The 133,556-nt window shown below is 31.8% G+C and overlaps 2 protein-coding genes across 4 annotated transcripts; both read right to left on the bottom strand.

The window, feature by feature from the left end:
• Positions 1 to 40,162: 40,162 nt before the first annotated feature.
• LOC143252206 (phospholipid-transporting ATPase VA) lies at positions 40,163 to 109,243 on the bottom strand. Of its 2 annotated transcripts, none has more exons than XM_076503977.1 (23): positions 109,086 to 109,242; positions 106,411 to 106,892; positions 89,995 to 90,199; positions 88,538 to 88,623; positions 85,049 to 85,155; positions 84,043 to 84,174; positions 81,703 to 81,833; positions 78,541 to 78,805; positions 78,111 to 78,166; positions 72,294 to 72,485; positions 70,798 to 71,155; positions 68,303 to 68,467; positions 67,925 to 68,010; positions 66,877 to 67,107; positions 64,722 to 64,802; positions 62,801 to 63,118; positions 60,968 to 61,022; positions 59,387 to 59,589; positions 58,670 to 58,870; positions 58,349 to 58,429; positions 54,456 to 54,560; positions 48,733 to 48,920; positions 40,163 to 45,835 (listed from the first exon to the last, which is right to left on the bottom strand). In XM_076503977.1, the coding sequence occupies exons 2-23, from the start codon at positions 106,881 to 106,883 to the stop codon at positions 45,577 to 45,579; spliced, it is 3,978 nt and encodes a 1,325-aa protein (XP_076360092.1). In that variant the 5' UTR covers positions 106,884 to 106,892; positions 109,086 to 109,242; the 3' UTR covers positions 40,163 to 45,576. The 2 variants fall into 2 exon arrangements, with proteins under 2 accessions (XP_076360092.1, XP_076360093.1); XM_076503978.1 differs by lacking the exon at positions 48,733 to 48,920 and adding an exon at positions 48,624 to 48,684 and having other exon boundaries at positions 45,704 to 45,835; positions 109,086 to 109,243.
• An 11,470-nt stretch (positions 109,244 to 120,713) lies between these two features.
• On the bottom strand, positions 120,714 to 132,130 carry LSm-4 (COMM domain containing 5 Like Sm protein 4). 2 transcript variants are annotated; one of them, XM_076503975.1, is made up of 7 exons: positions 131,966 to 132,130; positions 128,378 to 128,538; positions 123,944 to 123,972; positions 123,102 to 123,152; positions 122,233 to 122,328; positions 121,782 to 121,857; positions 120,714 to 121,422 (listed from the first exon to the last, which is right to left on the bottom strand). In XM_076503975.1, exons 1-7 carry the CDS (start codon positions 132,108 to 132,110, stop codon positions 121,321 to 121,323), a joined length of 660 nt encoding a protein of 219 aa, XP_076360090.1. In that variant the 5' UTR covers positions 132,111 to 132,130; the 3' UTR covers positions 120,714 to 121,320. The 2 variants fall into 2 exon arrangements, with proteins under 2 accessions (XP_076360090.1, XP_076360091.1); XM_076503976.1 differs by having other exon boundaries at positions 122,233 to 122,325; positions 131,966 to 132,129.
• Between the last annotated feature and the right edge of the window lie 1,426 nt (positions 132,131 to 133,556).

Here is a 133,556-nt window from a genome sequence, read left to right as displayed (position 1 = left end):
GCTATACGAAAAACACACACACAGTAGTGATTAAATGAAATATTGGTGGTATTTTTGTTTACATATGTTGAGTAACCTATTAAGGGCTCTGTAACCAACATAAATATTTAAAACAATGTTCCAAAAAAGCCATATCAACCCAGTTGGTAATTCAAATCTAAGGTTAAATATTTTGACTTTGCCACAGTTATCTGCAACTTGACAACCATCTATACTATTAGTAATAATAAGACACGTTTTTTTCGCGCAGCTTGTAATTACCAATAGTATTAGCATCAGGATTTATTGGTTCCTTAAGAAAAGATATCTTCAAAGACATCAGGTATCATCTCATGAAATATAATAACTAAATATAAGGAAAAAATGTCCAACTTTTACAGGCGTTTCACATAAGCTGGTTCTCAAAAAAACCAACCACCATATGTAAATAACAGAGAGAGAAATATTACTTGAATACTTTTCTTTTATGCATAACACTAAGTGTAATTCTTATATCGGTGTAAAACGCATAACGACTGTATTGTATCTCGGAGAGGCTTATTTTTAGTCTGACTGAAGTCTATGAAATAATGCGGTTCCAAATCGTACCTTGTTGTAACATTATATCTTTAAATGCAAGCATATAGAATTAGCTTGACTTGTAATCATGTTTCCACAGGAAGACACATTGTCTTTCTATTCTTTCTTCCTCTTCCAAACATTTTTCAGTGGACCGCAATTTCTTAATTTCTCGACAGATCGTTTGTTTTGAATTTCGCGCAAAGCTACTCGAGGGCTATCTGCGCTAGCCGTCCCTAATTTAGCAGTGTAAGACTAGAGGGAAGGCAGCTAGTCATCACCACCCACCGCCAACTTTCAGGCTACTCTTTTACCAACGAATAGTGAGATTGAACGTCACATTATAACGCCCACACGGCTGGAAGGGCGAGCATGTTTGGTGCTACCGGGATTCGATCCCGCGACTCTCGGATTACGAGTCGAATGCCTTAATACGCTTGGCCGTGCTGGGCCTCGACAGATTGACTTGCATCTTTGTAGATGTATACCTTGGTCCAACGCTTCAAGACAAACCCTTTCATTTCTTTGACTTAGGCCTTTCTCATAGACTGAAAGTTCATCAACCCAAAAATGTATATTTTGGGTTCCTGTGAAGTCATAGTTGCAGCAACCAAAGTAAAAATTGGCACGAATATAAATTTTAAGGCACCCAACATATTGGCACACAGAAAAGTTGGATTTACCCATTGTGAACCTTTTTAATGGGGGGGTATGTTCAATATTTGACCATATTTTGGTCAGTTTCTATGGAGACTGGTACAAACATAATTTGTTAAAGTTCCCATACATGCAAAGATATGGGATAATCCTATTTTTTGGTCAATTTAAGAGGATCAAAATGTCACATAATTTCGTATCTATATTTTGACAAATCTACATGGAATTTAGTACAAAGGTACTATTTACAGAATTCCAAACAGAATTGTAGATAATTTTAGAAAATTTTTCTTATACTCATTTTTTAAGCAATAGAAGCATTACATTTTGTTAAATGGCATGGTTTATTTCGGAAGTTATTTTTGTTTTATATCTTTACAAACGAATAGTGAGATTGATCTTAAGATTTATAACGCCCCACCCCCGCTCTGCTTGAAAAAAAAAAGGAACCTGTTTGGTGCGAGCCCGCGCCCCTCAGATTATGAATCAAACGTCTTAACCACCTGACCACTTTGTTTCTCAGAGGTGTATGTGTTTTATTCCTTAAAGACCGTTACTACACGTAGTTACCCTATTAATGGTTTCATCTTTGATTGACTAAATAAGATTTATTAGCTTACTCAAACAGTCCTGTCACATGTGGCACATTTCAGAATTATTTGGGGAAAAAAACCTTTGCACAGGTACAGTTTGTATCCTAACTGCTGTGGTTTAAAAGTGTGTACGTTTATTTGTTTACTGAGTGTCTGTAGTTACAAGTTGAAATATGGATCATTCAACATAAATGTTAATCGTCGCTAGTTACAAGCATGGCTTACTAAACATAAACGATATCCGTAGTTATACGAGCTCAAACATGGCTTTTACTCAACGCTAATGGCAATGTTATGATGCATACGAGTTTTACAAGCTGGCAGAAAATGATTACAATTATACGTGTCATAAGACATCAGCACCTATTACATTTTTAAGCACTACGTATTTTACCGAGGTCCTTAAAGATATTCAAGAAATAGAAGTGCTTAATAACAGTCTTCCAATCACACTATATCTGTCTCATGTGTTGCCGATGACGCGTTTCGATCAATTCAGAGTTCTTCAGGCTGACTGGAATACAGCAAACTTACCATATGGATATGATAGATGCGGTATGGTTTGAATACTATTGCAATACAATCTCCTAATTCTTGAAATTTATTGAGGGACTAGCTAAATGATGTAGTGTTAAAAATGTAATGGGCTTATAACTAACGTCTTATGACGAGTATAAGTGCTCATTGTCCGTATTTAAAAGCTGAAACATGGCTAATTGTCCATTAGCTACAAGCTGAAAAGTGGCTTACTCAGCATTAACACTCATTGCCTATAGATGCAATGTAAGAGCAACATGCAGTTATGTAACTACAAGTTATATTATGTTAAATGCAAATATACCATTGCTTATGTTTAAAACAAGCTAAATAGTCTTCACTAACGACAAGAATATTACTTATCTGTAGTTAAACATTAACCCTTGTTAACCCTTTAACACTGGCTGAATATGAACACAAACGCATGATCTCTCAGGCTTCAATAGGCATGGTGGTCACTGCAACTATAGCGCTTATGAGGTGGTATAGATTATAATATAGAACATATTTGTCTATTAAACATATTCCATACGATGACAGCTGATGTTGAAAGTTCAGCATGTATCAGCTCTCACTACCTCAACTGAATAAAACAAACAAATGTTACCCAAAGAGAATTTATTCGTACCATAGATATAATGTACACCTTGGTAGAATGACGAAAACCAGAGTCCTAAATCTTATTCGAAACTTAATTAGCCTCAAACACTCTGAAAAATCATTAAAATATCTATATTAATTAAACCTTTAGTAATTTGCAGCCATCGGTTGAAAGCTGTAAGTTAGTTACATTGTACTAAATGACTGATTTGATTCGTCAATATCCGTCACGAACAAGGCCTAGTTGTTATAAACGTGCTTAAACGCAGATCAATAGGTCCAAGGATCGAGACATGATACCATTTTTCTGGCTCCACATTTTCGGCATTATAAAAGTGATTGCTGGTGAATTATAGAAGTGCTTTTAACGCAATTATTCGGTTTCAAGAGCTGAACTGCCCTGGTGGCAACGGCTGCATTTTATTAGCTGCTTTCTTTGACATTATGAACGGTTATAGCTAAATAAACCCTAAGAGTGACATAACCGTTAGGGCCCAGCATGACCAGTTGATTAGGGAGCTTGATTCGAAATCTGAGGGTCGCGGGTTCGAATCCCTATCCCACAAAAAATACTCGCCCTTTCAGTCGTGGAGGCATTCTAATGTGACGGTCTGTCACGCTATCGTTGGTAAAAGAGTAGCCCAAGAGTTGGCAGTGGATGGTTATAACTAGCTGCCTTCCATCTAGTCTTAAACTACTGAATAGGCCCGGCATGGCCAAGCGTGTTAAGGCGTGCGACTCGTAATCTCAGGGTCGCGGGTTCGCATCCCTGTCGCGCCAAACATGCTTACCCTTTCAGCCGTGGTGGCGTTATAATGTTACGGTCAATCCCACTATTCGTTGGTAAAAGAGTAACCCAAGAGTTGGCGGTGGATGGTGATGACTAGCTGCCTTCCCTCTAGTCTTACACTACTAAATTAGGGACGGCTAGCACAGATAGCCCTCGAGTAGCTTTGTGCGAAATTCAAAAACAAATAAACTACTGAATAAGGGATGACTAGCTCAGATATTCCTCGTGTAGAATTGCGCAAAAATTGAAAACAAACAAACATAAGCGTTATGTGTGTTCAGGTTGAAAATTCCAGTCTCAGTTTATTTTCTATCCTGTAAACGATATCAAATAGATAGTTATGGCCAACATGACTTCTGTGCACTTTTCTCAATTTTTATTAATTTATAATTAATTATTATAAAACTTTGAGCGAAAATATACCCATAGTTGTAAAAAATACAGAACATGGATACATAATGTACTTTCGTCAGTAATAACTCCCCAGTGGCTCAGCGGTATGTCTGGGGACTTACAACGCTGAAAACCGGGTATCGATACTTGTGGTGGGCAGAGAACAGGTAGCCCATTGAGTAGCTTTGGGCTTAATTCAAAACAACAACAACAACAACGTTGGTAATCAAGCGACGTTTGTTGTGTGCAACCAAACAGTTAAATGTTTCTTACTAACACTGTTGACCCCTGTTTATTACTAATAACAACAAGTTCAGTAATACTTACCACGTCTACAGAGGAACTGCTACGAATATCCAGAGATTTAACAGATTCCTAAGGCAACGCCATCACTCATAACGACAAGTTGAAATATTGTTACGAACAACACTGACACACGTCGTCAGTAACTACAAGTTAACTGATTCTTGCTGCACCTCAACTTTTTCATTGTACAAGTTAAAAGATAAATATTACCAACACGGTTGAATTATGCGTGAAACTCCATGTTGATTATTTGTAAATGTGTTAAAATTATCGTACGAAAATATAAAGTTTATTAGACACCAGGTTTACCTATATATACAGGGTATCCGAAAATGAACATACCAAAAATAAAGTTGAATAAGTTTACTGTTATTTGAGGTAACAAGAAAAATTAAATACAAAGACAAGTAGTATGCTAGTAAGTTTTAGTTTTAATAATTAATTAACTTCTACATGTATTTTATCATTCACTATGATTAATCCAATTCTGTATTCACATTCTGATAAAACATATCAGTAGGGAAGGATAACATGGTATCACAAATCTGATGTTTCAGTTGTTCAAGGGCTCTTGTTTTGTTATGGTAGGCTTTTGTTTTCAGAGGGCCCCAAGAATGAAAAATTTAAAGGAGTTAAAATAGGTGAGCTAATGGGTGATATGATGGGTCCTCTCCTATCAAGCTAACGCTCTGAAAAATATTGTTTTTAAAATACTTTAACAATTCGAAAAAGTGGAGTGGTGCACCATCCTATAGAAAGATAACTCTTTGTAACAAGCTAGGAGTTTCTCGAAGTTATGAAATAAAGAATTCTTGCAGCACGTGGAGATACACATTTCCAGTAACAGTTCCTTCATCAAAGAAACAAGAATAAAACAAAGCACACAAACCTACTACTTGTATTTATGTTCAATTTTTGTTGTTATCTCAAATAACAATAAAGTTATTCAACTTCATATTTTGTATATTACTTTTCAGACACACTGTACATTGATACGTGTATGTATAGTACGTTTATATGTGTGTATTGTTTTATACAAATATAGAAACAGTTTTCTATTTTTCTCTGTCAAACTGATCCTTTTCTTCCGTTTGACATTTCGAAAGCCACAAAATATCATTCAATTTATCTTGAAAATTACCAGAGTGATAGAAAAGAAAACAAGGTCAGTATTCTTTCTTTAAATTATTCATTTAGTACAAGTTGAACTATGTATACATAACAATTAAAGTTAGGAATACGATAGAATATTTGAATTTAACTATTAAAGAAATCCATTGTGTTCTAACTCAGTCTTTAGTAGGAAGTAAAAACACGTTATTATAAACATGTGTTCACTATTTTACCTTTCACTACAACATTTCAAATAGGAAAATTTTGCACTATATTTAAATACAAAACCGTTTCAGGTGCATCGTTGTACAGAAAATCTGGTTAGAACGCATTCAAATATGTATCCTAGAGTATATTAATACAGTTTGTTGTAGTTTAAAACTATTGGCAGAAATAAATACGTTTGAAATTTCCCTCTTACATTTTAGAGTAATTTTACTTTAAATCAAGGTCGCAAAATCAAATGTTCTTCGCTAGTGACTAATAAAAAAAAACAAATAATAGAACGGTTGTCTTCATTAAGCACTTGAAATAGTTCATATCATGCCTGATCTTTACATACGACAAAGTTTCAATGTTCTATGTTTTACACGTTCTGTAATACAACTCTGAACATTAACATACATAAGAATTATGTTTTAAATTTACAATAAAAGAACATTTTTATCGTATATAGATCAAACATGGATATCAAGCTGCAATAACTTAATTTGCTTTAAAGTAAATAATATTCAAGTAGTTATAATCACATAATAACTTTCTTTGTTTCGAATTTTATATTCGGTATATTCATTTTCCGACACCCTGTATATACATACAGTACTGGAAATACCAATGGCTCTCAAATAAGAGTTAAAGACAATGATTAATTTGAACAGAATGGGTAATTTTTCATTAGTGAAATAAAATATCACAGAAAATGCAAAACAAAAGTGAATATATTGTACAGCTTATTAATATTTTCTGTTTGCTTTAAACAGAGCTGTGCACCTTGTTTTTTATGCTGCTATTTGTATATCAATCTATGATTGACAAATATTGCTCTCAGTGTCCTCATTCAATTTATGTGATTGCCTTTTGGCATACAGGTTTAATAATATTCATATTGGAACTTGATGGAAGCCAAGCCATAGTTACTAGTTATTCATTAACCAAATTTTTTTTACATATATTTCTGCTTACGTTGGATCACTGTTTTGCTGGAAGATTAATCCTTGTTCAACAGGTTTCATTCCCGAGAGAATAATATGATGAATAAGAACTTGCAGTATATGTTGCTTAAAACTCATATCGTTCCATTGTTGCCCTATGAAGACTCAGTTAAGAGGACGGAAAACCTGCAGTATCTACCAGCAGTCAAGGTGCCATCAATTTTAATTAGTTATCTAACACCATTGACTGAGTTGTATCCCACATTTATATTTTTATAATAAGCTCATATCTGCTATAGATGATGTACATTAAACATAATGCTGTCTTTCTCTCTACATTCGAACAAACCTTCATAAATTGTTGATAATAAACTTAAATATGGATTAATCCGTTAAAGAAAAAAAACACTCCTCAAGTTTCATTCGTCCTCTTACTTGGAGTCTTGTCTCAGTCCTTTAGTTTCTTAATATCTCCTAAGCAGTAGTTTTAAAGCAGCAACATGTCTTATGAGGCAACTTTGTGCAATATATACCGTAATGTTCTGGAGAAAATATTAACACCTGTAGTTACAAATGGATTATTTACAAGACCTCTACCAAATTGTAGTGTATTACATAAATAGCATATTCTCACTAAGTTAAAATAACTTCGTAAAGTATGGGCTTTCTATTACAACTTTTTCTAATATCGATAGTGCTAGATTCTTTTACCCTTTTCAGAGATCTCACACAGCTCACAGTAAAAAATAAAAAATTCGTCTCAGTCTATCGCATGGATTAGTATTCACGAATCACAGCATTAATTTCTACGCATATATAACGAGGGATTTCCGTCCTGTGAGATATGACGCATTCACCACATTACTACTGGGAATGGTATGACAGTTTCGACTTTTATAGGCCTTATGTTGGTATGATTTTCTGAAAGACAGTCACTCACATTATAAACTATCAACACATAACTGTTTCAGTTCGTTTCAATGTATTTGTATTTGATACTCGTTTTATTCAGTGTTTCCATAATTATTTTCAATGTTTATATTTTATTTTTTTAATCATAAACGGTGTTTTGTGATGAAACAAATATGATGTAATTACCTTTTTACTGTTCAACGCTGTTCTGCCAAGAAGAATTGCATTCTTTTTTTTTGTATATCTATAACTCGTATAAATATAATCCACTTACTGTCAAAATAAAGACAAATCAGTTGTTGAAAACTAAAATACAAAACAATTTTTGTCATAACGCGACCTTCTGAATCATAGGCCAGATAATGATGTTTGGCTCACGTTTTACTACATTTGTTTCAACTATATGAAAAATTACAAATAATTGTATGAATAAGATCATTGATTGGTTATCAATGGTTCATAAAATGGTAATAATGTAATATTAGAAGTAAATACTTGACTGCATAATGTTATATTTCATTTGTAATATTTTAAATATCTTTGGAATATCCTTCCACAAAATAAACCAAAATTATTAGTAGTGCCCCAGCATGGACAGGTGGTTCGGGTGCTCGACTCCTAATCTGGAGGCCGCGGGTTCGAATCCCAGTCACATCAAATATGCTCGTCCTTTCAGCCGTGTGGCGTTATAAGGTGATGGTCAATCCCACTATTCTTTGGTAAAAGAGTAGCTCAAGAATTGGCTGTGGGTGGTGATGACTAGCTGCTTTCACTCTAGTTTTACACTGCTAAATTAGGGACAGCTAGCGCGGATAATTCTCGTGTAGCTTTGCGCGAAATTCAAAACAAACAATGATTAGTATCTTAATATCTTCTAATGGAAAAAAATCGTACGTAGAACGAACGCTCTGTATGTGAATACCACGAAGTTTCAGTATTTGTCTTCAATCGTTAGAACTATGAATGTGTTGCCATCTATCGTTGATTTTATGCGCCCCATTTAATGTTAACGTCGAAGTTATCGCGCAAAACATTGAAGCGGTTTACCTATTTATAACACCTGTTTCAAATTAATTTATTATACCCTTTCGTGCAAGTAAATATTACTTTAGCTTTTACTCATGTAAAAAATTGTAATTTTCATGCAATAATGGGGTCAATAGTGAGATGAAGTGACACGAAAAATAGAATGTTCGACAATAATGTTTGCTCCACGAATACCTAATAAATAAATATCTTATACAAAAATATCAACATAATTTCATTTCAACACAAAGCGTATTTCGAAGAAAAAATGTAGTAACATTTATTTTTTATAACAAGTTTATTCTTAAAATCCAAACCAAGTTCGAATTACACGAGACGTTGTGCCTCCAGTGGCACAGCGGTATGTCTGCGGACTTACACACTAAAAACCGGGTTTCGATACCCGTGTAGGCAGAGCACAGATAGCCAATTGTGTAGCTTTGTGCTTAATTCTAAAAAAACAAACGAGACGTTGTGTAAAAACATGGCGCCACCTTGGAGGATAAGACTAAGCTGTTGATTTACGAAGTCTCCCGTCTATTCATTATGTAGAGAAGACACAAACCAACCTAGTGTAACCAATTAACAATATCTCCATAGGTGGCACCTCTGACAAAGTGAGTTTTTAAGAAAACGTCTTTTAGGTTCGTTCTTACTTTTCATGTTTTTATATTTTTTTCTGATTGGTTCTTATTGAGGTTTTGCATAGTCAGAAACAATAAACTGTTTAGGAGAACAGCTGCCCTTCCATCACCACTGGAACGTTTTTGGGTTAAAATTATGTACAATTCATTGATTTATTCAAAATAGAGGTGTATAGATGTGTTTCTAAACACTGCTTAAAACAATGAACTAGATTAGTTACAAGTTTAGCCTAGTGTATAAAGCACTGTAATATAAGATCTCGATTAATACATGAAGAAGCAAAAAAAATTTTAAAACATTAAATTATTAGTTCACTAAATAAGTGCCATATACTATACCTTAATGAAAAGGTTCACGTATACTGTGTGTATTTTCTCATAACAAAGGTTATCTGCTGAGGGGAATTGATCCCCTGATCTTAGCGTTATAACTCCGTAGACTTACCTCTGTACCAGCGGAGGCGGTATGTTCAACGCCTTGCGTTTCTTTTTTAGGTAATGAAAAATTATTCATTTTAAGATTTACTGATTAATTTTACTTGTTTGAAACTACAGTCAACTGCCACCAAACTTGACTAAAAAAAAAGCCCCCGCTAGTACAGCGGTATGTCTCCGGATTTACAACGCTAAGATCAGGGGTTCGATTCCACTCGGTGGGCTGAGCAGATAGCCCTTTGTGGCTTTGCCATACGAAAAAAACACACACACTCGACTAAAAAAAAAACAACAACACCAAAACTAAAACAAGGTAACGAAAGAAAGAAAAAAAAAACTGAGCACAGAAAGTATGATAAGATATTTGGTGTTAAACATTTTTGTATATCATTTAAAATATATTGATTTGAAAAATCGTTAATTCGGGTCTTTACATAGACTATGAGTTCGGTGAGTACAGATACCCTCGGGTATTGCTCCTTATTTTTCAATTCATCACTTCACTGACATCGGTAGCTGTTATAGAATAATAGATCAACTTGTCTAAATAAACAGGCTTCTCCGTGATTAATGTCCTTCAGAGATGAATTAGATCTACGTAATGTTTTGTTGTGCACAGCAACAACCTAGATGATATATTTCTATTGTTCTTCCCTTTAAAATAAAAACCAGCCTGCAGAATGTGCACATCAGAACCACGTCGTTAATGTGAGGCGTTCTCTCTCATTAAAAATGCACAATATTTAGTATATTTTGGTTCAAAATAATTTTGTAACACGTCGAATTTCTACTTTCGCTTCGATATGTAACCAAGCAAACACGCGCACATAAATTTGTTTCATTATTAATTACGAGGGCAACTCAGCGATTACAACTAATTGTTTTAAAGTGACTCAAGCAATGAAAGGGTTTTGTTTTTCACAACAAACAGATTGTAATTATTTTAGAATACTAGTATACGTGTAATAACAAGTAGGATAAGCGACTGTTCAAGTTAACGAAACATTAAACGGGCTGTTTTATTACATCTAGCAGTAAGATACGAGAATAATACACCAATTGTTAATGTCGCTAATTGTTTCTTTCGTACTCTTGACTTACAGTAGAACGAACAACGAAAGGAAGCGTTATCTCTGAACCACAGAGTAGAAATAACGTTATCATGAGACAACATTCGTCATCACACCTAATGTGAAATACAGTCAACAACACTTCCTCAGTTTAATATGAGCTTGGCTTTTTCGTTACATTTAATTATTAACAAGTTTGTTTGTTTGTTTTAGGAATTTCGCACAAAGCTACTCGAGGGCTATCTGTGCTAGCCGTCCCTAATCTAGTGTAAGACTAGAGGGAAGGCAGCTAGTCATCACCATCCACCGCCAACTCTTGGGCTACTCTTGTACCAACGAATAGTGGGATTGACCGTCACATTATAACGCCCCCACGGCTGGGAGGGCGAGCATGTTTAGCGCGACGCGGCACGAACCCGCGACCCTCGGATTACGAGTCGCACGCCTTACGCGCTTGGCCATGCCAGGCCCAATTATAAACAAAGGTGAAACTCTTCATTTAGGTATTGAGTTCTAAGTTAGGTTGTACTTAATAAATATATCCAAAATTAAAATTATATAGAGATATGTAACTGGTTTTGCCCGAATATTATAACTGCTACTTTCATACACAGATGCAAAAAAGAGTTCGCAACTGAAAGATAAATAGATTGTTCTATATGGTAGTTGTTACCTTGAAGCTAAATAATAAAAGGTATTTCACCCCAGAACACCCCCCCCTTAGGTGTGTAACGCGATCTTTCTTTTTTTGCGACAGTGGGACACGAACCATGAACATTGACACCCACAGCTAACCACGAGGCTACGAACAAGAAATTATACACAGTGACATTTCATACATTGATCTATTATAGCCGTTTAACACACACAAGCTCTCAAAGGAACTATTATAATAAAATTTGTTTCTTTGTTTTCAAAGTTCGCGCAAAGCTACACGAGGGCTGTCTGCTCTATCCATCCCTAATGTATTAATGTCAGACTAGACGGAAGGCAGGTAGTCATCACCTCCAACCCCCAACTCTTGGGTTATTCTTTTACCAACGAACAGTAGAATTGACCATCACATTATAACGCCCCCCACACACACACACATCTAAAGAGGCGGGCATGTTTGGTATGACGGAGATTACGAGTCGAGCGCCCTAACCACCCATTTATAATTAAATATTAATAATATGGTTTGTTTCAGTTGTAAAAAGTGATGCATCATTCAAACAACTCATCATCTTCTTCAGCAGCATAGTGTTCAGAAAAGTTGTATTTGGAGCATAACTTATATTCTCCAAACTTATAAGAATAGTGACTATTGAAGAAGAAGACTTACGTATTATTTTGCTGTCCACACATTTCTACGTTTGCCATAATGTTTTTTTATTTTGTAATGCTTTAATTTATATTTCGTGATTCTGTTTCTTTAGAAGCAACAATTTACCACATCCGAAAGAGACGGTAAATGGTACCTTTAAAGTGGGACACTGTGGGCTTTGCCATCCAAATCTGCTTCAAATTTTTTGGTGTTTTTTTCAGTTTCATATCTCTTATTTTCGTTTTCAGTTTAATTATTTAGTTGTTTAATTTTAATTATAATTCACAGATAATATAATGGTTAAGACGCTCGACTCGTAATCTGAGGATCGTGGGTCCGAATCCCCATTACCGAAGTTTATCGCCTTTTCAGTCGTGGAGAGTTATACGGTGACGGTTGATCTCAATATTTGTTTATTAAAAGAATAGCTAGAGAGTTAGCTTTGGATAATGTTGGCTAGCTGCCTTCACTCTAGTCTATCATTGCTAAATTAGGGATGGCTAACACAAAAAACCCTCTTGTAGCTTTGCGCAAATTTCAAACAAAACAAAACAAAGTTAATAAAAGTTAAAGTTAATAGACAGTGTATCCCCACAGCTGTGTGACTCTTACACTTATGTAAAAAAATTGTTTAATTTGTCGTGTTCTTCGTGGTATGAACTTGTTTTCTTCTTGCCTAGTTGGTGGCATTACTATTGTGATGCACGCATATTGGTTTGTATATAATTTATATATTGAGATATTCAATATTAATCCAGGTCGACGCTAAAGTACTTAATAAGTTTTTGACATTCTAGAACGTAGAAGTAGGGCAGCCAGTAAAATACAATTCAACAAAAAGATTAAAAATATATTTTGATTGAGGGACAATTAAGGTATCTTAATAAATATCACATTAGTACTTGTTTCATTTGTGAATAAAGACTATTTTAATTTGAAACACTTGGCAGAGTGAAATAAGGTACTTAAGTAGATCCAGTTGTCCCTGCGTAATTTGTAGAATGTCGTACTTTTTATGCAAAGTATATTAATTAACACGTTAAAGTTTTAAGAAATCAAAAAGGCCAGAAGGAGACTGACAGTAATCAAACAGTTGGTCATATATTGCAGGACAAATAATACATTAAATCCATTTATATTTAAAACATTCTATTGGGAACAAGGAAAGCAAATTATATTATGTCCTGCAAAATGGAGAACACGAAAACTCAATCAGTAACAGTTATAATGTAATGGTCTGACTACAATAATAATAGAATGCAGCGTATTCATCTAAAGTTAGCCTTAAAATTAAAGAAATATTTCCATATATTATCAGCTCATGTTCGTTTCTTTCTGGTAAGTGATTATAGAATTTTGAATAAAACCTGAATAGGCGAAAAGAAACAATAAGGGACTATAGATCACTGAACTGATTGTGTGTTTTTTTTCCCCCCCATTATTACTACAGGGTGGCCCGTAAGTCCCTACCCATCCATATGTTATTATGTTATATTCAATTATGCATGCATTATAAATTTGTTTCTTTTTTTTCAGAGAAATATGGCCGAGGTAAGCCCATGTTGAGGAAAATATCTCACAGAACATGGCGTCGCATAATATTATGCAGCGAGAATGAGGGACAGCACAAAAATACACTGGATACATAAGATATATGGATGGGTAGGGACTTACGGACCACCCTGTATTTGTTCTTTATATACAGATACTAGTAGCAATGTAAAAAGGATCAATAGCATTGAAAAGGTAGGAATACATCTTCGGAATGTTGCTACATGTAACAAAAGTGTGTGTGTTTGAGAAGGCGGAACTTTTGAACTTTGCTGATGACCTTCTACTAGAAGGAAGTCGAGCAGAAATTCAGAAATTTTACCGTCCACACAATTAACATATGAAGAGTGAAGTAAGGAAACCTGTTCTATCTGTTTTAAAATATTTATATTTTTAAACCTATATAAAAAACAACAACACTCGCAGCAGACGAGTGAGATCTCAAAGACTGTGGCAAATAACAGTAATATAGTAAGTACTGTTTTAGTTTCCATAATTATGTTGTAGGGTATTATGTTGTTGTTTTATTTACTTTATTGTTAAAGTTAATAGATATTACTAATAATATATGTAAATACTGTCAGTAATTCCTTGAAATATTACTTAACCTTTCTGTTTACTGCTAGAAGTTGATATTTGATAACATTTTCAAATCAACCAAATTTAATGGAGCCTTATTTACGCTGGTGATGTATTTATATTAAGAATAAAGCCCTGGTTTTTAAAGTAAATGTTTTCTAACACTTCACACTCGAAGGATATCTGAGTACCCTTGTCAACAGAATAGTAAACAGTTATATAAAAGTGTTTTTGGAGATTCGAAGATTGTGTTAGTTTGGAGAACGTGAAAGAGGAAGTTACTTCTCATAAGTTTAACGAGTTGCAATACTTTATAGCACGCATTCACTCGACATTTCGGGAATTATCTGTGGTTACTTTTTGAATAACTAATGCCATTTCACAGAATAATAACTTAGTTTTCTGTATAATCTGCCCTCGTTATTGTGTTGGACTTACGAAATACTAGACTAGTGTTGAATCTTTCTAATAAACACTTAACATTAAAAAATAATACAAATAATACATCGTTAAGTAATCCGTGATGACGAGAAAACTCACTTGTAAACGGCTGGTATGGGTAGAGAAAGCACTATATAGAGGAGCAACGAAGACCGAAAAAGGTCGAAACGTTGTTCGCTCCTCTACATAGTGCTTTCTTTATCCATACCAGCCGTTTTGTACATATATAACATCGTTAAGTAACGTAGCATACAACAGATTATAAGCCTTAACCCTCTATTACACATTTCAACTTACAGTAACAAACCTATCTTTGTTAATTAATACAAACACAAATGCTTCAACTATTTAGTTAAATGCTCTAACTTCAGATAACAACTGAAACAGTTTTCGATTCCTCAGTTGAACAGTATTACCTCTAGGTAGCATATCTGTTCATAAATATATTTCACAAAAACGTATATGTGTGTGTACAATATAAACATATTTAAGTGAAAAATTCAAAGAATGCATTATTTTCCACCGTATTTTCACATTACGTACGTTAGAGGGCTAATGAAAGTTACTTATGTTCAGAAATGTGTATCAATGGCAAAACAAATGTTTTGTTAAGTCCTGCTAAGCCTCATTTATGTAACTACTTATTGGAACGTTGTAATTCTTAATTGTTATTTTCTGTTCTGTGAATATACGCATATATATATATATATATATATATATAACGAAATGAAACTGAAAATTTCAACTCAATTATATAATTTTTAATCAATTTTTCTATCATCTTCTGTTAACAGTAGATTTTGAAGAAATTCTGAGCACTCTTAGTTTTGTATCTTCCTGTTTTCCCTAATGTTGTTATATTGAATGCACTACTTCCCTTAATTTATAGTTTAAAGAAATGCGTATATAATTTTGGGTTTCTGTTTAATAATAACTAATAAGAGCGAATATATGGATTAAAGACATACACATGTGTGTCTTTCTCCACCATATGACTCTATTTTTCAGCCATTTGTTTGCCACGAAATAGTACCAGCAGGTGGCCAGCCTCCAAACAAACACCATGATTTCACAGGAACCTGAACCTATATCGAATATAAGGGTAAGCATTAACTGAAACCTTTCCGGATACTTTTTTTTAGCTACATTTTCCGTAGCTAGGGGGTGTTCATGCTTCACTAAATTAAAACTCTTTAGTGCATTGTTACGTCACACTCGATTTCTCCTCTCTTAGGTGATGTCGCGTAAGGTTTCCTGGCCGCCAGGCATTCAGTGTTCATGGTCGCGCAGTTGTCGTTTTGGGGCATTCTTTTCATCCTTTCAAATGTACGTGTGCATGAATGAAAGTTAATTTATCACCAAAAGCAGGTGAAAAATGTATAGATGAGGTAATTATTCCAGTAAAGAAAAAACTGTGCCCCATCTTCCTGGTAAACCGAATATCCAAATCAATAATATGGTAAACGAACATTGAAAACTAGGAATCTTTAACTCGGAAAAACATTACCATGTGATTTTTTTTATTTCAAGCTAAAATTGTGTTCTTTATAATATGCATTTCACGTTTTTCTAGTTATATATTTTTTAAATTCTTGATTTTTTAATAGCGTGGACAGTGTAAGGTGGAATTGATTGTATAATATTTTCATATAGTTTCTTAAAGCGGACGAGCTTCAGTTTCTCCATTGAAAATATCTTTAACTAATACCTTAAAACAGAAACGCATGGACTTTGCCACGCTCAAGAAACACGATCGGGGCAGCCCGTTAGAAATTCCAAGTCCACAGAACATTGCGTTTGTTAGTTCGTTGTATTTGAAAAACTAATAATTTAATTATAGCCTCAAACCGTGAATATTAGTTAAGAAAACAAGAAAAAAAATATAATTTGAAGCTTCTCACAATTGAGCAAAATAGATTAACACTTGTCAGTTATACCTAAATTAATAATTTGAGTAGAACATTTAAATTCATTAAGACTTGTCAGTTACACCTAAATTAATCATTTAAGTAGAACATTTAAATTAGAAGTGCCAAAAAACTGTTTAACAAAGTTGAAATACATGTCGGTACAGGTGAAAATCCTTCAAGTGATTTCAGAAATTATAACACTTGGCCTGAAACATGTAAAAAACAAAAAATATATTCATCAACTACCTCTTACATTTGGTCGAATGCTTATATAAATAATATGTATTTGTTAAAATCATATTCTTCTAATAGAAGTTTCATGTACAGAAATGTTATTCATTGTGCTTTGTTCTCGCGTTTGAATTGTTTTACACGTTGGACTTCAATCTTTCAACGTTATTCTTCATTGTGAAGTTAGCCACTGAAAAGACAGCAGCTTACTAAGAAAAAAAAAGTTTTGATATTTGCGATGTAGCTTTCTATTTGAAAACCACAAAACCATAAAAATATCGCTTCTAGACACAAACAAGTGGAGAAAGCTCATTAACAGACCTGAAACGATTGATTGATTAATTAATTATGATCGAGCACAAAGCTACACATTGAGCTATCTGTGCTCTGCCCGCACCGGGTATCGAAACCCAGTTTCTAGCGTTGTAAGTACGAAGACATACCGCCACTGGGGGAAGCACATGAAACGGATATTACATCTCTTTTTTTTTTTCAATTTTTGCAAAGACTTCTGTCTGTGCTGTGCCCACCATATGTATTGAAACTCGTTTCTAGTCTTATAAGTCCGTAAACTTGCTGCTGTGCCACTGGGGAACAATTCTTAGCAACATAGAAACTAGTCCTTCTACAGAATTTTCGTGGTTATTAAAGTTGAGGAGGAGTGGCATGGCTAACTACATAAACTTGGGAACAAGTGCAAGTGAATCATTGTTGTCTGTGGTGGATGTGGGCCACCTAACGACGTGAAAAGAAAGCTTTGTGTTTTCTTGAAACCCGAACCGAGTGCAGCATCTACAGATGGCGAGGATTAAATCTCGTGTTTGCTTTCCGATTTTCACTCACTTCACATCGGATTAAATAACTATGAATTTTCCCACAAGGCAGATTTAGTTGCTGCCAAACCCATCAGAGGGTGGATCTATTCTAATCTTCCAAGAAAACTTGAACTTCTAGCCCAAGGCTTGTGGAGAAAGGTAAACATACTAGTAAGGCTGCTATGTAAAGGTCTGATGGAAAATTTCCTGATATCTTTTGTCGTAGTGTCGTTCAAAACATATCTGTCACCCACTAACGACTTTGAACTGACGGACGATTTTGTAGAGAAAGGAGGTCCATGAGGTTACAGATTTGTAACATACATCCTTTTTCCTTTGTCCTCCCTCTTCCTGAAGCTTATTATTTGATATCTCTACTCCAAATAACATATGTTATGGTAATGTTCCCATCGTAGTCTAAACCACAACCACGTGTCCGTTGCCATCGCTGATGGACATGCATGAGTTTATTTGTTTGTTTCAGAATTTTCATACAAAGCTAAACGAAGAGCCAAGTTTGAACTGATAGACCAGTCGACAGCTCTCACTACCAACCTCTGGGTAATTCTCATTTATTTGATTGATCGGATATAACCGTTCCTTTCATAACATGCCCACGGCCTCAAAATATGGAGCATATTTATGTAGCAACAGAACGCGAATCATGAACATGCTGGACACTGGCCCAACATGCATGAGAAAACTAGTTATTATTCACATTCTCAACATACGTTTTTTTGAACTTCGGAAACACTTCGGAAGCTTTAAAATTGAATTTAATTATTTCGTCAGTAAGAAGTTTCAAATAAGTAGCATTTTTTTCTACCCTTAGATATATATTTTGAACTGCATGTAACACACTTTTGAAGATGAAACAAATTATTGTTAAGTTACTGAATATCATATTTATTTTCTGAAAGAGGACATTTGATGGTGGCTATGTAATTTTTGTTGTTGTCTTTTGCGTGTATATATAATAAGGTTTGTCTTTACACGTGTAATAGTCCAATCATTTGCATTATAAAACTAAAATAACTGTCCTCATTTTTAAATCATTCTTTTCTGTACAAAAGGTATACAGTTCATAGTTTTTAGATAACTAATCAGTATGTTTTTATGGACAGTTTATTGTACCTACTAAACAGTTTTGGAGAAAACAACATTCTCAGTTTCCGCCAGAAAGTGGGGGGACTTCACGTGATTACATGAATTCTGTTGTTCATTTCTTTTTTGTTCTGATGTATAGGAAACGTCACGTAGTCTACATGTTTGGATCAGACAATGTGTTACAGTGTTATCATTGTTAATAAAACACAAGGGGTCTACTCCCCTCAAATATTTTCTCTCCTTATCCAATTGTATCAGAGCAGATGTGGTGTATAATTAAAGGAATGATTATATTCTACTAGGACAGATACTAGTATAAAAGACTTTTGCTACTGTTTATTAACAGTGGTGGTATTTAACGAATAAACATTCCGTGTTTCCGCGCCTATTTTTTCGATTTTCGTAAATCTTTATTCAGCCTTTGATTCTTTTCAACAACGTTCCTAGTGCGAAGCAAACAGAGTGGTCGAGTGATTGGATTCGGTTGAAGAGGGCTTTACACAACTTGACATAATCCAGCGTTAACATCTGTCTGCAGTGGTCGTGCGAGGAACTAGACCGGAACTCTTTTATTCATCCAAAAGAGAATAGTTATCCCGCCTTCCCACCCAAGTTGGGGTCAATTGAGATCAAACCCACACCCAGATTCACTGTCGTTTCATTACATCTCAAATCAAGTGGTTTAGTATTTGCCCTTCAAAATATCTTGCTCTCTTTTTGTTTTTAATACTCTTCTTCTGCTGCGTAGCTTCTTTCAAACGACGCACGATTACAGCTCGAATTGAAGTCTTGAAAACTAAAGTTTCTCATTGCAGTTTTCGGCCAAATAAAAAATATTCGTGTTCTCTTGAACTTTCAAAAGTGGTAGTTGAATCTTTCACACATGATAAGGTAGTCTGTGAGAATGATTTTGAGTGCGAACATAAACGTGAAAGTTTCATGATAGTCGGTGAAAATCACAAGTTACTTAATCCGATAAAGCGTGAGCAGAATGGAGCTGTGGACTTGTTGTTTTATCAGGGTTTTTTTTTACGCTCAAGTTATTTATGTTAACAGCTGTAGACTCATTAAACATCGTTTCATCAAGAAAATCGATCAAAGGAAAGAAACATTAGACGAAAATATTAACACTTAAACTAATAAAACGTGAAACGTAGCAAAACGTCGCAGTCTTCACTTAATTTGCTTCTAGTTTTAGTTCGGTTTGGTTTGAATTTCGCGCAGAACTATACAAGAGCTATCTGCATTAGTTGTCCCTAATTTAGCAGTGTAAGATTAGAGGGAAGGCAGCTAGTGATTAGAACCCACCGCCAACTCTTGGACTTCTCTGTTACCAATGAATAGTGGGATTGACCGTCACATTATAAGGTACCCACGGCTGAAAGGGCGAGCATGTTTGATGTGAGAGGGATTCGAACCCGCGGCCCTCAGATTACGAACTTAACAAGGAGAACTATACTTCAGTTATCTTACTGCTCAGTCGTTAATTAGATCAAAAATAAAACAAAACAATAATTTTGTACAAAGAAAATGTTAAGATGAGACTAAATGAGTGATGAACTTCACATCAGACTCAGGAGAGATCGAAGAAGTGGAACTGATGTTTTGTTAACATCTCCTCTCCTCCCCAAGCAGAGCATTGAAAATAAGTTTGACAATAAACACGAATGTCATTTGTCAGTGCCATATTTTTTATTTGATAACCAATGGTCAACCTTACTGAATATTAGCATTCGAACTGGTTTTTATTCATCTCTAATTATACTAGCAAATGTAAGACTAGAGGGAAGTAATCACCACCAACCGCCAACTCTTGGGCTACTCTTTTACCAACGAATAGTGTGATTGACCGTCACATTATAACGCCCCCATGGTTGAAATGGTGATCATGTTTGGTGTGACGGGGTTCAAACCCGCGACCCTCAGATTACGAGTCGAGTGCTTTAACCACCTGCCTACGCCGGGCCACATGGGACTGAAGTTATGCAAAACACATTGGAAAAAGCTCATACACCTGAGCTATATGTGCGCTTAAACGCATTTGAGTGTATACAACGTAACGTATCTCTAACAGTATATTACAAACCTGTTGTCACACTTCAATGCGTGAGTATATTATAAAGCAACTATTAAGCTACAAATCGTACTGGAGAATATACGACCTGAAAGAAAAATCCCTTTTTCAGGATTGAAGAAACGTTTGTGGGTTGGGTTTCGGTCTCACAGATTATCATTTGTGTATAGTAATGAACATAACAGCCAGAAGTGTGGACGAACAAATGCATTGGTAGATAGGTTGTTTCTCAATAACTTAGAACTATAAACATTAAGCTATTTTACTGTTTAACTTGTAGGCATGGTCTGTGAACCAGAGTTTTAAAACACGTCCTTCTAAACTACTTATGCGCACACTGCTTGAAAGTTGGTTGGAGATATAAGCAACATAAAATAGTATGAATTGAAATATCTTCAATATAACAATCAGTATTACTTTACTAAACACGACAGTTAAATATGCCAACAGTATTTTTATCATAAGTAAAAACCCATGGACTGTAATATTATATAAATGGCTCAGCATGGCCAGATGCTTAGGTACTTGACTCGTAATCTGAGGGTGGCGGGTTCGAATCCCCGTCGCATCAAACATGCTTGCCCTTTCAGGCATGGTGGCATTATAATGTGACGGTCAATCACACTATTCGTTGGTAAAAGAGTAGCCCAAGAGTTGGCAGTGGGAAGTTATGACTAGCTGCCTTCCATCTAGTCTTACACTTCTAAATTAGGGACGACTAGCACAGATATCCCTCGAGTAACTTTGTGTGAAATTCAAAAGAAAACAAACCTCATATTTATTGCAAGCCTTGGTGTCTGTCCACGAATTCGTCTGTCTTCCGTTTGAAAAACTGCGCTCGCGAGCAAAGCTCAACTTTAACTTTTGAAATGACTAAAATGCAGGCATGAATAATGTTGATACCAAATTTGCATTTCGCAACCAGGATATTCTACACTACTTTGTTAGTAGTTAATCATGCTATCGTTCACATATCAAAATATGACGTAATTTAAATAATTAAAATGTAGGCTTACCGTATGTTAATGTTGACTGTCTCTTAGTATGACTGATTTTCTCAATAATTACTTTTTGTGATGGGCTGTGTTAGTAGCTTAGAGCTTTGACTCTGAGTGAAACTAAGAGTGAAACACAATTAACATTTTTAAAGTCCATGAAATAATTTAAACTGACTTAAACTTTCCCCGTTACTGGGGACGGATACTTTTGCCTGTAATATGTATATAGAGAAGGCTGGTAGGTATTTAACTCCTAGAATAACGGATCATAGACATACTCCATCACATGCTTACCAACATTTAACATATACAAAACATTGCAGTGAAAAGAAAACTGTTGAATACATTTGTCGAGAACCTAATATTAATAAACACAAAATAAAAGAAGTTATTTTAATAAAGAATTAGAAACCTCTAATTAATAAATCACAAGAAGAGCTTTATACTAAACATAATGCTTTGTTTGTGACGTCACCAGTTGGGTGCATTTGATAATCGTGTTTACTTGTACTCAAAGTCTAATGATGCCTGCTTTACAGTGGCGGGACGTTGTTGTTAAGTTATATTTTTTATCCAATTTTATCTGTTTTTTTTTAAATATAACCTTAGTCAGTACAATACAGTATGTTGACCTCACCTATTAGTGAAACACAACCTTAGTCAGTACAATACAGTATGTTGACCTCACCTATTAGTGAAACACAACCTTAGTCAGTACAATACAGTATGTTGACCTCACCTATTAGTAAAACACAACCTTAGTCAGTACAATACAGTATGTTGACCTCACCTATTAGTGAAATATAACCTTAATCACTACAATACAGTATGTTGACCTCACCTATTAGTGAAACATAACATTGGTCAGTACAATACAGTATGTTAACCTCACCTATTAGTAAAACACAACCTTAGTCAGTACAATACAGTATGTTGACCTCACCTATTAGTGAAATATAACCTTTGTCAGTACAATACAGTATGTTGACCTCACCTATTAGTGAAACATAACATTGGTCAGTACAATACAGTATGTTGACCTCACCTATTAGTGAAATATAACCTTTGTCAGTACAATACAGTATGTTGACCTCACCTATTAGTGAAACACAACCTTAGTCAGTACAATACAGTATGTTGACCTCACCTATTAGTGAAATATAACCTTAGTCACTACAATACAGTATGTTGACCTCACCTATTAGTGAAACATAACATTGGTCAGTACAATACAGTATGTTGACCTCAGCTATTAGTGAAACACAACCTTAGTTAGTACAATACAGTATGTAGACCTCACCTATTAGTGAAACACAACCTTGGTCAGTACAATACAGTATGTTTACCTCACCTATTAGTGAAACATAACATTGGTCAGTACAATACAGTATGTCGACCTCACCTATTAGTGAAACACAACCTTGGTCAGTACAATACAGTATGTTGACCTCACCTATTAGTGAAGCACAACCTTAGTCAGTACAATACAGTATGTTGACCTCACCTATTAGTGAAGCACAACCTTAGTCAGTACAATACAGTATGTTGACCTCACCTATTAGTGAAGCATAACATTGGTCAGTACAATACAGTATGTTGACCTCACCTATTAGTGAAACACAACCTTAGTCAGTACAATACAGTATGTCGACCTCACCTATTAGTGAAGCATAACAGTGGTCAGTACAATACAGTATGTCGACCTCACCTATTAGTGAAACATAACCTTATTCAGTACAATACAGTATGTTGACCTCACCTATTAGTGAAGCATAACATTGGTCAGTACAATACAGTATGTTGACCTCACCTATTAGTGAAACACAACCTTAGTCAGTACAATACAGTATGTTGACCTCACCTATTAGTGAAGCATAACATTGGTCAGTACAATACAGTATGTTGACCTCACCTATTAGTGAAACACAACCTTAGTCAGTACAATACAGTATGTAGACCTCACCTATTAGTGAAACACAACCTTGGTCAGTACAATACAGTATGTTGACCTCACCTATTAGTGAAACATAACATTGGTTAGTACAATACAGTATGTTGACCTCACCTATTAGTGAAACATAACATTGGTCAGTACAATACAGTATGTTGACCTCACCTATTAGTGAAACACAACCTTAGTTAGTACAATACAGTATGTAGACCTCACCTATCGGTGAAACACAACCTTAGTCACTACAATACAGTATGTCGACCTCACCTATTAGTGAAACACAACCTTAGTCAGTACAATACAGTATGTCGACCTCATCTATTAGGGAAACACAACCTTGGTCAGTACAATACAGTATGTCAACCTCATCTATTAGTGAAACACAACCTTAGTCAGTACAATACAGTATGTCGACCTCACCTAATAGTTGAATTAGGTTTTATTAAAATTATTAAATTCGTTCTAGCAACATGTTTTCAAGTCTTTGTCTGCCTACTCTCGATACTGAAACACACCAGTTATTTTACATCGTTTTAAGGCGTGTCCACATCAGTTCACGCGATGAACAACAACAGGCGGTAAATGTATCGTGACTGAATTGTGTTGTGACCGTAAAAATGTAAGAAATGTGACGTGTTGAGCCAATGAGTAATATTTTTTGTTTGAATTTCGCGCAAAGCTACACGAGAACTATCTGCGCTAGCCGTCCCTAATTTAGCAGTGTAAGACTAGAGGGAAGGCAGCTAGTTATCACTACCCACCGCCGAGTCTTTGGCTGCCTTTTTACCAAGGAACAGTTTGGTTGACCGTAACATTGTAACGACTCCAGGGCTTAAAGTGCGAGCATTTTTGATAAAACAAGGATTGGAATCTGCGACCCTCAGACATGGTGTTTAGCGCCCTAACCACCTGGCCATGCAAGGCCATGTAATTTTTTTATTTTTTCGATTTGTGAATGTGTGTACATATAAATAAATTCCTTGAGAGATTAAAAATTTTCCGGTAATTTATTTAACTTTGTATGTTTTCGCCTTTAATCTATTTGCAAGCCATATATGCATTTACGTCAGACGTCCTTTTGAATCATTATTTTCAGAAACAAATAAAACACATTTTACGCAACGACTAAATATTTTCGCGCTCACAAGCAAAGGAATAAATTCGTATTTATTCGTATGGAACTGTTCCACTTAAATGAATCAAAAACAGCTGTTACTGGTACGATTGTAAGTTCAGTAAACCTCATTAAACACGCCATGCGCTTCTGTGTAGCTCAGAATAAAACCTCCACGTGGCTCGCACGAGCCGCCTCACACTACGTTTTATGATGTTTTTTTAGGGGAGAGGGAACAAGAGTTATCAGGCCTCACCCAAAAATCAGAATATGTACTACACTATGCGGTGCTTATGCCATTTGACTGCTCATACGCAGTTCCCAGCTACCGTAAAAAAGTGTAATGGAACAACACTCGTCTTCTTATTAAATACTGGACGATCCAATGAGATTTGAGGATGCGAAGGTGGAAGTCATAAGAAACACGAATAACTAATAACGGAAGGCCACAGACGTTGATATAACACCACTCAGGCCACAGTTAGCACCGCTACTCAAAATAGGTCTTACGACCGTAAACCCAACACATATCCGGTTGTGTCTCTTGCACTTCAGTTCACACAGCACTTCAAAAATTGGTTTGTTTTGAATTTCTCGCAAAGCTAAGCGAGAGCTATCTGCAGAAGCTGCTTAGTTTATTCGGGGCATACAGTATAAGCAGTATTGCTTATTATTGTTCAGTTAGATTTAATACCAGTATATATCGCTTATTTCTTTTAATTTTAAGAACCTGGGATGTTAAGCTTCATCCCTTTGAAATCCTGGCTATCTCCCTTAAAATAAACAAACAGAAGATTATTGCTCCTCCATTGAAGTTAGTATCGTGAAAAAAAAATAAACAAACCAAGTTTTTTAGTTTTTTTTATATTTGCTGATTAATTGAAACTTATGTGTCTACCTGAATTTTTCTTGTATACATAATTTTAGGCTTAATAAATGAGAAATAAGTATGGTTTTTTTCTTTGCTATATAATTTTAGGCTTAATAAATGAGGAAAAGGTCTGCTTTTTTTTCTTGGATAGAGAATTCTAGGCTTAGTGAATGAGAAATAGGTATAGTAACGTCCAAAGACAAGCCCTAAAATGTATATATAGAAAGAAAGAAGTATTTTCTACTCCAATTGTTCCCAAATGTTTTCCACATTTGGACCGCTTCAGATTATAAGCATAAAACCAAGAACTGGATACGTGCTCATACGTCATTCCAAAAATAAAGTTTTGGTTACTTTAACAATAACTAATCACAGTGCAGGACACAAATCATACTTTCGAAGCCTTGTTGTGGCCCCTGAGCAAAGCATTGCTTTAAATCATTAAAATTTGCATTTAATTATATATTAATTGTCTCGCCAGTAGTTCAGTCAGTGGTCAGTGTGAGGATCCGGACCACTAAAACAACTTGTTTGGTTACTCGTGTTGGGCACAGCACCGATAATAACAAACGAACAAATATGTTAGTTCTAGTAAAATCACTTATTACGCGTTTAGCCATTGTCTTATACTGCTGTTCAATATTGAACGCCCCTCCAGTGGCACAACCATAAATCTGCGGGCTTAGAACGCTAGACACCGGGTTTCAATACCCGTGGTGAGCAGAGCACAGATAACCTATTGTGTAGCTTTGAACATAACTACATAAAACCAATAATATTGCGGTGTTAAAATTATTAGTCATATCTAATAACATTATACAATAAAAAAGGATTATCCATCTTTATGTATTGTTATCCTTCGTATGTTTGAACTAATACTGAACACTGCGTGCTACAGAGAATTAGCACGTTATATTATCGAGATTTTAGAACCGTACAACGTCGTCACAGTCCTTGTTGCCACATCTAGCCATACCCTCTCTGGTGACCATGCACATTAGAAATAGCCTTGCAACGTATTTTTCAATGCAAAAAGCTCAGTTGTAAGACTTTCATGTCAAACGCAAACCACTTCCCGTGCTGACATTAATTATTCATCTAGTATACGAAAACGAGAGCTTTTCAGCACTCATTTCAACAATCCGAACACGTAGCAGTTATACGCGCTACGTCAGGCGACTTGCCCATTATGTCTTCATTTGGAATAACTTAAATATCTGCTCCATTCTCCACTTGTTGCTAGAGATATGAGGAGGTTAAGAGGATGTATGACTGGAAGTCTTACTTTGGTGAACCCATACCCTGTTGACCTCTTCATTGTATTGTGAACGGCTTTTTCGACTGAACTTTATGTCCGTGGATTCTCATCTGTTAGTAGACGCTGCTCTTTTCTTACTGGGGCTGAGATACAACTTGTTACATATCTCTCTTTTTTGTGGATAATGTGGTGCGCCGAGTGGATCATATTTTTTCTGTTTTCCATGTATAGATTACAAGGGATATCCTGGTTTTGAAAATCATAACATCCCCGATATTATTGCTTCTTTGTCTGTTTTGGAATTTTGCGCAAAGCTACTCGAGGGCTATCTGCGCTAGCCGTCCCTAATTTAGCAGTGTAAGACTAGAGGGAAGGTAGTTAGTTATCACTACCCACCACTAACTCGTGGGCTACTCTTTTACCAACGAATAGTGGGATTGGCTGTCACATTATAACGCCTCCACGGCTGGGAGGGCGAGCATGTTTGTTGCTACCGGGATCCCCGATATGAACAGATCTTTATGATCCGAATGTATGAATATTTTGCGTCCCAAAACGATTTATGTTTGGTGGCATCACGCTACCTGTGAGATAACATATATAAACGCATTTCCACAGTGACTGTGTATTGGCTGTCGTTGAAACTTAGCTTTACGATTTGGATATTACGAATAGATTTAATATAACGTACTCAAGTCTTTGTATGTGTTTTACTGTTGTTACCAGTCGCATCAACAGCTTTCAAAATATTAGGGAACCTGTATATGTTTTTATGAACCAAATATGGCGTATAGTACTAAAAAATTACACTATAATTTAAATATTCTTTGTTAAAGTATAACAGTAAAAGTGTCAAAATGTTCTACTTTATGTACGATAGCATTTTTTCCTAATCAGTGACAACAATAAACAGTATTGTACGCCTTTTAAATATTGTTTGTTTATCGTTGTTGTTTTGTATATATTAATTACTGTGTTTAAACACTGCATCAAAACGATTATATACGGTTGCATTGTTTTTATCTGTATATCAAATACAATAATAAAAATTAGTCCCTGTTTTAATTATTGTTGTTAACCACGTCTATTAGTAACAGCGTAAACACTTTATATATATATATTTAGATTATAGCGATCGAATTATTAGAACATTACTCTGAATACACTTGGATTTCTCGTTATATTTAAAGTTATCTATTCAAAAATATATTATATAGGGGTAAAAGTATTGTATTTTAAAAGTTAAATAATATCATAACTAAATAATAACTTAATATCATGGTGAGTGTTACAGTATAAGTGTGTTTAATAAATTGAAACTGCGACAATTCAATCCGGAGGCGCGAGTAATCTTCATACATTGTATAATTAACAACTGTTATGTTAAAAATCCACCAGTGGCTCAGTAGTAGGCTTGCGTAATTACAACGCTAAAAAAAAGCTATTTTCAATACCTCTGCTCGGCAGAACTCCTATAACTCGTTGTGTAGCTTTGTACTTAACAACAACAAAAATATTATGTAAAAATATACACGAACTGTTTTTGTGTTAAACAGTCGTTCTTTAACGGCAAACTTGCGGCCTTTTTACCGAAGTCTATTTAACTTATCAATTTAGCTATGTTACGAATTTTAAAGAAACAAATAAAAAATATAGTTAATTATACATTGCCTGAAGATGAATCATTCCTACGGAGTGAAACGTCGCAAGTTAATCTCTTAATAAAACTATTCCAATGTAAAGGAGATCACGAAATTAAATTTGATAATCCAATATGATCCTCATCACTTAATTAATTGTTTTATGAGACAAAATATGCAGTTCCTTAAATTGTAAGATGCTACCTGTCTTCAGTATCTTTCGTAATCAGTCCTACACACACATTGTTTCAGTTAGATAATTTATTTCGTTTTCGAATTCTACCTTTATTATAATTTTTTAAAGTTCTGGAGGGTTTCAAATATTTTTTGTTTAAACAGCAGATTGAGTCTATAAGTGTCAGTTGACTTTTATCAATTAAACTATTTAATAAAAAAAAGATTATTATTGCTCTTATTGCAGAAAATAAATTTGTAATATTTCATGAATCTTTTGAGATTTTTGACTGAACATTAACCAGTGGTGGATAATCGAAGTATGTAATTTTACTGAAAATTGTTCAAATAAGAATTAGTTGTCATTGGATATCGGAAATAAGACCACGAGTGTTATAAACTGAAGCTTAAAATCAAACTAATTACAAACTGCAGAACGAAATTACAACAATAAACAAGACACACAAAATGTTACTGTCCACAAATGGTTCATTCTCAATAAAACAAGACGTAAAACACGTAAATGTCACCCGTAAGAAGATAATAAAACCGAAACCTAAACATGCACTGTAACATGCAAAAGTGAAAAAAAAAAATATATATATATATTTATATATGTGCACTTTACTTCGTAATGTTATTGTTCATATTACATCTATTAAACTGAAAGCTTACTGTACTCATGTATCATCATTTTCGTCACATGACAAAATAACCCGGAAAACGTGGATTAAATTATTACTTGAATTCACGTTACAGTCATAAATAACCAAAACCTTTTAAAAGTTCTCTTAAGCCTAAGCTAGTGGCATCTCGTGGCGAAAACAATTAAATGTAAGACCATACAAAGTTAATGGATATCATGGATTCCCAAAAGTAATTTATTTCCATTCAGAATTATCAATGTAACTTACTAGGTGAATTACAAAGTATGAACGTTAAAATACTATAGAATGTTAATGCCTCTCTAATAAAAGAGAAAGATAAAGGGAATGCGTGACTTATTGTCTGAACTTTACATTTATCAAAAGTGACTATAAAGGTCTACTTCTTTGCCTGCTTTATTTTTATTTATTATCTCTCAATACAGGTGATAACGGTTTTCATTAGTTACGTGTTTTAAGATTTTTCTCTGAGCAGTACGTTCAAATATAAACGCTACTGCTGCTTGTAACTTTCTGCCCTTGCACCTAAGAAACTTTGAAAACCTGAAGACCCATGGTGGCTCAACGGTAAGCTTCAAGGCTAATCGTGCTCAAATACAGGGTTTGCTTCCCGCAGCAAATAGCCCATCATGTAGCTTTGCACCAAAGCAAAATGAACGATTATTATTGAAGGCATTGTGATCATAAAGCCACGAACAATTTTGAGTATAAACAACTTAGAAAAAAAAGTGTTTAATAAATTAGTAGGGTATGGACCCCTTCAGTAGAATTAGGGTTAATAATGCAAGGTAAGTTTATTTTATTACGATGTTCTCACATATTAGTGTGTTTAGTGGGTTCGTTTTGTAACAATGTCATTTGTTTATTTTATCACAGTGTTTGTAGCTACTACTTATGTTAAGTGTGCGTCATGATTTATCTCTGCACAGTATCTTTAAATATCAGGCACGTGGAACGGATTTATTAGGTATAATGTAGGTATCAAGTATGTTATTTTCTTCTATATCATACAAAAAAGCCGGCCACCAAATGAGATGTCAGCGTATATTGGTGCAATCCTTGAGTTCATGATCTCATTTCAACGTAACAGTTAGTATGTTAAGGTTGTCTGTAGATACAAGCTATGTGTTATTTGTTTACTTACTTACGATGCTGGTAGGTATTAGTACATTATGTGAATTAGTTTTCCGTAGATATTAAGCATGTGTTATGGAATCCAGTACACTGACTCCAGCATGGCCAGGTGATTAGTGAACTTGACTCGCAATCTGAGGGTCACGGGTTCATATCTGCGTCACACCAAACATGCAGCCCGGTAGAGCGTAATAATATTACAGTCAATCCCATTATTTTTTGGAAAAAGAGTAGCCTAAGCATTTGCGGTGGGTGGTGCTGACTAGTTGCCTTTCCTCTAATATTTTACTACTAAATTATTAGCGCAGATTGTCTTCGTGCAACTTTGCAAAAAATTCAAAACAAATGGTCCAATAAAATGGAGAATTATAAAGGCAAACAAAAGTTAGAATTCAAGAACCAAAGACGCAAACAAGACTGGATAGTAACTGATCTATATGCAATAACTCAATATGCCAAAGAAGAACGTATGATTAATTGTTGAAATATTAAAATAGTAGGAGGTGGCCCGACCTGGCTAGGTGGTTAAGGCGCTCGACTCGTAATTTGAGGGTCGCGGGTCGAATCCCAGTCACACGAATCATACTCGCCCTTTCAACCGTGGAGGCGTTATAATGTTTCGGTCAGTTCGACTAGTTCTTGGTAAAAGAGTAGCCCAAGAATTGGTGGTTAGTATTACTAGCTGCCTTCCCTCTAGTCTTAAACTGCTAAATTAGCGAAGGCTAGCGGAGATAGCCCTCGTGTAGCTTTGTGCGAAATTCAAAAACAAACAAACAAATAATATAGTAGGATATAACGACGCATAAGAAAACGAAAGATAAAAACGTTTTCTCCGATAACAGGTAACACACTTAGTCAATCTAGCATGGAAATGATTAGACCCTAGATACCATCCCTCTTGAAAACGTTCAAACAGTTAGTTGTTTAAATCTTAAAAGAAAGATCATAGTCAAGTATATAACTCATATAGCTTCCGTCATGAAGATCCACGATCAAAACACTTCACGCATTAAAATATTTAAAAATAACAAAGCCATGTACATGAAAACACTTCTTAAGTATTTTGAATTCACCACTGACATTATATTTATAACACTATTTTGCTTCTCTATGCTAATGTAGGATTCTAAACATTTGACACCAGGTATTCTTAACTGCAAACAAATAAACCTTTCTTCCGTTTCTTTAAAAAGAGTCAACAACTTGTGATAAAATTTTATTTGTAAAGAAACTCATATCTAGGACATTTGGGATTTTTTAATCTGTAGCTGTTCCCAAAAGTAAATTGAAAATAAATCACATTTTAAACTGAAAATAACAATAAGTAAAAATTAAATTCAAGTCCTCTGAATGTGTTTTTTGTATCCTTAAGGTTTTGAACTTTCATGACTGTCTTAAAACAACAAAACCAAATACTGTGTAGTCTCCGATTCATACTCGCTCACGTGTATATGAGGAACTATTTTAAAGATTGTTTTAGACAGACATCAGTTGGTGACTTGTGGAAGTAAAATGTTTCTATAGAAGAAAAACAAAAACAGACTTGATGAACATCTGTTTCCCTTTGCTTCAACAGTTTTTGAGCAACACAACCAGTCTTTGTATCAAAGCTCTAACTTTTTTCCTTTTAAATACAACTACGTATTCATTGTGATGTTGGGCATTGTGAACTTAGCTCTGAACGTAACATGGTTCTTGCAGTCTTACATGATAAAAATGTATATATTGTTCGTCAAAACGAGGGCAGAATTTCACTGTCGCCAGACAGAGATATCACGGAACGAGGGGTACATATGAATAGTATGTTGCTCATGTTCGCAAGTGACAATTTGACAGCTTCGAACAGATATGTGACCTAGACAAAACGCTTGGAAAACAAAGAAGCGTAAAACGGTAAACCCGCTTTGAGGTTTTCGCAGTTATTTAGGTAATAGAAATACGACCGCCAGGGCGCGAACGTTCATTCTTTATATTGTATTTTTTATTTTTTTCTAACATTTTCTCTTGCATGAATTTGAATAGGCTTCACGGTAGAGGACATTAATAATAAAATTTTGTAGTTCACTGATATAAAGTTCTGATCTTCGAAAGTCTTTTTGTCTCAGTTTCATCAGATTCTACAAAGTTGTTGTTTGTTATTAAGCACAAAGCTATACAAAGATCTGCCAGCATGGATATTAAAACCCTGTTTATATTAGTATAAGTCCACAAACATGCCGCTGAGGACATTATAAAGACACCTAGGAAATATATTTTAATGTCAAATAGAGCAATGATCCCCTAGAATAGTTTTGTATATCAAAAACATTTTCAATCAAGTTTCTGTAGAGAGTAAGTTATTGGTTTGTTTTGAATTTCGCGTAAAGCTACTCAAGGGCTATCGGCGCAAGCCGTCCCTAATTTAGTAGTGTAAGACTAGATGGAAGGCACCTATTCATCACTACCCAACGCTAACTCTTGGGCTACTCTTTTACCAACGAATAGTAAGATTGAATGTTACATTATAACGCCCCGATAGGTGAAAGGGCAAGCATGTTTGGTGTGACAGGGATTCAAACCCGCGACCCTCGGATTTCGAGGCGACTGCCTTAACCACCTGGCCATGCTAAACAGTAAATTATTGGAAAAAAATGAACAAACGTTTTACTACACAGATGTCATTTCTATCTATTATCGGAAAAAGTAACGAAATATTTTATAGATTCTGTCTAGCTAGTTCTTCAATTAGTATTAATTGTTGACGATATAACGGCTTCTGTGTCTTTCGGTAGTAGCTGTAAGCTCATGCCATTAAAATTTAGGGTTCGATCTTTTTTTGTTTGTTTCTTTTGAATTTCGCACAAAACTACACGATGGCTATCTGCGTTAGCCGTCCCTAATTTAGCAGTGTAAGACTAGAGGGAAGGCAGCTAGTCATCACCACCTACCGCTAACTCTTGGTCTACTCTTTTACCAACGAATAATGAGATTGGCCGTCACATTATAACGTCCCCACAGCTGAAAGGGGGAGCATGTTTAGTGCGACGGGGATTCGAACCCGCGACCCTGAGATTACGAGTCGAACGCCTTAACCCATGCCGGGCCTGGTCCAATCTTTGCGGCGGACACAAAACAGAACGCGCATTCTGGAGCTTTGCAATAACTAACTCAAAATTTTATTTCTGGAATATTAACATTCTAAACTTAATATTTGTTTTGTTTTTCACTTTCATTATCTATCATTAACCACGTGATTTCAGTCCTGAAATTATTTGGGTATTTTTTACTTTTACTCTCGTGTTTTAAACTTCTGAACTACTTTATTTTATTGAGTAAAACGAATGATCTGTAATCTGTTTATAAATGACACTATCGAGTAAAAATGCCATCCAGTGGCTCAGCAGCAAGTCTGCAGGCTTATGATGCTAAAATTCGGGCTTCGATACCCGTGATAGGCAGAGCAAAGATAACCCATTTTGTCGCTTTATGAAGGTTAGTAAAAAAAGTTCGAGATTCTTTTTACTTTTTAGCAGAATTATAATGTTTTTAAAATGTCTTTTTGTCAGAAGGTGGAAAAGGTCAGAATAGAAGACAAATGTTACCACAATTTATCAGTGCACAATGAAATACCAGATCACTTAAACTAAACAGAAGTGAATCTTCTGTATTCTGATGTTATTCAACAAACTTCGTAGTGGAATGATTAGGAGTAATGATAAACCTATTACATTTTTCACTCTTCGGGTCCGGCCAGGTGATTAAGGCACTCAAATCGTATTATGAGATCGCGGGTTCGAATCCCCGTCGAACCTAACGTGCTTGCCCTTTCAGGCGTGGGAGCGTTATAACGTAATGATCAATCTCACTATTCGTTGGTAAAAAGAGTAGCCCAAGAGTTGGCTGTTGTTGGCGTTGACTAGCTAGCTGCCTTCCCTCTAGTCTTACACTGCTAAATCTTCAGGTAGTAGATGTTTAAAAAAATGGGGTCTTTATTTGAAGTGTTATACACCCTATATCAGCACATTACAGGAAATAAAAAACAAAGTGTTCTGACATTCCCGCAATTCAAGAAAACCTTCACACTTGAGAATCCAAAGTAAAATACAAAGAAGCTCGGAAAACAATATCGGATTTATTTTTTTTCAACTTCAAAAGTTGTTGAGCGTATTCAGGATTTGAGAACATTCTTACGAACCCTAAAATAAACGAGTGGCCTAACTCTACGTTATGCAACCAATCTGAACCAATATTTCCAAAGTTAAAACAGAAATCCACCGAAAAATCACCCATAATGGACTATACATTCCTTGGGACTCAGCACATGAAACAAAACAAAAACTCAACATACTAAGAAACCAAATAAACACAGCCATAAAACTATGTTCATCAGATAAAATTAACGATGAATTAGACAAAATAAAATAATACTTCATCAACATCAATAAGTTTCCTCCACAAACCGTAGAAAAAATTATATGCACACACCTAGACAAAAAGCAAAATTAACTAACAAAAGTAAATATATCTCATGAATTAAAAAAATCACTAAACCATATGCTACTGCATACCATATACTCTCGACATCAGCAGAAAAATAACCAACATTTGGCAAATACTAATAACAAAATATGACATTCCAGTTAATACCAAATTTATTCAAAAACCAGGCACAAAACTAAGGTCTATACTGTGTAAAAACTACACTGACAAACACCACACCAACATTATTTATAAAATACAATGTGATAACTGCCACGACTATTATATTGGAGAAACAGGAAAAAAAATGGAAACCAGATTCAAAGAACACAAAAAGTCGCCTTCACACGATTTCGAACACTGCAAATCAAATAAACAGAACATAACCATAGAAAACACCCAAATACTAAATAAAGAAACAAACATAAACAAACGCAAAATTAAAGAAGCCTTACCTATAAAACAACTCAAGCCCAAAATAAACCAATACAAAGGAACACCTTTATAACTATATTAATAAATATAATCAAACATCTAAGCACGCCCTCTACATTCCTACACTCAGTTACGCAACCCCCTTCAAATATGTTCTTTGTGAACCTGATGATGACCGAAGAAGGTCGAAACGTTGTTCGCTTCTCTACATAAAAAAAATTTTCTCAACCCAAACCAGCCGTTTTTACATATATACAATTAACGATGAAACACCTTCCAACAAGCATACAATTCATAATAAAACATCTTCTAAAAAATACACAAATTGTAATCATAATGAAACACTTTCCAAAAAGTACGCAAATCGTAATAGTGATGAAACACCTCCCAACAAGTACACAATTCATAATGAAACACCTTCCAACAAGTACACAGTTCATAATGAAACACCTTCCAACAAGTACACAATTCATAATGAAACATCTTCTAACAAGTATACAGTTCATAATGAAACACCTTCCAACAAGTACACAGTTCATAATGAAACACCTTCTGACAAGTACACAAGTCATAATGAAACACCTTCTAACAAGTATACAGTTCATAATGAAACACCTTCCAACAAGTATACAGTTCATAATGAAACACCTTCCAACAAGTACACAGTTCATAATGAAACACCTTCTGACAAGTACACAAGTCATAATGAAACACCTTCTAACAAGTATACAGTTCATAATGAAACACCTTCCAACAAGTACATAGTTCATAATGAAACACCGTCCAACAAGTACATAGTTCACAATGAAACACCTTCCAATAAGTACATAGTTCATAATGAAACACCTTCCAACAAGTACACAATTCATAATGAAACACCTTCCAACAAGTACATAGTTCACAATGAAACACCTTCCAATAAATACATAGTTCATAATGAAACACCTTCCAACAAGTACACAATTCATAATGAAACACCTACCAACAAGTACACAATTCATAATGAAACACCTTCCAACAAGTACATAGTTCGTAATGAAACACCTTCCAACAAGTACACAATTCATAATGAAACACCTTCCAACAAGTACATAGTTTATAATAAAACACCTTCCTTGGACTCATCCTTCAGCTGTTTGCCTTTCTTCTTTCTTTTTTCTGTTTGATTTGGATGATCATGAATTTTATTCCCTTCTCATCAGTGTTTGTCTTCCTTATCATCTCAAATCTTTCTTATAGAATGTTAGTAGAATATGGTAGAACTTCAGGAAGACCCAGGATTTAGCTCCGTTACGTTATTAAATAATCAATACAAACACGTTTACCTCATCATTTTTCCCCGGTTAAATAGTCCCGTGGAACTGAGGATAAATTTGTACTGTAGAGATGTGCATTACATTACCTGTTAGGACACTGAAACAAACGAATAAAAGTCATCGTTTTTCTGACAGGAAACCTATTGTTAGAAAAAAATATATGGGTATTTAGTTTTGTGGTTAAAAATAATGTTTCTTTTTCGTTCGTAAATTAATGTAATCGTATAGCGGTTTCTCGTGCACTGTATATCAGTTGACGAACAAATTATTTTTATTAATCACGAATTTGTTATCAATTAAATCAAAAAATAAATTATATATATTACTTCTTGTTTAAAACAATACTGTACGTTTCATCGACTACTATTATCATAGTATGTATGTTAGTAATTATTAAAATATATATTACAAAAACAATCGAAAAATGGCAAAACTAAAATAATGTGTTTACTGTAAAAATTGTGTTGACATTAATAAACTGTGAATTGTTTGTTCGTGTTTTTAACTTTACGCAAAGCTACACGATGGTTGACTGCGCTAGCCGTCCCTAATTTAGAAGAGTGAAGATGGACGACAGCAAGCTATCACCGCCCACCGCCAACACTTGGACTACTCTTTTATAATCAAATTGCGTGGTTGACAGTCACATTATAACGCTCCTATGGCTGAAATGGCGAGCATGTTTGGTGACACGAGGATTTGAACCCGCGACCAGGTGGTTAGTGCATTCGACTCGCAATCTGCATTATAACTGAGATATAAAATCATTTCCTCACGGGAATGATACTTCAGGAAGAACTGTTATTTAAGAAACTTGTAGAATTTATGAGATTCCTAAAATTTTTAACCACGTGACTGTGCAAATGAAACAAAATGTACGGGTCTCTCTCCAGAAAACAAATTCATATATCACACTCTTGAAATCCAGATTTCCAAAACCTGAGCATCACATGTATGTTAGCGTTATATCACAATTTAGGACCAAAGAAATCTGAAATCTTATATACGTATATTAGCGTTATACCACAATACAATAAATATTACATATGTATAATAGCGTTATATCATAATCTAGGACCAAGGAATTCTTGGATATGTATATTAGAATTACATCATAATTTAGGACAAAGGAAATCTTTGTAAGACTACAGGGAAGGCAGCTAGTCATTAATACCTGTCCCCAACCTTGATGTACTCTTTTACTAAGGAATAGTGGGATTGACCGTGACATTAGGACGCCTTCACGGCTGAAAGGGCATGTTTGTTGCGAAGGTGAATCGAGCCCGCGACCTTCAGATTACGAGTCAATACATAAGGGATTCATTCACTGATCCGTATATATATATATATTATTTGTTTGCTTTTTGAATTTCGCACAAAGCTACTCGAGGGCTATCTGTCCTAGCCGTCCCTAATGTAGTAGTGTAAGACTAGAGGGAAGGCAGCTAGTCATCACCACCCACCGCCAACTCTTTTACCAACGAATAGTGGGATTGACCGTCACGTTATAACGCCCCCACGGCTGAAAGGGCGAGCATGTTTGGCGCGACGCGGATGCGAACCCGCAACCCTCAGATTACGAGTCGCACGCCGTAACACGCTTTTAAATATTAAAGGAAAGTGACGAGGTTATAATCTGGATGTGTAGTACAGTTGTTAGTGCTTTTAAGTTTGGAATAAAAGCAAAAACGTTTTATCGGTATCATCGTTGTTAATATTTGCACCAGTCATATTTTTAAAACTATTATAATACTGTCTCCCTCCCTTTCTTCTCTTTGGCAACTTCAGTTAATAAGTGTATTTTTCATTGTGACCACCTTTCAAGTTTGCAATAAACGGCTAATTACAAGCTGTAATTCTGCAGGGTCCACGAAAGTGTTCTATTCCAAGGGTAAATTAAATGCAACCAAAATTTAGAGCAACGAATATTTTTTACATCTTGCTTTTGAAGTTCGTGTTATGCTGTGTTGTAACTTAAGGAGCGCATAATTCTTGTTGTAATTTATGGCATGCGCACATCTAATTAACGCCAAGTCATTAGAAATTGCAACGTTAAGCATCCCTTAAGTGACGTCATTTCCTTGTCTTACTGACAGAGACAACTCGCTACTATTTAATGGTGCGACTAGTCAAAACAAGTGATCCCCACAGGCGGTTTTCAGTCCCCCTTTCGGAAAATTTCTTAAAATATTGATCTAAGAACATAATCCACTGTGAAAAAATGGAAGTTTTGTAATCACAAGAAACGTTTCTAAACGTGTGATAACAATAGTATTTAAAGTATCTGATATTTTTTTTGTTTTGTTTTTTAATTTCGCACAAAGCTACTCGAGGGCTATCTGTGCTAGCCGTCCCTAATTTAACAGTGTAAGACTAGAGAGAAGGCAGCTAGTCATCACCACCCACCGCCAACTCTTGGGCTACTCTGTTACCAACGAATAGTGGGATTGACAGTCACTTTATAACGCACCCACGGCTGAAAGGGCGAGCATGTTTGGCGCGACGAGCTGATCTAACTTGTATTAACGATGGTTGACTAGAATACCTACTTAAAGCAACTAGAGCTGTGATAAGAGAATTAAAAAATCCAACTTTTTCACCAAAGTGTAGAAAAACTAAAGGCCACTTGACTCCCATGTTAAACAAATGTGTAAAATCTACCTAAAATTTTTCAATAGGAGCACGGTACTGTTGAGTAGAAACAAATGTTAAATGTAATACGTTCGTATTGTGGAAGTCAAGATTTAGATCCGATCACAAACAAATTATCTTCTCTATTAGTATTATAATGACACTGTAGTTGGGTTATTAGATTTCATTTGTTCAACCATTTGTTGATTATATTTGTATAGTTAATTTTGTGATTGTTCGGAGATACGAGAGAGTGGATTCATCCATAAAGTTCACAAACGTTGAATTATCTTGATACCACCTCAGTGAACATTAGGTTAAATTAATCTTCTTTTGTATAAGAAAACACTTTTAATTAAGACTGCTACTGATAACAGAAGGCGTGTAGTGGAGGCTTTGTGGTACACACAGAAAACTATAAACTAAAGCGCCCCAAGCTATCCGGATAAATGGTTTGATTTGTTTTGAATTTCGCGGAAAGCTACACGAGGTTTATCTGCGCTAGCCCTTCCTAATTTAGCAGTGTAAGAGTAGAGGGAAGGTAGCTAGTCATAAACACCCACCGCCAACTCTTGGGCTGCTCTTTTACAAACGAATGGTTGGATTGACCGTCACATTATAATTCCCCACGGCTGAAAAGGAAGAGCATGATTGGTGTGACGGGGATTCGAAACCGTGACCCTCAGATTTCGAGTCGACTGGATAAATGACAAACGACATAATGATTGACCAAATTGTTTTATTCAGACGTGAATCTTTAACAGTTTCTCTAAATTAACGTTTAAAAATAGTATATACAAGATTTAAGTAAATTCTCACATATCAACGTCAAAAATTATGTTTATATCAATAAATACAAACACCTCTATATAAAGAAACTTATAGAAAATTAATGATTTTAGTGACTTCAGTCAGCCTTTAATCAAACACCAAACATTAAATCATAAGATAAATTGATATATTTTTGTGATGCTATAGTTACACTAAAAATCACTGTCAAACATAAAACTTCCTTGAAAAACTTTTAAAATTATTTAAAGTTTAAAACAGTACTTTGAACTAAACCTGACAGTTTTTCTTTGTAACATTGTTTCAAACTTTGATACAGAAAATAAAAGGTAAGTGGGCTGAGAAGAAATGTTGCATTAACAAAATGAAAGATTATTTGTGATATACAGATGATGTAAGAATAAAGAGATTACAGAGAACTTAATAGTACAAATCAAGTAATTTCTCTGCAGTTAGGCTCATCTCTGAGCCTAAGAAACTTCGAAACAAGAATGGGAAATAACACTATAACAAACACAGAAAGAATCTGATAAAGAAGATAGGAAGAGACAAACATCCCATGCCTTAAAAAAAAATAATCAGTGATCAACAAAAACAAAGGATGGGGAAAGATAAAATTCCAAAATACCATGGCAACTGTTTCAAAACATCATGACATGTATTTAATCATTATTCTCAATATTAATATAACAAGTACAGTGCATGGAAAAATGTCTTATAATATATATTACATACATTTAAGGCACTACTCTTGTGCACATAAAACTACAACTTGTTTATGAGTGTGTACACATAATCTTTGGTTACATTTATAGAAAGATCTTATAAATTTATTCCCCCCCCCCAAGTTGTTTTCCAAAATATTTCCATCTTCTCTACAGGAAATTAAAAATTACCACAGGAGAAAGGAGGAACCATTTAGAAAGTGTGTAACTTGAAAGTATTTCTGAGTACTGTTTTCATTTTTTATTTAATTTTGTGAGATTTGGAATATTCTGTCAAGAAATAATTGAGTAGCTTCTGACAAGTGTTAATAAACACACAAAAGGATGGTGTAACAACAAATATCTTCTGTACTACAAATTTGTCAGTTGGCATCTTCCTTCCAGTTGTCAAATCTACTTTTCCCATAAACATGGAACACCCAATGCTCTGTATTCTGCTGATATATGAAGAGGATATACTCGTATAGAGAGTTCCACCTTAACATGTATATAATACATCTTTTGATAAATATCAAATCCCTGACAACTTTTATCTTTAAAATACCCCTCTTAAAATATTTAGAAAATATATGTCTCGACAAAAACATACCTTACTTATCTTAAACTAACAAAATTGATGTCAAACTTGAACATTCTTGTTGTGAATTTTGCCACAAAACAAGGTGTGTGAACATCTTAGCACACTTAATGTTACTTTCAGTAAGAGTTATTCTTCTCTTCACTAAAATGAATGTTAAACCATTTCTACACAGGACCTTGTTGTTTTTTAACTTTATAATTGATATTTGGCAACAAACTATATTATCAACTAACATGCATACATAAAATTTTCTCAATTTACATTAACAAATATATTTAACCCTATTTTTAAACCTTTACATAAACATCAACAAATGTAGAACACAAATATTTCAGGCACAGTAAATGGCATTTGCATGCTATTAATCTTTTTCAAGTATATCATTTGAAAAATATATTGCATAAAATATTTTAATACAATATACATACAGACACATATGTCTAATAAATTTACATATGAAAATATCTGTAAAAAATTAACATTCAGATAGACCATGAAAGAAATTCACTTTTGTTTCAATCAGTTCATATTCTTTTACTTAAATATACCATTTCTTCAATATAACCTATTATTTGCAAGCTAAGAATACTTAAGTACACAGACATCATTAGATCATATTTATCTATGTGAATGGAAAAATTTTAGTTCCAATCCTAGAGATTTACATATCAATTTTATGAAACAACTTAAAATCTATTAAGATTTATAAAATAAAATTACTCATGCATTTCTGAAGTACTAATTATAGGTGTATCTTTCCCCTAAACACAACAAAACAGACAATTTTATCATCATGCCGCATTACTAACAGACAAAAATATCTAGAAAACAACTAAAAACTATTATATCTACATGCAGAGCAAAATGGTGAACCACATATTTTCTCATGAATTAGCATTCACCAATTAACATTGAGGTGGGTAACAACAAAAGAAAAACGAAAATTAGTATTAGTGATTGAAAGCAATTTGCAATCAGAGTGGTTCACAGCAGCTAGTAATCTGCCAGCTGCCAAAATGCATGAAAAAATTATCTAACACAATAATTACTGGTGATAAAAAAGAAGTGATGAAAAGCAAATAACAATAAAAAACAGAAATAAAAGCTTTTAATAGACATCTTAAAGAAGTTCTGTAGGACATCACTCATATGATGAAATAATAAATAATGCACAACATTAAAATAAGTACAAAATTAAAACCATTTCAATTAAAGGTCAAGCTGTGACCTCTAAAAAGCTTACTCTATATGCTTCATTGTTGGAACATCATCTTCAGGAGTAAATTGCAAAATATAAGTCTTATTTATATTTTTGTTAAATAGGTCATGTGATTTATGTAAAGGTTTGAATATTAAATAAGTACATAAACCTGCAAATAAGTAACATGATCTATTTAACAAAGCAATAAATAGGACATGATTACGTTTTGCAACTCACTACCAAAGATGGCATTGCAACATTGAAACACATGGAGTCTACTTTTCAAAGGTCATACACTGACCTCAATTAAAATTAACATTGTGTATTCTTTATTATTTTGACATTATACACAAGTAGCAAGAAATAATACTTGTATGTTGATTTAGTGATGGCTATCTATAATTATAACAAAGGAATCAAAAAAGGTAGGTGAATGTTAAAATGGGACACAGTTATATGGAAGATATGAGAGAAATTATCACGAAGACTCAGACTGGAACTTTTATACTGACAATAATCAGTGATACCACTACAGTCTTCTAGTTGCAGATGCAACATACTTACTAGATGTGAACAGCATTAAATTAAAAGCTCTAATTCAAGTCTAATGAAAGAATGTGTTCCAATCTCTGCGTTTCCAAATAGTTCTGTATCTTCACAATGACGTTATTTTTTGTTTGGTAGCTTTGCATCTCTTACTAAAAGCCTTATTGAAACAACTCTAAACCAGGTGATAACTTTTCTGTATTCTGTATTTATGGCAATGCTACAAGGGTAGAGTGACCATCTCTAATTTGAACTATTGACAAGAGGAAAGCCACTAGCAATCCACCATCCATGTTAAGGGATTAAATGACATATTTATAATGCATCTATAAGCTTAAAGAGCATGGAGTATTTTGTTGTATTAAACTGATTTGATCCTGACACACCATCTCTGAAATCCAGAATTCTACCACATAGCCAAAGCTATGCCTATTAAGTGTTCTTCTATAGAACTTGAAGCTAAGACAAAGGCAGAGAGTCATCATCATACATTTTCTTTCATGTAGCTTGGAGTACATATTACAAAAAAGTAGTTTTTAAATGTGAAAAAACAGCTATAATTAACTTACACTATTGTAAACATAAGAACAAAAATAATGTGACATATTAAGTTTTTAAAATACATATTTTATAACTAAGTATTAAAAGGTTTGTTTTCATTTTATTACTCTTTGAAATAACGATGTTCTGCTTTAAAATACTGGCTGATAATGCTCTGTTTTATTTTAATCAATTAGCAGATGTGATGTTGAATTTAAAATGTCAAATTCTGAAAAACTTAAAGAATAAATTGAATATGGAATGATTTACCTGACAAAGTATTTACTCGCAATAATAAACAAAAAAACAGAAAATAACATTTTCTTCACAATTAAGATTTTGTCACAATTTATTTTTGTACCAATAAGCAGTTAACAGTATTAAACCAAGCACTCAATCATATAAATAAAGACCTGGTGGATATTTCTAAAATGTTGACAAATGACCATAAGATGCATTCATATGAAAATATTTACACAATATTGTTTACAAACTCAAAACACAAAAACATAAAATGAGGTCATCCTAAGAAAGTTTGCTAAAATAGTAAAAGGTGTAAAAATCTCTGGAGAAGTAGAGTCTGTCAGAAACAAAGATATATTGAATATCAATAGCTTTTCTTGTCACTGAATGGGTTCTATGACGATATCATAGGTTTGCCAGATTTTTTTATTTGTAAAACCTATGTGCAAGAACAAGTAAATTAGTACGAAGTAATCATGTTTGATATTTTGGACCAACTTTCTAGTGATAACATGTTATCAGATATCATCCGTAATGAATACATTATAAATATATATTGACAGAAAATATCACTCCAAGATAAGACTTCTCTTAACACACACAGTTGTACATAGTTTTTTATCCTGCCTAAAATATATTGAGTACAATCTCAAATTTACTTTAAGAAAATACATATTATATATCAGTATATTTACATAAACATACATATATATCTATAAAATTGTTGGAATGTACACATTTTAAGAGGTATAGACAAGACAAAAAAATCTGAGTTCATTCCCTTACAAACTTCCAATGTGAAAGAACCTTAATGCAAGTCAGCTTAAGTTATTTTTCTCTTAATAGCTTCTTTACTAATTTTATGCATATTCAATAACACATGGGAAAAGAAACAATAATGTTTTTTTTTCATATTTTTTAAAAGAAGAAATATGTTCTTCTAGACTTGACAGCTAAAAGTTACTTAAATACACATGCAGTGTTTCCAAGTGAGAGAAAAATAAAGGCATTCTATGAAACTAAATCTAATAATCTGTTTTCTGAGATCAAAAATAAGGAATGAAGATTATTAATTCAATATCCATTTTTAAGTTAAAGAATTAATATAAAAATCCCTCAACTGAAGAGGTTTTGAAAACGTACAAACGTTAAAGACTTAACTTCAGTGATACCTTAAACAACTTGAATTGTAAATAACTTTTTTATTTTGATGAAAACAGCTTTCATATTATGATAAATTTAAACCTTTTTTAAGCCTCAGATATCTTCTGTGAAGCAGTTTTACTTGTACTAAAAACTTAAAGATACACACAACTTTATTCTAATTGGCAACAAAATCATCTCATACTGTTGATGCTTGGAAGTACCCAATTGCCAAAAAAATCTACATTATACAATAAGCTATCAAAGTTCTCACTATTGTAATATATCCGAGTTGCCTTAATCCCATTGTCTCTTTCAAATTATGTCATACAAAAATATCTAGTCAAGTAGGAAGATGGCTAGGGCTATGTTACAACATCAGTGTCTTTCAATGAAGTATCACACATATTTGGGACAGAGTTAACCTCTGACCTATTGTCTTCTTGTACTATTACGTGACTTCCTGTATGTCTGAATGTCACACTGGAAGAGCCACTGGAACCCCGAGACCATGAGGCAGAGACAGAACATTTTTCAGAAGCTTGTTTAGGATATTTAATTTCTTGCAGGGCTGTTGTTACATTACAAGGAGAAAGACTGTTCTGAATGGTACGAACAACAAACCTGAAAGAGTCACAAAAGAGAATGTTACAATAATTAATTTTTTTACAAACTTCAATCTATACAGTAAGGAAAATTTAGTTTTGGAACAGGTGCAACGTTTTAACTGAAATGTCACACCTGTTCTAAAAATAAAATTTTAATTACTGTAAAAGCTATTAACTTGTAATAAAATAATTAATCAGTAAATAAATTGAAAATAAGAATTAGAATGGTATAATGTTCCCCCTAGAGATTCAAACAGAGTCTGTTCTAAAAGGTGTACAAAACCTTATATTTTTCAAACAGACAAACCTGTTACAGAACATAGGTTAATCATAATTCCAAGATTATTTCTTTTAATTTCTTTTTCATTATGGGTTGGGTGGAATCCACTCAGCTCCGAATCACAAAAGTATCCATGAGAGTAATTATACTACGTTGGTTGTTTGTTTTTTTATAATATAGGCATATATTTACAAACTTTTGCAGGTTACTGGTAAATATTACAAGGCTTTCATAAAAAAACTATCAGGTTTTTGAATTAAGTATTAAGAATTTTTAATTAAAGATTTTCTCACATAATGTTTTCATTCAGAATGTTAAGTATCCAACATGCAGAGTAATTTTCACTTTAAGGTTAAAAATACTTTTATGCATCAGAAAATATTTAAATTTCAAGTGTGAAATCTTAATTACCCCAAAATAATTATCAAATGATTTTTAAAAGAAAACTTAATATTTGTCTGCTATTTTCACTATTGAATAGGAATATCTGTATAGATTTGACAGATCTCATAACCATCATAAAAAACTAGGAAATACAAATTATACTATTCTCTTTCCAGAATAGCTACAAATTATAACTCAAAAACCCAAATGTTTAGTATAAATAGCTTAAATGTCATAGCGTTATATGTTTATATGTACTTATTTTCATTATATTGACCTTTTAAACAAAGCTGCCTAACATCACAGAAGTTACGGTGATGCAGCACACATTCACTCATGTAACTGTATCCAAGAATATAAAACTGATCATTACAAAGTAACCCTTCTTAGCTCCATTTTAGTGGACTAATACTTTGCAAGATACAGTCACATTTCAGTTATAATAAATCACACACACACACACACACACACACTATAACTATTTACAAACAAGTTCTAAACCTTGTTTTTCTTAAAACACAGAGCAGTAAACAAACAAGTAAAGCAAACTATTATCTCTTCCAGTTATGACTTTTGTACTCAGTTGCTGCTGGTCATAGGTTGCTCTAAGCTTTAAATTTTACGAGTGGAGGATGTGAAATGAAACACTAAGGTTTTTTATATATATATTTAAATAACCAAAAAATCATAAATTACTATATCAATACCACAGAATTTCTTCATAATTTATTAAGTTTAGTAACTAAGTTGTACTTGGAACTAAAAATATATGAAACTTCAAACAGGCTAAAGACTCGATCTATTCCTTGAAAATGGCTGAGTAAGCCATTGAGGAAATATTCTGAGCTTTCAACTGGTTATTCACATGTCACACAAGTAAGAGGCAGTTTCCAAAAATGGAAGGAGGTCAGTGCAGGGTCACTGGGTTTGATCCAGTACATGAGCAATATTTCAGTGAATAGAAAAGACAGGAGGCCATTACTTTATACTCTGTCTTGACAACATTGGTAATTTGTATGAAACAAAAGACTTTAGATTTTGACCTCACAAACATCTAATCTGGACCAGTGTGTTGCATTCAACATACCATGCGACACAAAAATCAGTTTGTGTGTTGTTTTTTTCTAACTATTTACTTTTAAATTAAGAAAATAAGTAATATACAACAGTGAAATTTGAATTGTACTCTATAATTTGATACCATATATATAAATACAAATATATAAAACATCATTCAATTAAATTCCAAATACAAGTCAACAACTGAAATATCATGACATTTAACCTGTGACCATAGGAAAACCTGTCTCTGTAGAGTGGAATTTTATCAAAATTTATCAAAACAAGTCACCATCAGCACTTTATTAGAAGTGTTCAAACACTTAAAGGATGCTTGACAAATTTGTAAAGAACATTTTTTTAATTTCTAAGTAGCCTCTCACTGATAGAATTGCAATATATTTAATTATGTTTCTTATGCTGTCTTATAGTTTTATAAAGTTGCAGGTTATCTGTTACTAGTGTCTTCTGGTGTAAGCTATTTTATCCAAATATAAAGCAAAATACTTAAGATTATAGACTGCTTTATGATTAAATATGTCTCTACTTGGTAGTTAATAAGCTACATGTTTTGGTAATATCAGTTTTTCTAGAAAAATCTGTGAAAAGGTAAAAAAAAAAAAAAAGACTGTACAATAAAAATACAGATTTTATAAACTCATTATAGATTTCTGCCTATTTGATTTAGCAAACAATCATTTTTCCAACTTAAAACACTCATAAGATTATGTTATCATCAGGACCTAAACAGGCCTACCATGTTTATGCAAATAATAACAAACAATTTATCAGGCTTCTTTAAGATATTTTGGTTTACATAAAAGCAAAGAGCTTTATCTTTTTCTTAAAAGTATTCTTTTAACATACGTTTTTGAGAAAATTAAAATATGTACATGGGTTGAAAAAATATTTTTGAATAGATATTTAAGGAAGAAAAGGTCTTTACAGGTTCACTGTAATGCCTGAAATTTGAAGGCAACAGTTGAGGTTATAAGTTGTAGTATTCTAAACCCTCCAATACTGGTTTATAAAAATAAATTAACAGTGTCACAAAAAACTAAATACTGTACACTTAACTTACCTTGTTAGCATGACATGGACAAAATCCAGTTTGAACAAGCAAAGAAAGGTCAGACACTATCCTGGAAAACAAACTAGATGTATGAAACAATAAACATCATGTGACCTACCTTGGTAAACATGCAATGACTAGAACTAAAACAACTGTAAACCAGTATGGTGCAGTTGCCATGACATGCTGCATGACCCAGTACGAGTTCTGAAGGGATGAGCTACCAAGACACAAAGCATTATACAGGACTGCAAAACCAAAATAAACTGCAATACTCAGGAATGTGGCAAGTATATGGAGGTATGTCTATAGGATAAAGAGTAAAATAAAAAATAAAAATAAAAAAGGTAAGATGGTAAATGAATATAATGCTGTAACAAATCAAACTCAAAAAACATGATGAGCACAAAAAATGTCTTCAACAAATATCAGACAACACTGATGGGTGGAATACAGCTCACCAACAAACATGCACTGTTATCTTAAATACTAAACATGTTTAGTTACCAAATATTCTCTTACACCACTATAACTAGCTGGTCAGTAATTACTTAATTAACAATTAATAGCTCATTAATTAGACACAAAAATTTATAGATTGCATTTGTTTTATATACAATACTTTAAATATTTTAACTTTGAGGTTTCACCTTTTACCTAAACCAGTAATTCCAGGATTCAATTATTCAGAATAAAAAATCAATAAGTATCAATGTTTTTATAATTTGACATTTAGAAAAAGGTTATTTGCAAACTGTTATGTGAATATAATTGTATTATTAAAATGCAATTCTTGGGTATTCTTTATTGGATGGGAATTTAACTTAAGTTGTTAGGTTATAAAAATTTCAATGTATGTTTTTAGGCAGCTTTTGTTTCAGAGTAAACTACAATTTCAAAAAAATTCTCCATCTTAAATATGATAGTAATAATTCATGCTTCTATAACTTCTCTTTTCTCTTCCCAAAGTAAATATAAAACAATATTCTTGATAACTTGATACACAGCTTATTGTCAAAAGATTACTTAACAATACAGTGTTCAATACAATGCATGTCACATGATCTCCCACAGCATCCACAGAACTATTAGCAAAACCATCAGGGCATTTCATCCAATGTTATTTAAAGTTATGCAAGGTGCTAAATAAGCAGACAGCTGACACGTTAGGTTATTTAATGTTATTTATTTCCTGAAATTCTAACAGGAAACAAATAAGACCTCATGAGAAATAGAACTTTCAAGCAAAAAAACAAAAACATATCACAAGCTTGGATCACATAAAACAATGTTAAGGTTGCTTGTGAAAGTTAGTGTAAATAACGAACACATTTAGTTAACTTTTTAATTAACATGTTCTTCACGTGCAAACGTATGTCATAAATACATACTGAAAGAACTAATTTACACCTACATTGGTTTCATTAAAGTAACAGTGAATATTGTTAAATCTCAAAACACAGACAAAAAAGAAAAATTGCAGGTATATAAATAATGATGTCATCTTTTTTTTTACTGTTACGAACATACTACAAAAATCTTGATAGTAATAGTAGCAGTAGAGATGTTATTTCAATAAGTTACATACTTACATTTATTACATAGCACATTTCAGTGATAAATACATAGAATTCTCATCTAAATCTCTATTTACAAATTACAAACTTGTATGAAACATACACCATTAATAATAGGTTAAAATATAACATTAATGAAGATCTGAAATATATGATAAAATGTAAATATACTATTTTTTTTTACCTAAACACTAACTTCTACAAACAAATAAATCCTACTAAACATTACATTGCTTTCATAAGTAATTCTGTAGATAGTAACATTGTCAAAAAAAGACCTGATCTTTAAATTACATGTACAGCAGATTACACAAATTCTCAAAGACTATTTCTATGGTTACAATTATGACTGTTTTTACTTAAGTTGTTGCATCTAAGATTAAATGCAAAGATAATATTCTTACATGTTTGGATTTTAACTAAGTGTGCTGATTACTTACTCACTGAAAACCTTGTTTTTATTAAATCTGGACCTAATGGTAAATCTATTGATACCATTCGCACAAACAACGTTTTCATGGTTAAACAAAGAGACAGCATTCTTACTCAAAACACAGTCTTTATGACTAAATGAATAGATAATATTGTATTATAATGTGTTATAATGCAGTGTGGATTCCTAATACTTTGCAGAAAACAAGGTGATATACAGTCCACATAGTGATAATAAAATTATTCATTTATTCTATAACATTTCCAACAGACCACATTTACCTTGACATAAGATGTAGGCCTAAGTTAACAAACTCCTCACTAATATTACCTATATCTAATTTTAATATTTAGTTTTAATTGATAAATGCATAACTCACAAAGAAACTGAATAGAAGAACAAATACAACATCTCTCACTAACTAACCCTTAACTTTTTACTTCATTCACTTTCCAACAGTCCAACAGTTCACAAGTACAACAAATGATGCCCAAGCACTAGTATTCAGTTCTGTAGCTGTTCATTCATGGGTTTTATCTCCTTAAAAGTCTCACTATTTTGCAAATGGTAGTTGTTTTGCTAACTACACATATAGAGGCTGCATTTCCAGTCTCACTCACATGAAATATCTTGTGTTCTGTTTAAGTCATGAAGCCTAATGGAGAAAATATTTTGACATTCTCTGAGCAAATCATGTAAGCTGTGGTATTGATAAGCTACAAGCCTATTAAATTTCGTGTTTTACAGCTCTTGTAATTGAAGTGGTAAGCTGTTCTCAGACAAGAATTTGATATCAGAGTTGTACATCTTGCCTTAAAGGCAATTAATATCTGCTGTTCTGGGATGTGAATGTACAGCTTGTACAGTTTTACATCTTGTAGTGTTCCATCCAATCCTGACTACAATTTTATGTTCATTTTGTTCACATCCCTAATGATGTTATCTTTATTCTTAAGACACAAGATCTCCTGACCATTAAGCCATCAAGACGTGTTGGTGTGTGTATTTCCATTATGGTCCAATCACTTGATGTAATTTTATATCTAATAAGTCCTGGTTTAAGTATTCCACTTCCTGGTGGTACAATGATTGTCCTTTTTGTTATCATCAGGAGTTTCATCTGTTGTGTTGTAACTACATACATGCAGATTTCTGGTCATAGACTATGAAAATAACCTAACTGCTCATCCATATCTCCACCTGAAGTCAGTTTCAAATGTGCATTCCTTAACTGGCTAGCTAAATTTGTAAAATGGAACTAGTAGTGGCATAGCTGTAGTAGTCCAGAAAGGTCATGCAATAACAGATAGCATAGTAGCAATGGTAATACATGTTGGATCTGGCAAGTTCTACTGTACCACATCTCCTAGTAAATGATAGTTTAGAATGGAATTCATAAGCATATGCAAAAATCAGTATGGCTGGTTTGAATAATTCACTTCCCAATTCTTTCTTCCAAGTATATAATTGTGAACTTTATATCCATTTCTACATCATTAAACTTCATGCTATAATCTTTCTACACTTATCATAATCCCTGTGTACATCTCCAATAGCTTCACTGGTCTTCTCTTTAATCAGATTTTTGTTCTCAAGTTTTCTTTAAGTACTGTCTCTTTTATTTCACTCTTTTCTTTAATTCCCATCTTACTTCTTAGTCCTCTTTTACTTTTCTGTATATTTATTCTTTGTCTTCTTTTAACTTTGTCTCATTCTTATAATTTTCTGTTATTTTAATTTTTCTTCTAATTTTCTTTTTCTTTCTTCAGGGTCGTTGTTTTGAAAATTTCTTATTAATCTTTTATTCTAATGTATTTTCTACTTTTCTCTTTTATTCTTCTAATTTGTTGGTTATTTTTCTTCATCATCTTCACTTAGTTTCCTTTTGAAAAGTTCCTTCTTCATCTTCATTTAGTTTCCTTTCAAAAAGTTCCTTCTTCATCTTCATTTAGTTTCCTTTCAAAAAGTTCCTCCTTCATCTTCATTTAGTTTCCTTTCAAAAAGTTCCTCCTTCATCTTCATTTAGTTTCCTTTCAAAAAGTTCCTCCTTCATCTTCATTTAGTTTCCTTTCTAAAAGTTCCTCCTTCATCTTCATTTAGTTTCCTTTCTAAAAGTTCCTCCTTCATCTTCAGTTAGTTTCCTTTCTAAAAGTTCCTTCTTCATCTTTATTTAGTTTCTTTTCTAAAAGTTCCTTCTTCATCTTCATTTAGTTTCTTCTAAAGTTCCTTCTTCATCTTCATTTAGTTTTTTCTAAAGTTCCTTCTTCATCTTCATTTAGTTTCTTTTCTAAAGTTCTTCTTCATCTTCAGTTCCTTCTTCATCTTCATTTAGTTTCTTTTCTAAAAGTTCCTTCTTCATCTTCATTTAGTTTCTTTTCTAAAAGTTCCTTCTTCATCTTCATTTAGTTTCTTTTCTAAAAGTTCCTTCTTCATCTTCATTTAGTTTCTTTTCTAAAAGTTCCTTCTTCATCTTCATTTAGTTTCTTTTCTAAAAGTTCCTTCTTCATCTTCATTTAGTTTCTTTTCTAAAAGTTCCTTCTTCATCTTCATTTAGTTTCTTTTCTAAAAGTTCCTTCTTCATCTTCAGTTAGTTTCCTTTCTAAAAGTTCCTTTTTCATCTTCAGTTAGTTTCCTTTCTAAAAGTTCCTTTTTCATCTTCAGTTAGTTTCCTTTCTAAAAGTTCCTTTTTCATCTTCAGTTAGTTTCCTTTCTAAAAGTTCCTTTTTCATCTTCAGTTAGTTTCCTCTCTCTTTTTTCTTGGTGTTCTTTTAATCCTATATCCCATACTTCTAGTATTTTTCCTTCTTGTTACTTTTTAAATAAGTTTTCCTTTTCTTTTCGTAACACTCTTAATTCTTTCATCATTTCTAGTAAAGCTTCAAACTTGCTTAATGATTGGGTTGTTACAGTAAAACTTAGGTACAATTCTATTTTACTTTCACCAAAATAATCCCACTTTTCACAACAGAATTGTAATATGTTCTAACACTGGGCAGTTTCTTTTGAATTATTTGGTGAAAATAATACAGTTCATATAACTATAACAAGTTTAATTCTTCTATAATGCTTGCAACAAGCTACATTCATTTTGACACACGTTGTAGGCCTTTGTTCACAAACATGTTAATGGATTTCTCACAACTCTTACCCATGCCTAATCTACCAAGCTTTGATTGATAAACACAAATTACTGAATAACTAAATAGCAGAATATTTATGATACCTCTCACTGCCCAACACTGAACACAAACACGCAATGACCTCTTATTACATATTACTCATATTTGCTAGATATTTTACAAAGCTTTTCGATCTTTAACAGCTAAGAAATGTCTAAATCAAAATACTGAAAATACAGCTTACAATACTATGTACAATACTCTTCTGGTTTCTATAATTAAACATGTGGTAGTATTCTTATTTAAGACTCAGAATCTGGGCATGTAAAGTAGAGATATCATTATTTTCTTATTTTATGACAAGACATTAAATATACCTCTTATAAATAAATATATATGAACAGTGCTCTTATCCAAGACCTTATTTTTAAAATAAGCGTATGTTTATGTTTTTACGTTCTGTTTTTTTTACATCTATAGACAGCATTCTTACTCAAAACCTAATCTTTGAAACTAAATATTTTGACAATACTTCTTATACAAGAACTAATTTTAACAGTTAGATGAATTAACAGAATTTATTATCCAGAAAAGATTCCTTAATCCAAGTATGACAAGGATGCTTATCAAAATCCTGGACTGTACAACTAAGTTTATATATTATGTTATATTACAAGATTAGTTGTTTAACACATGTGGATGTCATTCTTACCCAAGACCTGGTTTCTATGGCTATATGTGCAAGCTGTACTAAAACACAAGCTGTGATGATAGTAGATCCGAACTCCCAAATCCCCACATTACTATCATAAAATACCTGCAACAACAACAACAACAATTATTATCTAAGAAAATCTGTTAATTCGTTTTGAAACAATGTTTTCCTTTTTACCTTTCTGTATTTATTATTCCTTGCTGAAACCTGTATCTACATAAATTCATTTATTCTAGTATACACCAATCACATTAGCTCCTCATGTCCTTTTTTTTTCTTTCAATACATTAAGATTTTTAAAATATCCTCACTAAATTACAGATTTTTGTGTTCTACAGCTACAACAATTTATCTTTCTCCATTTTTATTGTCTTATCAAACTTCCACTTAGTCGTGTGTGTGTGTGTGTGTGTGTGTTTTCTTAGAGCAAAGCCACATCAGGCTATCTGCTGAGCCCACCAAGGGGAATCAAACCCCTGATTTTAGCATTGTAAATCTGAAGACATACTGCTGTACTAGCGAGGGGCCACTTAGTCATATTCATTCATTTTGATATTTTAATGTCTTCATAAGTTAATTGTATGAAATCTCTGTAAAAAGAAAAAGAAAAATGTAGAGCTGGTTAATTTATTCAACATTATACCCATTATAAATACAAGACAGGTGTGCTAAACATAAACAGCTATTTTTGTATTTAGGCAAAATGTAACAGTGATTGTGGATAGGCAAGTTAATGTTAGAAAAAATAAAGCTAAGCCACATAAACTGGCCATGTAGGTTTTATGCAACTAAACATAAAATAGTTGAAATTCATATAAATATATTAAGAGTTCAAATAAATTTATATTCAATTAAGTATAATAAGCATGTTTAAAAAACATCTTTAGAATAAAGAACTGTAGCATTGAATACAGTGACAGTATTAAAATTTGGTACGTAACTAACAAACACAACAGTCTTTTATCATTTCTCTTTTGGTAACTAGTTAAAATTTTCCTGTAAGAAGGGTACTATGATATGATCAATCTATGTGCACATTGTTGTAAGCTTCTTATAACTTGCATGCTCTCATAATATCATAATATTTTTATAATTAAATATATCAAAATATAAGTCAGCTGTAGTATATACAAGTACCTTTAAAATAACGTAAGTATTTTGCATGAGTGTTAAGTTTCATTATGAACTTTCTGTTAACAAATATACAAAATAACAAACCTGTGGCTTCACAACTACCAATTCCAAACATTCCAATTACATTAGAAATATTTTAGTTTTCTTGCATATTGACTCATGACATTAAGTTCTGATTTATATGATTAGGTTACTTTTGGTTAGTAGCCCTTGGTTATTTTATAAAACGATTTATATAAGAGAATAAGCACTTTGTGTAATATTGCTATAGTGTTCAACTACTGGTCTACACAAAGCTTTCAGATGATGAGCAAAATGACTGGACATTTTTTGTAAACAGAAGAACTGAAGAGTATTGTTTTAAAATGTATTATAGAAAGTTAATGCTATATAAAGCAGTCTCTGAAATTTTTGGAATTGAAATCAGCTGGTCTTCAGTTTGAGAAAGTTTATGAAACCATCAGAGTAGCACATTAAAGTTAATTTACTAGTACTCTACAAGTTAGCATAGCGTATAATAGGGTGCGTCAAAAAACAAAAAGTTGTGTCACTCAGTCGCTCGCTTATAATTTGATTCCATTCAATGAAAAAATATGCTAGCGTAAAAATCAATCCAATACATTAATATTTAGGGGTTGCGCAATGCGCTAAAATAACAACGTGCTTCGGAACCAAACGAAAAGTTGGCATTAGTGAAAGGCTAGCTTTGGCTTTAGACAGAACCCAGATCAGTCACCGAAAAGCCGCGCAAATTTTGCTTCCTTTTGCAGCTCATATTGGACATAATATCGAGGATCTTGCCATCAGCCCAAGTTTCATAAGGAGGAAACGAATTACTAACCGTACTCTTCTAGCAGCTGAATTGAAGGAACGTTTTTCTCCAAACGTTCCTTTGACATTACATTGGGATGGTAAGCTGATGTCTGACTTGGTTGGCAGAGAGAAGATCGAACGTTTGGCAATTTTAGTTTCAAGTGAAGGTGTAGAGAAGATTCTTTCAGTGCCCAAGATTGATAGTGGGGATGCAAGTTCAGTAGCTTCTGAGATCGGATCAGTTTTAGTAGAATGGAATGTAAAAGACAGAATTAAATCGCTTTGCTTTGACATCACGGCGACCAATACAGGATCTAAATCTGGCATCTGTCTGAGGATTGAAATGTTACTTGAATGTGAGCTCTTGCACCTTGCCTGTAGACATCACATTTTGGAGATTCTTCTGAGTGCTGTATTCTCTACTCGTGATAGAGACATCAAAAAGTCCAGATATCACTTTGTTTTTAAACTTTAGAGATTGTTGGCCTAAAATTAATAAAACTAAGTACATAACAGCAGTAGAAGCAATGCCACTCTGAATACAGCCTTGAAAGGATGATATTATTCAATTTTGTCAGAATCTCCTTCAATCTCATCAACCACGGGACGATTATAAAAAGCTCTTGGAATTAGCTGCCATTTTTCTTGGATCTCTTCCACACGGACGTTCTTCAGTTTCTTTCCGTACTTCTGGTGCTGTACATCGTGCGATGGATGGCTCGAGCAATATATTCTCTAAAAATTTGGATGTTCCAAGAGGAGTTTGGTAGACTGCAACCACGGCCTGCTTCATCTCGTGTTTCATTTGACGCACATTTTTGCAGCAAACTTGGCGATTTGTGGGTCTTTATAACTAAACATTACTTGCACTCATGGTTTACAGCTAAGGATGCTTCCGTGGCAGCTCGAAGGGACCTTACACTACTCAAGGAACTTGCATTGCATGAAAAATCATATGATTAAGGAAGTTGGTACAAAGGCAATAAATCGGCATTTATGGATTTATCTGAGGTTGCAGTTGGGCTTGTGCTCTTTGATGACAGTGTAACAAATAGCGACAAACTCAAGATGGTCTTAAATATGAATACCATGAAAGGATCTCCTAGGCCAACTCCACGTTTAACAGTTGATGCTGCAAGCAATGCTGTTTCCAGAAAGCTTCCAGATTTTTTTACCTCAGCAACGAAGAAAATTTTCCACCATCTGGATATTAGTAGCGCATTTTTATCATTACCACCGAAAGAGTGGAGCGCCTCTGAAGAGTACAAACAAGGAAAGGACGGAGTAAAGAAACTTTTTGTGACAAATGACGCAGCTGAAAGAGGAGTAGCTTTAATTCAACCATTTACAAGGGCCGCACCAAGAACAAGATCAATTTCAGTATATGATTCAGGTGGCAGAAGAACATCGAACATAATCTAAGGGGCAGGCAAGATAAAACTTCAATGAAATAAATTTTTCTTTCAAGTTTTATGTTTTTGCTAATTGTATAATCAATAAATATTAAATAATTTCTTTAAATAATTTAATTACCATTAACAATATAATGTAGGGTAAATTTAAGGAAAATAGTGAACTTTGCGAGGGATGCGTGAACCCTAAATACTTCGCGATTAAAATGAAACTTTGTCTATGTTCTTTTCTCATGCAGTGGCACAACTGAGCAAAAAAATTGGGACATTTTAATTTTTATCCTTTATCCACTGATGCACCCTAGTGTATAATTTATCACTACTTTCTTTAAATACATCCAGAATAATTTATCAATACACATTTGACATCTGAGTACTTCAAATAACTTATTCTAATCTACTGTATCAAAAAATACCATTATAGCACAAAATATACACAGCTGATTTGAATCTAAAGTAAAATCATCATTTTTGTTAGGAAATGTAACAAACATACTAGTTATCAGGTAGAAAGTTCACTGTACAACTCACCAGTAATGGGACAAAGAAAATTATCACACTCTGATATAAGGCATCCAACATGTTTACCCAAAAGGAATACTTAGTATAAACCTAGAATAAAGAAACATTATTCATTACTTTAATGAACTGTAATCCAACACAGCATATAAAATATAACTAACATCTTTAAAATTCTTTCATCATCTACTTATTTTGAGTTCTTTCAACCTATAATATTTACAGACCTCTTGATTTTTTCTGAATAACAATAATATATATACTGCACAGTGTAAGGGTGAAGTATATTGACAGCACTTGGTAGCAACAGTACTTTGAAAGTGAAAATCATACCTTGGAACGTCGCCCCTGTGCATAAAGAGTAGGCTTCTGAAGTAATATACTTGCAGGGCAGTCTTGGTCATAAATTCCAAGCACCAGGGGAGGCAGGGCAGTGAAAAAAACATTGAACAGCATGAGGTAGAGCTGATCAATCATTACCATACCCGAAAAACCACAGTATATTTGATACCAGAATATCACAAAGATAAAAGACTGGAAAGAATAAAGATTGAGTTAACAATGACAAGACAAGAATTTATCAAAGTAACATTCTAATGTTCTGTGATTTATTTACATGGTAAGAAAAACAAATTTATGTTTCAGGCTAACATTTATTGACTTTAAGTGTTGTGACTGAATACCTTATTTAAAAATGCAAATTCCAAAACTTAATAAAATTCTAATAGATAATTAACTTTTTTATCATAACATACAAAACACTTAGCTACAAACAACATGTATCAGATTACTAAATAAATTAAGACAAACAAGGAGTGAACGAGGATATTACAAGTAAAATGAAATCAATTTTACAGATAATCTCAGTCTATAGCTTTTGATTTAATAATAATAATGAATATCCTAGACTAATATAAACTACTAATTCAAGTTTAAATAAACATGTTCTTTTATAACTTTTCTTTTCAGTTATTCAACCTAAATTTTTTACACACACACACACACAGTATACAAAATGGAATCTCTAAATCTACAGGAAAACCAACTTACAGCATTTTTGTAGAAAAAATACAGAACAGTGCGGGCTAGTCGATCATAGCACCAGTGTCCATGAACTAGAAGTAAACGTTCTAAATGTCGAAATCGTGTCACAGCAAAATCACTAGCCATGACAGCCTGCATTCCTTCCTGTCCACTGATGCCAATACCAATATCTGCTTTCTGAATCATACTGACATCATTTGCACCATCACCTTTGGAAAATGAAACTCTTGTTTCTAAGTAATTATCAGATTTATCAACCACATCTTATCTATACATACAATGTTCTGATTATATTTCTGAAACAGCAATATACAAAGTTATGAATATTTTAATTAAGTGAACATTATACGCTGTCAGTATTTAATTCTAGTCAATTACTTGTTTTTTTTTTTAATAAACTGAGAAGAATTTTGAATTACAAACACAATAAATCACAGAATAAAAACACTTCAAAATTTGTGTAATTTTCTTACAGAATGGAAGATATCTCACAGTCTAATTCTTTTATTTTAGTGCTTGTAACAGACAAAAGTTTTAAACAATCACTTGCTAATTCACTCTAAGATTTTTATCGTTTAATCTGTGTTTAAATATTTGTAACACAATTTTATTGGTAGAATATTTTTTTTCAGAACATAATTGCCTATTTGCCTTAACAGATAATGAATCCCAAATTTTAGTGTTATTAGCCCTCAAGCTTAGCAAAAAGATGCTGGGAGACTTGGATAGCTAAACAGAATACTAATCATGGCAACAAGTGAGAATAAGGTCATCATAACCTAATAGAAACTACATAATATTAGCTATAACACAATCAACTATTGCCTTGTGCTATAAAAAATGGTTGTATTAAAATATTGCTCTGCCCCTCTTCTGTCAGACTATCCATTTTCATCAAAGTATCTTCATAAACAAATTACATATTGCAAAACATTATGAGTACCCAACTTAAAACTAATGCAACTTCAACTTAGTAACATTTCCAACAATGTTTTCATGCAATAAAGCTGCAACTTTCTAGCTCCGTCAGGTTACCATGAAGCTTTTGAAGAAATCATAATTTCTTATTTTACAGACCTAAATAAAAGTTTGTTAATATAATGATGGTTTAGATTGAAAAAACCCTATTTTTATTTCACTACACTCTCAGTTTCTTTATTTTTAAGTTTTACACCATTTGTCAGCTATTTTTACAGTAAAACACTTCTTATTAACATCAACTGTCAATGAAACACATTACTACACCCATACATCAACTTCATTTCTCGTCTGTTCTTTTCTAATTTGTTCCTGTAAATACTTTCTCAGTTTTTAAATCAAATTTCAAGGCATTTGGGATCAAAAACAAAAATACCAAAGAAAAGTTTCTGATTTATAGTACGACTTTAAATTGTATTCTTGTACATTAATAACTAAAGTGAGATGAGCATTTAACAAATACAAAAAAATAAATAAATAAATTTTCTCATACAATCTCCAGTAGAAATGTCAAACATAGTATGTCTGTAGTGAAGTAGGATGTCTAACTATGAAGATGTAATTTTAGTTATATGATGACAGCATGAAATAATAATAAATCAAACTCACCAATTGCTAAAGTCATGACACTGAGTTTCTCTTTGATCAGTTTGACTATTGAAGCCTGCTCAAAAAAAAAGATTGTCAAATATATCACAATTCCCATTCAAGAAATGAATTAATGTTTACATGTTCCACAGAAACTTTGCAAAATATGAAAAATATTAAGAAAAAAGTTATTTTTATTTCCTATAGCCTACTTATAGATTACAACTAGAAAATACTAATCACCAGCATTGTTCAGAAAGTAAATAACCATACATCGCTTCTCAACATGGTTCCTATTAAATGATACATTTCTTTTGTTACTTAGTGAGCTTTATAATGCCCATTTGATATGTCTGATGTAATTTTACGAATCCATTTGCACACAGCTTCTTTAAAATATCAATTGTCTGAAAATCTTACACTAAATCTTCAATAAAACAAAAAATAAAGTCACATAGCACTAGAAAGAACTATTTCTGATCTTTAAAGTTTCAGTTATTACATGATAAGTAATCTTCTGCTTATTACTGTGAGAACAACTATTATATGTGATAGTGAAATGTAATGAAGGTTGAATTAATGATAGATATTGTTTTAAACATTATTATTTTAGACAATATTTGTATTGTTTTATAAGATAATGTTCCTTAAAATGAAATAAGTTATAATAAAATAATAATCCTTTTATCACACAAAACTTGATTACTGTACGTTGTTCAAAAAACATATTTTACACAGTTACAATTTTGTAGTTGTATTGCGTGCGATCTGTCATCAAAACACTCGAGTAACACCACTAGAAGGAGATCAATGCTGACCACTTACCAGCCAAATAGGAAATAGAAATTTCTACTTCATCGCAAGTGTTAAGTTACATTAACGCTATCAAATTGTATGCAAAAATGAAGGAGGAAAATGAACTACATGAAAAGGCTGTAGAATTAGCGTTCTCTTTTAACCACATGAGAAAACCCATTAAAAAAATGAAACAGTTGAAATTGGACACTTTCTTCAAATAAATTTGATTAAGATTTTGTGTACTTGTATATATTTTGAATGTCTATTTTTGTTCTTATTCTAATAAATATAGCATAAACAGTATAATAACTTTATTCACAAATGTCTTACATCCCTTGAGTCAAGCAAGTATAATGTTAGGCTCAAAAATTATATATAATTAAGGAAATGCATGTTCACGGTTTAAGCCAGAAAATCTGCTTAAGCCAGAAATTTTACTCGGTCCATGGATTGAAAGCATTTAGTTTGAAGCTATGGCCTTTTGGAGGGTCTGTTTTGTAACCACAGCCTAACACTTTCCAGATAGATTGTTACTTAAATTTGCTTAAAAAACCTATACCTATTATAAATACACTGTTGTACAAAACTTTTCAATTTTATAGATAACAATGAAAGCTCCCTTTTTCAAAATGCTGTGTCCTATAACTCTTTGATATTAAAACATTTCATTTTACAAATATCCTTCTTTAGAAAGGTCTATGAAAAAAATCCTCCAGCCACAAGCCTGCTCTAGCAGAAATCTACACTGTAAATAAATTGCAATTTAACATATGCTAAATTTGTAGGAAGTAAATATGATGACAACTCACAAATACAATGATGCATCATTGCATTGATAACTGTAAATTGCTTAACTAAATATCATTTAATTTTCTTAACTGCACACAATCTCAAACTGTGAGCAAGCATGTATAAATCATGAGATAAGAGAGAATGAAATAAGGTTAGAATAAAGAAAAACTTTTTCTATTTGACATAAATAACCAAAAATATTAATTAGTATGATACAGTAATGATGTATTTCCATATATTTACTGTATTAATAAATATTCCTACCTTTTGTAGAGGTGTTGTGCGACAGCAAAGAACTGCACTGCAGTACTGAGCAAGTTCCACAAATAAGCTGTCAATATTTTTGTCTAGAATGAAAGCCAGAGTACGTCCATCTATGACTAATGCTCTTTTGTTTCGTCGATGACTGTTGCATCGATTAATTGGAGAATTACTGTTGTTATATTTTCCAAATAGGAAATTACCATATAACAGAGATGATCTAGACATTAAAACAGATGGTACAGGAGATCCAGTATCTCTTGTAACAACTTCTTTGGATATTTGATCCAAATAAAACCTAATGGTATCTTCAGCAGCTTCCTAGAAGACAAACAAACATTTATAATAATTGCGTTTTTATTCACCTGTGTGAATCACTTTTTCCTTAAATGAAACAAACTGGCTGTACATGCACATATAACAGTAAGATTCAATTTATTAATAAACATGAAGGCTGAGAAAGTACAGACAGATAGTAGCTATGAAACATGTTATTTCTAAAATACTGTGTTAAAATTTTATACAAATATTAAGTATTCAACTAAAAACTATCAATTATTATTTAATCTTTAGAACAGCAACTGGGTGAATACTGCTTATAATAATGATGAAGTAGCCCAAAGCTTACTTACAAAACTCTACCATTCTATGTGTTTTTACATCTACAACATGTTTGATAATAGCAAAGTTTACTTAAAATCAAAGGAATTATCAAAACTGGAATCAAAGTTGTTGTTTTGTTGTTTATCAACGACTAACAGGTTTAAAAATGGTAGTGGTATCATTCAAAGACGTTAAAGTATTAACAGGTATATAATCTCATGGATGGTGATCTGAATGCTAGAGAAAAGAATCATGAAATTGTTCAATAGTATGACAAAAGCTATAAATATGGTGTGGTAACTGTAAACTCCTAAAGCATGAGTTGGTTAGGTATTCTGTTTCACTAAAGTTTCAAAAAGATTAAAAAAAATATATATATATATAAAATAAAACAGATAGTTATATATTTTTATTTCCAACTGTAATTCTTTAGTAAATACTTTATTTATGTGAATAATATACATTGGAATATCTGTCAGTCACAGTTTTCACTGTATCACAATTACCATACATCTATATTAGTTGATTTGTCTGTGTTATGGTATGGACATAATTTTTAAATAGTCTAAATAGCCTTTTTATTTATAATCTTTTTATTTTATTTAATAATGATGTGAACATGTATTGGTGTAAAACATCCCTCAGAGTTTACACTTTCTTAACCCTTTCATGATGGATCACAGGTCAAAGGCAGTGTCATCGTGTCTGTTGACTTCCATTCAAAATTTTAATGACTTACTATTTTAGGAATTTATGTCAATATGTTTGGAATCAAATTGTAGATTATAATTCAAACTTTAATATTGTATGCAAGTTAATTTCTTACTTTAAATGTAAAGATTAAAAGAGCACACCTAAATATAGATTTTAATGGAGTCACGATATGTTGAATGTTACAAAATAGGCTTGATATAATAATCGATAAATCTTTAGTAAAAATATTTCATTAAAACTCTTATTTTTCTTTACAAAATATCTGTAATCTTTGCTAAAAGTCTAGCAAATTTTGTAAAGTTACACATGCTGTATCAAAAGTTGTAGTGCAAATACTTAACGTGTGCAAATGTGTTGACAAGCTTATGTATAATACACTGAGCCCATCATGAAAGTGTTAATTTGTCAAAATCTTTGACAGGTTCTTCATTACTGAGTATAAAAATTATGAGGGAGAAATATGAAAAAGGCAGCATAAGTTCTATGTAGAAATACAATGTTCTAACCAGCATAATACAAACTGAATATTCTTGACCAATTCAACACACTTCTTAAGAATTAAAATTAAAAACAAATTAATACTTAGTTTTATAAAGAATATATTTACCTTAGACCTTGCATTAAGAGTAAGTACTTCCATGTCTGTTGAAAACAGTTGACACGAGTAAGCAATATTAACAGCTGTTTCCTAGATATAAAATAATACATGCATATATCAACATATTCATATCCTCAACCATATTCTTACAACACATTACATCTCAATTCAAAGTCAACTTATCAAATCAGCTCAAATTTGAAAACACTCAAAGCTCATCTCAGAATCTAATTCCCAGTCTCCCTTTAATTCTCTCACAATGGGTAGGTCAAAGGGTACATGTCACCACCTTTTATAGAGTTACATTCAAAGTTTAATTACACTTCTTTATTATCAACATATACAAACAAGCTTGGCATCTAAACATAGTTAATAAGCCAAATCATAATAATAAATTTTAAGTTCTTAATTTTATAAGGAAATATTCTTAAAAATCCCAACTTTCCTTCAGTATGAAAATTGTGACATTTGTTCTCTAAGTCTTCCCCTTAACTATGAAGTATGGAATTTAAAATAAAGTACTCATCATAATATACAAATTACTAGGGAAAGTAATTTTTATAAGCTTTAATCTTGTTTGTTTACAGAAAAAAAACTTAGAAAAACCATCCTATCAAAACTTGCCAGTAAATCTTTCTGATGTTTTATACTATGTCATTTATAACCAATAGCAAGGCAAAGTTATAATCTATCAAATACTACACTGGTTTCAGTGCAGAGTATTGTTAATTCCATCTTTAGTTTGAAAGTTTATCTAGTGGTGTTTGGATGAGAAACTAAGAGAATGAACTTAAGCCCTTCTTGTCCTAATTAGAAAGCCAGTTAAATTACAATAGTTACACTACATTGTTCACTTTGTGTGTGTTATTAGTCTGTATTCTTAGGTGCATTAGTTAAGTATATAAACATAATTTAATGTACTAGTACCATCACTATAAAAAAGTAGGTTTACATTTCATTGACAATACTGCACAACAAAGTTTTTGCTTCTTGAACACTGTTGGGTGTTCCTTATAGAGTTTTGGCTGCTGATCACGAAAATCGCATCCAAATTTGCCCATCACATACCGTTTCATCAAAATCTCCAGTTTCACCAGGACATTGCTACAATAGAAAAATGATATCAGGGCAACTGGAATCCTTCAATGCTTGCCGACTACTGTTGGACACTATAACGTGATGCACTGGACATTGAATACAAACGAAATTCAGAAGCAAAACACTTAATTATGTTGAACTTAATAGCGTATTAGAAACATAAACGCAGTTAAATACGTTATTGCCGGTAAACAGTTAACTGTCTATTTCTCAGAGTTCCTACGTGATAAAGCAAAACCAAAACTATATTTGTACATACCCACCAGGATACCTGTCACAATCAGCAAAACTTTTCAAAAAAATTGTTGTGCAGTGTAATTAACAGCAAAAATTTGAGAGGTCAAATATAATTACTATATTTCTTGTTTTTCATGTATACTCTTTTCTTTTATAGTTAAAACAGTAACTAAAATGTCAAACTTAGAAAATTAGGTAAGATTAAGTAAGACAAGGAAAAAAAAATAATAATAAAGTCTTCAAAAGGTACACTCATGAACAGCTCACGTGTTACATGTCATTCAACATATTAACATGAGGTACATTTCATTTGCTCATGAAATTACCAATTTATACTTATAAAACTAATCTGCAAGTTCTAATTATAAATACAGAATACTTCAAACATGGGACAAGACTTGCTAACAAAACATCCACAATGTTTATAGTTGTATAACAATTCTATGCCATCATGATGTACAATCAAACTTAGACATTATGGAACTGACAAAGAAAATATTACTGTACACAAACACTTTTGCCACTGACAGCAGAGCTGAGTCTGATTTAGAAAGACTGTTTGCCATTTTTTCAAGTAGACTTTTAAATTCTTTTTGAACTTGTAACAAATGTTTTCTGTGAGAGAATTTCATTTTCAGGATCCCATTCAATAAACGTTACAAGATAAAACACAATCTAAAATATTTTTAAGCACAAAATTATTGAGAGCTAAAACTATTACTTTTACTTATTTTCCACAAATTTATTATAGGCAGAGGTGGTACTTACACCTGAAAGGTGCTCTATGGTACCAGACAAGGTTACTTAAACCAGCAATTCTCTACTGTACCTGTTTGTCTCCTGTTAACACCCAAACCACCATGCCTGCAGCTCGAATGGATGCTATGCATTCAGGAACACCCTCCTGAAGACGATCCTCTATTCCAGTGGCTCCCAGAAGCTCCATGTTTTGCTCAATATAGCAAGCTGAATCATGAATCAGCTGCTCTCGGTCATCAAGAGCCATCTCTGCTTCCTTATGCAAGCCCACCCATTCATCATATTCTTCTGGGGAAAGTACCTGTTACAGGAAGAGATGAGTGTTACAATGTTTGTTTAAAACAGAATAAATGTCACACATTTATGTGGTTTGATTAGACTTTAAGTTCTAAAAAAAATTGATTTAATTTACAAAACTAATTAAATTTCACCTAAAGTAGGATAGCAAATTCTAGTACAATTTAGGTTCTGTTGAGCAAACCACTTAGTGCCAGCCAAAGGCTGTACACACAATGACTAACGTTTGAAATCTACCCTCCCAGTCTAATCACTTTTATTATTTCATATGCTAAATTAACATAATATTAAACATGCATCTTTAATTTAAACTCAAAGAATATTTTACGATGTGCACATGTTAATTTAAATATAAAATCATCACTCTGCTTGTATTATAACAAAAAATACATAGTGTTAGTTTACACTTTATTTTAATTATAAATATACGTACTGACCTAAAAACTCCCAACTTTGTTGATTTCCCCCCCATCTATGTTGTTGTCTTAGAACTTCTCACAGAAGCAGTTACATTTAACCTTTAGATTTATAAAATAGCAATATGCTACTCCATATAACAGTCAAAAATCATTGCATAGAAAATTTTGTAATCAGTGTTAAAACACAATATTTACTCAAGATATAACTGCTTTCATAACTCATAAAACTTAACATACAACTGAAATTTTTAACTGAGCCCTCTTGGAACTTGTGTACAAATACTGCATGTTTTCATTAAGGATTACAGATCAGTCAATATTAAAATACACAGATAAATTACTATTAAACATAATTGACCAAAAGAAAGAAATATTTATTAAATAATTCAACACATTCCAAACCTTTTTGGCCATACAGAGAATCCTAAGTCCTTTCTTACTATAGTTATTCAAATGTTGATGTGTCTTTGTAATGAGTTCTTTTGTTTCTGAAAAACAATTAATATTCTCTTAGAAAATATTCAATTTACTATGCCAAAAATTCAAATTTCTATCCTATTAAAGACAGTTATAATTACTAGGATACAGATGGTTGTAATAAAAACAACTTTACTTGTAACATGATTTACACAAGAAATATTGGCATGCGTTGATCTTATAAATTATAAAGTAAAATGATGACAATTTAATAATTTTTACTTTCTAGTTTCTAAATGCTTAATTTATAAAGGTGTCAGAGTTCATCAGCTAATGTTTGCTAATAATATGCTTAAAAATTACCTTGCTGATTTACCGGAGCTAGGAGTGGTAAAATAGCTGAATCAGCCCCTTTGCAGTAAAGAACTTTTTCTTTGGTGAATGGATGTTCTAAAATTACTGACATGCATTTTCGATTGGCATCGAATGGAAGAACGTGAAGAATTTTGAACTCTAGAAGACCTTCTCCTAAGATATGGGATAAAAATAAATCAATAGATTTTATTTTTATTTGGAATTTGAAAGAAATAAAAAGATAATAGCTATGTACATGTAGCAATTAAAAAACAAAATTAAAAACTCTAATGTATAAAATTTTAGTATAACTTGTTTCACTATACCAAAAAACTGTTTTTTTTTGTAAATACACAGTTTTTTCTCTTATCCTGTATAATAAGTTATGAAAAGATGTGAAAAATGTACTCACATTTCACTTTTGAACTATTTTCAAAAATATACAAACCACAATTTTAAGAAACTTAAACAACAAGAAAAGGAAAGTTATGTAGAATTTGCAAAAATTATACTCTTAAAACAATAAATTAGGGATATTAAAAAAAAAGCATCCTTTTCCTGTTGTTCAGAGAATTGTTTTACACTGGATGGTATGTAACTCTCCATAACAACTATTATGGAAACTTCCTGCTGTGCCCATTAATTCTACTAAATATTTTATATTATTCTCTTATGATGAAACCACAATGCCAAATCTTACAACACAGTGTTGTATTAAGTTACATTTTTCATGTGTTGCTAGTTACAATAATTAAATACTGATTGAAAAAAGAAGTTTTTGTTCACTGGTTATCCATAAGGAGGCTAAATATTAAAATGACTAACACAATACCAAAACCTTGAATCATGTTGCACTTAACTGAAAGTGTCTTGTAAATAACCTGAACAGTCATTGTAAATAAATAATGTCGAGAAACAATTCTAAATCAATGTCACTACAGTTACAGTGAGGAAAGTGTCACAAGTGTGATATCTCACACAACATAAAACCATGTTAAATTACATTTAAGGACAGTTTGATGAAAATTATATTCTGCAGTTAAGAAGCAATTCTTTAATACACAAAAGAAAAAAAATTAAACAGTATTGATGAAAAATGAACAACCCATAAATTTTGCACACAGTATCATTTAAGTTAAATATACTAACCACTGAGAAACAATGACTGTAACATACCAACATCTATGTTTCTATAGCACAATGATTGGCAATATGATTTTAGCAGAATATCAAAAACATTATCCCTCTTTAATTATTCACGTCTATAAATCTCACCCAGCAATGGCAAAAAAAGTGTTGGTAAAATCTCTCAAACTACAACCTACTTACAGACTTCTCCAATTTGTCAACTCGTAATCCAGACTGATAAGTAATTAAAAAGATAGGTTAAATGTACTCTCAGTACAATATCAATTTTTGGAACTTCTGTTGCTGATAAAATAAAAAGACCCATAATTAACCCAAAGAAAGCAAAAGTTGATGGTTTAAAAAATAATTGATGTATTCAAAAATAAAAACATAATAAAAATCACACAATGATAGATAATAATAATAAATAAAATTAAACTCATCACATGGAACTAAAAATCCCATAAAATTTGTTTTCTCAGCACCTTCTTTCAATCATAGATGAATGAATAAAAGACATGGTACTGACACATAGCGTAGTACTGACAGTGTGGTACAGATGTATATAACCTGATTCTGACAAAAGTATAACCTGGTACTGACTATAGTATAACCTGATACTGAAGTATATAATAGGACAAAATATGTATAATAGTGCAAAATTTTTCTTTCATTAACAAAAGAAATTTCAATTAAGGCGTGGAACTGACATACATATAGTGTGGTACTGATGTATATAACCTGATACTAACAAAAGTATAACCTGGTACTGACTATAGTGTATAATAGGACAAAATATATATAATAGTACAAAATTTTTCATTCGTTAACAAATGAAATTTCAATTAAGGTGAAGGAAGTCGAAAAACAAACTGTAATTTACATCTTCATGGACTTGTATAAATTAAATACACAGTATTCTGTTTACAAAAGTATCAATAAATGCACTAAACTTAAGCAACTAATTCAAAAAAGTGGGATATAAAGCCTTGGCAATCTGTTACAATAATGATCATATTTGGGTTTATACTTGTTTTATTAATTTTTATAATAGCTTAAATCCTTAAAATGCTAATTACTGAGAGCAATGGTTCATACATATCAACAAACAGTACCACAAGCTGTTCCTTCCCATAAAGAAACTTCCTTATACATCACACATACACTGTCTAAACCACTTGAGCATTAGAAAACTATTATTTATGATATTTTACTTGTTTTTTCCTTGCAACACAGAAGCATAAGCAACTTTGTATACATCTTGTAGATTTCTTCAAAAGATTCAAAAAGTAAATCATGATACACACTCTTACTTTCATTTTACAAGTAGCACAAAACAAAAAACAGAACATTCATAAAGAAATGATAATCTATACCTGGTAAAGCAATAACAGCACAATCAGGGGTCCTTTTTAATAATCGACAATTATACAAAAATGCAGCATTTACAAGTGCAATTTCATCAGGGCTTTCTGCTTCATATATTGGATGAAATTCAGGTGAAACTGGTGTAGGAGTAGGTGTGGCAGTCCTAGAGCTGTTAGAAATTGGAAGATACTGTGGTCGCTGAAGAGGAGTTGAGGGTCCTGATCCTGGAGGAGTGTCAAATGTGTCAACCAGACGAGTATATCGAGGCTGTTGGTTACTATCAGTACATGTATTTGTTCCTAACGTAACTGGTATTGAAGATGCTGAGAAATATGATGCATTGAGACAGAGACCACTGGAATTCATCTGTATAAATAACAAAGTATTAGTCAAGTGAACAAATAGTATATACAGTGCTATTACATAAGAAATTAATATTATTGCTGTGATAAAAAACTTAACTGCAATACCAATATAAAATATCACAGAATTGTTCAAAACAGTACAGCACCCAACAAGTCAAGAAAATAACACTTGTAATTATAAGTTTAAAAATTTCAAACTTGAGTAAATAATCCACTTACTCTACAAACAATTTCTAATCTTCATAAGTATTGATACACAGGAATAATGTTTTACAAATTCTGTTAAACTTATGATAATCATTCAGTTTTATTTTTATATCAAAGACAAAGTTACATGTGTAGCACAATGATGTCCTTATAATACAAATAACTTACACCTTAATACTGTACTGTAATATATGTATTGTTCTTTTCAAATACATAATGTGTAAAAAATATTCAATATTTTGGTTTTGTTTGGCAAAAAATATTAAAAAGGGTTTAGAATAAAACAGATGTCTTATTTGAAAGCTCAATAATAACAAAGAAATAAAACCTTCAACAAAGACCTAAGAGCTGTTCAAGTACCACTCAATGAATAATACGTGATTTCTTGGTAAATTTGAATAGAAATCATACAAGTGTTCTTAGAAATTTCTCACTCCACTCAAAAGAAAGAAGTTATTTCAGGTTAACAGATAAAAATGATATAATTAGTAAAATTCTAATTACTTTAGGTTTTATTAACTTTGCAACTATAATTTTAACAATTTATTTTTAAAGAACTTCAGAATTTTGAAATCACATTAATTTATACTTTAAATTATTGTCAAGTTGTTTTCAGCTGCTTATGTAAAATAAAGTTCGGAATTGTGGTTGTAGAATACATTTGGGGTTTGAAGCCTTTTTTTCTTCTTTATTAGATACATCTTGATAAAATGTGAAAGTTTGATCAAATTTTCAACCTAATTTGCCATAAATCACAATTATTTCTTCTTGTTGTTTGGTTTACAGATGGATAGGGAAGAGTTTTTAGACTTTCTTTTGAGAAATAATTAATAAAAATGACATGAAACTATTCACTGTAGTGAAAAATCCATGTACCCAACATTTTCATGAATGATAATATGTCAACTGTACATGTTGTAAAAAAACAATACCTGGTCTTTGTGAGGATGCTTTGATACCACAACTGTGTTACAAACAGCCATTAGCAAAAAGAAATCTTGTATGCGCTGACTCTCAGTACTCAAACTCATCTGCCTATGCAAGTTTGGTCCCATAGCAAGTTGTATTTCCATTTTGGCTAATTCTTCTTGAAGCCTTGGATTAAGAATGAAAGATAAATTGTGCTGCACAAAAGAAGAGAAAGAAAATGATGTTATAGTTTTTGTGTTTCAGGTATTCAATCAATGTTATACAAAGATCATCTGGAAGCTTATCAATAGTGCCTTTCACCAACTCTTGAGCTACTCAAATTGAATAGCAGAATATGATAGTCACCTTAAATGGATCTATACCTAAACATTGGCAATTTAGCTAAGGTAATAAATTATCTAAGAACAAGTACATAAACCAGTTTCCCATTAATTGATTGACTAACTGTAATTGTAATTAATATCACAAAAATAATTAACTAATGAAAATTAGTATTTTATATTATTGCCATTTGTATTATTCCAATAATCAATTAATTAACATAACAATTAAATCAACTGTCACAAAAAATCAACTGATCTAAATTATTTGTTCTGATTAATACTTTTTTCAGTTATTTTAACAACTGATTGATCAAAATTACTCGTTTAAATTGGCTGTCATTAAAATACTCAACTAACAGAAATTAGAGTATTTTTCGATTATTTCAAATATCCAAGTATTCAAAATATTGCTATTTTGTTTGTTACAAAGCACAAAGCTACATAATAAGTAGGTGAGCACATGCTTTGAAATTTGAAGGTTTCATGACCATTGCCATTAAATATACTTACCTTGTCTTTGTTATTGCAGAGCTATTAAGAATATCTGTCACTGTCACTAGTCACTGTTTATTAGAGGGAAGACAACTGGTTGGTAGCACATACCACCAATTTTCTGTCTTTATTACATAAAGTGAAAACTTGGTGTGTTTTTCACAGTATTGTGTTCAAAATTTATAACTGCATAATTATATTATTCAATGTTGTATAAGTAGACATAGATCTGGGAGATGCTCAAGGGGTCCACGTTCACATCTATTTTCCAGAAATTAATAACTGTATTCTTTAATATTATATGAACAGGCAAGGATCTAATACAGAGGTTCAGATGGCAAACCAATACACATTTTGTTCAGAAATTAATAATTATATTATCTAATGATGTGTAAACTTGGCACAGATCTAGTGAGGGTCAAAAGTCCTCTATTTTCTTCAGAAATTAATAATAATAGAGCCAAAGTAAATATTACATGTCAATGCTTTTATTTGACTGGTCTGTTAATTACTGTAAAAACATTTTCACTTATTCTAAAGTCAACATAACTAGTCTCCAGTTATCCAATTACAGTCTCAGGCAATAAGTTATTAATTCTAAACAATATGAAGATCAATTAATGAATGTCACAGTAAATTTCACGACTTAGTTCTTTTTCCCACACGCTAGTAATATGTGTGTGTGTGTGCTCTAATCAGTATTGCTTAGAACATCTGCAACTCTTATTACATATAATTATTACAAATTTATTTTTCATTGATTGAAAATTATAAAACTCATGAGAAAGATGTTTTCTTATTGTTGATGCCTAAAATAAAAGAAAATGCAAGTGCTACGATATAGAAGTGATATTTTTTTTGTTTCAGGACATGCTCGGTCCAATGGACCAACCTTGTAACCACTGTGTGCTTATCCTAGATTTTATCCTATAACTTTTAATATGGTAAGTATATCTTCACAAAATTTTGCAATTACCAGTAAACACTATAAAGCTTTCATATGCAAAATATTTTAAGTAATGTCTTTCTCACATCTTTTTTTTCTTGTGAAATATTGACTACCTAGCATACAATGTAATTTTAATTTTAAGATTAAAAATACTTTTGTGCATCAGAAAATTTTCAAATTTCACATGCAAAATCTTCATACCATCCAGATAATTATAAATGCTTTTTTAAGAAAAAACTTTATATTTTATTTGTTATTTTCACTATCAAACAAACCATTGTACTGATTTGGTTGATCTGACAAACCTCATAACCAACATAAAAAATTAGGAAATGGATATAATTTATATTATTTTTGTTCTAGAATGACTACAGATTATAACATGAAAACACAAATGTTTAATCTAAAGAGCTTAAATTTCATAACATATATATATATATATTTCTTACATATATTCTGGATAGACCAAAATTAAAACTGTCATGTATTAATAGGGTAAGTATATACATATAAAAGTATGTGTTAAATTATATATTTTTGAAAGTTACAAAACTGTCATCAACAATAAAATGTCATTAATTCAGATAAAATAGATAAACTTGTACAATTTAAACATATTTAATGGAGATTTTATCATCAGATTTGAGTAATTTACTTAGACACAGAAATATATGTATAGTGTGGTTCTCTATTTGAACTTATGATGTTTTTAATATATAATATGGTCTTATTGAGTTGCAATGTTTCTAAACATGAGGGTTGTTGTTTTTTTAATTTTGTTCACCAGATAAAATTATCATCACACACGTTTCCTGTTTTAAGAGTATGGCAAAATATTTTGATAACTTGTCTTTATTGAACATCATTTTTATGTTTATCCTATCCAAACAGCATACATAAGTAAGTTGATTAGCTATTTATGTAAAAACGAGCCGTTTTTACATAAATATTTTTCTCTATAAGTGAGTTTTCTCGACATCACTGAAGTTGACTAGCTACTTAATTATGTGTAATTATGATTTGCTTTAAATGAAAACATTATTACCCTTGTGAATGTAAAACAGTCATTATTTTACTATCAAGTTATTTGATATACAGAAGATCAATGCGAGACTTCTGCATTTTTAAAAATTGAGCAATGGCAAGTGCAGTGTGATATTCAGTTGACACTAGCAATTCATGCACCAAGTGCAGTGTGATATTCAGTTGACACTAGCAATTCATGCACCAAGTGCAGTGTGATATTCAGTTGACACTAGCAATTCATGCACCAAGTGCAGTGTGATATTCAGTTGACACTAGCAATTCATGCACCAAGTGCAGTGTGATATTCAGTTGACACTAGCAATTCATGCACCAAGTGCAGTGTGATATTCAGTTGACACTAGCAATTCATGCACCAAGTGCAGTGTGATATTCAGTTGACACTAGCAATTCATGCACCAAGTGCAGTGTGATATTCAGTTGACACTAGCAATTCATGCACCAAGTGCAGTGTGATATTCAGTTGACACTAGCAATTCATGCACCAAGTGCAGTGTGATATTCAGTTGACACTAGCAATTCATGCACCAAGTGCAGTGTGATATTCAGTTGACACTAGCAATTCATGCACCAAGTGCAGTGTGATATTCAGTTGACACTAGCAATTCATGCACCAAGTGCAGTGTGATATTCAGTTGACACTAGCAATTCATGCACCAAGTGAAATGATATTCAGTTGACACTAGCAATTCATGCACCAAGTGAAATGATATTCAGTTGACACTAGCAATTCATGCACCAAGTGAAATGATATTCAGTTGACACTAGCAATTCATGCACCAAGTGCAGTGTGATATTCAGTTGACACTAGCAATTCATGCACCAAGTGCAGTGTGATATTCAGTTGACACTAGCAATTCATGCACCAAGTGCAGTGTGATATTCAGTTGACACTAGCAATTCATGCACCAAGTGCAGTGTGATATTCAGTTGACACTAGCAATTCATGCACCAAGTGCAGTGTGATATTCAGTTGACACTAGCAATTCATGCACCAAGTGCAGTGTGATATTCAGTTGACACTAGCAATTCATGCACCAAGTGCAGTGTGATATTCAGTTGACACTAGCAATTCATGCACCAAGTGCAGTGTGATATTCAGTTGACACTAGCAATTCATGCACCAAGTGCAGTGTGATATTCAGTTGACACTAGCAATTCATGCACCAAGTGCAGTGTGATATTCAGTTGACACTAGCAATTCATGCACCAAGTGCAGTGTGATATTCAGTTGACACTAGCAATTCATGCACCAAGTGCAGTGTGATATTCAGTTGACACTAGCAATTCATGCACCAAGTGCAGTGTGATATTCAGTTGACACTAGCAATTCATGCACCAAGTGCAGTGTGATATTCAGTTGACACTAGCAATTCATGCACCAAGTGCAGTGTGATATTCAGTTGACACTAGCAATTCATGCACCAAGTGCAGTGTGATATTCAGTTGACACTAGCAATTCATGCACCAAGTGAAATGATATTCAGTTGACACTAGCAATTCATGCACCAAGTGCAGTGTGATATTCAGTTGACACTAGCAATTCATGCACCAAGTGCAGTGTGATATTCAGTTGACACTAGCAATTCATGCACCAAGTGAAATGATATTCAGTTGACACTAGCAATTCATGCACCAAGTGAAATGATATTCAGTTGACACTAGCAATTCATGCACCAAGTGCAGTGTGATATTCAGTTGACACTAGCAATTCATGCACCAAGTGCAGTGTGATATTCAGTTGACACTAGCAATTCATGCACCAAGTGCAGTGTGATATTCAGTTGACACTAGCAATTCATGCACCAAGTGCAGTGTGATATTCAGTTGACACTAGCAATTCATGCACCAAGTGCAGTGTGATATTCAGTTGACACTAGCAATTCATGCACCAAGTGCAGTGTGATATTCAGTTGACACTAGCAATTCATGCACCAAGTGCAGTGTGATATTCAGTTGACACTAGCAATTCATGCACCAAGTGCAGTGTGATATTCAGTTGACACTAGCAATTCATGCACCAAGTGCAGTGTGATATTCAGTTGACACTAGCAATTCATGCACCAAGTGAAGTGTGATATTCAGTTGACACTAGCAATTCATGCACCAAGTGAAAATGTTCATAAAACTCGAAAGGAATGCTTTTTGGATTCAAATTATGTTTTGTGCAAATATGTAAATAGACACCTTCAGAAGGGGTCAATCATATGAAATTAAGGATAATTAAAAAATTACTTATAATCCAAAATAATATAATGGAAAATAGGAAAATTAATACCAATTTACAATAACACAGCAGTTGAAAAAAGTTAATATTATAACCACACACCCTATTTATTTTTTTTTTTTTGCTATTTGTATGGGTTGTATGGGACATGGTGTACTAATAAATTGATCAAATCAAATCCTTTTGTGATCCTATGGATTAATCAATACCACTAATCCCTAGCTCTATCCACAACACTACAACCTGAGGCATGATTTTAGTCTCTCAGTATTTGCCAATGTCAGTGCCAACACACAAATACTTAATGTTAAACTGCATGAGAACATACAAGTAATTTCAGATACTTGCATCAGCTGTATATAAAGATTCTGCCATAGACAAATTAATACTCTAACATAATTTCAACAATGATGTTTTACATCTTAAAGTAATATTTTAGCGACACATATTGTTATGCTGTTACAGATTACATGCAGCATAAATGTTTATCAGCCTACAAGTCAAATTTTAATATGATCTTGACAAATACTGAGAGACTAAAATTATGACTTGGGTTGTAGTGTTGTGAACAGAGTTGGGTGATTAATGGTATTGATTAATTATTGTGGGCATGTAATAAATCTTAAAATTGGATTTCTATTTAAGCTGAATAGCTAATAATAAACTTGATGAGTGAACTAACTGAAAGCTGAGGTAATCAGTCATTCAAAATTATATAGATCTTACCCAAGTGTAAAAACAAGATTTTTACAAATAAATATCATGTACAGACATTCTAACTTACTTTAGGATTCACTTCACTCTTCTTCCACTGGTCCACATCTTCATAAGCTGTGATGTCTACAGAAACAAATTAAATAACAAATATTTCAAACAAAGAAAAATCTTATTTTACAAATATTCCACACAAAATATAATAAATATTAAACAAACCTGACAGAGACAACATATTCTGAAAAATGATATCAATTAGGCTTTTATAACTCATATTATACAAGCAAATGTCTGACTACTTTTCAAAAAGTATATAATTATTCTATTCTTAGTTGATGCATGAATATCTAATGTGTAAATAATATCAAATATTGATTTATTTTAATTATAAAATTATTTCATTACACATACACCATAAAATATCTACAAAATTCTTGTAAAAGCCTATATAACCAATCTCACTTCATGTAAAAATATAACTATTATAATAAAAATCATACCATCTTCAACAGCAGGAGTGTGATGGTTATAGTCAACACCCCCAATTGTGCATCGTCGAAATATCATATTGTTTTCTGTAAGTGTTCCCGTTTTATCAGAAAACACAAACTGTAATTGGCCCAGTTCTTCTGTGATGTTGAGTGCTCGACACTCTACTCGTTTATTAGAATGTTCGTCATATAATTCTACGTCGTGGTGGATGTGAAATACTTGTCCCAGTTTGATTAGCTCAATTGTAACATACAAGGATATAGGAATCATCACCTGTGTGTAAAAACGTACATAAGATTTTGTCTTGTTTTAGCACATTTGAATCTTGAATAATATTTCTCTATTTCTTTTCATCCATTTAAACCCCATTTTATGACCATAACAATCAGAATTAATGCCAAAGAATAAAAGCTTAAGAAATACAGAAAATAAAGTATTTAAGATTTGAAAATGTTCGAAGTAAATTACATCATTACAGACTAACAAAATAATTATTTTCATACATAAAAAAGTACAGATTTTTCTAAATGATTAAAAACTTAGAGTTAATGAAAGATGTGATAAATTGTTATTTATATTTTTCATTTTAAACACCATAAATAAAACTTTAGAACAAAAGATTAGAGGTTTTGACACAAATCTGTATTCCTTATTTAAAAATGTACAGAATATTAACAAATTATTTATCTAGTTTAAAAAGTCACTCAGTAATATATGGTAATGTGATTTACCCACTAGAGTTTATATTACACCACAAAATAGTTTGCTCAGAAAATTTCAATAAAAACAGCAGGGTGACACCACCACACCTTGTTTGTTTTGTTCTCACTTCAGATGCTTAACCTAATTATACAAAATCTGGTACACACTTCCTAGATATTTAGTTTGTGCTTGAAAATATTATATAACTTGGTTTAAATTGTGAATATTTGAAAATTCTATTCTGAAATGCTATTAAAAAAGTTCTTTTCATCTTAGCATTTTATTTTCTTTATAGTGCACCTGGTATTTGTTATTTCAATAAAACTAAATGTCTGTGTTGTTCTAGAAACTGCACACTCATTATATCATCTATTCATATAATACCTTACTTACAATTAATAGTTTAACTTTCAATACAGTGTATATATTTTCACAAAATTTGACAGTCTTTCAGTTAACATTAGGTCTTTCACATGCAAAAAATCATATTTCTAATGAAATATTTTTAATAAACTAAAATAAAGAATTTGCCCATTAATATATTGAGTATTTGTTTTGAACACTTTGTGTACAAAATAATCTTCATGTTGAAATTTTAAAATTCTTTCTCATCTCAAAAATCTCCAACTTCCTTTGTGTAATCCCTAAGACCTCCTATATACATAAACGTTTTTGAAAGCAAAACTTTTACATTTTATCTGTTATTTTCTCTATTCTACCTCAAAACTGGTTCAGTAAATTTGGCCAATATCATAACTACAAAATACACTTAAATCACCCTTTTTTCCTTTATACATCTATTTATTACTAAATTATATTGTTGTATTGCCCTTTGAACCATGTCTGACCACTATCTACACCATTGTAAGTTGTAAACCACTTATGACATGTGCAGTTGACATTAATTAAATTACATTACACGGGCTACTAAAGCTGTGCATGAAACACTTTTAATATATTATTATTATTATATACTTTACCTAATTAATTTTGACTAACCTAAAAAATCTCTATTTTTACATAATTAAACATGAGTAATTTTATAATAATAAATAAACATGAAAACAAGAACTAAAGTACTAACTCAATCTTTTTTCTTGCTGTCAACTGTCAAGGGCATTTACAACTTTTTTATAGTAATGGTATTAATGCACTACATTTTTATTAAGTAATGCACCACCTAACATGGACAAATAACATGCAAAAGTTTCCTCTAACTCTCAAAATTTCTTAGCTTTCTAACTATCTAGTAATTACGTTTCTCATTGAATGTTGCTTGTACTCCAAATTACACTGACAATTATCTTTGACACAATGCTATGTAGTATTTCATCTGACAGATGACAACCTTGACTTTCTATCAGTTATATGTAATCTATAGTTAAACATGAGAGAGGAATATGAACATATCCTAAAACACAGTACGTGACAAAGTGTCTGCATTTTTATTGATAGTTTGGTAACAAAACGAAATTGAAGGCTATAAAAAATTATGATTTGTATGAAGAATAACAATTCTATAGTGAGTATTTTAGGTTTACTTTGTTACTCTTTTAAGGGTTGGTGGATGAAACAGAAAAGACACAGAGAAAATATCTGATGCAATTACTGTGGGAAAATCAGGATTTTTAAAATATTTCCTTGTAGAATTTGGAACTTAAAACTTTTATATTATTATGCTATACTAACTGGTATAGCAAACAAAAAGTGGTTGTTTCATAAAATATTGAATGTAACACACTATGACCTTCTGTCATACATAGTAAAGAATACCCAAGTTGAAAGAGTTAAGTTAAAGCAACTATTGAAAGATATGAAAGAAAAATAAAACTAATTTCTTAAAATATTATTTATCAAAAAGTTCCACTTTAAATATCAAACAAGTTTTGTTTTATTTTTATCAATTACTGAAATTATCATTTATTTTTACTTAGTGAAGCAGTGATATAGATGTGAAAATAACAAAACATTGACCAGCAAGAACAAAACTTGCACTCATATCACTACTGGGTACCATCCAGGGATGGTACTATCTATTCAGTATGTTTACCTCTAAAACAGTGCTACTATCACTGTCTAGACTTGGTTTCTTTCTTATTATAAAGCAGATAATGTTATCAGATTGTATATTATAATATACAATTGAATTGTATATTATAATAATATTGAATTGTTTACAGATAGATGTATTCTAAGGAAATTCCTTAAAATATTTTATATGTGACACTAAGTTGATTTGCAGCTTCAAAATTTATTGGTAATTTATGAGTTTGTGTGCCATACTTATGTACTTTTTACATATACAATAATCTAAAATAGGTGAACAGTAAAAGAATCGGTACATTGCTTTGAGTAAACTAACTTTCTGAATATGATATAGTAATAACTTCGAGTTCATAAAAAAAATTTTTTTAATAATTTTTCAAGAATCATTTTTATTACAGTTCTTCATCAGTAGATATCCTTACCTGAAGAATTATTACAAAAGTCCAAAACTGAATAACACCATCAACTGTTGGGTTGAATCGATACTTATGTTCGTATGGAATGAAATATACATTTTCCCTCTGTTCATATGACGACAACCACAAACCACTTCCTACAAGTACAAAACCAGTTATATGATGCCAATAAGAAGAAGAAAACTTGTACCAATATACAAACAAAAACATGCCAAGTTTTAAAAGTTTTATCAAAAAGAAAGAAGTACATCTGTGTATTAAAAACTGATTGTAAGATTAATTTTCCAATTTATTTTATGCAGTATGTTTTAATTTAACACAATAAGACAAAATAAGCTGAAATATTTTGACAATTAATATACTACTTTTGTTATGCATTTTGAACTGCACAATATATTTTAAAAATTTCAACAAAACAGATAAACTTAAGCTGATTAAAGAATGTAAAAACAAACTTTAATATACACATACTTTGCTATTTTTACAATTCTGTAAGATAAAATTATATATTAAACAAAAACAAGTAACACTTCAAAATTTCAAAATAAATGTGGACCACATTTTTACATGTACCTTGTTAAAATATGACTAAATATAAAGAAATAATTCAACTTATCTCTTCTAAAAATGTAGGATTTAATGTGCTAAAATACTCTGAGTACTGAGATAATTTTCATTAATGCTGCACATTTACCTTTACACATTGGTATTTCTAGATTCTGCATACAATAAATTTATCATGTGACCACCTTTCCAACAACTAAGGGTTAAAACTCAGATCAATTCCATTAAATCCTCAAACAAAACATATGTAGGTGTAACATTTAAGAGTTATTTGTTAATTTTGGAAAAAAAAAAAAAGAGCTTTGTACCTAACTCTACAATGTGTTCATTAAAAGCAACATTTCTATAAATATATCAGTGTTAATTTCAAAGTTTATTTTGTTAATATAGTTATAACATTTATCCACTTCTCAAAAAAATGAAATAAAGCAACTCATACATAATTCTTGTGTAACATTTTTCAAGTTTCATTCTAACTTCTCACATAAATTATTAGAATGACTAAATTAAATATAAGTTATTTATTGAAGAAATTTGAACCACACTAAAAAAAAATCTTTCATAGCAGCATGCTTATGTTTAGAACACCTTTATTTTTAAGAGTTCATATTTAAAACAGAAAGCAATTAGAATTATTCTATACCTGTAATTATTTGACAGCAGCATTTTAACATTATCAACAAAACCACAAAAAAAATGAAACCTCAAACTACTACAGACAAAATAAACCAACCCAAAACATTTTATACTTAACATAGCAAATGGTTAAAATCATTACCTTTTATATAAACACACACACACAGCAAAATGTGGAAATTGTCTAAGCATTCATTTGTATCTTTCCCATTTAAGGCAACCACACTTAAAAAGTCAGAGCACATTGGCAAAACTCAACATTTAAATTTTAAATGACAGGAGAACAGACATATGTTGATGACAAATTTTATTTTGCAAGCAGGCTATTCCATACCAAATCCTCAGGAACTAGTCACAATGTCATTCACCTTTCAAAATGTGAGATAACTTATAGAATAAAAATGTAGATTTACTGTACGTTATCCTTGAGTGCTCAACGATTACTTTTCACAGTGACCAGTATAATCATCTCAGAGCTTTGGCTATAAGTGAAACTAAGAATGCAACACAATTAACCTTTTCAAAGTTCATGAAATAATTTAAATTTCTCCAATAAGTTCATGATACTCCCTAAGTATTCAAGTGAAGGAACAGAGAGTGGATATATTTATTTTTCTATTTTGTAATGAAATCTTCATTGAAAAATTGATAAAAGCTAAAACTAGATTATTAAAGAAATACAATTTAATTAAGTTAAAACTGATAATGAGTATAACAGTAGTAACAAGGAGTATTTTTGAAGCATCTAAATATACAGAGGGCAGCACTGAATGAGAACAGCTATTTAAGTGAGTGGAGTTAATGTACAATATCAGAAATGGTATCAATTTAACAAATACAGATAATAAGCCAGAATCATTAGTAGCTCCAATTTCAACCACGAACAGAGTCAAAGGTCAAAATGGGTGTTGCAAAATACCATAAGTAAAGAATAAATTTTTAAATCAATGGCAAAGTTTTTATTTGCGAGTTCGTAGGAGCTTCACAGATTCAGAAACATTATAAAGCTAAGTGTATGTTTTTAGAGTTAAGCATAAAAGCCTGAGATCCAAGTGGAAATGAACTGAACAAATAATTTTAGTCCAATGTAACATGATAAACTACTTGTAAAACATACTTTGTACTTTTAAAACATTAAAAACTTACCAGTTGCTCCCACAAAGCACAAAACAACCAAAATAACTATGCACCATATAACATCACGATTCATAATTCTCTCCAGTTTGCTGCGTTTGTACCTTGGTCCTCCATTGTTTAACATTGTCTTAGTTTCATGACCTACAATGTCACAAAATAAATTTACCAGTACCCGAGTAAAAAGTGTACAATGAACTAATATTTAATGTACAATAAACTAATATTTAATGTACAATAAACTAATATTTAATGTACAATAAACTAATACTTAATGTACAATAAACTAATATTTAATAACAATGTCAGTTTTATAATTTTCCTTTCTGTATCTGCACAGTTACATGATATAAGATCATATTTCTCTCAAGTACAATACACAACACACATACACAAACTTAAAAATTACATTTTCTCTCCAACATAGTATGAGTATTGTCATGTATATGCGTAGTTCATGACATTTTTGATCAATGGTAAAATATTATCCTTTTTCACCAGTAGAAAACATATCTTAAAGTTTCATACAATAAAATGTTACTAAAAAAAATCTAACATGTCTCAAAAACTGCATAAAGATATCAACGACAGCTTGGAAATTGATCAATCCTCAACTGGGTGATTTTAGATGTATTTTGAATTAATAGTTAAAGCACTTTTAATAATAAAATAAATGGCATTTCTTTAGATTAAGAATATTAAACCTTTCAGATGTACCTCACACATGCATGCATAACAATCATTAAACATTATGTTTTTTATTTGTATGCATTTTTAATTGCAATGTGGATTTTCCATTTAGGATTTTACAGTTGATTTGTCTAGTAATACGAATACTGATTCATAGTTACTATCTTATAGTGCAATATAACTAAACAACAACAAATTTCATACATCTCTCCACTTTTTATGTATTTCAAGACTTAAGTGATCCTATGTGCATATACATACATACAAACATCCCCACTAAACATTCCAGTTTATTACCACAGGTGAGACAAAAAAACATTTCACCAACCTGCATAAACAACAATTCCTTCCACAAAGTCTGTATTCTTGACAACACAATCTCTTAAAAGTAGGTTTTCTTTGTTCACTGGAACTTTTTCATTATTAGGATGAATACTGTAGGATTAGAACATTTAATGTTATACCTAATATATAAAAAAACATTTAATAGTAATATTAAATATTTTACTTGTAACACTAAGTAAAAAGAAATTGACGTTCAGTGAAATGGAAAATTTAATTATATCAAATAACACCATTTTCCCCTACATTAACTGTAATACTGATAAAAACTCCCACATCCCCTTTGACCATTACTCTTTCTACATCCATTTTCTTCAATTTTATGACTTTTTTCATCATATGTGTACAACTTGAATAGTAATTATTGCATAAAAAGCAATAAATTACAATGAAGATGTACTAGCTGTTTCACATACAGCTAACATGTTCTACTGTTATATTTCATAGAAGCACTCATGTTTAGTGTAATACTCATGTTTAGTGTAATTTTTAAACACTTTATTTTACTTAATTTTGGCTGAGCTGAAATGTTTGTAATTTATTACTTTAATTAATTTTGTTACAAGATATATATAATAATAAAATAATATACCAAAAACAAGTATTTCTAACACCCATTATATCTAAGCTGTTTGCACTAAAACAGAAATATCCAATGTTCACTCCTATGCCTCACAGAGTTCCTCAAACTTATATGCCCAAAATAAATTTCATGCATCAGCCACATAGTTGATCAGTAAACAACCTCAATAGTCAGAGAAAAAGGGAAGACTTTTCTGGCAAATTTGAAAAACTTATTAATGTCACATAAATGAAGAACATACAAGGTCCAAATTTTAGACCTTTGCTTGTAATTATGTATAGTTTTTGTTTCTAATTTGTAAAAAACTACAGCAGATTATTTTAGAGGTTAGAATATTCTGAAATGGAGAATGTGTGACACAGAAAAATAAAGTTTGAAATTTATGTGACGATTACATTTTGAAATTGAGAAAACTACAATAATATAAACATTTAAATTATAAACTATATTTACATGCATTTGTTTTCTTTGCACACATTGATAGTACAGTTGATTAATTAAATTTTGAATTTAAGACTGAAAAATGTCACAAGGTGCTTTCTGTGGCTGAGTCGTATAGGAGTTCTTTTATAAATAATCAAAGTTACCATTGAGTTATGAATTAAGAAATATTTTTGGGGCCACTATTCCAGAGGGCAAATGTTATGTAAATAAGACATTGTGAATGAATTAGAAAAAAAGACAGTAATGCAACAGAAACTGCAGATAATATCTTAGCAACAAAAAAGTGTGCAAAAACGTTTGCATTTAAATCATGTAAAAATAAGTAAACAGGATTTCATACAAATTCTTGATGTTTTTATTAGTTGCAAGGTTTTAGTTCATTTAAATCTATGTTCAAAATATATCAGAACTCTTTTGAATAAAATGCAAATCATGATTATCATAATATGCAAATGTTCTGTGTCAGGATGTCAGTGGAAATACAAAGCTAATAAATAAAGCCAATGTGTCACTAAAGTTAACATGGTATACAGCTAGTATAGAGAACTTATGATGTAGCTCAAACAAATTATATGCCTATAAATACATGTACAATTTATATATTTTTCATGGCCTTGACCATGAAATAACTGAAGCAGGTGGTGATTTCATAGTTATTACGTTACATATATATTAATATACTTTATTCAATCTAAAGATAACTCAACTAAAAGTTATTTATCAATATCTAACTCCTTTTTTTACATTCTTGTAACAAAGAAAAAGGTTTTCTGGCATACTTTGTTATCTATAATTAGACTCACGACTATTTGTGGTTTATCAAAACTGAACAATTAGTTGCCTGATAATTATTCCATTCAATACCTGGACTAATTTGCAGACTACAAAAACTTAATCAATTACAGTCACCAGACATTTAACTGTAAGTCAATACTTCTTTCTATAATTTTAGAATGTTTTAGACAATATTAATACAACTTGGCCTACTTACACAGTTTCTGAACTTTATAATGTCTAAGTACCTCAGTTAAAGGCAGCCAATTATTGTAATAATGTGCAATATTGTCTGCCTAAAACTGTAACAATTAGACTTCATATACCACAAAAAGTCACTTCACGTATAATGAAAATTGCTAACAGAACAAAAAACATTCTATAATGTATAATCTATAATTATCTAAAAAAATGAAATCACATAACTTTCAAAAAAATATTTTTAAAATAACCTTCACAATATACATAGATCTGTAATCATTTTAAAGCCACTCAAAACAAAAATAACAGAAAAACTATGAAAGCTTTCCTCATATAATCACTTGAGAGTAAGATCTGACAGTTAAACAATGCCTGTTAAAAGTTTTAAAATGTCCACAAGGGATCTCACAGAATAAAACATAGTATCTAATCAAGTACAACTTGTGTATATATTATACGAGTAAGCTGACTACACATACAATGAATGAATTATCATTAAAAATACAAATTCTATACCGATAATGCTCAATCTACACAATAAGGTCCATAAAAATTAAACTTAAAACCATATAAAACTCAAGATCTTCTCAATCTCCAGCACAAAATTAAACTAACACTATGTCCATAGGTATATCACTTTTATATATACATGCTAACAGTTTATTATCAGCTGAATAAATTAACTTACATGTTACTATTCTATTGCTCATAATTTATCCTAATCTCACATTGCATATACTTTGAGAAATATAATCCTGAAAAACTACATAAAAAGTTTTCAGTTAATTGGACTTAACAGTTATATATACTAAACACCAAAGATACAGTGCTCTAAAGTTTAATAAACTCAACACAACACTCATCAATATACATCAAGGTAGTTCCTACCGAGAGAATGAGAGCAAGCACAAAAATTTCAAATGATTTGCTTTATAAACCATATGTTTTGATTAGAAGAATTCCTTAAACATAGATTATCTGACACATAAGTAAATATATAATCATTTAAAATTACCACTGTAACTACATACAATAAAATACTGCTAATACTTAAAATGTTTTACATTTGTCCAATTAAAATTCTTCTTGTTGCCAAAGGTTATTATAAGAAGTTTTTCTTTTAAACTGTAAATTATATATATATATATATATGCACACACACACACATGCACATTAATATAAAAATGAAAACCCATACAGAAAAAAAAGAATCCCTGAAAACACACAAGGAAATGTTCTTATAAAAATCCAGACATATCTAAAAGTTTAGCTACCATATAAAAACAAAAATACTCTTCCATAAACTTAGTAACATGAAATTAAATTGTTTGTTTGGTAACAAAAGATGGCTGATTTTTCTGTATTGATATAAATGAAAAAAAAAAAAAAATTGTTTTGGCTCAAAACAATGTAAAATTGTGTATTCTTACCATGAATGCTTATCTGAACAGATTTAATTAACAAATAACTCACATGTAGCCTGTAAATCGGTGGATCTTGTTGTTGGGTGGATCACACTCAATCGTGCTGTTGAAGTGTGTAGGATGAAAGGTATCTCTCTGAGGATAAAAATTATTTAACAAACATTTTATTTCCTGTAGACACAAGTTCTTTAATGATAACATTTGGATTCCACACACATACCATTCAATAAATATTAAATTTAAAATCATAAATAAAACTAAAAGTTTATAACTCTATTCAACAAATAAAATGGGCTAATACTATGTTTTTAGATATTTCATATTTAAATAAAAAATAATATACAAAGACATAAAATAAAAAAAATACACAAAATATCTCATAACATTAGATTTTTTTTTCAAATGAAACAGCTTTAAAGATTTAGATTATGACTTATATTGCAGCTGAAGCATTACTATGTATTACAGAAAATAAAAATTGCATAGGACAAAAAACTTTCTTTCAGCCATATATAAATATGAGAATGATTAAAATATTGAAAAATATATATATCAGCATTATGAAACATTAACAAAAATAGCCTATTATAACCAATCATAAATGCATTCAACTCATGCAATGTGAAAACAAAGCAGTTAAAAAGTTCAATGTGGAAGAAGACATGTGCAGAAATATAACCAAATGCTGTTAGGGATAGCCCAATTTTGCAATTAAATAAAAACTATTATGCAAGTGGCTGAAGAACAATAATAAATGATAAAACAAGAGCAAAGTCCTGGGTGCTTATATGTTAATGTTGACCTACCATTTATCATTTGCAGTTTTTGTGGGTATGGTAGTAATTCCAAAATTTTAATTACAATATCAAGAAAAAAAAAAGCAAATATTAGATTACAGATCTTAACCACCCTTGTAACTTACACAAGATAATATACTCAAGGGAATATAAATGCAAATATTGAATATATAATAGAACTATACTACCTTTCTGTACAGTTCAGCACATGTAATAACTAATATAACCTCCCAAACTCCACTGGCAAAATAAGTATCATATAATTATGGCTGCCAAATATAAAGATTATCTTACCCTTGTGTGCGTGTGCATGTGGTTTCTTTGGGCTTCATAAGCAAGATGCACTTAAGATACATTAGATTATATCTATATAATTCTATGAACTTATTTAGAATTTTGGTTTTAATACTTAATAACAATACTTTTATTATATGGCTTGATATATTATTGTTGAAAATTATATCTCTTAAAATATTCACTTACTACACTACCTAATAAGTTTGTCCAATGTGTTGATTTGGTTCAGTTTAGAAAATAAGCAATTCTGGGCATACAAAAACAATAAAAACCCTTCCAGCAATATAAATTATATCTAAAATGATTTTTAAAGCATATTGCTAGAAATCAATGCTTAAGAAAACAAAAGAATACCTTATATCCACTAAAACCTTTTAAAATAATACATTTTCTATACTTAGTCTAATCTCACCATGGCAGCATATCCTCGGACCACGTGTCTCTGTTTGAGATTGCTTTCTCCATCAAGGTTAGCTGTTTCTATAAAACATAACCCTTGGTCATCGCTAGACCTCAAGAGCAGTATGTCAGCAGGAATGACTTCATTACAAGAAAGATGCACTATATCTCCTACTTGCACATGTTTCCACAAAGTTTTCACATACCGGCTATCCTCCCTTGGAATGATCATAAGAAAAGTCTTTATTTATTGAAACTAAAATACCTATACCTATATTGCTGATACTATAAAATTATTCACTATTAAATTTAATCCTACTAAAATGCTTGAACAATGGATTTCACTTAATATAAAGCCAAATAAGTCTCTGAAAACTTTAACATTTAAAGGAGAAAATTATACTAAATTTGCTTTAAAAAATTTATGTTACAATATCAAATGGTCCAGAATTATCTCTCTTATTTTAAAATTTGGTAATTAACAAACAAAGGAAATATAACAATGCAATTTTTAATATGTTGTAACCCAAATCATAGTTTTTACTAATATATCAATCAAATTTGACATGTGCATCATTTGTGGCTCAGCATGTCTAACCAGTATCCATTTTTAGTCCACATTTACAGTGGAAATGGCATCCATTATCCTGGTCTTTAGCTCCATAATGTTTGCAAATAAGGTTTGAGATGCATATTATCCTCAACAAACCTCGACAAAAATAAGTCAAGTAGTGTGACGACTGGCAAACGTGAAGGCCACGGAATTAGCCCACCTAAAACAATCCAGAAAATCACTGTCACACCATTAAACATCAATAATGTGGAGCACCATCCCATTGAAAATTTATCTGTGGTTGCATTTCTTCCAGTTTTGTAACCAGAAATTATTCCAACATATCAACCAGAAATTATTCCAACATATCAAGATACACCCTCCTGGTAAGTGCTCTCAGCAAAAATGCAAGGCCCAGTAATCCTGTTCCACATGAGACTATACCATACATTTATCTTTGGGCTATCACACACAACTTCACTGGTGTCATGGAGGTTTTCTGAGTCCCAAACATGAACACTATGATAACTGACTTTATGTAAGGTGTGAAATGCAGCCTCATCACTAAACAATACATGAACTAGAAAGAAGTTGTCTTCATCTACACTGTTATGGAGGTTCACTGCAAACATCTTGCCCTCTTGTCTGTCATATGGTTACAGTGCCTGTACCAACTAAAGTTTGTGGGGATGCAGATTAAGTAATCTGCAAATGAGACAAAGCAAAGGTGTTTTTGGTATGTTATGTTCTCATGAAGCACACCAAAATAATTTTCAAGGGTATGTTAAAATAATTCACATATCTGTTTGATACAACGATCATTGATAAAGGCCTTCCAGCCCCCAGTCACTGTAAGACATTGCCTCTCTCCAAGAATTTTTTCCTCCACTCTTGGATAGTTGGTTTCAGTGATGGTTCTTTCTAGTACTGGCATCTATAATTACACTGCACCACAGTCACTGACTTAGTCTCTGCAAGCCAAATGATGCATTGAGCCTTTTTATTTGCATGGTTGCCATTATACAGGGCAACACCAATCACTGGAGTGAACAAACAACATAAAAACTATTTGATTTTTGCTACAAAATGTTAAAGACCTATATAGGTGTATTTCCTTAGTCATTTAATTTTAAAATTGGAAAGATAATTTTGAGTCACCCCATATTTTCTTTTTTATAAAAACATAGAAATTCAAATAATACTGATTACTTCAACTGCTGAATCCTTTTGATTTAGAAGGATTTAGTTTTATTTTCTCTACATAACATACATCTATTTCAGTACATACATGCACATGACAAGGTCATTTACAGAGATATGGCCAGTGTAAAGCTCAAGGATATCCTAGTCATGCACTTTCTGAGTTCTGACTATAATTTTCATAACTACACATCTACCTTTTTTTTTTTTTTGCCTCGTATTCAAAATAGTGCCCTATACTAGCTTTTTCACATAGGAATTTGGCTTCTAGCTTCAAAAATACAGATGCCAGAACCATGAATTTAGTGATCCCTAGCATTAAAGTATTTAAATAAACATTTACCTAAACTACATACAAAAATTACCTGGTGATGCAAAAATACAATTAAAGTTAGGTGATTTACCTGATTCATCAATATAATCAACTACATATGAGCATTAATTAAATACTGTTGTGTAAGATAATCAAAATTTCCATTAAACTGACTGATAACATGAAAATAATAAACTAAACAATATAAGCTTTAGGATCATAACAGTTTTTAATTCATCCAAATAATCAAAACAATGCCATTATGACTTATTATTGTAGATTAATTCAAAATTGTTCAGCTTAATCAATTAGTGTCACAAATCTTAAAGTAATCAATTAATTGAAATAAATGCTCTGATTATTACTATTTTCAATTGTTTAAAAATAACTGGCTAATGAACCCCAAATATCAGTTGATTTAAAAAATACCACTAATTTCCCAGATATTGTTACAATCCACCATCAGAATGTACAGTTCATTGGACCAGGAAGTAAACTATAGTATTTTAGGCTTAGCTACTTACTTTATGTACTTTTAAAAACAATTTCTTATTATTACACTTACAGCAATTAAATTACTGAACTTATGGTCAAATATTCTTCCCTGATTTTACATTCTCAAAAACAAAAACAATGAGATAAAAGTTTCTGTTCTCAAACAAATAATATAGTTTCAATTAAGCCTTTGGCTTCAACTAAAAGCAATTTTTTTTCAGAACCAAACAATTCTGCATACTAAACAAAGAATACCATTCAACAATACATTTGCATGTCACAGAAGCCTGGTTTACTGTTATTTATCTTAAATAACATCTTTATTTAAACCAAAACACCATAATTACAGAACTTCTTGTAATATATTACTGTTGATCCATGCATGCAAAATATCAGCTTGCCAAAATATTTATTATAAAAACATGTGGTTTACACTACCTGATCATCTCTTTTGCAGAATTCAGTTTTGTTATTTATACTTACTTAACCTATAATATTCTTACTTTTGATTTAGTGCAATGTTAACCAAGTCAGATTTATTTTTAATACCATAGTCAGGTTCAACCATGCATAATAACTTAAAAATGACCATTATGTTTAAATACCAATAAACATTTTTTGTCTACTTTTCAAAAAACATTTCTCATTCTGTGATGTTGTCATATAACAATAATAACAGTTATTTCAAAATGGAAAGGATGTATTACTTCACTAAGAATAGGCCATCTGTAATTCAGTTTCATTATTCCTGCTTTAAAATAAAATTAACAGCACTTAAACAGACTGCCCGACACTTCTTGCCAAAATGGCACTTGAATGAATCAACCAGCATACTCAGTTTCTTTACACCAAGGAAGTATCATCTAACCAGTAAATCTGTGGAGCAAACTTTCATGTGGTTGACAGACTAATCAATATTTTACCCTAAAATCAAAACAAGTGTATGCCTCCTGTCTCCAACATTACCCCTTCTTTTGAAAATCAGTGATATGAGAAACAAAAAAAAATACACACACACACACACACACTGAAGAAACTTCAATGCAAAGGTTTAATTGTACTGGAAAATCTTCAAAGTTGTTTTTCACATTAAAAGAATTAAAAGGGGAAGAGGGTATTATGCTTTCCACTACAATGAAAGTAATTATTTCTGAATTTTTGTCATATTCAAAAACATTCTCTGCATCGTACCAAAATTATGAAGAGTTGTATATCTTCCAAAAGTATCTATGTCAAAGTTTTTATACATAAATATAATAATTTGTGAAAATAAAGAATGTAATAATATGTTAACCACACGACATCTGCTATATTCATAGCTTTAACTGACTGGGATATAACAGACATGACTGTCATAAAGAAGCTATTTATTTCACATTAATATAATATAGTTCACACATAATCAGGACAAAAGGGGTGTTTGATTTCACTAGGTGGCCAAGTCTCTGAATTCCATTCCCCCTAACAAACATAGCAGAATTTTAATATGTGAATTCAACCCTACTGTGACAGGTCTTGTATCACAAGCCAAGTCATCATATTTGTTAGCTTTCAAAGTTTTATCAAACTATTATTTTATGAATTTATGTCAATAACTTTAGAATCAAATTTTAGTATTATATATTAGTTAATTTGTTAATTTAAAAGTAAATATTAAAAGAATGCCTAAATATAGATTACTGTGTGTCGTGGTATGTTCAATGCAGCACTGGTTCAAATTATGTAACTGTGATGTCTAAATACAAAGTCTATAATTTCATACAAATTATGAGCTCAAATTACAAATATTGACAAGCTACACATCTTTTCTACTTGTTGAGCTTTGGCTTTTATATGGAATCAAACAGTGCCCATCTCACCTCTTTCCATTTCTAAAAATGGTTCCTTATGCACACTTACTTCAAATTATGGCATGAATAACCAATTAAAAGCTACAAATGTTCCCCTAGTCATTTCTCAGCCATCTTAAAGTGCTTGGAAGCCACTTTGTTCATTTGAAGTAAGATTTCAAGCAGGTAGGTTGTGTCTTTAGCCTGCTTGAGATTTTATATACATACACAAAATACAGCTTAGTCACTGAGCTTCATAAATTACACTGGATTTCTATGGTATTGATTGAGTTATTTATGATTTTTTGTTATATCAAATATGCACATAAAACCTAAAAACTATTTCATTTCACATTCTCCACATACAAAATTTGAAAAGGCTTAACAACCTATGGCAAGAAGCAAATGAGTATACAGGTCATTGTAACTAGAAGATATAAATGTTTGCTACATTTATTTACTGTTCCATATCTTAAGAAAAATAAGTTTAAGAACTTATTTCTATATAGTAATGATCTATATGCACATAATACATAATCATTGCAATGTGACTATATATTACAAAATACCAGTTCATTAAACAGATCACTTTGTAAAGACTAAAAGTCAGTTTTGTATTATTGGACAAAGTATTAAGTGCACATAAGCTACATCAATGCAACTTCTTTAATGTCAGCCAGACATGACTGGAAGGCTAAAATAAAATATATATAAATGCATGATGTTATGAGATTTCAGCTATTTACATTAAACATTTGTTTTTTGTGTTATAATGTATAATCATTCTAGAATGAAAAAAACAGCATAACTTACATTTATTTCCTAATTTTTTTTATGATGATTACAAGATCAAACTTACAGACCTATATATTTAGAGAAAATAACAGACAAAATATAAAGTTCTACTGAAAAAAAACATTTGAAATGTATTTAGGGAGTTTAAAAGATCACACAAATAATATATGACACCTCTGGGTTGAAAAATAACCTTTAATCATAACATGAAAATAACTTCACACTTGGACAAATAACAGAACAGACTTGATATTTTCACAAACAAATCTTTAGTAAAAATACTTCATTAGAAAACTTGATTTTTTTGTGTGAACAAAAGACTTGCAATCTTTACTAAAAGTCTACCAAATATCGTGAAGGTACACATACTGCACATACATAACTTGTGTATATTCTTCCAAGCTCATTGAGAGAGGGTTAAATATGCATTTTTCATGTATGTACCATTTTACTCTATAAACATTTACAGCATATAAAAATATTTCAACTCTTCATATACCTGCAAGAAAAGATGTACATTGTCCTTATCCCTCAATACATAGTTAATGCATTCAACGTGTGTGTGTGTGTGTGTGTGTGTGTGTGTCTATATATATATTCTTGGTTTATATAGGATCCCTATGCATGAAAAGTTCAACTGCAAAAATCAATATAAACAAATCCAAATCACCAAATGGCAATCTTATAACCACTTAATATTTGCACTACTACTACTACTACTACACACACACACACACACACACACACACACACACACACATATATATATATATATGCATATGCAGAATGAAGTTAACAATGCAGCTAACAAACAATACACATGTTAGCAAAGAATTCTAAGTAACAAACACTACCTTCACTGCAAGTGCCAATGACCTCAATAGAAACTCAGGCACTGCAGGATAAAGCTTCACCAGTGACCCATATGAATACCACACCTGGATTTCACACAAATCTAGTTGGTACAGGTATCATGAAAGCATGTACAGTTATGCCTGCTACATAATGTTACTAACTATCTTTGTGCTTTTCTCTTTAAAAATGTGAAAGTTGCAAGTCAGGTACAGAAAGACACCACAAGAATCTAACAGCCTCAGATAAAAATCATTTATTTAATCACAAACCTGTACATGTTTACCTGTTGCAAGGCACTAAAAACAGAAATACTTGTGACAATGTGCCAAAAACTTGCTTCTTGTCTAATAAATAAAAGCACAGTAATGCGATGAAAACCAGGTAGCGACTTACGTTACAAAGATAATCTTAAAATTTAATGCTGATGATTTTTAACTTATTCTAAACTATCCTTATGTTTTTAGAACCCACCCTGAAAAAAAAAAAGTGTGAATGAACTATTCTATGTCTGACATGTTCAAGCTAATAATGCTATAAGCAAACATTTTAAACTGATTATCAAAGGGAAAAAAATCATTAAATTTGTTGAAAAACTATTAACAACTATAAGTTCATGCAAGATTTTTAGAATGACACCTAAACTTCACATGAATTTGAAACAAGAGAAAGCAGTACTCAATTTGTGTAATAAGTGTAATATAAAAATTAAAATATGATTTTTATTATATATTCTATATATACAGTGAGTCAAAACCATTCCTCATTGTCTGGATACATTTAAATAAACATAGTTTTAAAGAAAAGCATGCTTTAATTTGTTTAACTTGCCACAATCACCAGATGTTCAAATATTTTGAATACAATACTGGTTTCACAGTAAGAAAGTGAAAAACTGATCATGAAATAAACTGATAAGAAAATACTGATCATCAAACATAATAACAAAGCTTTATTTACATTGTAATAAACTGATACAAGATGCTGAAGAGAGGGATAAATTGCAAATAATCCCAGGAAGATACTGAAATCTTATATTGGGAGTTTGTCTGGAAGCTAGATTTTGAAACATGTTAAGAAATGATTTGAGTTGTGTAAAGTATTGTTAAGACACAATCATTTAGCAAAATACATATTGATCACTAAACTACTAAAAGGATAACAGCCTGCTGAAATTCCTTTTTATATAATTATTTAAAACTCCTCTTTTAAAAAACGTTCCATGTTACTTGAATAAAATCTTTTCCAAATAACATGTTATAACTAAAACTTTAATATTAAGTACAAGTTTTGGATTCCAGAGTTAGACTTTGTTCCTGCAGAATCTCTTCTTTCTGAGTGTTTAAGTATTTTGATTGATTGATTTTATTCACTCAAAAGTTAAGGTATCTCACACAGTTTTATAATGATAAATCTTATGAAAAAAAATTGACAAACTTAACTTTTTGACTAAACAGTCATTCCTTCACAAATCACCAAACTGGTCATTTATTTAAAAACAAACTCATTTCACTGAGTTGTTCTAAGCAAAACAACAAAATATGTAAATTTCATCTTGATTGGCTCAAGGAGTGAAAATTTTATACTAATGTCAAAGTTTTGCTGATGAGTGACCAAAATTTTAGTAGTTTCAACTTTTTACTTAAAAACAGTTTCAGTAAGGAATGCATTAGATCTTATTTTGTTGGACATTGAATAAATAATCCAAAAGTAGTATAGAAAATATCTGTATGAAAGAACGAAGCAAAATTGTCCATATTATAATAGTTTTGACATCTGATCCTTTAAGCAAAACCTCAAATATAAATTTCTCCCATGGAGTGTTAAATCCGTTAACCATCTAAAAAAGAGAAAGGTTACATTCTCTTATTCTGTGTAAGCTTTGGAAAAATGTAAAAGGAAACCTGAAAATTTAAGTCTTATAGCTCTTGTAGAAGACAATGCAAAAGTAGACATCATACATCAAGCATGTTCTAAACAGGTAGTCAATATTTGTCATTCTTCTTTTACTATTGGTACTGTTGTGAATATTTTTATTAATGCAAAAATATGATGTAAAAGTCTCCAAATTCCTCAGAAGATTTATGTTGTTTAAATCTTCTATACATCTGCTCAAGAATAAGCTTCCTCTTTCTCTCTTACAAGATATAATGTCTTCTTTCTCAGCTTCTGTTTCATATGAGGTATTGTAGAAAATAACTAGTATCTGATGCACTAGGAGAAAGTTGAAAACTTGAAGCTATGTTCATTGGACCATCATAAACACAATACAACCTTAAATAATCAATAATAGCTTAAACATTGCTCCACCTTTAGCAGGTATGTCAATCTTTTCTTCAGATACAAAGACAGAGGTTATTATGGAGAAAGCCATCTTGCAGGGAAAAAAACACACATTTCTTGGTGTTAGAGACAGAACATCGATGAGAGGCTCCAAACACATTATTGCAATTTTTCACTCAAGAAATGAAACATATGTTAGGTAACAGTAGATTTGGATGAGATTGACATGCTTGCAATTCAATAAGGGCTCCCAATTAAACCCAAATAGACTCTCATAATGAGTTTCACTGTTACATCCTGCATAATTACTCCCTTGGAACATAAGTGGAAACATGTTTTATTTTGTTCTAGAGGATGAAATCAATTAATTTTTAATACACTGCATCAGTAGCTCTAGTGTTTCCAAAAGAGTTAGAGCACGTCTGTCCATGATGAAGACAGATAATCTCGAGTGAAAAAACACACACACTCCTATACATATTGTTATCATCAAAAACTTTTAACCCTAATTTGTCTGATGAAGGCATTAGCCAGCAGATTGATGAACGTTTAGTTTTTATTCTTTTGTAAAAAAATAAATAATTGACCAGCAAATCATTACACTAAACTGAAAAAACAAAATGTACACAACAACATTAAGTGATCACAGCAATAACCACATTGAGAATTTACAAATCTTCCCCAAATCTGAAATAAAACAAAAAACAATAAAAACAGGGAAACCTTAAAATGGTTGCACTCAGGAAGGGGCTGTTTCAAAATTAAAAAAAACTTAACTATTTGGATACATCACACACAGTGTAATTTAGAAGCGCTATACATATCTTTAGAACTAAAATATCACATATGACTTTCAGAGGATAAAAGTAATATATATATGTGTGTATGTATATTACAATGATGAAAATTAGTAAGATACACCCCTTGAGACAGTTGACATGCTTGCTTCAGACACTAGATCATGGATAAGCCAAAGTGCTCTTGAAACCTTGTTTAATTTTCTAGTTACAGAAATTATTGTTCTCTCTATCAACTTCCAAGTAAACAAAATAGAGAAAATAAGTACCTTATACTTATGAACAATAATAAAAGACTTAACAAAAGTTACAGAACACCAAAATAAATTATATTTATTACAGTTTTGACTGAACACATTCAGCTTGCCACCATCAAAATTCAAATTACATTGGTTTCAATTTTTTTTATTTTAATGGATTGCATTCCAAATTCAAAACTTTAAAAGAGTAGTAACACTGTTTGTTCTTTTATAAAACATTTTTGGAATTCTCATGCAATTTTCAACAAAAACACACATAAGATGCTAATATAAATAATTTATAAGACAAACTATTGATTTAAGACAGGAATAATCTACTGACCAAGTAATAATGTCTACAAATTTTAGCCTCTGACATGGCAATACTAAACAAACTTTTTATGGTGATTTGTTATGAAGTGACCCTATAAAAAGTTGTGTACACACAAAAATAGTCAATAGCTAATGCTTATTATTCCATACACATATTTCACAAGATCTGAAAAACAAGTCTCTGGTATTCAAGAAGTGATTTATAGGATGTACTTAAATCAACTGCCTTTAAGCAATCTTTCAACAATCTGTCAATCTTTTAACTACCATAAATGTGTGTAACTAGATATGAAGTTCTTGATGGCAGGCTAAAATTACATTCTGAAGATAATTTATCTTCAAATGTTTCCAGTTTTAGACAGTAAAATAAATTTATCATTATCAAACAAAAAAAATTTTCTAGCAGGAAACATTAATGTATGCACTAGAGGTCAAGGACAAACACTAACATGTCAAGAGATTCATTTGATGTATGTGAAACAAAATTTTGCTAGTATAAAAATTTTATTTTTATTATCAGACTTTACACAGACTTAAAGGCATTTAATCAATTTATCTCACAGCTTCTGATCAATATACAGTAACTTATGGATTTTTCTGGAAAATTAAGACAGAAAAAGGAAAAAAAGAAAAAAAAATCTCTTGCATACCTCTACACTTTGACAACCCACTATGTTAAAATTCAAACCTATGGTATTGATTGAATTTTTCAGTTACCTAAACAAATTATCTGTATCACAGTTTTTTATGCATCAACAGTTCTACTCATAAATTTAGAATAGATATCTGCCCCTAAGTAATATTTCTCGACATCACTGATTAATATTTTGTTTTGTTTGTAGCACTTGAAACTAAAGAAGTCTGATAATTGGTTCTTTGCTATGTACAGCTCTATACAAACAAATAAACTAAGTAACAAAGGCACCTCTGTCTTCATCCTTAAAACTTCCAAACACAGTTATGTTACAAAAAGAGCAACCAATAATCAATTACATGTTAAGATAATATACTATACATAAGCTTGTGAACACTATCTGTAGAAATGCAAACTTTGACACTTATTAGCAGTGAAAATATAATCAATATTTGTACACGATATCTTACAAGCTGAACAGAATCAAGTGCTGGCCTCAGCATGTGAAGCCCCAGAAAAGTGATACCCAGATAATATAATTTATACAGATTGCACACCAGGGGGAGAATTTATGAATAATAGTAATATTTACAAAACAAATTAGGTCCTAAATGTTACTTCAGTGGATTAAATACCACATTGTGTTGCAAGTTATGATCTGACAGAAAAAAAAAGAAAGAAAGAAAGAACACTTTTGCTTCAACAGTTTAAAACCCTTAAAAGATCAAGGCCCCAAGTAACTGCTTGTCTTGCTTATGTCAAAAGCCTCCACTTGACCAGAGTGAACCATTCAGAGCATTTAGAAATTTATTTCTTGTCTTCACCCTCAAATGCTTTATCTGATGCAATAACTTACTAAATATTTTAATTATCACAGAATAATATTTATGCAAGAACTGGATTGCATACAAACACACTACTGATTTTAGAGCTCATGACTCTACCTGGTGAGAAAAATTAAAATTTACTTAATCTACAGGAAAGTGATTTATTAAAAATAATTCTATATCAAATATTAACATTTTCATGTAGATCTGTATTCTTAATGAGGAAAAGGTAAAAACAGAAACTGTAAATAATACATTTCCAATGACCAAAAGAAAAGCAGATAATTTTCCAATAAACACGCTAGCAGTAAATTGGTTTCAGTCATACTGTTAAAGCATATACGTATACAATGAAACATTCTAATAGGAACTCACTCTATGCATTTCAATGTATTGTGTACATGTAACAAAAAAAATAACTACATCTGAGCAATTCATGAGTGTTTTATTAATTTTATGAAATACTTTATCAAAACCGACAACGCTCTCAACAAGTACATAACTGTATGTAAAAAACAGATATGTATAAGCCTATTTTGACAGTGAAATTTTGAATCTGTTTTGAAGACACGTAACATGCAAAAGGAAAGTACCTGTATGTCATTCAAACTTTTACTAGTCTTGTTGTACTAAATAAAATGCTAAATCCATCATGCATGACTACCCAGTAAAAAAACAGATACCATGAAGCTCGGGTAATGCACCAACTGTTACTTTAATGTAATACTACATTATATCCTAGCTTGACCTTTCTTCTTTATTAAACTGAACAGTTGCTAAACTTTCCTATTGTAACAGTTGGCTTACTTTTAACTGAAAAAAGGTATCTTTGTAACTGACAAAATCTAACACTGTTTTTAGTTTGGCAAATTTTCTAAACAATTATTACACATTTAGTAAAACTACCTAATTTTTTTTATATTTTTTTTGTTATTGTGATACACTATAAATTCAATACTATAAAGCTAGCTAAAAAAATCTGTATGCCCTGACTCAATTTTTTATAAATTAAAGACGTATTACATTTTAATACACAGAATTTAACATTAAATACACAGTATTTGAAACAATTACAAAAACACACAAGTAATGGCAACCACACTGTGAATTTAAGGTTAGTGCAAAAGATCACTTCAGGAAATACAAAGTTAAACACTTATAACCTGCATAATGCAATAGTATTTTATATGCAAGTTTTCTGCTATACACTGTTTCATGATGCCGTACATTTTACCAACGTACAACTGTGAAATAATCTTCCATACACCTAGTACTTCTTTCGATAATTCAGCAAAGTCATCTGGTCACCTTTAAAAACCTTGAAATTTCATGTTACATGACCGTACAACCTTAACTCATGAGAATGTTCCATCACCTTCTTTACTATCACAATATCATTTTCCAACATTTTCTATATGTATAGAATCAGCATTGCTAAAGAGAGGGATAAATCTGTGCATGATAACAGCAGTTATGGTGCCATCATTTTTAACCCATCATACCCCCAAACTTTTAATGATATCCTTCACTGTAGATAATGTAGCTTGACTACGATATTTTCCCCTTTGTCATCACATAGAATGTTGATTGTCACCATAAAATTCATGGTTGGAATCATCAGTAAAAAGCATACATTTCCAGCTTTACTCATTCCACTGTGTGATTTCAGTGACCACTTCAAAGTTCTGATAACAGTTTTCAAGCAGCTGTACATCTGCTGTGATAAATTCATACTAATGTGCACCTTACTGGTCAAGACAACATTCATATCTGCACTTTCTACAATCTTAGAAATCAACTATAAGCTTAGGATAATTTAATTTTTTATACCTCCATCACTTCTGTTATATTTGCCCAGCATGGCCAAGTGTGTTAAGGAGAGCAACTCGTAATCTGAGGGTCGCGGGTTTGCATCCCCGTTGCGCCAAACATGCTCGCCCTTTCAGCCGTCAGGGTGTTATAATGTGACGGGCAATCCCACTACTCGTTGGTAAAACAGTAGCCCAAGAATTGGTGGTGGGTGGTGACAACTAGCTGCCTTCCTCTAGTCTTACACTACTAAATCAGGGATGGCTTGCACAGATAGCCCTCGAGTAGCTTTGTACAAAATTCAAAAACAGAACAAACAAACTTCTGTTATTAAATGTTCCTTTTTCACATACCCATTTAAACTAATTTGTAAAAACTGAAAATCTAGGGCATCAACTTCGTTAGTCACATTCAAATACTTGAAGGTATCATAACACAGTACTGTATACTAAATGTTATCATAACCATGCAACTTTATCACAATGCACATTTCAAATAAGATCATTTGAACAAGATATCTATTAAATGTTTGTCTTATCTGTGTATATCTGTGTAATGTTTCTTAGTACACATCCAAAAAGTGTTACAAACAATAACCAAACAATCAAATGATGAGTCACTGTGCTAATGTTAGATATTTTTTTAGGCCTACAGACAAAGAGGATCAGAGGATGTTCCCGACTTTCCATACATTAAATTATTGCCATCCAAAAGAAAATTCTGGATGTATAATGTACGAGGGCATTCACTAATGGAAATGTGGCCTCTATATTCTTGCATAAACATCCTACTGAAACATAGAGCCTTCTCATAATATTTCACATGAAATATCCTTAACCAGCTAGAACTTTTATTTCTAAATGTTCATTGTGGTTTCTAGTACTGAAACCACACTATTTCTACTATATATGGTATGACTGCCTATACTTTTATAGTATTTATACTAGTATGATACTTTGATACACTGGATGATAACCAATCACAACATAAATTGTCAACATTTCTATACTCTGGTGGAGTTTACTTTTATGTGACAAGGAGGAAGGAGGACAGTTTCTTATATTACTTGCCCTATTTTCCTTTCTCTTTTTATTTACATAATTAATTCCAATACTGCACACTTAGTGTTCATATTTACAGAAATATAAACTCCACAACAAAAAATACTTCTTAAAAAAACACTAGCGACCATTAAATGTTGTTCCTTTAAAATTATCCTACGGTACAGTTTTAGTAAGACATAATTTTGACTACTAATTTAAAACCCAGCTGTATACCTTCATTGTTGTTTTTATTTCATATTGTCAGGTTTCATTTGTTTAAAACTCTTACAGTTAATTTCTCACTTTTGATTAAAATCTTCTTTACTACTTTGAATTCTTTTTTTAAACTATGACTTGTTTTAGTCAACACACTATACAAATGAACCCTTTTGAACCTTTATTATATCACAAGAGTGACAGATAAGCTTTACTAACACTATCTATCGTTAGAAGTAAAATGCTTGTTGCTTGCACACACACACACACACACACACACATATGCAATCACTTACACTTGACAGTTACACATATTTATACGATTTACTCATATCTTACAACTACAGAACTTGGAAATCTACCATTATATTTTAGTACTATTTTCACATATTAAGTCTTAATTTCCAGTCGAAGAAAATAATATTTTTCTTAAAACTACCAACAAGAACTAATAATACAATATCTTTCACCAGATATTTATTATCTAACATCAGTAGCTAGATGAACTTAAATGTCCAAGTCTAGTACAATGTAATGAACTATGGTCAACAATGGTTGGTAGAGTAAGCTTGAAAAAGTATCTTTAAATGTAATTAAAGTTATTTCACTAACATTTTCAGAAAACTTCAGAAAAAAAGTTGATAGATTATTTTATTCAATGTGTGTTGTTCATCTATAGCTTTTAATGTTTTTAATAATGTTCATGTAAGTATTATTCTGCATGTGGTAACAGCTTAAATATAAAGTGTTGCACTAATAATAACTGTTATTTCAAGCAGTGTTATAAAAACAATATCACAACCATAAAAACCAGAACCACTTTGAGAAAGAAACATAAGGAGCAGCTTTCAAGTTAATGAAGCCAGCCATAAATGTGGATAGTTTACAATTGGTAAAAATTTGATTGGAATAGAAAAAAAATTGCATTTTGTTTGTACTCATCTTACTTTACATGTTACTTAAAATTGTTCTAATTTATTTAGTAAAACCATTAAGTTTGTTCTTCCTGAAAACAAAAAGGCTACGTATAATATGGAACTTTTGCAGAACCTTAATGAAAAAACACTACTTGTACACCTTATACAATATATGCAAAAAAAAAGGTACATGTCATATGGAAATCCCACAGAACCTTGGAAAAACCCACTACATAATATGAATAAGCTTATCTTACAATTCACAAATCTGCACTATCATGCAAATATAATGTGTGTTACCAGACATGTTTTTACATTACAAAGGTAAACCTACAATGTATATCAATACTTACTGAATTTGTAATCTGAATTGTCTCAATGAATTAGAAGTGGATAATGTATTACTTAATTTTGACACTTCCCCGTGTAAAAGAGAACCTAAATATGTGATAATATTATTATTTAACAAGCATATTCTAATTTTCCCTATGTAAATTATGGTAAATGCTTTTATGCACTCATGAGCAAATATTTTATGTTTCTGAAAGAAGTAATTAACTCATCAAGTCTTACCATGTATAAAAATGGTAAGAATATATATATTCTTAAATATAGATACCCATGTACATGTTGAAAACATTTCACTGTATTAAACTATTATGTCTGCATACAGTGTTGTACATTGCTTACAAAAGTACAGCATGATAAAGAATTTAGGTCAGCCTTTAAACATGAAACTACCTTGACTTTCCCATTAATACAATGAAGGTCAAATCACAAGTGCTATACCTGGACAGGCAACTTCTTTTACACCCAACCCATTTTCTTGTGTGAAATAAGTCACTACATTAAATATCTCTGTAAAGGAAATGCTATCTGTCAATTAGCACAAGTCTACAATGTGACTCTCGACTTAAAACCAATTCATAATCAAAAATACAAAACTCCTACCTTTAAGTAACTTTATAACATGTTAAGAGTAATTTATTATTAAAATAATCTTGAACAAAGCATTAAAATACTTATGTGCAACCCCAAAACTGTTGAATTTTGTGGAATTTAATTTATAAACACATTGTATTTTTAGGGGAAAAAAACAGGTTTATTGAAGTACAGTTTCAAGTTAACATATATAAATTTATTTTTGCCATTTAAGTTTGATGTTTATGCCCAGCTATAAAATGATATTCATCTTTCAGAAGCTCAAGAAATATACTCAAACCTTGTTTTGTTTTCAAGATGAATGCGAAATAGCAGAAATGGGAAAAATACAAATCAGAGTGCATCTACTTACCGACTGTACACTCTACATGTCAAATTATTAACTCTCTTATCAGACAGGTAACGACGATGATCCTCAAAAGCATCTTTGACAGCAGTTACACCAAGTACAAAGACTACAGGTATCATGGCTACTTCTTTTCCAAATGCATTAATCTGAGGTAGCCAATTCAGAAGTACAATTCCAAGGAAGTACAAATTGGCAAATCTGTGAAACTGTTCAAACAAGTTTTTAGGAATAAAAGAAAGAAAAGTATATTTTGTGGTGCGTATTCTATTGTTGGCATATCCATGATGAGGATGACTTCTGGAAGAGTGGGATCCTGAAAAGACAAGATTGGACACAACTTTTCTGTACCTCTTCCCTTTTCTTTGAGTAGCACCTCTACAGAACAACTTTTTGAAGAAGGATGGATTTTCTGTGGCAGCACTGTTTGATTCAGATCTTGATAAGTTTTGTCTTTGTTCCATCCTATCAGCTACCATTAACTAAGCCTGGAAAATCAAACATTAAAAAAATTATATATATTGGTTAAAAAATATGAGCATCCAAAAGTTATACTACTGTTAGATTGTACACAAACAAATGAACTACTTCAACAGAATTAATATTAACTACTGGTCACAACAAACTAACCAGTGGGGTCAAAAATAAAAATCAACCTGGTAATAAATGTAGTTTTCTCACTTTCTTACAAAGATTACAATATAGTGATCCATAATTAGGGTACCATCACTGTTAACTATATTTTTAGTCATGAATCCAATAATACTTCATTGGGTTTTGCAAACTTAGGAGATCTAGATTATTCCTAAATTTAAATACTAAGTTAACAATGTAAAACAATCTCTATAATAAAAGTATAATAAAATAAAAGTAATAATATTACATATAGTAAATATTTTAATCAATACTGTCAATAATAGAAACATTAAAAAATAAACAGAGTATTTATCTTAGTTACAGAATACAAAATATAGCTGTTAGTTTCATACATTGTTGTAATTTAATATCCATTAAGAAAGTAATGAGCTATAAAATTTGTTTTAATGGACTTTCTGAAATTTCCTCAAAATAAAATAACTGATAAGATTTAGTAACTTTTATAATTCTTCATGAAAGAAAGTTCCACTCATGTTCAAAAGCAAAAAAAAATATCTAATTTAACTTATAATTTCTACCTTACATTTAATGTAATGAAAGAAACATTGATTTTGGAATATCTTTATATGAACAATAGTTTGATATTCTGAATGTGTCCATTTTTAACACAAAGATCTTAACTTAAAAGGCAAGGTAATGAGTTACACATCAGCTCACTACGTTATGTAAGTACACGTGTACAATTATACAATATACACATGGCTACAGCTAAATACCTCAAAGAAGTTTTAACAATAAAAAAGACACACATATAAAGAAAATAATATCCATAGTTGTCAGCCATGTTTCAATGTCTTCCTTTAAGAAAACAACAATATAAATGTTTCAGTTTAAAAACAAACATGGCCTACAACAATAGCTCAATAACTTTTGATGTATTTTAGTGATGGGATCTGACACAAAGTTTAACTCATGATTTTGTTGTACTTAGCTCTGCTACTACAGCATAAATCTAAGAATACCCAATTTCTATTCGAGAAATGAAATTGAAAAGTTGGAAGTATGAGCTTCATTATTACCTAATAGGTTTAAACATTAAAAGCTATGTACATACATCTTTTATCTACTGTTAGATCGGACAAAAAAAATTAAATAATTCAACAAATTAATATCAACTTCTTGTCACAACAAATAACTTAGTTAGAACAAAACTAAAAATCAACCTGGTAATGAATACAGCTTTCTCACTTCTTATAAAGATTATAATGTAGTAATCCATAATTTTGGCCATAAATCCACTAATATCTTATAAACCGAAAAATTGCAAAAAAACCCACAATTGATATTATACTGAAACACCATACTTGAAAGTATGAGCTTCATTATTACCTTATAGATTTAAACTTTGAAAGGCATATACATACACCTTTTTTCTATTGAAAATGTATGAAACTGTTCACCTGATATACTATGCATTCAGTTAGACTGAATTGTTTTAAAAATTGGTTTTGAAGTTTCGTTGGTTTGTTGTGGTGGTGAACTCCAATATCCAAATAGCTTCAATTACTTTTTTTTTCTCTCACGTCAGAAATTATATTCATAATCTAATAACGTGGCTACTAATGCTATTATCTTAACCTTATTTTCGTGGTACTGTTACCAGCAATAAATAGATTAATAAACATCAACTATCATGGTAGTAGTGTTACACGAACTTAATTTTCGTACGTTTCTTTCAATTTAAATCGTTAGTCCGCGCTTAGCACTAGTAATTAATATTATTATCAATAATAATATTCAAAACGAATATCCATTAATATATTTTTAAGAATTGACGTTCAGTGATTCAGTACTCTAAAGTTTGCCAAAAACTACAGTAATATTCGTAACACCTATCAACAAATGTTAACAATCATGATTCTATTTCAATTTAGGTTCTTAAAAATAACAAGTTTTAAATTACACTTACAACAAAATTAAAAGTTGATAACGACATTAAAATTTAGGCTTATGCCCATGTTCTATTTAATTAATATCATGCGATTAACATAAACAGCAGATGTTGTTGATTTCAAGATACTTACGAACTAGTACATCAGAGAAAATGTTGGTATATATCATATTCCTGAGAACCATCAACATAATGTTACCAGATTAACACGTTTTACTTCAATTTTCGAAATCGACCAAACGTTCCGTAATTACTACGAATGTTGTGAAATACGACACTTTTCAACGCTCAATAGCTTAGTTCATATTTGTGTAGCGACAGCTATTGGTCAAAATGGTAAGTTTCAACGAAGTTATTGTCATAAGGAGAGAGAAACAAGAGGTTAGGAAAAGTTCAAGAAAAATATATTTAAATAAATCATTGTATCACTTTTACAATAAACAGTGTATGTTTTTATTTCTTAAATACTTTCACATCACGGAGTATCTCTTAAAATTTACTGGTAAAAATGCCGAAAAAATAAAAGATAGTTCAGGACAAAGTAACATCGAAAAAAAAACTTAAAATGACACTAACCAGAGCATTAATTTTTAAAAACGTCATGAATAAGAAAACAAAAAAAAAGACATGTGAGCATTTCTTAAAGACGAGCTTTGGGTAATCCTGATAGAAATAAAACGAATATATGGAAATGATTTGTTTAATTAAACTGAAACCTGAATTTAATAAATAACATTATTTTTGAAATGTTTTAGCGCTCTTTTTAAAAATATCAGATTTTGTCCATGGTTGTATGATGTGTCGCTATATGCTGGTAGGCAAGGCTTGTGCCTCGAATCTCCGGTAAATACATGACAATTTAGAAAATAAAGTCATGATCGATATTGTATTGTAACACCAAAATATTTCGTGCCTATGGGCCCAAGCCCCGAATATTTTAAGTGCCTAGCAACGCATCTGAATTAATTTTATACAAAGTGTTAGGACAAAGTCAAAAATTGGATTTCTGGCTAGTTTCAAAAATAATGGAAAGTAAATCATAGGTGAAACCTCAAAATATTATTAATCTTCATATTTAGTACAACAGCAACTTGGAGGAGGTGCTTGAATTCAGTAAATAGTTAATATTTTGTGTGTCCCCTTTTGCTTTAATAACTGCAGACAGTCTTTCAGACATTGTTGCAACACATTTAAATGAAGTGTCCTTTGGGATTTTACTACAAATATCTCTAACGCATTTCTAAAGTGTTTTTTTTTAGAAGTAACTTTTGGTTTGTCAAGTTTTTGATCTATCAAATCCCAAATCTGCTCAGTTGGACTGAATGTTAATTGATTAATTATTTGGAATTAAGCACATAGCTGCACAATGGACTATCTGTGCTCTGCCCACCACGGATATCGAAGCCCGATTTGTAACGGTGTGAGTATGCAGACATATCACTGTGTCACTGGAGGGCCAATTTTGGGTTGAGATCGTGGCTCTGTTGGAGCCATTGCATCACTTGAATGACTCCAACAGCTTCTTTCTTAGCTAAGTAATTTCTGCGTATGTTGAATGAGTGTTTGAGATCGTTATCTTCTTCGTAGTAGAATCCTTTACCAATAATATGTAAACCACTTGGTATACCATGATGGATCAGTATCTGATGGTACTTAGACTAGTCCATTATTCTGTCTATTTTACAAATATCAGAAAAACATCCCCAAACTATCACCATCATCCCCATGCTTCATGGTAGGTGCTATGCATTAAGGTAAGTATTTATCATCTTTCTTCCACCGGATATAACCTATGCTCATCCGTCTCTAACACCCTTTTCCAATCGTTAACAGTCCAGTTTTTATACTTTTTAGCAAATTTCAGTATTAACTGCTATGCAATCTAACATTCAGTTCTTGTTAAGTCTTCTTTATATCATAGATCTTTAAATTCTGATTTATTTCCTAGCATAGCAAGGGCACCGTCGGTGCACACAGAACCAATAATTTGGATATCTAAATCATATTTCGCAAAGAAGTCCTTCACACACTGGAAGACATCTATTCCTTTTGTGGTTGTTTTCAGATCTTCACAGAACAGGAAATCTTCCATTATGGCACCATCATGGACATACCTCACTAGTGCCATGAGTTGACTGCAATTTGCAACATCAGTTGTTTTGTCAAATTGGAGAGAGATTTTCAAGAGACTAGCCCTGATATCTGCGATAACTTGGTCAAAAATGTCCGAACTCAAATGTTTTGAATAACATTATTTGATAACGGCTCTAATTTAAGCTTGTTTGAGGCTTCTTTTCCCAGAACAATTGTTGCCATTTCTAATGCACATGGTTTTATCACCTCTTCTGCAATTGTATGGGGCTTCTTTGATTTGGCTACTTTATACGACACCTGATATGAAGCCATCAGCAGTGGTTTGTCAGCAGATATAAAACCTAATTTTGGAAGGGTTGCTCGAGAATCAAAGCGGGCCCTTCTACCTTTCAACGATTCAACATCATGGCCTGCAACAGCTGCTCCACCATGCCGGTTGTTGAAGTGTTCCTGCAGTTTAGATGGCTTCAAATTTGCGTTTGAAAGGACAGCGTCACAAAGCATGCACTGGGGTTTTTGCAGATCCTCAGTTGTTCTGATGCAAGTGAAACCAAACTTCACATAATCATCATTCCATTTCCTTTTCTTTGACATAATGAAATTTTTTTGCACAAACACGGAATCAACACTGACTACCATAGCAACACGCATGGGTTTATATACTCTGCGAAATTTTCTAGAACATTCTCGAATATACGTCACATGACGTCATCGATTAATTCTGGATACTTCTGGAAGTTTCTCGAGTCACGATCACGTTAATACATAACATAAATAAATAACAAACACTTTGAGATGGCGTTCACGAACGTAACCTAATTAGTTGTGCCGAGTATTTAGGTCACGTTTACGTTTCGTGTGTTGTTTGTTTAAGATTTCGGTCTGCGCCGGTGACGGTAGAAACGATAGTTTATCGTAACAAGGTAAAAAGTTACGTCTGTAACAAAAAAAAATAAGAAATAAAAATCGAACGTAATTTTTGAATATATAGGACAGTACCCTTAATATAAAAAAAAACTGAAATGTTATCTCGCACCCCTGGTTGGGAACAAATGTTCTATATAGTTAAGACACTATATGGGATACTATGACATATATTTCAGACCCTAAATTTGATCAGTATGCTCATTCAAGCAGAACCCTTATGACGTGCCCTTGATGCAAGCATATGGGAATTCTAAAGACCGATAAGTATTATCACCTTGGCTCAATCGATTGCCAACAGGGATCAGTAAAGTATCACCATAGTATTGAAGTTTGCATTCTGTAACTACATGGAAGAATTAGCCACATAAAATGGAATAATGCCTGATTGATTGGAATAAATCAAAAAGCTATTAAATGGGCTATATGTGCTCTGCCCACCACGGGTATCAAAACCCAGTTTCTGGCAGTGTGAGTCCACAGATATGCTGCTGAGCCACTGGAAAGCAGGAAAGAAAGACAAAATATTCCCTTGACCTAACACTTGTGTACAGCACTGTATATCTCATTTATTAATTATTATAGCTTATTAATGTGTAGATAATTAAACAAAGAATAAGTTCAAATCGAGGAATTTGTAATAATATGAAATTAACTATTAAAATTAATTGTATTTGAGGCTTATCGAAACAAATGAAATAACATTTATAGAATTTTTAATACTATAGCACCTCTTAGCTGCCTCCTAGTGCCTCTTTATTTCTTCAATTTCTGGCCATTAAAGTCCAAATTAAAAGAGAAAAGATGTTGTAGACATGAAGAAGTCACGTTTCTTTGTCATACTCTAATTGGACGGATTCTTTTGAATTATCTAATAAAAATACTGCTAAGTCCATCCATATAGCGTTAGCAAATTAATTTATTTCTCTCATAACGTGTCTCTATGCAAAGTCCGTTTTGGCATAAATTGTAGACTTGTAAAAGTTCTCAAACAACGTTGCAACAGAAATTCATGAAACTGATGGTATTTACGCCTCAACTCATGAATGAAAACTCGCCGAATATTCTTTCTGGTTTGTATGAGTTTTGCATAATGTCATTTTGCATGTGTAATGTACCCCTTCCCTTCCTCCCACATGCATATACAATTCTGAGAGACTAATGAAGCCTACATTAAAAAGGTTACACTGAAAAAGATGCTTAACCTATGTTGCGGATGTCTTGAAATTTGGCTGCATGTTTTAATGTGCTGCTAAAAACTTGAACATTATACTTTGGCGGACAAGAGAGGCAAGCTTGAAGTTAAAATTGGGGAAATACAGGCTCAGGCATACTTAGATAAAATTACTTAGTCATATTGTAGGCAGAGGTGGAATCTCTTCTGATCCTCCAAATATTATAATGGTGTAGACTAACTTCAACCTGTGACCAAACGAGAAGTCCGAAGTGTCTTTGGTTTTGCATCATATTGTTCCTCGGTGAAACAGCGGTAAATCTTCGGATTTACAATGCTAAAATTAGGGGCTTGATTCTCCTCGGTCGACACAGCAGATAGCCTAATATGGCTCTGTTATAAGAAAACACACACACTTTGCATCATGTTACCTAGATTGTCACATTATGATCTTCGATCAATACATCTTATATGCGTTTTATATCAACTAAAGAGTATGGACAAACATACTTGTCACTAAAAAAATCTTGTTGGATACTGATACCAAAGAAAATGAAATGGATGGGGGGGGGGAATTTTATTAAAGCATGGCATATTTGAAACTCCAGTACTGACATATCTATAACAAAGCTACGGTTTTTTGTTGGGTACTGATGCTAGCAATAGTGGAATTGGGGTGACCTATTATAAAATGTATTTTACTCAACAATAACCCATTATTTATTTTGAAAATTTAAGGATATGTTTACAAGATCATACCAATTAATTCTTGTACATCAGTTAACTAGAGAAGCTGATCAAGTTTCTAAGAAATAAACATGTTGTCATCCTGTCGTCAGTTTTACCACTTTTCACAAAGTTATGTCATTTTCGGTAATTTACAGCTCTAGTTATTAATCTCAGATAATATGTAAGATTCATATAGTTATTCATGTATATTAAAATATAACCGCACTGTTATATTCCTCTCATTTATTTGTTGTTTTGGAATCATTTTTCGGGCCTGGTATGGCAAAGGGTGTTAAGGCGTTCGACTCGTAATCCGAGGGCCGCGAGTTCGAATCCCGGTCGCATCAAACATGTTCGCCCTTCCAGCCGTGGGGACATCCTAATGTGACTTCCAATCCCAGTATTCGTTAGCAAAAGAGTAGCCCAAGAGTTGGCGATTGGTAGTGATGACTAGCTGCCTTCCCTCTAGTGTTAAACTGCTAAATTAGGGATGGCTAGCGTAGATAGCCCTCGAGTAGCTTTGTGCGAAATTCAGAAACAAACAAAACGAATTATTTTTAAGTATCGTTACATCTTTTAACTTTCTATTTATCTCTGCAATTTAGTTTTGAGAGTGTTACAAAATAGTTTAACGAAATAAAAAGAGCAGCTGTTTATAGGTAAGTTTATTGGAGAATTTTTGAATTTCTGGTAATAGAAATAAATAATATTGAAACTTTACTCTGTAACAACTGTGAAATCTTTATAGGTAAAGATATTGTAAATTATATAGATGGTCACACTTATTGTTGAGAGTACTTCTAATATAAAAATATAATTTCTGTCAATACTTGGCAATTAAACTGTCACTAAATGTCGGATAACTTTTAACAAAGGAACAGAGCGATTAATGTTATGTTTGTTGATTTTTTGTATTTCGCGCAAAGCTTCGGGGAGGGGGGCTATCTGCGAGAGCTGTCCCTAATTTAGCATTGTAAGAGTAGAGGGAAAGTAGTTAATCATCACCTCCCGCCGTCAACTCTTGGGATACTCTTTTGTCAACGAATAGTGGGATTGAGTGTTACATTATAATGATCCAAAAGCAGAAAGGGCGAACATGTTTAGTGGGACGGGGATTCGAATCCGCGGCCCTCAGATTATGAGTCGAGTGCTTTAACCACCTGGCCATGCCGGGCCTTAACAATACGTCTTCCCCATTGTGGGAAAGAACAGCATATTATAAGCAAACATAACATTATATAAGGTGCTTTGACCAATAAATTTTTCATTCACTACTTTAAATAACCTGTGAAGACGTAAAGTAGTATTTTATTCTTCGAGATTCAATGTAACATACATACTTGACTTATATTTTGATAAAAATATCGCAATGTGCTTAAACTGGAATTAACGTAGAAAATTTACCATATAAAATACGAAGACGTCTTACTTTATCTACAATGCTCCAAAATCATTTTCTAAAGGTTCGCATATAACTCACCACATTACGAGTATGTATGGCAGTCAGAACATTTTAACGAGAGTAAATACTAAAGTGCTTTCGTTTGTTGTTAGGGGGCCCGGCATAGCCAGGTGGGTTAAGGCGTTCAACTCGTAATCTGAGGGTCACGGGTTCGAATCCCTGTCGCACCAAACACGCCCGCCCTTTCAGCCGTGGGGACGTTATAAAGTGACGTTCAATCTCACTATTTGTCAGTAAAAGAGAAGCCCAAAAGTTGGCGGTGGATGGTGATTACTAGCTGCCTGCCCTCTAGTCTTACACTGCAAAGTTAGAGACGGCTAGCGCAGATAGCCCTCGTGTAGCTTTGCACAAAATTCAAAAACAAAACAAACTTGTTGTTTGGGCGCTCGTGCTATCATCTAATTTTAACTTTATTAGCTTGGACACACACTACTATAAGCAAAATAAAACACCTTCAAGATAAGTATCCCGCTGGCGCAACGGAATGTCTACGGATTCACACTACTAAATTCAGGGTGTTCGATCCCTTTGGTTAGACTCAACAGAGAGACCCATGTGGCTTTCCTATACCAAGACACACACACTTTTAGAAAGATCGATAATTTACAATATTCACTTGTTCAAAGTTCTTTAAATCAACTTATCCAAATTTTTAATGTGTATTAGTATATATAAATATATATAAACATAACTTGGGTTTATTTGATCTCTAATGCTACAATAAATCAAATTCCCGCTTTTATGATCACTGATTTTTATTGTTTATATTCACAACATAATGGAGGACAAAATGAAAAAAACTGAAAAATAACAACAACCATTATCAGTGTGTTTGTTATTGCACTCGATTCCTCATTTGCGAATCGCTGTGTCGAATATGTCACTGAACACGTTTGTTTGTTTGTTTTGGAATTTCGCACAAAGCTACTCCAGGGCTATCTGTGCTAGCCGTCACCACCCACCGCCAACTCTTGGGCTACTCTTTTACCAACGAAAAGTGGGATTGACAGTCACATTATACGCCCCCACGGTTGGGAGGGCGAGCATGGTCAGCGCGACGCGGGCGCGAACCCGCGACCCTCGGATTACGAGTCGCACGCCTTACACGCTTGGCCATGCCGGACCCAAAAACCAAGCTACAAACAATCCAAAACACACTCCTCACAACAGCATACAGAGTTCCAAGAACTGCATCATCTCAATTCATTCACAAATATTCGAACATACCAATCATACCAGATAGACTCCTACATAGTACAATAACGTACTTCGATAAAAATTGGATGAAAAACAAATTACTATGCGAACTAAATAGGTACCTCAAACATGATGAAGTTAGTCCTAAACACCTCTCCCCGGTTAATATATATTTTAAAGATAAAAAATAAATAAAATATAAATAAATAATATTAAATATACAATAAAAATGTATGTATATACACACACACATAATGAATAAATAAAAAGTGCCACCAACAAACTTGACATCTTGCTAATAGAGCAAAATAATACCCATATATGTGCCACGATACATGGACATTGCTCTGAAAAGGGTCGGAGAAACATTCAGTTCACTCTGACCCAAAAATGCAGTAACTATCACTATCAAATATTGCAAGACCACGTAAGTACGGGGAGGAGGAGAGAACCTGACCCTTCAGAGTACGAACAAATCATACCCAAACCCGAGAGAGAGAGGTTTGGACACAAAGCTAGCAAGAACAAAGTAGTATTACGCAGGAAAATAACATCTCAATACATACACAAAAAAATCACAAATAAACAATACCACGCTCCCAGAAATAAGCGCTAACAGAAATGACAAAACAAGCCAACTGACTACCATGTTCAAAAACATCACAAAATTTATAACAGAATACACAAAACTAAACCAAACAACCAACTGCATTGGTATATTAATCAACACCTTGAAAAAACATATTATACCTCACATAATAACAACACTTACAGGATACCTACTGACAGCATAAAATTCACAGTGGTATGTATCAACATCCAAGGTGCAATAGCTTCCAAGAAACACGAGAACGAAGACGTTATAGAAGAAACTATAAATGTTTTATTATATCATGCTCAGCTTTCTATCTTTCTCAGGGTTTACTTCCATGAAATTAAACATGCTAATCATAAAAGTAATTCTTTACCACATAATCTAGTGCAACTGGATAAAGAAAATGTACCTAAATTCGACAGGTAAACTCACATTATTTCTCCAATCAAGAGCATTACTACATGACCTTTGCTCCTGCACAGCGTTAGTCGGCTGTTGTATTAAATCAATGTTATAATTGGACGGCAAAATATATTACATGCAAATTATTTAAACCCCGATGCTTTATATTCCTGCAATATACTCTCAGTTACGAGAAACAATATCTACTGTAGACAATAAAGAAATGAAGCTACTAGCACAGTGTAATCTAAATGGCATTTCTGGACCGTGTGTTGCTTCTATTGCTCCAGAGAAACAAAATGAAAATAAATAAATAAATGTCTATAAAATAAGACAGGTATAAACACGAGCTTTACCAACACAGTCTAACAGGTGCAAACCTGACTTTATATACAATAACATCAACAAAGTCAGGTTTTCACACGTGACCTTCAAACACTGCTATCGGAGTATGAGGCGTAACAACTCATAACCAGTATTTACATCGTATTTTCAAGACGGCTGGTATGGATATTAACACTTAAATTAAATTTATGTTAATTAAAGTTTTAATACCCATATTAGCCATTTTGAGAATACACTTTTACTTCAAATCGGTTTCTCGTCATCACCTATTGTCCAAATCGCTGATGAAATAAGAAATATTTTTTGTGCAAGAAAACACGGTTAATTTGCAATTAGTAAATCCATGTGTGTACTACAAACAGGGGCCCAGCATGATCAGGTGATTTAGGTACTCGACTAATAAGTTGAGGGTCGCGGGTTCGAATCCCGGTCGCACAAAACATGCTTGCCCTTTCACCAGTGGGGGCGTTATAATGTTACGATCAATTCCACTATTCGTTGGTAAGAGTAGCCCAAGAGTTGGCAGCTGGTGGTGATGACTAGCTGCCTTCCCTCTAGTTTTACACTGCTAAATTAGCTAACTCTTTTACCAACAAATAGTGGGAGTGACTGTCACATTATAATGCCCCCCACGGCTGAAAGGGCGAGCATCTTTTGGTGTGACATGGAATACATTTTTCATTTTATGTAAAAAATAGTGGTTACCTGCGAGTTTTAAAATACTTAAAAAAATTATAAAATACAGTTATGAGTCTATGGCTGGCCACCAAAGTTTGGTGAATCAGTTAAAAGACTTCTAATACTAAGGTGTTGATTATTTACAATTTTTACTGGTTAAAAGAATAATATTACTATTAGACATGATTAATATAGCTTTGGTTAGGTTGTACTTTCATCTAGCACTAGTAATATTAATAGTCCTGGAGTCAGTGACAGTAGTTAATACAAATAAATGTTATCACATTCAGAAGCTGCTGCACCACAGGGTACAAAGACGATTACAAGCATTATGTCATAATTACGTGTAGCTTAAAATTACATTGTTGTAGAAATTGGCTAACTAGTTAATTGCTAAACTATAAAAAGTAGTCATCTACTGTGTTGAAGATGTTAGCTTTTATTGTCTATCAATACAGTATAATCCGGCATCCCTTCGGTAGTTTGTGTGAGAATATAAACTTCCTCAATTTTTCAGCAACATCACAATTTTTTTTAAAGATTTGCTAAATATATTTCCAGTTCTTCCTTCAAATTCTAAATGACCTCATTCAAACTCTGCCTAAAATTTCTGTTAATGTCAATGTCGAGTTTTATGGTTGATTACCTAGATTATTTTGCAATATATGTTCAAACCATCATCAGTGAAAGACGTTTAGCCTAAAAACAAATAGAAATTACTTCTGAAAGCAATTAAACATTATCCTTCATCTTAGAGAAATGTCTCTTTCTTTTCATTAATTTATATGCTTACTATTTAAACAACATATTATGGAACAGAATATTAAGAAACTTCCAGAAGCATATCCTTGGAAATTTTGGCCAAACTTTAAGTGCTTTAAGCCAGACGTCTTCCTCCACCCCTTTAAAAATATGGTCAATGGTGATTTACGAAAGTAAATATTTTACCACAATACTAAAAACGTACAAGATGTTTTAACGTGATGTTTCATTTGTGTTTTCTGTCAAAATACATGTTATTAATCATAAATGCAATGAGGACTTATAAAAAGAACCTCAGTAAGACTTATTAAACATTGAGAGATATATGCTCTAAAACTGATAACAAAATAATGTTATTGACTTGTTATTGATAACTTGCACTAGTTAATTTATATATGAAAGGAAAACTGACACTTCCCTACAGTGTATTTGAATGCAGTTAAAGTGAAACATGTACAACTTCTCAAGTTCAGCCAGTTGACCTCCACACAAAAGTACAGAAATGATTGCTTCCAGATTCCTTGGTACAATTTAATCTCATAAAAAAGTCCAAATAATTTAATGTGGCAGGTCTCCAATGCATCAGCAACAATTTTACTGATTTTCAACACTAAAATCCATAATTCGATTCCTTGCAGTGGGAGGTGTTTCGATGACATATTATGTGCCACTGCAAAAGCTCAAATTTAAAGTCACGTAAAGGTAAAAATTAAGGAAAATGTGTTTCATAGATGTTTTTCTCAAACTTTACGTTTTTATTTCTGGTAATATTGTTTCAAACAAAATGTAGTCAATGAATAAACAAAATTAATGCTGACAAATTTACAGTTTGAACTATTTCCTCATTTATGGAAATAAATGAATGGAACTTATTTGGTTCTGAGCCATACTGATTACATATTTTTCAGCTTTTATATATAATAAAACCATTCTGTGTCATTTAATAAAAAATAAATTTGATAAACACTGTTACATTTGATTTGTTATAAGGACAATTTTATAAAATGTTAAATCCATTTCAGCTTTTAATTTATTGCCCCTTAAAATCCCCAGTGTTTCTGGTGTGCAAGATGCGATACTGCTGGCCACACTCCACTGGTGGAGGGGGGTTTTGAAGAAGTTCGGCCCAAATCCTCTACTTTTGTTGTGTAAAAAAAAATATATAGATATAACACAGCTTCTTACAGTGCTTAACATTTTCTACATGATCTACAGTCTTTTGATGAAGGAGTTGCATTTTGTGGCTTGAAATTGTTGCATGCCCCCCATAGTATTAGAATGTGTGGCATGTTGAATGTGCTACACATGATATTTTAGTTTTTGATCACACAAATTAAAACCCCCTTTCAAACATTTTCCATATAGGACTGAATATATGAGTTATTAATTTTATCTAGAGTTAAATCACTCAAGTTATTTATTTATTTTACACAAAATAAAATGTGGACATACCCTTAATAATGTTATTTATTTTTAGCTTAACTAAACTGAAAAAAAATTAAGTCAGAAAGAATGTAAATGCTTTTGATGAATTATGTACAATAATAAATTAGAGGATGCTAATTTTTCTCATTTTAACAACTTTCTGGCCAGCTTTAATTTTGGTTTCAATCTATAAAGTTTTGTATAATTATAGTTAAAAGCACAAAAATTTAAGCAATTAACTAATATTAAATATCACTTTGAAATTAACATTTATAAAACAAAAAAGCAACTATGTTAAGAACTGTAAATATTTATACAATGAGTGAGAGAGAGAAAACATATTATGTTTTGTAACTAACAGTTTTGTTTTTGTGTACATCAACAAAAATTAGTTAGAAAAATTGATTTACTTTATGTCTTATTAAAGTGGAATAAATATTTTGAAATTTCTCATAAACTAAATTTTCCAATCTAAAGGTATTAAACTGATTAATAAAACACACAAAAAAATCTGTTACATTTGTTCAGCCTTCTCCACTGAGAACACGATATACATCTTAAAAATTACAGACAAATGATCATCACACAGGAGCCTTCATCACATTTCTTTTCTCCACATCTTCCATTTCTTTCAATAAACTAGCTACAGCAAATCGAAGCTCGTGGAACTTAGCAAGTTGCATCTGAGAGAAGGTTATTATATGACATTCATGTAATGTGATAATAAACATAAATTTAGTTATCAAATTATTACCTTCAATGAAAAATATAAGCTGTAATAACAAAATATATGTCCATTTGTTAGAAATTTGTGTTTTACTATTGATCAACGATTGTTCACTAAAATAAGATGATCTAAACCACTGATTATATACTGAATTATCATAAATAAAAAACATAAATAGTTTAAAGTATCCTCAAGTTAGATAAACTATATTCAAGTTGTATTAGTTTTTACAATACCATAGAATTGACATAAAAATAGACCTTGGCACATTTAAAAAAATATCCACAATCTTTAGCATACAGAAGAGAGACGAACCTCAAATGTATGTTCTTTTCCATCACTGGTGTCCATCTTCATTAATACTGAAGGCTCCAGTACACGATTCAGAGAACTAGGTATATGAATAGTAGAAAATACTATTGGGTTTAAAATATTTTATAATTGACTGTTAATATTATAGGGTATAATTATATTTACATTCTCTTCACAGATATGTATCCAGAAACCAGCATGGCCAACAAAAAGAATAAAATGCCACATTGGAATGAATTCCATTAAAATATATTAACATCTCTGAATATAGCTTTAGTTCAGACTTTAAGATATTGAATTGACAATACCAAATCAAACACACACAGAGTTAATGAAGATATGCCAATCATATCTACTAAAAAAACAGTGCCCATTTTCTGTAACCTTTGTCACGTTTATACAAAAACATATTTGTCAAAAGTAGCTTGCTGTAAATAACTGTGCAAAAGTATACCTTGTTGATATAGCAACATCAACTCTCCAGCGACACTGTTGCAAATGAGGAAAGTGAGGTGCATTTTCAATGCCTGCTTTCTCAATGAAACATCTCCTGAAACCAAAAAATCTACTTAATTCAGATTCATTGTAATATAATTTGTTGGAAACATATAAACTGTAACAAATAGATATTTAATCTTAATACTTTTGCACTTAGCATAGTATTAGATGGCTACATTACATTGGTAAATATACTAAACTAGTCAATTAAATAAAGTTAAAGAACTATTCCCTCAGTTAATTGCTGTTCGGCTTGCTAAGAGTAATTTTTCTTAATGTCACCTTTCAGTGGTTCTATTTTCACAGTCCTTATTGCTGCAAATTTTCTAACTTCTTTTTCCCTCATGTTCTTGTTTGCTTCATGGTCCTTGAACAAATTTCCACTAATCTAGATGTGCTACCAATCCTAATTTTGATGCAATAGGTCAATGGTATTCACAACTAACTCTCAGGCTACTCTTGTCTAACTGACTAGAAGGATCTGATTGTTATTTCTTAAAGTGCATCCATGCTCCCAAAGTGCATAGCACAATTTTTTGGCAGCATGTCACAAACCATGGACTCTAACAGTCTGGCACACTAATTTTTCAAATGTAATGACTAACAGGAGAAAGTGTTGTAATGATCCTCCAATAATATGTGACATCATGTGAGAAGGAGGAATCAGAAGCATTAAAAATCATGAGTGGTTTAGTTTCTGAGTGAAAATACAATAAAAACAGATTATTACTGTCTCTATAAAGATCCTTTATATAGCTAATAACCACACGCTCGCACGTTCATAGGTTTAAGTGTATTTAAGTGAAAACAATACACAACTCTCACCTTGATCCAAACACAATGCTGACCAGATCTGTTATATGATCATCTGCAATTCTATAAACAGGAAAGTTAAAAAATAAATAAATAAAGTAAGTCTTCTATACGTAATACTTTTGCTAGATAACAATATAAAATGCAAAAGATAAAGAATTCAGAAATAAACATAAAGAAATTCATGTTTATATTAAATGGAAGAAAAAAATGTTTATGTAGGACACAGCATAATACGTTATATTGATATAAAAGAAACTTGTTTCTTTTTTTACTCAAATATGTGTAAACTTATAATAATAAAATACTTAGATTACAGAAAATATATAAAACATGAAACAATATACACAATGTCAATAATAACATGCTATGATTTAAATAACTAAAACTGAATGGTTAACCCTATAAATCAACATAAAAAATTAACTAAATATTGGTTACATATGTTACTGTCATGAGAATAATCAATTAATTGAAACTATTACTTTCAACTGTTTCAATTCTCCAAGTAATTAAAATATTGTAAGTATGATTTTCTCTTTATTAATTTAAGTAACTCAAAATTGTTGAGTTTAATCAATTATTGTTTCTGATTATTATTATTTTTAATTATTCTAACTATCGAAGTCTAATGTGATAGTAACTGATCAGTGGAATGTAATAACTTAATGAGATTAATAATTAATCAATTACAAAATTCCACTGATCACCTAGCTCTACTTTATACCATGAAAATATACAAGGCAAAAATATTGAAGTTGCCACTTAAAACAATTAATACAATAAGGTAACAAGAATAACAGAAAAAGTTTAAATACAGTATGGATTATATAATGAACATCTAAATAACTTACTTGAGTTCTCGAAGATCCTCTTTAAATACCTAGAATAAAACAATAAAATGAATACATTATTAAACTATTCAACCTAGCATCCTTTAATGTATGTCTCTTGTATAATCATGTGGCTTTTGTTGACTGGTACCAAGCTCCATCAATTCTTTTAAATTTGTTACTTAAGAGTTAATCAAAATTCTTCAGTGCCCATTTATTTTCTTGAAGTAAATATTTAGAAAATACAATACATTAAATGTTAAGGTCGTATAAGCAACAAGTTTGTCATTTAAGCAAGCACTATTAACCTGTTGACTGCCAAGTATTTCAGCTGCTACAATACAACTCTAATGCTTCTTTATTTTGTAATTTTTTTCATGATGCCATTTTGGATTGAAAGTGAAACAATTTGTAAGTAGGTCAAATGCATGTATGGTGCTGACATCTAGCATTGAAGTTAGGTATTATTGAAAATGAATTAACTCGTCTGTGGCACTGTTTTACCGATCGGCTTGGACAAGTTATCTCATCTATGGCACTGAACAGGTTAAGCAAGAAAAACATTTTTATTTCCAAGGGAATTACAAAAAGCCAAATTAATGAACTGGTCAACCACCTTTATGAGGAATGTTATGTATACACAGGGCAAAACATTAACTTTTGATGAAAAAATATGTTATATATATATATACAGTATATATGCCTCTTTATTCCATAGGCTAGATGTGCAGATAGATGGTCACATTCACATTAAATAACGAAACAATACATATTCTACTAAGTGACCTAAATCTTAACATCCTTAACAAAATATGAACTGTTATTCATTAATAACCATGCAAGATACCTCCTGATGAAATATTTAGGCCACCAACCCACTGAAAGTAAACTTCAAAATGAGTATCAAACAATATTTGTCAAGCTGGTATCTTTTAGGCAGAATCATTAGTTCACTATGGGCTGAACTGCAATACAAGAGAGGAAATAAAACAATTATTATCTTAATAAGAACAACAGATATCACCCAAGATACTGTCATCCACTATATTTCTGCAATATTTTTCTGAGATCTAAACTAACAGTATTTTCCACAACTATAAAGTATATGTAAGAGATATCAGTTTAATCCTATGCCAAACTGATATCTATGTAAGAAACATCAGTTAGTCCTATGCATCTTGGTTAATCTATCTGATTGATGTTGTAACCACCATGTAAGAGTAAAACTATATATACTATGATTCTGAATGTAATAAGTACACATTCACGAAAGTCGACAAACTTTTAGTAAACATTACTAGTCTGTTGTATACAGAAAGTTAGATTTTACAATAAAATATTTTTACTATAGATCTGGCTGTTAATTTACAATACCCTTATCATATTATTCTGAGGAAAAGCTGATTTTCATGCCGTGAATAAATCTACTCTTTTTCAGCTTACATAACCTCATAAACCTCTCAAATTAAAATAAAAAAAATCAGTAAAAACTTGTGCTTTATCTCTAATTGCTTTAAAATTGCAGCTAAATCATACAGTAAAAAGAAAAGTTGAAAAAAGGAAATTATATTAAAAATATTTTTTCTGGAATCACTACAGACTAAGAGAAAATTACGTATCTTAACAGCCTCAGTTTTTAACATTTCCATGTCTTTCTTTAATTGCTTTAGACTTTAGCCAAGTTTTGTTGGAAAATACATAAAAATAAAAAAATAAACAAAAAACAAGAAATTTAGGACTTGTCTTAATACTGAGGCTTACTTATACTCTGGACTTTGTTTTAATAAGGCTACTTCTGTACTATGTTGGTTGTCTGCAAAATAATTATTGCTATATTCAAATATCTATTCATAACACAAAAATGTATTAAGCAATAGAACAGAATGTCACAAAATTACTATAATTTAACATTCTTTCTAATTAACACCTATAAGTAGGCTAAAAAAATTCCATCAGCTTTTCAGAGCTGAACAACAGTGATTACACGTGATGAATCTCAACCTACGCATCTACTTAGTCACCAAAATTAAATAACCATACACAGAAACTCGTACAGAAACATATGCTTCTTCTACTGATTACAGACATATTTAATAAGAATCTCACATAAAAGTTTATATATATATCTTGAAAGCAAAAGATATGGAAGGAGCATGTCACAAAGGTGTAAGAAATATAGTGATATCTCAATAAAGTAAAATAGATGGTTCAGATTTTATATTCTGGCTTTACAATACCTACAGTACTTGTTTCCAGTTAACTGGACAATTTAAAACCCTTACAAATGAAGAGGGAAACATTAAACTGATAAGCTATTTAAAATTTGAAATTAAGCTTAGTTAACATAAAAATTTGAATCATAAACTATTTTTGATGCTAAGTTTATTGGCACATGGTGATAATAAAATAGCTTAATCGCATGTGGAATATAACTCTGTAAAAAGGTCCAGAAACTTTAATCCTAACCAAGCCTATAGCATAGGTTAACATTAGCCCATTTTATACTTTATCTTCAGTCTTGTGAAATATGTACTGATTCAACTTCAGATTTTCATGAATGCACAGCCCATTTGTGTATTAGTAATAAATCTGGTCACACATAAACAACAGAAATTAATTAGTTTTTAGATAAATTTCAGTAAGTAACTTTGATTACAAAAATCTGAAGTTCCACCTTCCTTAAATTTATATTTTATAGGCTTAGCAGAAAATAACTTAATTCTCAGTCACTAAATGTAATTTTTACATATTAAAATGCAAAACTACTTGCAAAGTTAATAACAAATGACTTGCACTGTATTGCTCATTCAATGTTGGTTGGAGTCTATTAACAATAAATTTATCTTATGCACAATTTCTTTTTACTGTTCTATATTGCAAGCACTTTAATTCACCCTTTACTTGTAAGTTTTATTATGTTAATTTAGTACATGGCTCTTAATACTGTAAAATATTGATTTCAATTAGCACGTTCTTGAATGCAAATATAAAGCCACCTAGTGACAGATACAATATAATTTAGGACACTTACATCTAATATTTGCATATTTGAATACCTAGTTTTAATTTTCAAACCTGAAAATATTTTGTTATTTTTGATCAGATGAAAAATTACATTTTAATTCAACTTATGGGTAAGCTCAATAGCACATTTCATGTGGTTGACTTCTGATTAAAATTGCGTGCTTAAGATATTTAAGTTCTCAGAAAAGCAAATGATAAATAGGAATGTGCTAAACGAAAGTTACTGGTTAGTAGCTCTCTACCAAGATTAAACGTGCAAAACTGTAATTAATTTGCTATAATTTTCATACTACAGATAAACTACTTAGAGGAAAAATATTTTGAATTAATGTACATTTTCTGAGCTAAAATTTTTAAATTTTAACTTTAATACTTCAAAGTATTTTTGTGTATAACACAAACCATTACAAGATATTAACCATTAACTAAAACCTTTGATAAGATTTGCCAGTCTTTTTCCATTATACCTGGTCCACATCACACCACAAACACAACAATCTATTATTAAACATGAACAATTTCTTTTCAATATTTGCTTTCATGTGCAGTTTAGAAGTCACAATATCAAACACATAATACCAACAGAGGCCATACAAATGCATAATCAAACAATATGCCAAAGTAAACACTATATACTATAGTTTAGTCCATTTTAAAATATCCAACATTTAAGAGTACAATTGAAAATAATTAAAAAAATTAATTTAGATTATATTTAAAGTTAGACATTAAAGTACAGTAAACCTTAGTCTTGTCAGTCAAACTCGTATGGTACAGATTAATGAGGAGTACGTTTCGAAAGTTGATACAAGAGCGAGAGAATTTAAATGATTAACCAATTACCTATCAGCACTGTTTACATCTATAAGCACTTATCAGGTCAAATAATTTAACATCTGAAATTATGATTAAATTGATTAATGTCATTAATTAATCAACTATTACTATTCACAATTATTAATGTTTTCATTATTACAAATATTCTACTAATCAAATTATATTTATTATGATTTTTCAGCTAGTTTTTGGTTAATAATAACCATACAAACAATAACAAGTGAGATACATTTTTCTTTTTATATAATTAAATTTTTGCTGTTACTTTGATTAGCTTATTGGTTTCTAATAAGCAAAATATTTTACACATTTAATCAACTGTTTGTGCATTGATTTGGGATTATTAATACAGTTTATGGAAAGTACCTGGGGGACCATGGGCATCATACCAATTATGATGATCAGATAACAAACAGTACACAAGTCTTATTTTAATTTCATGTGCTATAAAGTTATTTATACAAGGATAACTGTATAATAAATCATTCTTTCAAATAAGATTATAAGTACCGATCACACAGTTCAAACTGAAGCATAACTTAGTGCAATGATTCCAAACTGCAAATAAATATTAATCTATATAACACACCATACCTCTTTTTTCAGTCCTGATTCAGGTAACTTTAGGGCAGCTCTTAAGAGAAAATATAGTCCACTGTAAATTAAATCAATTTGGTCTCCATTTGTTACTGAACTTCTGATGTTCTGATACTCATCTTCTGTTACAGTTTTGCCTTCAAAGTGAGCAACTAACACTGCACAACAGATATTTAAAACAACCAATGTTGGAGGCTTTAACAACTTTTATATTGATATTATAAATTTTTCAATAAATTACACTGGTTTATAATTTGCATAGGATAATGAATTCAAAAATAAAATACAATATTTATTGGTGACTGATAGCTTAGCTGGTATAGGTATTAAAACTTTAATTAAAATAGAATTCTTTATAATACATTTTTACTTCAAGTAGGTTTCTCATCAACATGAATAACAACTGTAATATGTACAAGAAAAGGCTCTTCAAAATCTCAAAAATATCATAGTCAGTCAACATTACCTAAAAGACAACAACATTCTTTTAGAATTAGCTAAAATGGATAAACCATAAACATTTTTATACGGTTCCTCACAAAGAGTCAATTAATACATCGGCTTCTTTTAGAATTATGAAGAACTCAATGGAGATTGAACACTAATTTAACAAATTAAATATTAGGTTGTAAGAAATGTACACTATTCTGATTGCAAAAATATGTCTAATGAGGCCACACAGGGTTCTGTCTTGTAATATTCTTTGTTTACTATCTTTGCCAGCAATACATATTACTCTATACACAATGTTTTGATACTCGTGATGTTTATAGCTTAGCTATAAACACAAGTTTGATGAGATCTATAAACTTTCTGATGACATTAAACTGATTTTTAAAGACAATTCCTTGAAAACAGCTTCCTTAAAGCAAAAGAACTTGTACAGTCTTGTTGAATGCGTTAATCTTGTGGAAGATATATTAGCATTAAGGAAAATGAAAATGATTTGAGTATTACAATTAACTAAATGTTTAGAAGTAGAGAATAGAGAAAATAATACTAAGATATCTATTTTAAAAACGTATGAGTTTAGGAATTGTAAGGTTATCATCATTTCACATTATTTCTGATTTCAATTAAGTTTTATAACATTTTCTCTATGGAATAAAGATGAACCAGAAGTGACCTAATTTAAGTGTGTAAATTTGTTAGTGATTTCATCAAACTGCTTACTGAAGGTTTCCTGAATTAGTAGAAGCAAAAAGTTATTTATAAATATCATAAATATATATAAAAGAAATCAGTAAAACACATGATTAAAAGAAGGCCAGATCAAACTTGATTATTAAACATAGTTACTTCCCTGTTACAAATACTTGCCAGATGATATATGTCCTGGTAGTTCAAATACCTTTATTGTTTTTATTGAATAATTTTGTGATGTTATGCTTACATTGGGCTGGTTTTTTTTTGTTTTTCTTATAGGGGGCTCCAATGAGTCAGATGACCTGTTGTCACTTATTTTTTAATAGATGCTAATTTTCATCACATAAAGTTCATGTGCATTGCTCAACCACCAATCTCAGAAAGTATAATTGTAAAGAAAAAGTGAAATGATTAGTACTGTTGAACTATTCCCAAGATAGGGTAGCATTATTATCTTAAGAAAATATAACAGGAGAGATTAAAAGTCTTAGAAATAATGAAAATCAAAAAAGTGAATTAGCTGCAAGGCCTGATCAGTTACAAATTACTGTGTAACACCTTTGAGTCATATTAAGAACTTGTTAATATAACAGGTAAAATTTTCCATTTAACAGGAGTGTGAAAAATATTGCATTAATCTCCTATTCAACAATTTACAGGCTTAGCTACATATGAAGTGGCAACATGTACAATCTATCTATCACTCTGAAAAATTAGCACTGTTTCTTTCATTTCAAACCCAAAACCTTTGATGCACCCTAATTTATTTAGTACTTTGTATGGCAGTGAAAGCCACATCACAAAGTTCCAGAATTATGGCCAAATGTATATCTAGAGACACTAAGATGAACATTTCAATCATGTCTAAAGGATCACAACATGAATGTTATTATTAAGGCTGCAGCTTGTGTACTGTGCAAAGTATTTGTTCATTCTGTACACCAAATTGTACAAGAACTTTATAAGATGTTAAAAATAAAATCATTTACAAGGGCATGGAAAATGTCTGCCTTTTGTCAGAATTCTGTTTCAGCAGAATAATAATCCATGTCGTGGAGCATAAGCAACACTGATAAAAAATATACGTAAATATCTTTGAATTGTTCACTTAGAGCCCAAATAACATCTCTCGGATAAGCTAAAGGGCTTAATATGAAAGTTTTTTTTTTTTTCGTTAAAATTCACTACTGGAACAAACTGCACCAGACATCTGTTATTACAAAGTTGAATGTATGCTTTGCACAATATCATCATGTCTAGCCATAGGTAATAATAGACTGTGTTATAACAGTGATTACTAATATCTACCAATATGCCATATGATATCCTGATACTAATAATTCTAGTGAGACAAAGGTAACCAGAGAAACCTTTCTTTTATGAAATGTAAAAATAAAATAATAATAATAAAAAAACTAAAAATGTGTGGTCAGTTCTTGTTTATTCACCTGATATCCTTAATTTTTTTAAACTTGTGGCCAGTACAGTACACTGTAATATTTTAACAACCTAATTAGCATTTAAAAAAAAAAGTCTGATGGTAAAAATACCAGATATAACTTGTAGCAATAAGCATACAACAATTAACTTCTAAGCTGTGTAACACTTTTGTCTAATTATTGCCTTAAGCATACACCTTAGAATCCACTGCCAGAAAAACTAAAATTAAATTACAGTTTTGAGTTATATAGTTTGAATTTAACTTAATGTTATTAATTTTATAAACAATCTATCTATCTTTACGTGTTGTTTAGTAGGTTATTTTCTTCAGTTTACGAATTATTTTATTCTCAAGCAATAATACAAATAGCTGTTTAAGAAGTGGTAGTACTACTAATTACCCACTTAATACTTGAACTAGTATTACCAATATTTGTTTGTTTGTTTTTTTAATTTTCGCGCAAAGTTACACGAGGGCTATCTGTTCTAGCCGTCCCTAATTTAGCAGTGTAAGACTAGAGAGAAGGCTGCTAGCCATCATCATCCACCGCTAACTCCTGGGATACTCTTTTACCAACAAATAGTGGGATTGACCGTATTTTATAACGCCCTACACGGCTGAAAAGGCGAGCATGTTTGGTGTGATGGGTATTCGAACCCGCAACCCTCTGATTACGAGTCGAACGCCGTAATCCGCCTGGCTATGTCGGGCCTATTACTAATATATATGCCAATAATAGTAATAATAATAGTTCTAACTTCTAGGAGTAAAAGCAATAGTTATTATTATTATTTGTAGTTAAGCACAGATAGAGCAGCTATGCTATAAACATCGCGGATATTGAAACTCAGTGTTTAGTTGTAGAAGCTTCAAGACTTACCACCGAGCCACTGAAGGAAAGCACTCAGTAGTACTTTATTAATATAAATTCCACAATATAAACAAACTAAAATTAAAATAAGTATAAATCCCCTGTACAAACGAAGATGTCCACTCACACTTCAGAAGCGACCTGAAATTTTTTCTGTCCACCGATAACAAATTATTTCCTAAACTTTTTACTTCATTTGGTATTCGCGGTCCTAGAAACAAAGTTCTTTCTACTATACCAACACCCGCTGAACGCCCAACTATGGACGCCATCTTAAAATTATTTGTCACCAGGTTGATGAAATTGAAAATATATACTACTTATTAATGGTAATATAAAGTTAGCGGAAAAAGTCCACATGGCATAAAGTAAAAATTGGCAGGTCAAAAATAAATATATTTTCAGTAGATGCCGCAATATTCTTTCAGTAAAACGAATTATTAATTTATAATATTGAAACTGTAGTCTTTATTATTCTAAGAACAACAGTGTTTTAATTTTCTTTATCTTTCTGTTTAGAAGGTGTAAAATTCCAAAGTCCTTTAGTTGTGTAAGGATATTCTTTTAAAATTTATCGATTTCGTGTTGCTATTCGTAGGTTCTCAGTAACTGTACAGTAAATGCTCACAATGAAATGTAGTGTGCAGGCATGTCACCTGTTTTCTATTTTTTCATATTAAAATAAAAATTTTCAAAAATTTTCGTAATTATTAGACCGTGAGTTTACCATGAAATTGTGAAGTTGATTCATTTCTTGCTCATTTTGCTTCTTGTTATTTTATAAATAAATCACCTGTGAAAAGAATAAATTTTACACTTTATACTGTGCAAGAACGCTGACACAACAAATGTCCTTTTATGATACGCCAGATGATATCTTCAAATACGGTTTCTTCTATGTTTGAAAAAGAATGTCCAGTCACATTTAGTGCTAGGTGTTAGTGATGTAATCTGATGTTTCTCGTTAAGTAACAAATATTAGATTTAACTTTTTAGAATAGTTCTTCATAAGGTTGTGATATGTTGGGATATCATATGTTTCTACTTGCTTGTATTAATACATCGTTTATTCTGCTTTTATGCAGTTTTGGCATGAACATATGGTCTAGAAAAATCACTGAAACAGCTTTTATGTCTTTGTTCTCTACAGCAGATAATATCTATGTGGTGTTGCCCTCGCAAAAGGAAGGATGCAAACGTTTTTGCGTGATAAAAGCATCTTTTCTTTATCGTTTTTATCTGGTTATAAAAGTATTCAAATTGACAGAGGTCTGTCTTTTGAGAAAGTAAACTGCTGGTATTCACTTATTCAGAAGAGGCAGTTGTCTACTTGTCTATGAAAGTATGAACACTGTTTTTGTTGTTGTTGTGTTGTGATAAAGGTTGATTACCCTTACTGTAAACACATCCAATTTGTTTATTTTTCACTGCTTAAACTTCGGTCAAGATTTCAAATTCAAATGATTTCCAAATTTCTACTTTGAGCTTGCTGTTATTATGTAAACCAATCTAACAGTAACACGTAAGTAAATTAACTTATAATAACCGAGCTACCATTCATGTTTCGTGCGCCAAGTATTAAGCAAGTTGGTTAAAAGGGAAAAAAAAAATTGCGGAAGAGAAAGCTAATCATTTCATGAATCCAATAAAAGGGAACTAATCAAGATACATAATGTAAGTATGAAGTACTCGCATTATGGTTTTGCATTGGTGATAAA

The sequence above is a fragment of the Tachypleus tridentatus genome, chromosome 6 (genome assembly GCF_004210375.1).
Source record: "Tachypleus tridentatus isolate NWPU-2018 chromosome 6, ASM421037v1, whole genome shotgun sequence".
NCBI lineage: Eukaryota > Metazoa > Arthropoda > Merostomata > Xiphosura > Limulidae > Tachypleus > Tachypleus tridentatus.
The sequence above is the reverse complement of the archived record's forward strand: the minus strand, read 5'-3'. Positions and strand labels throughout refer to the sequence as shown.

Excerpts from the sequence above, each read along its gene's own strand:
- LOC143252206 (XM_076503977.1), bottom strand. The coding sequence starts at position 106,883 with ATGGTAGCTGATAGGATGGAACAAAGACAAAACTTATCAAGATCTGAA. Across the intron at positions 81,834-84,042 it reads GTGCTTTGTGGGAGCAACTG|GAAGTGGTTTGTGGTTGTCG; the intron begins GTAAGTTTTTAA and ends TTGTACTTGTAG. Across the intron at positions 54,561-58,348 it reads TTTTCTTTGTCCCATTACTG|GTATTTTATGATAGTAATGT; the intron begins GTGAGTTGTACA and ends TTGTTGTTGCAG.
- LSm-4 (XM_076503975.1), bottom strand. The coding sequence starts at position 132,110 with ATGGCGTCCATAGTTGGGCGTTCAGCGGGTGTTGGTATAGTAGAAAGA. Across the intron at positions 128,539-131,965 it reads TTTCAGGTCGCTTCTGAAGT|TGTTAGTTGCTCACTTTGAA; the intron begins GTGAGTGGACAT and ends TCTGTTGTGCAG. Across the intron at positions 123,153-123,943 it reads GAGGATCTTCGAGAACTCAA|AATTGCAGATGATCATATAA; the intron begins GTAAGTTATTTA and ends TCCTGTTTATAG.